Genomic DNA, 125,130 nt, shown 5'->3' with positions numbered 1-125,130 from the left:
TGGAATTTTAATTACAGGCTGAGCTTGCCATGCCTGGTACCACTGCATCAATTAAAATAGGAATGAGATGTACATCATGACCCTCAGCCCCACCATTGGTGATATGTCTGTGTCTTGGGCAATGTTCACTTCTAGTAGTGTGCTCCGAGGGGTCTGGTGACAACGGATGGGTCTCGAGGGACTGATGGGACATCAGAGAAACGGTGAGCATGAGACAAACGTGGCAGTTCAAAGAGAGAAATGAGAAGTGACACGCGGGATGGTTGTAGTCTGGCCTGGGAGCTCCTAAAGGTCTCTGCCTTTCTTAAAACGAGGAGTTGCCGGTATTTTAAGCCGAAGGGGTTGTGTTACTAGAGAAAGTCATCGCTGTAAGAGCGTCCCAGGGGAGCACGGGCAGCGAGTTCCCTGTGAGTGGCTGCGTTGCCTTGAGCTGGCTGTGGGTCCGGCTGGCAGCCTGTGTCACACGCACCTGGCAGTGAAGGGCCACAGTTCCTGGAATTTAGGTGTGGGAAACCCAAGTAGTCCTTGGGAGAAGATGCATCTGCTGAGCGATGCCTGTGCCCCTGCGTCGCTCTTGTCAACGGCCCCATTGGAGCCAGAAGCACAAATAACCTGATGGTGCTCAGCTGGGGATGTAAACTGGGAGCTTGCTCTCTTAAAAGAGTGATTTAATGTATGATCTTGGTTGTATATAGCTGCTCCTCTTTTTCTTCAGGATGGGAAGGCTGTTTTTAAGCATAGGAGCAGCTGGAGGTCGGTTTGCCTGCCCGAGGAGCCCTTTCTGATCCCAGTGGGAGGAACGCGTGGTGGGTGCCTCCAGTGTGTGATAGGAAGCTCAGAGCTGAAGGCAGATGATGATCCTGAAAGCTGCTCGGTGGAGGTGAGCTAGCTCAGCCTGTGTGCTCCGAGCTTTCCTGGGGCTCAGGCAGGAGCAGCAGCAGCAGCAGCCCTCGGTGACTGCTTTGCCTTCTCCTCCCTGTCCTGCCGCGAATCGAGGAAGCGCCGGGCAGCTGTGGGCTGCAGCCACCTCCCCAGCCCAGCTCAGAAACGGGTCACCGCTCAGATCCCTCTTCTTCCCAGGACCTGCCCTGGCACTCAGAGGGTTTGGCGTGGAGCAACTCTGCTCCAGGAGCTGATCGGTTTGGAGGGACACACCTACAGCAAAGGTTTGTGCCGGGCTCTCGCTTCTCGGGCTCACCCAAACGGCGCCGAGGGTGAGCAGGTTGGTGACACGCAGCCGCTCCCTGACCCTCTCCCTGTGGGTGAGGTCCCCTTGGCCTGAGCGTGCTGCTGTGTGAGGAGGAGAGGCTCCGTCCTTCGTACCCTGCTGCAACGTCACCTGAACTGCCAGGCAGGTAACTGCTGCTGGAAAAATTCCATCTCTTGTGGATCCTGGTGGGATTCAGGTGGGGACTGACCTGGGGAGGTCCTTGCTCCGGAGCATCCAGCCCAAATCCCCAGTGTCCTGCCTCTTTATTTTTGTTTGCATTGGGGATTTACTTTCCGCATCAGGGAGCGAATGATGAGCACCGTGCTCCATGCTGAGCACCGGATTACAGTGTTTGGGTTTGAGCTAAGCCCCAGTGCAAATTCCAGCGTGCGAGGGTTTGTGTGGGAGGGAGGTGGCTGTGGCTGTGTGTCCCCCCCCGCCACCGCATCCCCAGCCCTTCTCAGGGCTGCTGTGCGTAACCAGGGGTGAAAACCTTCCTACCTCTGGCCTAAAAAGCAGCAATGTCTCAGAGGGGGAGGTTTAAACCCACTTTCAAAGGGTAAAGTTTGCGTGTCTTGTGTCCACGTGGCCTCGAGCACAGCATTCATGCTCTCCAGCGCCATCGAATTCAAATTTGGACCCAGGTCCTAACGCGTACTGAGTGAGCATTTCTAGGCACTGCCGTACTGTGATCTCTGGCAAACTCCTCCATTGCTGGGCACTTGTAGTGTTGGGGTTACTAAAGTTAAAATTCTTGCTCTGGTAATAATCTCGTCCCTCCCTTGCTGGGCTGCGGGACGGTGGTGTCCGTGCGCAGAGCAGACACAGCAGTTTGCCCAAGGCTCACACGCTGTGCATGAGGATTAGTGACTCTCATCCCCAGCCCGTGGTCAGTCCAGGGTGCAATGCCGTGGCTGTGGTGCCCGAATGACTAAAGAGCAGCATCAAAGCCTCTGAATTGCCTTCCGTGCTTGCCTTTTTCCACAGAAGCAGGAGAACATCTAATTTTCTGGGAGCATCAAATTAAGCCTGGAAAGGCGAAGTCTGGCCGCATGGAATTAGTTGTGGCAGACAGATTCATCCTGCTCCGGTCCCAGAAACACTCGCCACTGAATTGGGCAATAGCAGCTCACAAATGGAGCTTTGCAGGAGATTCGAGTCCGATTGAAAAGCAGTCGGGGCTTCTGGACTAGCAAGCTGGGGGGGTTGAGCCACCCCAGCTCAGCCACGCTCCTGGGTGCTGCACCCTCTGCCCTGAAGATGGGCTGGGAGCCCACCTGGGAGGTGGTTTGCAGGGGCTGTCACCACTCTTGGTCACCCGGGAGGGATTTGTCCCCTCTCCCACTAGCCCTGTGCTGCCAGCAGAGACCTTCGGGGTTTAAACAAAAAAGGGTTTAGTTCGGTTTGGAGGGTGTCTGACAACACGGTCCTTCCTAGCTAGGCTGTGCCAGCAATCTCCTTCCTAACGCCCTTCAGGTCTTGCCGGCTGGGGTGCTCCAGCCTGGACCCCTCTCCTGCACACCCTGTCCTTCAGCCAGCTCTTTGTATCGAGGCCAGGAGTTTCTCTCCCGAGCCCCGGTACACCTCTGAGCTGTTCCAGGCGTACATGTTTCAGCCGGCCACCACCTACAATACAACATCTTGCAGGTATTTTTGCACGTTACAGGGGCTTTGCCTTCTTGGGCGTGTTGGAGGCGCAGAGGAGAGCAAACCTGCCCTTGCATTTAACTTCTGATCCGCCCGACACGGGCCGCTTGCCCGGTGCTTTAGCCCGGTGTTGGTAGGGGATGTCCCTTCTCCAGGGAGCCGCCGGCTGAGCCCCGCAGCTTTTGGGAGGTGCGGAAGAAACCTGCCCCAAAAGCTCTGATCTCCCACCCTGATTTCATGGATGCTTCTCCAGCTGTGCCGTGTGTGAGGGTTGCCTTTCCGGGCAGGTGTTTAATTACCTCTCATTGCCTGGTTGATGATCTAGGACACATCTTGTTTAGATCCGATCACCATGTTTGGGGAGCAGCTCCCTTCAGCGGTGTCACTGGATAATAAAGCCAAATTTGCTGGCTGCATCATGTAAGTTATAAACAAGTTTTCCAGACGAAGTGTCTTGAGAATCTGCCATTAGTGAATTTATTTAGTGCTATTACAGCCTTGCTAATCCTCTGGGGAGAGGAAAATTAGGCTAACGCATTAGCTGCTCTAGGGAATTGCCGTGATGTCCTGCTCGTTACCTCTAGGGCTTAAACTCAGAAGGAGCTGCGGGATGCTGTGAGGAGTCTGGAGAGGCGATGGGGTGGGAAGCAGGCAGGTCCTTTTGATGTCTGAAGGGTCTGGGGATGAGTAGTCCATAAAAGCCCTGGGACTGAGCTGTTAACGAGATGGCCTGGTGCAGATGTCCTCTGTATTTAGAGAGATGCAAAGGAGCAGGACCGGGACTTCCCATTTGTGTGAGGGAGCGGTGCTGGATTTGGCCTCCTCTGGTCTTCTGGGGGAAGGTCCCTTGGTGCTGAGCTAGCTCTGAAGCCGCAGGACACTTACCTCTGCTGACTGTGCCAGGGTGCTGAGCCCAGCCCCGTCCCTGGAAGCTTTTTAATGGCTCTTAATCAGACCTGCAGGGAGAAGTGCAGGGGCCTTTGCGCTTCCCCTCTGCTTATCAACCGGTAAAAATGAAGCAAAGCAAAACAAGGTTTGAGAACTGAGTAATTTTAGACTGAAAAAAATAGTCTCCTGTTTTCCCGGTGGGGCAGCAATTTTTTAAAATAGGCAGGCTGTTCGGAGGGTCTGGGGTTTCACTTTGGCTTGTGTGGAAACTGCTCCACAAGGAGGAAAAGGGCTGGGGTAAAAATTACACAAAATGATGCTGTCCCTGGTGTCCGTGGGGAAAACGGGCTGGTTCGTGTGTAGTGGGAACGGCTCCGATACCTCCCAACGTGGTGAGTGTCTGGAGGCCCGTGGTTCCTGACTTCTGTGGCTGCTCCTCATGCTCTGCTGTTCTCCATAGCTTTGGAGACTTAGGGGAGGGTTTCCCTCTCACTGAGGACAGCTGAAGCCTTGTAGCCTTGGTCTGTAGTTGCAAAGACCACGGATCCTTTGCAACAAGTCTTCAGCTGGGCGGGCTGTAGCTGCTGGTCCTGCTGCTGAAGCAGCAGCGTAGCAAAGCATCTGTCGGTGCTGACAAAGGCTCCTGCCCCGTGCAGCCCTGTGCATCTCTCTGAAACAACTCGAAATAAAAATCAGATGCTGAGCACAGGCAGGAGCGGTTGTGACTTAGCCTTGCTTTTTTATGGGAGTGAAGATGAGGGGTGAGATGACAGAGCTGGGAACATTTCTCCAGCTGCTGGGTGCTGCCTGTCCGACCATGTGGCCACAAAACTCTTCCTAACGTTGTCCTTGGGGATGTGGTGGTGGGTGCCGCTGCACAGGGCTGTTGGTGAGATGGTCCCTTGGTTCTGCTTGGTGTAAATGTGGGTGATCATTAACAGGGGCTTTACAGGAGCAAGGAGAAGCATTAACTGCTCTTCCATAGGTGGTGGTGTATGAACAAATCAAGGCTGTTTCCAGGTGTATTGAAGACTCAACCACAGTCACCCTCCTGCAACTGTGCTCACTGATGGTTCCTGTTTTTCTCCTCCCACCTCCCACCTGTTAATTTGTTGTAAAGGTCCTTCCATTACTCTGCTGTAGGCACCCACCACTTCTACAGGGTCACTGAAGACCTTAACGGTGGAGTTTTCCCGGCAGTGTGTGGCCAGGAGCAGCTCTTGGTGTGATGTGGGAGGCTTGTGCAGTGCAGGGCTCTGCTTGTTGCTTTGATTTCAGCACGTCACTTCCCAGGAGAATGATTTCAAGAATGAAGACATTCAGAAGCAAGGAAGCGAAGTGGAAAGGAAAGTCATTCAGAGGACTGGTGTGCAGAGGGTGGTCAGGAGAGGTGCAGAGGAAGCAAGTATGTTGTCATCCAGGAGGGCAAATGTCTTTAGTAGGTAATAGCCAATAATTTATGGGTCATATTAAGCTGTCATCTCCTCTGTAAAAACTTGACAGGGAGGCCTGCCTGATAATGAAGGCACGCCACACTCTAAACGCCTCCTCTGCAAATTTCTTGTGAAAGATTAGTCCAGGATTGTCCCTGAAATCTTCCTTCCCTGAAATGTTACCTTCTCACCAGGGTGTCCTCTACACAGCTGTGCCTGCTATCTGTCCCTGCAGGTTACCTACTCATCTGTGCGAGCAGCAAGAAGCATCTGGTTAAGTTGACTGCTCTGTAAAACCAGGCATCTGCATCCTGGCACGGCTCCAGGGATGAATCCCCAGATCCTGTTCGGGAAAGCAAATAAAATGATTATGATGTGACTTCCCATACTATCTCCTGTTGTGTGTGGAGCCCTGCCAGAGCAGCCACCCTCAGGTCTATCTCCCCAGGAGGTATGTCTCTGCCCCCAAAGTGAGCCATAGCCTGGCTGGGGACCTGCCTGGGCAAGACACAACCTCCTCTTGGATTGGCTTAACGGGCTGTTATCAACATTTTTTATTATTATCAATTAACATGCTGGATCAACAGCAGCATTTCAAGGCTGGTCCACCCGGAATGAAACGAAGGCTGCCCACCCCTGGCCCATCTTGCTGGGCAAAGCAGCTCTGCCAGCTGCGGCAGCAGGGAGCTTAGTCCCGGTGGCAGTGCAGTGATCCCGCTGGAAATATAGTTGGGGTGGGGGGCAGCCTGCCTGGGGCGGTTGGGAGTTGGGGGACCCTTGGTGATGCTGGTTTAAATGGTCTTGGAGACCTGTGCTTAGGTTTCCAGTTGCAGAATAGCAAGTACGTCTTGGGGCAGTCCTGCCCAGGGTTTTGGGCTCTGATCCAGCTGTGCCAGGCACAGCTGTGGGGGTGGCTGTGGTGGAGAACTGGTTGAACTGGTCTCCTTGCCTGTTGCTTCTTGCAGGGCCTGGGTTAACCATCGTGCTCTGCCCTGGCCTGGCTGGGGCTGGTCTGAACAAAACCCACTGAGGATCTGGAAGTGACCTGGGCTGAAGCAAGCAGCCCCTGTCTTAGGTGTTCCCCTGAGGATTCTTGCAGCGACATCCCCCTTCACCTGTGTGGGTCGTGGGGGTTGTCACAGCATGGAGGCAGCTGGGCTGGCAGCAGGCAGAGCATCCCTCGCTTGCAGCGGGTGTTTGGCTGCAGCAGAAACTTGTTCTGGGCTGGATGTGGTGGCAGGGGTGCTGGGCTGGTGAGACCTGTCACCCCAGAGCTGCCTGTGGCTCTACCTGCAGCTTCTCCCTGCCACTCATTTCCCGAGGCTGGGATGGTGACAGCAGAGCCCTTGGGGCTTAGCTGAGGGCTGGGGCACCCTGCCCCTCGGCAGGGGAGCAGGCAGCAAACTGCTGCCCCTGGCATGGGCTCTGTGTGGGATGAGCAGGCTGGCTCTGCCTCTGCCTCCCACCACGTCTGGCTGAGCGAGGAGGAGGTGGCAGGTCCCCTTGCCTCGGTGGGGCAGGCTGGATGTTCAGCTTTGCTTCTGGACCAGAATTCAAAGCCTGGCAGATCTGGCCTGGCTCTCCAGCTTGTGCCTTGCACCATCTGCTAGCAGACGGTTGCTCTCCTGCCAAGCACGCTGCCCCTGCTCGCAGCAGCCCTGCGTTTGTCTGTCCCGGCTGCCCGTGGCAGAGGCTGCCGCTGCCTGCCAGAGCGTGTGTCTGTGTGTGCACAGGGCTGGGATCAAAGAGCACGAGCTTCTAAAATGTTCCGTCTTTCCGAGGGATCCTTGCCAGCTGGGGAACTGGCCAGGGGAAGGATCGCACCTTTGTGGTGGTAAACAGAGGAAGGGAAGGTGCCCTGGTAAAGCTTCGCGGGTGAGGGGCTCCAGGCTGCGGGTGACGATGGTTTGGGATGCCTGGGGTGGGGGGACATGCCGGGTTTGCTTTTTGTGTTTATTCTTACAACTTCCCCCACGTGCGAGCACGCTACTTGTTCAGTTTAGTTCCCTTTGAGTTCCCGGGGGGTCGATCCCCTCCTGGCTCGTGCAGACAGCAGCCCTGCGGGGTGCGGGGGGGGGGGGTGTTGTCCTGCGCAGCCATGGGCTCCTGTTTCCCGTGCGTACAAACCGAGGTCTACTTGGCCTCAGATGCTCTCAACTCTCGTCCCTGGCAAGGCTTCAGCTTGCTTTAAGCCTTGGAAGGTAAACGCAGCAGGGGCTGGTCCTGTGGGCCACAGGTGATGTGCTGTGCTGGTTCCTCCTCCCTGGGGCCCTCCAGCAGCTCCAGTCAAAGAGCATCGTTGCTGTGCTCGGTCAACTGGATGTTAATGGCGATGGGGTGGTCTCTCAGCGACTGTTTTCCATCCTGTCTGGATGGAAATTAACTCCATTAACTCCAGCCCCCTTGGAGGACGACGGGTCATTCCTCCTCCTAAGGTCCACCCCAGCTGCCTCCCAGCGCTTTGGGCTGGGGGGACCTCCCATCCTCATGCTTCTGAGATCCTGGTGTGAGAAGCAGGTCCCGAGCTACTGTACCACCATGAAAAGGTAGGGCTCTGCAGCTTGTAGAAGAGCAAAACTGTACCAGAGAGCAAGTCCCTTGCAAAGGTGCCTTGTCCCATATGTATTTTCCCTCTCCAGACAAGCATGATTTGTTTTGTGCCAATTTAACGAGGGCAAAGAGGTCACCCAAGAAGCGACGATGGACCCTAGACCTTTGCCTCTGGCCCTTAGTTGTCCTTGGGTCATCCTTGGGTCACATGGAACTGTGAAGAACAGCCACAAACCTGTGTGGGCATCATGGGTGGTTGGTGCTTAAGTGGGGGCTGTGGTCCCCATCTGCTCCTGTCCCCTTCCTCTTCCATCCTCTGCCTTCTCTCCCTGGTCCTGCACTGGAGAAGGATCCCATGTTGCTGTGGGACCCATGCTGGGTCAGCCTGAACCACAGGGTTCTTGGTTTGTGGGGAACTTTGAACTTTGCTTTAACTGAAACCATCAGGATATAGACAGCAGCTGAGCTTTGCTGTGGCTTAGGAGAGACATGAGGCTGGGCAGCCCCACCACGTAGCACAGCCTGGATGGGCATCCCCAGGAGCCACAGAGGTACCAGGGGGGTGGTGGGTTGTACTGGGAACCAGCTGGGACTCTGAACTTTTTCTTCAAAGAGGAAAGAGCTGCCCAGAGACAAAGCCTGCTCGAAGGTCTTGCATGGACAGGGTGTCTAGGTAGAGCTTTAGACCAGGTCTTTGGGGCTTTGGTACCCGAGTTTGTCCCAGAACCTGAATCCTGCTGGCTGGAGCTGCTGACCTTCGTTCTGCCATGAGCCATCAGTGTTTTGCTGGGAACTGAGGCCACTTTGTGCTGAGCCTGGGCCAAGAGTTTACTGAACTGCAAAATAACATCATGTTCTGTGAATTGGTGGTTCCCAAACTGCTGCTGCCGCCGCCTTAGAAAACTCTTGGTTGGCATCGTCTGTAGGGCTTCTGCTGCTTCTCTACCATTTTAAACAGCTAATGCAAGAAGATGGTTAAAATGTGTCCCAGGAGTCACGTTGCACTGCTGCGAAGTCGTGTTTGCAGACTTTTCCTCCCTGCAAGGGCCGTGCTCTCTGCCCCTCCGCCGGGAAACTGCTGCATGGTTGTGGCTGTGTGTGCCAAAATGCTCTCCAAGCCAGGGTGAGGTCTCCTGTTCTCCCTCTGGGGCTCTGCTTTTTCCACCCCAAACTGGTTTTTCAAGTAATTTTTTCATATGTGCCTCCATCTCTGCTGCTGCTCACCTGTGCTCGGGGAGGAGCCTCCCAGAAACTGCTCTTTAGCGCGCCGCCGACCTGCCCTCACTGAGTCTTGTCATTCCATCCCGACAGACCGGAGCGGAGAGCCAGCACCCACGACGGCTTTGCAGACTCCGGGAGACCAGCTGGGGCTTCACCAACATGTTCAAGGGAGTGGGCAAAGGCTCCCCGAGCAGAAGTTCCCCCAACAGAGGTTCCCCTGTCAAGCCTAGCAAGTAAGTGTGATTCTCCTCTCTCTAAGCTGTCCTGCGGGCCCTGGGGGAAGGTGAGGGAGGAACGCCCCATGTCTCCTAAGCCACCCTAAGAACCATCCCTCTTTGCGGAGCAGCCAGAAAGTTGGGGCTTGCTGGGAGCTGATGCCGAAACATGCTGCCCCAGCGGTTGTCTTTGTCTTTGGTGGGCTTTGTGCTCCAGCCTAGAAGTATCCGTGCAGCCCCTGGGATGTGCCTGAAGATGTGCTCAGAGCTGTGTTGACCCAGCAGGGAGGTGGAAAGCCCCTTTTGGGCAGGTGGGAGACGGAAGAATAAACACAGCCTCTGTGCTTGGGTGGAACAAGGTCTGCGGGATGGTGAAGCAGATATTAGCCTGGATTTGAGATCCCAGGACTCGCTGGTTGTGTGAGGTTGGTGTGATGCTGCCCTGGGACCTGGGATCGCTGGAGAAGGATGCTCAGTTTGGTGCTGCTCAGGTAGTGAAGATGGGTGAGGATTAGGTTTGCTGGTGACTGCTCCTCTCCACCCTGGTGACAGGCTGGGTCTTTGCAGGTCACATAGCTGAGGTTGCCTCTTTCAGGCCTGAGGCAGCACCAAAAGGATCTGACACCGTGTCCCCTCTGAGGAGATCCCCTAAGCTCTGGGGGGTGACATGTGTGATGGGAGCAGGATGCTTCCCTAGGAGCAGGGTGTCCTCTGGGAGGGGGAGCTCCTGCAGAGACGCCTCATCCCTCCCTTCAGCTGCAGTTGCTAACGCAGGGTTGTTTTCCACCTTCCTCAGCAATTTTGCACTTCGTAGCGTTAGAAGATCAGTTCTGTGGGAATCCCTGTCCCCAGCCAGGGTTAGAGGGTGAGGAAATGCAAGGGGGGGTTGTTCTGAGGAGGGGGGGACCTGCAGGGAGAAGGGGGTGCTGGCCCCAGCTCTTGGGGCCACCAGCAGCAGCAGCCCATGACGGTGTGTGTGCAGATGCCTGGGTGGACACCACACGGTGCTGGCACCCAACTGCGCCATTTATGGGGCCAAACCCCAGGTTAGCAAACAGCCACAGAGGAGGGAGGTGGCCCGGTGGTGGCCCAGTGCTGCTGGGCAGGGCAGGGGTACGGGGGGAGAAGGTGACCCCCACAAAGGCTGAGGCTTCCCCGTGCGGGTGTCGGGAGCTGGACCCCTGCCATGGGAAGCTTCTGCCTCAGTGGAGCTGAGCACTCACAAACTCATCTCGCAGACGGACGGGGGGGCTCTCCGAACACCAAGCTGCTCTCGGGGCCTGGCTGCAGCGAGGCACCTCCCCAGCAGCCCCGGAGCCCCGTCAGCCTCTGGTTTGTAGCCTCGCTAATGCAATTTATCCACCTCCCCAGCTGGCTTCCCAACCCGGGCTGGGGGTTTCTCACGAGGCTTCCTGGGCCAGCTCGCTGCAGCCCCTGCTGGGGGGGGTTGGGCCAGGTTCCCCCCCGGCCTGAGCCTCTCGGGATAACTGCGGTCGCATCCCGGTGAGACCTCACACCTCATCCCTGTGCAGGATGGAGGCCGGGGCCAGAAGCGCGGCAATGACCGAGCTGGTTGTGCTTGTTCGAGGAAGCACCAGCCATCAGACAAAGGCTAATTCCTCCGGCCGTGGCCCGGGGCTTGGTCAGGCCCGTGGTAGCTGAGAAAATGAAGGTGAATGAGCTGGCTCAGGAGGAGCCGCCAGCACAAGCTCTGCAGATGGCCCCAAGAAAATGTTGGTGGCCCACAGCTGCTCTTGGTGGCCCCAAGGCCAGAACCTGGGCAGCAATTGATGTTCCGTGCCTCTGGGGGTTCACGATTAGTGGGTGCCGCTGCTGGCATGGACCCCTAGAGAGGTACCTCATCTTGGTCCTTGGGACCGTGGTGTTGAGCGTCCGGGCTTGTAGGGCCCTTTGCTGTCTCCACTTGGTGGATGCATCCCAGTGAGGCAGTAGCAGGCACAGGGTTGTCCCCGAGGAGCAGCCTCTTTGCCCTGCTCCGGGAGGAGACACGCTGCGGGGCTGAAAGGGAAAACTCAGGAGAATGTGGAATTGAATCAGATCTGGCTGGACTGGCTGCCCAGGTGCGATCTTGACAAAGGCCGTGGGTGGTTTTGGGGGTGGATGGCAAGTCATCTCCTGGTTTAATAGTCTTCTGGGATTTCTGCTCCTGCCACATCTTCACTCTGCTTCTCCCCGATCAGTCCAGAGCAGTGTGGTCCCTGGGGGACAGGCGTGGGCTCAGGGGGCTTGACCCAGCACTGGCAGCAGTTGGTGGTCTGCTAGGAGCAGCCTGGGCTGGAAGAAGTTCTGCCTGTCGGGGAGAAGAGACCCAGCTTTGGGGTCTTCCTTGGGGCCAGAAGGGAAGGTCTCCTGGAAGGGAGGGCTGGAGAGGATCAGGGACCGAAGGGGGTGGGTGCTGTGGTCCTGCCCAAGCGTGCTCTGGCAGGAGTGACCAGGAGCAGGGGACTGTCCTGCTCCTTCCGAGAGACACTGGCCCTCACGTGCAGTTGGACTGTCTAGGAGGCGGAAAGTGGTATGAGAAATGAACCAATTAATAACGATAATAATAGTGCTCTGCCTCTCCTAGGCGTGAGATAGCCATAGGGAGGAGGCCTGCCCTGGCTCTGGAGGAGGAGCAGGAGGACCTCTGCCCAGCCTTGCCCTCAGCCATCTCGGCCAGACCGTGCACAGTCGGACCGGAGCCCTGGGATGCTGAGGGATGCCCAGCGTGAGCACAGGCAAGCTCGGGGTGCCTCCACATATCCCACCTGATGCCAGGCTGCCTCTCTGCAGCCCAAGTGTCTGCACGCTCACCCTGAAACGTGGCGCCCAGCTGTGGTCCACTCTTGTTGAGTGAGGGCATCCCAGGGCAGCAGGGATGGGGCAGCCCCGAGGAAGGACAGTGATGCATCCATGTCACTGCAGGCTGTGCAGATGGCTGTTGGCATGGACAGGAGAAGCTCACGCTCCTCTTGGCACCGTCTGTGGTTGGGGTAGGAGGGCCTGTGGTGGTTTGAACACTTCTCTAAGTGTGCATGGACCAAGCAGGTTCCTCAGCATCGCTCCCACCTTGACTGAGGAGCACGGCAAGGGTGGGAGGCTCAGCCGAGGACAGATGGCTTCTCCACTCATGCATCAGCCCTTACTCTGGCCCCCAGGACAGCATGTAGACATCCCTCTCCTCCCAGGACACCTCCTACCTGGCTTCAGTGTTCCTCAAGCATCCAGAATACTCTTTTGCAAACACTGAAGCAGTTTAGCTGCTTGCAGGGCTGGAGAGCCGCTTCCAGCCTGGCTGCTGGCAACAGGGTCTCAGTCTCCTCCTCCGCCAGGCTTCCTTCCTTGGCCAGTGTGGAGACCTCCTGGCTCTCCACTCCAACACACACAAGCGGAGACCCCCTCTGCTCCTGAGACGATGTTCTCCAGGAAGCATCACTTCTTCCCTGAAGATCAGGTTGGTTGCAACAGCATCCTGGTTTCTAACCTCGGGTGCCCCGTGCGGTGCAAGGGCAGCGCAGGCTGGGGACGGGCAAGGCTGAGCGCCCGTGACCAGGAGGTTGCTGGGGGCTTTTCAGTCCATAGTTTTGTTGTACTTTGGGTTAAACAAAAGCTGATCTGTGTGTCCAGGGTTGTGAACCAAGAGATGGGGTGTCTCAGTGTTTCCTTCAGCCAGGAAGGGGGTGCCACCAGGAATAAGCAGGATGTTGTTGGTGATCTACCCTTCCTGGGAAGGATGGATCCTCACTTCTCCCATCCTGGAGCTGAACAGAGGTATCCACAGTCACATCACAACGGGGTTCAAACTGGACGGTCTATAGATGTCATTCCCAGGTGGGAGCCGAATTCAGCCAGACCTCTGGGGTGGAGGGTGCTCTCCTCGGGGCACGGGGATGGCGTCCATTGCCTGGGATGGCGGCCAGCGCGTGACTCACTCTCTCCTCCCTGTGCAGAGAGCCTGGGCAGGAAATTTGGGTGGTGCTCAAGTATTTGCTCATGGGACACCACCTCATTCCAGGCGTGTCGGGGATGAGTGGGAGATTGTGTAACCTCCTGGGGAGTGGGGACCTCCTAGAGCTTGCAGCCTGCTGCACACTCAGGTTCACGGGGACTGAGTCCTGGCTCGGCGCTGCTCCCATCTCCCCTGTTGTGCTGGGACTTGGGGCCACCGCTCATCCCCCTGAGCACTTCAGCTTACCTCAGGAAAGGCATCCGTGGGGCACAGATGGGGGAGGAGGGATGTTTAACGGGATATAAAAGACAGGTTGTAGCAAACAGCGATGCTTTGATGATGATGAATGCCCTGCTTAGGCTTTCTGGCTTGGGATCCCTGGAATTAGACCCTGCAGAAGAGGGCACTTCCAGAGTGCAGCACTCCCCCATTTACTCTGCTGACATGCATTTTGCAAGGCAGGGAAGCTGAGGCATGGCGAGGAGACGCTGCCAACCCAAAGCTCCCAAAGGAGCTGAGAGCTGCTGCATCGCAGGCCCACGCCGCCCTCTTGGGAAATCCAAAACAAGGGAGGAGTCAGAGAAAGGGGACAGGAGGATGCTGTGAGCAGGAGTACTGGGACGGTGCCTCCTCCGGAGTAACGCGGGCTTGGCTGCGGTCGGCATGGGCTGAGCTGACTTGAAACACAAGCTCCGTCTGTGGCATCTGAGTGCTTGGCTTGGGGTGACCGTAACACTCACTGGCACTTTACAGTCACTTGGGGCTGTAATAAATGAACATCCCAGCATCTGCTCTAGCCTTTGGTATGAACCATGGAAGAGCTGGAGCCATGGTGAGGAGCTGGAGCAATGACATAACCCTTAGGGGAACAGTTTCCCCCTGTCTTTGCTGGATTCAGGGGCTAGGAAGGAAACCACATGGCTGGAGGGCAGGGGTGGGTTGCTCTCCTGCAGGACATCACCTTTCTCCTACCTGCTTCCTCCACCAGAGAGATACCAACCAGCCCTGAAGAAGTGTCCCCCCTTCAGCTGGCCCCTGTGTGATGTCCCATTGTTGCTCCACAAACTCTTTCCTTCTGGTCTCAGACCCCAGAGGTGGCACGTAACAGAGCTGAGCCTCTGCTGAACTTTGTCCCAGCAGCAGTTGTCCAAGGGCTTGAGTCCCTGGGTGATGCTATCAGTCCCCACGCTCCTGCCCCTGCTTGCCCACATCCTGGCAGCGCTGCACTCTCCTTGCCTGGAGGGTAGGGCCGGCGCCGTCCTCAAGGGCAGACGCTATTAGAAACGACAGGACACGAGGACAAAGGTGGCACCAAGGCTTGTGCTTCCTTGGCTGCAGGGAGCTTTGGGAAAACCATCCCGTGCTTTACTGTGGGCTCTGGATCGGGCTGTTTCGGCAGGGCTCTCAGCGCTCACTCGCAATAGCGGTGGTGGGGTAAGGGTTGTGATGGTTCCCATGGGTTGTGTGATGGCACTGAGGTGAGAGACAACAGGGAGTGGTCCGATGGGGACCTTCAGTGAATCCTCACAGGGTGAGGAGGGCTGGTAGTTGTGCTGTGGCCTTGGGAAACTTGTCCCCAAGCCCTGAAAGCAGCACAACTGCAGCAGCCTATGCAGTGCCCAGAGGGGCTTGTAGTCTGCGGAGCCAGTCGTCGTCCGCCGCAGCGCGGTCCTGGGGTGGCACTGGGCTCTCCAGTATCTCAACGGGCTGCACTGCCGAGCACTTTGCACGAAACAAGACCACAGGATGGCCGTTCTGGGTCCGGCTGAAGGGCCATCTCACCCACCCCTACCAGCAGCCAAGGGCAGACACCCCGGCAAGCGCCTCTTAAACAGGGCAAGCATGTTGTGCTGCCTCTGCAGGGTGCTCTCCTGCCCTCCAGCCGTCTGTGGCTTTGGGTCTTCCCAACCCAGACATGTTGGCGCATTTGGGAGTGCTACAGTGATATTTTTTTTCCTATTTTTTCCCCCCCTTTTTCCTCCCTCCGATGCTTTTTGAATCCACACAAACCTTTGAGCATCTGTGTGTCTTGTGGCAAGGAGTTGTGCGGGTGAGTTGCATGGTGTTCAAAAAGCAACCGCCTGCTCTCTCTGAACACGCCGCCTCTTACCTTCACTTGGCTGAACCCAACAGCCAGGCACTGACCACTTGTGCACCCGTGCCCTTGGACCCAGCTTAGACTCTTTCTTTGGAGACCAGGAGGATGTGGGGGAAAGGCCTGAAGAACCACCCTGTTTCAGGTCCTTGGCAGTGCTGAAGAGGGTGAGAACTACCTTCACCCACCCGTCTGCTTTGCTGCTCCCTCTCTCAGGTCCTCAACAAATGAGCTGGCCGTGCTCATCTCCCGCATGCAGACAAATGCCGACCAGGTGGAGAAGGACATCCTGGAGACACAATCCAGGCTCAAGCAGGTGAGTTGTGGTAGCAGGTGGTGAGGAGGTGAGAGGCTTTGCCTAGAAATGCGTGTCTAGGATAACAAGTCAGGTGTCTGCTCTGTGCATCAGCTTGCTGGTGCAGGTTTGGGGGCTGACTCGAGGCTGGGGAGGAACAGAGCACCCCACAGAGCCTCCCAGCCCCTGGGGCTGCATACCGGGGCCTCCCAAATTCTAGCCTCTGTGCTTTCTTCTTGGTGCCTCATGTTTCCCACAGCCAAGGCTGTCTCACCTACAGCAGCACAACCCTGTGCCTCCCAGCAACCCGAGGCAGGCAGCCAGCCTGACCCACGCTGGTCCCCTGGGTGGGAGAGATGCTGAAGCAGGCAGCTTGCTGGGCATCCGCTCCCCAGCTGCACCCTTGCACCAGTGGCCAGTGTGTTGAGCATCCAGAACCTCTGTGTTGGCCAAGGAAAATGTTGTGATGGCTGTGGGGTCCAGCCAGGCTTTTTCCTCTGCCTTCCCTGGTCTCCAGGATGCCAGCAATCACCAGAAGAACAAGGCTTTTGAGTTCCAGCCAGAGAACGCCAGGAATCTGAAGGAAGCGGAGACCCTGCTGAAGGACCTCTTTCTGGATGTGGACCGCGCCAAGCGGCTGAAACACCCTCAGGCTACTGAGATAGAGAAAGAGTAAGTGCAGCGGGGGGACTGGTGTGATGGGGGCACCAAGCCACTTGAGACCTGCCCCCCCCCAGGATCTAGACAGAGCTCCAGTTGTTTCCATGAGAGACAGAGCTTCACCCTTCTTCCCACAGACTTTAGCCTTAAAATCAGGGCTTCTGCCAATATATTGTAAAGACAGTGGTGTGCAGGGTGGCTGCCAGAGTGACCATCACCCAAGAGTCCCCACTTGTATCTGGGAGCTCTTGTAAAAGACTAAAATGAGGCCCCACTCCCAGTGCAAATCCCCTTTTGCTCTGCCTTCCCTAAAGTGAATGCCTTTCATTCAGGCAAGGACAGAGTCAGAGGTGGTGTTGGAATGGGAGAAGAGCTTTAGTTGGCCTCTGGTGCTTTGCTCCTCTCTGCTTTTCAGCCCTTCTGGGTGGAAGTCAGGGGGGAAGAGTTGTTTCCTAGCTGGGAAGGGACAGCCCTGATCTCCCTGCAGCCTCCTCCTGGTCTGTAGTTTCTGAGACATCTCTGGAGATGGAGAGCACCAGGACAAGTGCCTCCTCTGCTGAAGGAGGCCAGTGTCACAAAGGGTCAACAAAATAGCCTGGGTCTTACGAGTGAAATCTGGGCTCCACAACCCCCACCTTGATTCTCCCCCATCCAAACTGACGCAGAGGCGTGTACCTTTTCTCCTTTGCAGCATCCAGCAGCTCCATGACCGCGTGACACAGCTGTGTGCAGAGTACCGGGCCCTCTACGAGCAACTGAACATCCCTGATGTGGGGCCCAAGGTAGACTGGGCCAGGATCCTGGACCAAAAGATGGTAACAGCAGCTATTTTTTAATGCACCTCCCAACTCCTACGAGACCAGATAATTTGCTGTTGCCTTTAGGGCTTTGCCAGCCTTCGTGTGCTCAGCATCATGCAGGGACGCCGAGGCAGGTGGAAGTAACTCAATTCCTCTGGGTAGGAGAATTCTCCTTCCACCTCTTAAAACCCTCTGGAGCACCCTCTTGATTGAGCCCTTCAGATTAGAGCGACTGGAAGGGGATCGGGTAGAGGTGCTCTGCTGTGGGATGAAAGGATGGAGAAGGTGTTGTCTTCAAGGGCTTTACAGCCCTATATCCTAGGGGTTCACACTGCAAGGTCCTGGGTATGTGGTGTGCCTGGTTTGGAGTCAACTTGGATTCCCTTGAAAGCTGGATGGTAACTATGTTCCTCCAGCGCATGTAACCATGGGAAGGGTTCAACTTAGGTTCGTACACCAGGGTTATGTAGCCTGGTTACCTTTGCCCCTGTGTGTGGGGAAATGGCAACCAGCAGCAGTCACGGTAAACACCGACAGGATCCCTTCCCCTCCTCCTGGACTGCTGTCAGATACGAGATGATTTCATACCCTACCAGTGCTCACGGGGGTTTCTCCCAAAATAAAGTCTTCTGCTTTAGTCTCTGCCTCACTCCTTTCACACAGAAACAGGTCAATGGGGGACAGTACGGCCCCGGCATGTCAGAGCTGGAAAAGCAAATAGCTGAGCACAACATCCTCCAGAAGGAGATTGAAGCCTATGGCCTCCAGATCAAGAACCTCCGTTCTGGGGTAAGCCACCCTCCGTCCCCTCCTCATTCCTGTTGGCTTCCCTGGGGACCCCTCGGGCTCTGCTTGCTCTCTGGCCGCGTGTCCCATCTGCCCCTTTGCACAGTGAATATCCACCCTTGTTCTGCAGAGGGCATGGGGACACCTGAGCTTGGACAGATCAAGCCATGCAGGAGCCAGGGAAGTGGTTCCTGAATGGTTTCTGAAGCACCTTCCATAAATCATCAGCATCTACCACATGTTTTGGTAGCATCTTTTTTATCTTTTTCTTTCTTTTTTTTTTCCCCTTGGTCTTGGCCGTGTTGTAACCCAGGATGTGGCAGATCTAAAAAGCCAATACAAGGACTTGCTGGTAAGCTTCTCAGTGGTTTTCTGGACAGGTGGGTTCATGCAGCAGGGTAACAGCATCCCTGATGGACAGTGAATTCCCAGCTCAGGACAGGAGCTACCTCTGGCCTTGCACAGTGAAGTTGTCCCCCTCATCTTCTGTTTCCTCCCCACCCTGGAATGGGTGTAAATTGAGCGTACGCTGGCTGCCCTCAGGGTAGTGCTGTGGGTGAGATCTGTGTGTCTCCTCTGTGTGGATCCTTGCTCTGGAGTTGCCCATGCGTCCGTGGGTGCAGGGTTAGGGACGTGGCAGCAGGAAACCCTGCCCCATCCTACACACTGTTCCAAATCAGGATTGCAAATGTTGAGGCTTGCGCTGATCCCTGACAAGGGTTCCAGAGAGGAAATGAGCAGCCGAACCACAGAGGAGGTGGCCAGGCAGAAGGTCCTGGGTTTAGCCAGCTGGGCCTGTAGAGGTTGATGCTGAAGAATGGAGTTTGTGAGAAATACAAGAGAGCTGGGCCAGCCCTCGGGCTGCCCGAGGCACCAGCCCACACCTGAGATTCTGGTTAGACAAACATATCCTGTCTGTGAAGCAGGGAAAGGGAACGGCAGCCCCATCAGATAAGAGCAAGCAGGGGCAGATGTCTCACCAAGGTCTCTGGGAATCTCCTGGTGGATGTGCAACATGAGCGGGGTCCTGGGGAGGAGGAGGAGGAGCGGGGGGAAAGGGCTTCTCAGGCTGAGCACCAATGCTGTGTGTCTCCTGTGCGTGTGGGCAGAAAGCGTCCATCTGGCGAGGGCAGAGCCTGGGCAGCCTCTACCACCACCTCCAGGGCTGCACCAAGGAGCTGGGCTACCTGACAGACCAGCAGACCAGGATCCTGAAGCAAGACTGGAGTGACCAAATGATGGACGTCCAGAGCGTGCGTCGGGAGTACGAGGTGAGCTCTTGGGGGATGGCAGCATGTCCTGGCCGCCGGAGGCTGCCCAAGCCCAGCACGTGGGATTTGCAGGGTGGGTCCCAGCCTCCTGGACATCCACCACCAGCCCTAAGCCTGGTGCTTTCCTGGGGCATCCCGGTAGTGCTGGGCACAGAAACAGAAGTGGAAGAGACACTCTGCATCCGTGCTAGAGTTAAGGATGAGCCACTCTGGGTGTCCCCTCCTGTCCCCTGAGCTGGCGTGTGGGACTGTACACGAGAGAGCTGTCGGTGAGGCTGCCCATAGTCAGAGGGGAGGGAAAGGCTCGGCATCGTGTCAGCCTCGGCGTCCAAAGTACAACACCCAGTGACTGCTATATGCTGGGACCAGGAAGAAGAGAGGGATAATTACTTAGGAAAATGCTCTTTGAACGAATGCCGTGATGCTTTCTGAGGCCCAAGCGTGTCTAATTTGTTTTAGCTTTGCCTTGCCCCTTTCTGTTATTTTAAAAACAAACAAACAAGGATGGCTATACTTTGGGAACCTTTTTGCTGCTACGTGGGGTTTGGTGCCCCAGGAGGCTGCTCTGTGCTCCCTGCATGCTCCCATGGTCATCAATTTTTTCTTTCCCTTCAGGATTTCAAGTCTAACGAGCTACTCAGCCAGGAGGAGCTTGTGAACCATCTTCAGGACGATGGGGATAGGATGATAGAGCTAAAGCACCCAGCTGTCAAGCCTATCCAGGTAGGGAAAGGGGCTCTCTTCCAAAACCCTGTAAGAGAACAAGGTTGTCTTTGTGCACCACGAGCCAGGGGGTGGGTTGCTGGAGACCTCCTCACCTCTTCTGCAGAACTGTTACTCTTTCCTCTCACACTGCACTGTATTTGCCTGCTGCAGCCCCGGGGGGAAGCTGGGGGCAATGCAGGATCTTCACCCATTCCTGACTCTCCAGGAGACAGTGGCTAGCATCTGTCTGCTGGGACCAGCTCCCGCTCTGGTGCTCGCACATGGGGCTGCTGCAGCCACATTGACGCTACTGTGAAGCTCCAGCTATGCCACAGCATGACCTCTCGCAAGCGAAACCAGCTCCCAGCCTCCGAGGTTGTGTTTCCAAGCCCACAGACACAGTGACAAGCTGAGGTGGGCTCTCGGCCACCAGCACTACTGGAGCTGAGACCCCTTGAGAAATGGTGCTGCTCTGTATGAGCCAGGTCCGTGTCGAGCGTGTCCTCGCTCAGGCTCAGCAGCAGGCAGTGCCTGGGCGTAGCTTTGCCTCTGCTCCACAGCAGTCTTTACTCTTCTTCTGATCGCTGGGACTTCTGGGGGCAGCAGAAGCTGTGGGGGGGGAGGGAGGACGAGCTGGAGCCCACTGAGCTGTGCTCTGTCCCTCCACAGGCTCACCAGGAAGCCTTGAAGAACGAGTGGCAGAATTTCCTGAACCTCTGCATTTGCCAGGAGAGTCAACTGAAAAGCGTGGAGAGCTATAAGAAGGTAAAAAGCGATGAGGAGAGCGGGGGCCGTGGGGCTGCGGGGTCGGGCCAGCGTGGGCAGGCTGGGAAGAGAGGCAGCAAAGGGATGAGGATGGGAGATCCTTTGCTTACACCTAGCCAGGGTATTTTGGGGAAACACTCCTCAAAACACAGACCTTTAGTGCTGCAGCGAAGGACTGGCTCCCAGCTCACCTTGTCGGCCCTGTTGCATGAGCATGTTGGCTTGGAGAAGACAGCTTGCCGTCAGTGCCTGGGGCCTGTCCGTTGATCTGGATTGTTCGCCTGTGGTTCGGGCGGTGCAGGGTCCTTGTCCCAGCGTGCAGCCAGAGGGTGGTCTGTAGGGTCTTGTGAGCCCCAGGTGGGTTGTGGAAGAGACGCTGAGAATGGGAGACCCCATGTACTTGGAGATAGTAATGTCCTCCCACCCCTGACTGTTTTCCTACCCCACACCTCCAGTTCCAGGATGATGCTGAGGCTGTGAGTCGCTCCCTGAAGAAGATGAATTCTGACCTGGACACCAAATACAGCAAGTTCAACAAAGATAGCCCTGGGGTGGTGTCAGATCTGCTGCTGCAGCTGGAGGTGAGGTCTTCAGGGCTGGTGGCACTAGTTGGACCTAAGGGGCAGACCAAACATTACAACCTCCCCGATATATAATAGTGGGGAAAGGGAAGAGGTGGATAAATAACCCTACCGGGACAGCTCAGGCCAGCTCTGGGCTAGGGAGGGAGAAGCTTACAGCAATACTGTGCTCTGGATGCCGAGCCCCTGTAGCCCCAGAAGGTCCGTGCTGCTCATGCTGTGGGGCAGTGACCCCTGGGGAGACACTGGTCCCCATCAGTGACAGGCAGCCAGGCCCCAGGTCACCATGAGAGTGAAGGGGAAGCACAGGGAGGAGCTGCACTTTGTCCTAAACATGAGACACTTGGATTAGAGGCCCCGTGGAGAGCGTGAGCTGCTGGCATCCAAGCAGCCCGGAAAGATCGTCCCATCTCCTCAGCACTCTCAGGAGCTCGGGGCGAGGGAGGGAATAAATAAATCTGACCTCAGGGACAAGATGCAGGTAGGAAAGGAACGTTTGCCTGGGAGAGAGGGAGGGGACACTTTCAACATGATATCTTCCCATGCATGCAACACATTTCACTCCTGAGAGGTGCTGGTATCTTGGTACCTGCTGACACTGGAATGCAGCCACCTCTTGGCAGGTGTTCCATTTCTGAGAAGAAAAACTTCTCCAGGACATTTAATATGACAGTGTGGGATCACCGAAAGTTAATTCAGGCTGTGCCTTCAAGGGCAGATCTGCCATGAGTGAAGGAAACAGAGGAGAGCATTGATAATGAAAAGGGGAAGGGACATGGAGGGGTCAAGAATGGAGAAACTCCTGACTCCACCCCAGCAGTGACCACACAAGGACGGAGAGCTGGCCCCAGCATACCCACCGTAGTGTGACCCTCCCCTTCCTTCTCACCCAAGCCTGGTCACAACCACTGTTTACCCTGTTTTGTCTAGAACGAGGAGAAGGTGGTGAAGCAGGCAGAGAAGAGCATCAGTGACCTAAAAAGAAGGAGCAAAGAGATCAGTCCACTGAAACTGCGGAGGATGCATCCCCCTCAGACCCTCACCTTGGACACCCTCTGTGACTGGGATGCTGGGGAGGTGAGGGCTTGGCTAGCAATATCCTCAGAAGAGGCAGGCAACTGGATTCTTCTTTGGTTGCTCCAGACGGTGGCTCCCAGTGCCAGAAAGCCAAGCCTCTCACTGGGCTTTGTGTCTTTGTCCCAGGTGCAGCTGACCAGAGGGGACAAGTACACTCTGAAGGACAACAGCAACCCAGAGATGTGGGTGGTGCAGGGCAGCACTGGTGTGGTCCAGGAGGCACCTTCTGCTTGCTTCTCCATCCCTCCACCAGACCCTGAGTCCATTGACAAGGTCAATAGGTGAGCCTGCAGTGGAAAGCCTGACTCGGGGAGATGTTCAGACTCCCTCCTAGGTCGCAGCTGCTCTGACTGCCTCAGCTGCAGAGAAATAGCAGCTGGGAGCAGACCTCTTGACTGTCTAGGACAAAATCCCTCCTGGAGAGGGATTGTTCCCTGCACCCAAGTATCTCGTCCAGGTTCCTGCCGTTCCTCGACGGCACTGCGCGCTGCACAGACCTTGCTTTCTGGCAGTCAGGCTTGATTTCTTCACCCAAACATATGACTCGCACAGGTTTGACTAAATTCATTGCAGAATCAGTCTGGAGCTTGGGACTTGCCAAACAGGACAGAGTTATCTGTAGTATCTCCTCTCAGCCAGCTCCAGCTAGAAACTGAGAAACGTTCCTTGAACCCTTTGTAGCCTGCTGCCTGGCTGCTCAGCCAGCCTCTGTGGTTCCCACAGGATGGGGCGGTGGTGCAGGCAGCTTCAGCATTACCTTTTTAATCATATCCCCGGGTGCTTGGGTAAATCCGTGCTGCTCAAGTGCTCTGGAAAGGTCCACAGCCCGGATTCAGACTGACTCGGGCATGCCCGTGACGGGAGCTTGGGTCCCTAGTCACACGGGTGTCATTACTTCATTGTGTTGCTCTTCCTGGGTGCGTACCCCTCTTCACATGTCCCAGATTACTGAGTCCTTTGGATTTATGGCTTCCATCTGTGTTTTAAAACAGGAAAGAACATGTTTGCTGTGTCCTCTTGGATTAACAGCTCTGCAGGTGTTGCCTGGAAAACTCTCACCCTTTTCAGGCCACATCTGATGGCTTACTGCATCTCCCGGTGTTTGCTTCCCCTCCTACAAGCAAAATACTTGTCTTTATTTTATTTCCCAGCCTGTTCCACCATTCAGTCCCTCTGCATGGTGCTATGTCCTGGCCCTGCGGAGGGACAGCCCTCGTCTGGCAACAGCCAGGCAAGCTGGGACTTGCTGGTTTCAGCCCGATGTTCAGCTGGAGCAGTCTACAGCAGGAATGTCAGCTAGCCTGGTCCTGCGAAGGCCCCTCCTCCTGGTTCCATCAGTCTTTTCTCACCCAGAGATATTTTTTGTTGGTCCTTCCAGCTCCTGCTGATCCCAGCCCTAGTTTCGTTAGAGGGGAACCATCCTCAGAAATGAGACTTGGCATTTCTAGTGCAGCAGCCACAGAAGCAGCTACTTGTACTTGCTTCCTGCAAAGCTGCAAAGCGAAAATTTCCAGCTTTGATAGGTTCTGCTGAGAGTTGGAAACACTGGCTCCACGGGGAGAAATCAGCTGCTCTTGCTGCTCTCTTCTTTCCTAAGGGACATCTCTGAACTACAACAGGCTGCAGACTCCCAGCCTGCCCCTGCCTTTGGGAGCACCTTCCCTGGCAAAGCCATGAAGCTGCTGCTGAGCTGGGCTCTGTCAAGGCTTGCTCGGTGCAGCAGTTTCCCATCCTGCTGGCTGACGATGCTCCTTTTTGCTCACAGGCTGGAGGGGGAGCTTAACACGGTGAAGCAGAAGCGAGCGGCGGTTCAGAGCACCCTGAGACGCAGCCAGAAGGAGCAGGTTCAGCCCAGCCAGCCGGGTATGTTAGCCAAGCCCTCTCCAAAGCAAGCCCATGCACCTCCCTTGCAGAGCTCCTGAGCCTGGCTGGAAGCAGAGCGGTCACCCGGACAGGCAGGGGTACCTGTGGGTCAGTGTGAGGTTGGCTGCTGCTCTATGGAAAAGAGCAGCTGATGCGATAACTTGACCCCTAGTGCTGCCAAGGGCTCACCGTGTGATCTTGGGCAATTCACTTAAAATCTCTGTTGCCCTTCTCAAACCTCTGAGATTGACCTCCAGCTCCATCAACAGTTGCAGGGTATTTAGGGCTGCGGGCGGATGTGCCTATCCAGAAGCCTTAATTAAACATCCTTTGGAATCGGGGTCCCTTGTGGTTCTCTTCCCCAGCTGGGGGCTGTGGAATAAGCAGACAGCCATGGCTAAAGCCCTGACTAGCTGTGTTACTCCCACAGCTGTAGTTCAAAAGCTCCCAGAGCTTTTTTTTTCCCCCCAAGAAAAAAAGAAAGAGCTGAGCAGGGATGTGTCTGCATGGCAGCCCATGGCTGTCTTTGTTCCTTCTTTGGACCTGAGCTCTGGCTGGCCAGGGCAGAGCTACATAAATCCATTTTCCTAAGCCTTTTCCATGGGTAGGCACATGCATGTGCATGATGCTCTGCGGATCAGAAATGCTAACTGTATCATTTATGGTTGCACCAAACCCCCATGCTCAGGAGGAGCCTGTGTGCTTCAGAGCCGCAGAACACGAAGGACAGTTTTGCAGCAGGGCTGTCGTGAGAGGGAGCTGGAGCTTTTGGGACCACGTACGGGAGAGCTCAGGGAAAGGGCCATGCACCATGACTGGGATGGCAGGTGAGGAATGGGGATTAACCCAAGCTGTGTCTCACTATAGCTCTGTCCAGGACCCCCCCTGTAATCCAGGATGATCCCCAAGCTGACCAGCTTCTCGGTAGCCTGGATCGTGTTGGCAAGGACCTGGTTCAGGTAGAGAAGGAGGTCTTGAACCGAGTGAGGTCCCCAGTGCACTACAGTGACCCCACAGATGACCTTGCCAGGAGGATCAAACACCAGCAGGTGGGTGCTGCTGTGGGGGGCTTGGGGCAGGTGTTTTGCTGATTGACTCGATACCAAGCAAAAATGAATTCCAAATCAAATATAAGAATAAATGCAGCTTATTATATTGCAATATAATAAAGGAAAATAGCATGCCGTATGATAAAAAGGAACAGTACTAGTTACTATGCACAATATGATAACAAAGCAATAGGAGCGAAGCATCAAATCATTACCAGGAAGTGTTACAGAGGCTAAGAAAAGAATTCATCACCAGTTACCACCTTAACATCCAGGCCCCCACTTTGGCTGGGCAGCCCTGTTGCAGCCGGCACCAGGAGTCTCTCGGTAACTGGGAAGATTCCTACATGGTGCCTCCATCCATAGCTGAGGCTTCTGCCCAGTCCCAGAGCGTGCCCGCCTTTATACTCAGTGAAAAACAAAAATAGTTTACATACCTAGTGTATGTAAACTTTGAAGTTTAGGCTAAGTGCAGGCATGCACTGTCTCATCTTTCATAAGGTTCACACATGCCAGGGATGTTGGCCAGATGCCCGAGCATGGTGGAGTTACCGTCATGACGCAGCTGCACACAATATTATTGTCTGGATGGTCCTGCTCACATCTTGCTTGTTCAGGGGGCTCAGGACAAACCCCACCTGCTCATTACAGTTGTCCTTGAGCTCCCTGAGCTCCCTGTCCAAGTTAAATTCCTAACTAAAGGCAGAGACTTTTTCATATGCAGTAATCTATTTAATAAATTTTCACCATGGCAGGATGAGTTCGGTAGTGCTGTCTCCTTGGCCAACATCAGGTTGACGTAAGAATTATGCAGGAGATGACAACTGGTGCTTCAAAGGAGAAGACCATACTGCGGTTGGAAGGGTTTCAGGCTGGCTTGAGCCCTCGAAATGGGACAGATTAAACCAAACCCTCGGGAAACGCAGGCTTTTCCCTTGGCTCAGCTCTGCAGCAAGATGGTCCATTTGTTTCAGAGCTGTGGACCAGTCCTGGAAGGTCCTAAGCCTTGTTGTGGGGATGCTGTCACCCCTCACTTTCAAGTCTGTAGCATAAAAGACTACGGGGAGAGGGAATTAATCCAAAGACTAGGCTTACCTGGTGGGGAGTGCAGACTGGTAGGTGTGAGGGGGGGGGCAGGAAAAGAGGCAGCGCCCTGGAGCCCCCCTTCTTTGCTCTGGGATAAGGTCTGGGTCTGTACTAGTTCAGCTTGTTACATCTTCATCTGTGGGTATTTACCCAGCCCTGGCAGGAGCGTAGACCCAGGCAGGTAGGCTTCTTCCATCACTGCCCATGCGGATCTCTTTCCCACACCCTGCCGCTGCCAGACAGCCGCAGCCTGGATGGGGCTGTGGCCCGAGGGCCAGCTCCTCATGAGAGGGCTACCGCACCCTTAGCCCCACAGCAAAATCCGCCCCTGGGGGAGACACCTTTTCGCAACAGCACTGTTATGACTGCGTTGGGTGACTCTGCTCCCATCTGATGTGCCAGGAAACAACAAAGAAACTTGAGAACCTGGGGGCAGCCAAGGATGCCTTGCAGAAGGAGTGTGAGACCTACCTTTCCAAGAAACCCACCAGCACCTCGGCGTCCCAGCTTCCCGTCACACTGAATGCCCTCAGGAGCAAATACAACGATGTCAATATGCTCTCCAGCCTGTACAACGAGAAGTGAGTGATGATGGCAAGGCCTGATGGGGATGAGGGACGGAAGTCTTTGCACAGAGGTGTCAACACAGAAGCATGAGAGAAAACTCTTTTGGTCTCGCTGGGTGTTGGTTGAGGTCCATCCAGCCTGGTGCAGGTTGGAAACCTCCCATCCATCATCAAAGACACCTCTCAAGGAGGTCCTGTATGTAACCTGTGATCCCCTCACTGTGGAAAATCCACCGCAATGGGGATGTGTCCCAGCTCTGCTGTGTGGTGACATGCCACGTACCTGATTTCTGGGCAGCATGACAGGGTTATGTGGGGATATTGCTTGTTCTCTGCTATGCTGCAGAAGCTTCAATGGTAAATAAGCTTAAATGTGCAAAATCAGAGAGGAAAGGAGAAGAATGGGATCTTCTGTAGCTAACCTTGTCCTGTCATTTTTCTCTTACCCAGGGCTAAGGCTGCCCTGAACCTGGAGACTCAAATTGAGAACACAGACAAGATTGTCAGCACGTTTGAGGCCAAGCTGGCTCAGGATAGCATCATTCCTGCATCTCCCAATGCCCTGCAGGACCGGGCCAATGATCTGCAGGTAGGGGAACATCAGGCTTTTCATTAAGGAAGGGAGATCGCTGGTAGCCACAGTGGGGAGAGCTGGACTTTGCTTATTTGAGCACCTAGAGGCACCAGTGATGAAGCCTTTCTAAGGACTTGTTCCTTGAAGGCTTTATGTTAGTGTTGCAGGCTGACCTGCGCTCGCTGGCTAGCAAAAAGCTCTGTCCCTCTTGGGTTACTTTTGGGGTTCCTGAAATACAGGATGAACCCCTTAGCATCTAACCTCTGTTGCTCTGCCTCACATCCATCCCTATTCTTTCCTGCTCCTGATCTCCTTGCCCCATCCTTAGCGCTCAGTGACCCTTTTTTGCCTTCACATGCTCTAGGAGAACCTGCCTTAGCAGGGGAGTTGAACTAGATGATCTCCAGAGGTCCCTTCCAACCCCGACCATCAACCCCCAAAACTTCTCCTTTCTGCTGCATGCACATCAACCCCCAAAACTTCTCCCTTCTGCTGCATGCGCCATCCAACCCACCTTGCTTCCTGCTTCTTTACTGAGTGAGTCTCACTGCTCCATCTCTTCCACATTGCATGTCTGTCTTGGAGAGCCTGACTAGCCCCCAGGTAGTGCACGGCTAGTAGCAGTGTTAAGGAGGTTATTTCTGGTTGGTGCATTGACTGATGCAAACCTGGAGATGTCTTTTTTTTTTTTTTTTTTTTTTTTTCCCCTGCAGAAGATGAAGAGGGATGTGGTGGCCCAAGAGGACTGTGTGCTGAAGCTTAACCGGGCGCTCAAGGACGCTGAGCACAGCTGCAGCGCCGTGCAGAACAACTTCCAGGAGTACTGCCCTGACCTGCCCCGGCAGAAGCGGGAGGTGCAGCTCCTCAATGATCGCTACCATGCTGTTGCGGACCAACTGGATCAGCGGTGAGGAACTATGGCAGCATCTCTGCTCCTCTAACTAATGCTGGTCCACGCTACCTGAGTCCCAAGCGTACGTCCTTCATTGCAGGACCCTGATCCTGACCACTGTTCTGTAATACTGAGGACCAGGTCTGTCCTGCCATGTGGTTGCCACCTTCCTATCCACAGCACGGGCCTGAGCTTCCAGATAGCTGCGAGAAGGCGGTCTGGAGTAGCTGACTGCTGGCCTTTGCCTGACCCAGTGAGCCTACCCAGAGAGACCCCCCCGGTGCTTAACACTTCTCACAGGCATTGCTGCTGGTTGCCTGCCTTTTTCTTTCTCTCGTCTCCCAGTTTGTATTCATGCTGCAGTAGCAAACCTGATATACACCAAGTTGTGGTCCCCACTCAGGGACCAGTTGTCACGCCCTTGTTTTTGTTATCTTGGTGTCTGTTGTGGTGACATTCTCACCGTAGTGTCTTTTTAGTAACTTGCATGTGAATCTTTGCCCTTCCCCTTAATGTTCCTGTTCATCTTTGTGCTATGCAGAGAGAAAACCCTCAGAAATATCAGCCTTACCTACCAGCAGTTCCAAAATTCCAATGAAAACCTGATGTTCTGGATGAACAACCTACCCAAGCACCAAGTGAAGACCACCGATGGGCCAAGCCAGATCAATTACAAGCTGCAGGCACAGAAGGTGTGTTCCAGGGCAAGCATCATGACCTGTTAGGGGAATTTGCTTGTGAACAGTATGCAAAATTACACCAACCAGCTCCTAGCTGCGTGCTCCACCCATCACAGCGAATGAACTAGAACAAGGAGACAATAGATTGCAGCTCACATGATGTATCTTGCCCCACTGTGTTCATCTATGCTGCTGGTGTCCTGGTCTGAGCTAGTCACCCCCAGGCTGATATCCTCTGCACCGAGAGGACGCACCCAGATCCTGAAAGCTTGCACCTTGGGCTGAGATGTTGCATCTGGGTCATGCATCCCTCTCTCCTTGAGCAGATCGCAAGCTGACTATCTCAGATGATGAGATGTGGAGGTCTCTGTGTTGGCCAGTGTTTATCTCATTTGTGGTAAATCAGTGTGGCAGATCCTGGGTGAGAGTGCTGCTGAGAACCTCTAAAGCCCCAGAGACTGTTCTAAATGTCTTTGTGTTCCCACCATTCCCTCCAGTACTAGGCTGAGCTACTGCTCTTGGCTTCAAGAGTATTACTGGGTTGCTGTATTTCAACCAGTCCTTAACGTCGTGTGTGTCTCCTGCAGAGGCTGGTGGAGGAGATCAAAAGCAAGGAGCCTGAGAAGAACGCAGTGGTCAGACTATCCCGGAACGTGCAGTCCACACTCAATGTATGGCTGGGTTCTCCCATGTAGCACTCCCTTAGTGTCTGACCCAAGAGATCCCAGCTGATGCTTCTGTTTCTGCTTTGAACAGGACTATGAACTCCAAGCAGGCAAGTACAGCTCTTCTCTGGACCCTACCCTGACCGACTCTGCTGCAAAGAGGCTGCGTGTGACCCCCCTACAAGAAAGCATCCAGGCCCAGGTAAAACGTTAAGACGAAGGCATGGAAACTGTTGCCTAGCTCTTTACCCAAGTCCCGTGTCCTCTGCAAGGCCTTAATCCACTCTTACAGCCACAGCTGATCATGGTCCTAATCCCAAGGTCAAATGTCATCAGGGATCTCTTTGTCTATAGGGCAAAGCAGCACATGAGATCCAGAATTAGGGGGTGTCTGGTACCTTCGGTTCAGATTGCTGGTGATGCCTCCTTACCATATTGTGTGTGAAGATAAAACTTACAGGGTAGGTGTGCGGGGGCAGGACTGAGCCAGAGCTCCTGGGTGCTTCTTCCAGTTAAACCTCAGTTCTCCCGCAGCCCTTTGGGCTATTTGCCAACTGCTCTCCGTGGCCCAAGGTGTGTTTGGAAGTCTGGACCCTGTGTAAGCTAGCAGGCATCTGCCAGGCATGCAGATAAAGGGGGCAGGATCTGCGTCTCTCTAGAAAGTCAGATGTGAAGACACTGATCCCTGGAATAGTACAGTTCACAAAGTGTGTCCAGGTCAAAGGAGGGGTGGGAGAGTGTGCCATCCAGCAGAGCTGTGTCAGGGTGAGGGGCAAGGCTCTCACTGCTGTTTCTTTTTCAGGAAAATGATGCAACCAAGCTCTACATGGAGCTGGCAGCAGAAAACAAACAGCAGCTCAGTCGGCTGGAGTTTGCCAAGAAGATTGTTGAGAAGGTACCAGTTAACAGCTCATAGCAAGATTTGGGGCACTCTAGATTGGCGGTTGAAATGATCTTTCCAAAGCTGTCAGCAATCTGCTCAGCCTGGGATCCCCCCACCCCTCCCCAGATTTCCCCGTCAGGTGTAAGGAAGGACAGGAATGGAAACCCCTGTGAGAAAAAGACCATGAGTAACCAGAGTTTCACTGACACTAACCTCAGGTCGTGACTTTCATCACCTCTGTGAGCCCTCACCCCTTTACCGAAGCTCTAGTTCATGCTAGGAAAAAAGATGAGGGCTCTTAAGTCCTGTTATCATCTGTATCTAATCAACATTCACAGACTGAGAATTTCAGATTCATGTCTGGATGTGGCTGGAATTTAGTGATCACAGCCTTCTGGAAACACTTCCAAGAAATAGGACTTCTATGCCATTCTAGGGTTTGATTCACCTGTAGGAAAGGTCCCTGGTCTGGCTGACTTTCAGGGTGCTCAGGAAGGACAAGAGATGGAACTGGGATGCTCCATGATGCCACCATGAACCAGCTGCGCAGCCAGGACTGGCCACCTTACCCTCCCTCAGCTGCAGATACAACAAGGCAGCACAAAGCCCCTCTGTGGGCTGCTGTAGCATCTCCAAGACAAGGGGAAGACACACCAAATCACTTGCTTGAGATGGTGGGAATGTTTCCACTCTGGCCATTTACAAACAGCCCTATTTGGAGGCTCCCTGGGGATTCTGTACCAGTTCTGTCTCCTGCCATGCCTTGTCATGAAAAAGGCCTCTGCACCAGATTCAAAAAGTGACTTGGTTTCCCTGCATTTCTCTTTTTTTTTTTTTTTTTCTTTGCCCTTGCAGAAGGAAGTGCATGAGGACATTGAAGCTGTACATGAGGGAACCCAGCAATCTGAAAACAAAGCCACAACAAGCAGGGAATCTGAGGGGCTGAAATCACAGCTGGAGGAGGAAAGGAGGAAAGTGGCCAAGATTGAAGAAGACCTGGAGGAGCACAGAAACAAGCTGCTAATGTTGAAGACTCAGAAACCCATTGAAAGAGTGGAAGAAAAGGAGGTGATAGAATATTACAGAGACCCACAGGTGGAGAGTAACCTGTCTAGGATGGCACAGCAGATTGAAGAGGAAGGTAAAAAGAAGGAGAGCCTGCAAGGAGACATTGAAGTGATAAGCCGGAAGCTTGCCCAGATGGAGAGTGAGAAGAAGGTCGTTCCTGCCCAGCTCCTCACCAAAGAGATCACAAAAATTGAGAAAGATCCAAGCCTGGATAGCCAAGCAGCCAGTCTTCGTCAGGAGATCAAACGTCTCCAGGAGGAAAGCTTGGCTGCTGCTTCTGAACTTGAGCAGCAGAAGAGAGAGCTGCACATGCTGGAGCAAAAGCAGCCCAATATCCGAGAGAAAGTGGTGGTGAAGGAGCTGATCAAACTAGAGAAAAACCCAGAAATGCTCAAGTCTGTTAGGACCCTGCAGCTACAAATTGATGAAGAATCCTTCAAGAGGAAGTCTGCTGAAGAAGCAATAGTGAAAGTGAAGAATAAGATTGAGGAGGTGGAAAGACTAATTGAAACGGCAGAACCCAAAATTATTGTTAAGGAGGTGAAGCAGGTAGAGCAGGACCCAGAGTTATTGAAAGAGTCTTCTAAGCTTAAAGCTCTGATTGAAGAAGAGAGGAGCAAAAACGTGATGCTTATGGGCGAGCTGGGAGAGCTGCAGAGCCAGTACAGTATTGCAGAGAAGCAAAAACCAAGGATAGAGGTTAAAGAGAGGGTCAATGAGATTTTCCTGGTGGATCCTGAAACGGAGCGGCAAATTACACAGCTGAAAAGGGAGCTGCAGGAAGTTACTCTGAAAAGGACAAAGATTGACAGTGAAGTGGAAGAGGCCTTAGCAGAGCTCAATGTCCTAAGGTCGCAGAAACCAGTGGTGGAGCTTAAGGAGGTTATAGAGGAGGTTGTGAAGCATGAGAAGAGTCCGGAGATTCTCAGGGAAATTGACAGGCTGAAACAACAGCTCAATGAGCTAGTGAACACCAACGGCAGGACCCAAGAGCAGCTCATTAGGCTGCAGGGTGAAAGGGATGAATGGAAGAGGGAGAGATCCAAGGTAGAAACCAAGCTGGTCAACAAGGAAGTCATCCGATATGAGAATGACCCACTCTTGGAAAAAGAAGCTGATCGCCTCCGTCAAGAGGTGCGTAACATGTCCCAAAAGAGGAGAGCTGCAGAGGATGCAATCTATGACTTGCAGAATAAGTACATGCTACTGGAGAGGCGAAAGCCAGAGGAAAAGGTAGTTATTCAAGAGGTGATACTGACTCAAAAGGATCCAAAGCTCCGAGATGAGCACAACAGGCTGAGCCGGAGCCTGGACGAGGAGGTGAGCAACAGGCGTCGCCTGGAACGTGACGTGCAGCAGGTTCGTGCACTGGTGGAAGAGCAAGAGAAGTTGCTCAACTTTCAGGAGGATCGAAGCAAGAGGCTTGCGCTGGAGAAGGAGATGAGACAAATTACATTGAGAATAAAGGAGCTGGAGGAGAGTCCAGCCCCAGTGCAAGAAAAGATCATTATGGAAGAAGTGGTCAAGTTGGAGAAGGACCCGGTCCTTGAACAGTCTGCCAGCAACCTGCGCTTGGAGCTGGACCGTGAGAAGATGGAGGTGCTGAACTTGCAGAGAGAATGCAAGAACCTGCAGATGCAAGTTGATGTCCTGCAGAAAACAAAATCCCAGGAGAAGACCATCTACAAGGAGGTGATTCGAGTGGAAAAGGACAGAGCACTGGAGAGTGAACGTGCACGCATCTGGGAGCTGCTGAACAGGGAGAGAGGAGCCAAGCAGAAGGCAGAAGAGGAAGTACGGCGGCTTAGGGAGAAGATCGAGAGAGCTGAAGGCATGAAGAGGACATGGGCTCGCGAAGAGACAGAGCTGCAGAAAGCCAGGAACCTGGCCATCCAGGAGAGAGCCAACCTGGAGAATGAACTGCGGGAACTGGAAAGGCAGAAACAGCAGAAAGTCCTCTTCCTTCGGGAGGAGTCCAAACTGCTCAACCAACGGACTGAGAATGACAGGCAGAAGAAGAAGCAGCTGGAACATGAGTTTTCTCTGCTGGAGGCAGATATCCTTAGGGAGAAGGACCAGATCTACAACAAGGAGAGGTTCATTCGAGATCTCCAGTCAAGGGTCAACCGGGAAGAAATCAATCATGAGACCCAGATGAGAGAGACAAACCTCTCCACCAAGATCTCCATCTTGGACCCTGAGACAGGGAAGGATATGTCCCCTTATGAGGCCTATAAGAGAGGTATCATAGACAGAGGCCAGTACATCCAGCTGCAAGAGCTGGAGTGTGACTGGGAGGAAGTCACCACCCTGGGCCCAAATGGGGAAGTCTCAGTTCTCCTTGACAAGAAAAGTGGGAAGCAGTACTCCATCGATGATGCGCTAAGGCTGAGGAGGATCACGAAGGAGGAGTACCAGCTGTACCGGGATGGCAAGATTCCCATCTCCGAATTTGCCTTGCTGGTGGCTGGGGAATCCAAGCCTCCCCCGACCCTCTCTATTGGCTCCATCATCTCCAAATCCCCACTTTCATCACCCACCACCCACCAAACCCAAAGCTTCTTCCCCTCAGCCTCACAGAAGGGCTTCTGTGAGGACACATCTCCCATTGCTGGGGTGTATGACACCACCACCGACACCAAGTACAACATCAAGACTGCTGTTGCGAAGAAGCTGCTTGATCCCATGACAGCTCAGAAGCTCCTGGAAGCCCAGGCTGCCACGGGGGGCATCATAGACCTCATTTCTCGAGACCGGTTGTCAGTCCATAAGGCCATCGAGAGGGGGCTGATTGACAGGACCTACATGCAGAGACTGCTTAATGCCCAGAAGGCTTTCACAGGGATTGAGGACCCGGTGACCAAGCGAAGGCTGTCTGTGGGGGAAGCAGTTCAGAAGGGATGGATGACCAATGACACCGCTTTCCCCTACCTGGAGGTCCAGCATCTAACTGGAGGGCTAATAGATCCCAAGAAAACAGGTCGCATCCCTGTGCTGGAAGCTGCCCAGACAGGGATGATAACAGGCAACCTGGCCAACAGGCTCCAGGATGAGTCCAGCTATGAGAAAGATCTCATTGACCCTGTCACTAAAGAGAAGATAAACTACAAGGAGGCCATGGCCCTCTGCCGGAAGGATTCGCTGAGCAGCCTCCTGCTGCTCCCAGCCACGTCGGAGGGGTATCAGAGGTACCACCAGCCGAGCCGTTCCCCCAGGCTCTCACGGTTCAGGCATTGAATGGATTCAGGCATGTACTGGATCTGGTTCCTTCAGGAGCTCATCTCTTCAAAACACCTCTCCCCACGGAGGCAGCAGTGATCAGAGGAACAGAGCATCTAGCATTTAGGGCTGCACACTCTTTATCTTAGCTATCTGCTTCCCAACGCAGCTTGGCCGAGCGCGGAAGAAAGCGTGAGCGTGTGAGCCCCGGCTGCTGCTGTGACAGCAAAGGGGGGCTGACTGCGAGAACTCCACTGGCAGTAGGTTAAATGGATTATGCCCAGAAAGGGGGAAGAGCCAGGGTGTTTTCCAGTTGGGTCATTCTTCTGCATGCAATAAACATAGAAAGTGTGTCCCTGTGGCTGTGTTGTCTCTGCAGGCTGACGCTGCAAAGTGGCTGAAGGCATGGCTAGGCTTCCTCCCATGCAATCCTGTGCCCTGCAGCCCAATCTACAAAGGGTTTGCAGACCCCTTCTGCCCCTGATCTCACAACAAACCCCCTAAATTTCTTTCTGCCTGTGAGTCTATAGTTTTAAAGATTTTGTTTTATTTGTCTTTAAAACTGAAAGCCAACAGGACTTTGCTCCCTGGGCATTTGGACACCTCTGAAAGAGGGACTTGGTTGCCAAAGGGTGCAGCTCCATGTTATGTTTGATCCAGTCTAATTGCAGGCAGCTACTGAATGGAACAGCCACCCTGCCCGCCCCCTACCCGTCTGCCTGTCCCTGATGCCCCTCTGGCTGCAAACCAGTGATGGTGTTGGCTGCACAATGCCTTGGGTCGTTTCACTGAGCTGCTGGCCGAGGAAGCCAAGCCGCAAGCAAAACCAAACCCTATTGAAGTAGGTGATTCTGGGGGCTTGTCCTGTACCAGGCAGATGTCTTGCAAGGGAAGGGATGACCTTCAGTAGCACTGATGATGCTTGCAGTCCACAGTGACGTTGCTTTCTACAGCTCTTGGCCTTGGCTGCAGGATCCACCCAGCAGTATGGGAAAATCTGCACTTGCTATTTCTTCAGGTGAGCTTTCACTCTTCTCCGTCACTTCCACTGCTCAGCCCTTGCTGAAAGGATCAACTCTCATCTCCCAGATGTTCTTCCCTAGTATCTACCCCACTGTGAAGCATCCCCTGGCTTTGTGGGATGAGAAAGATGACTTTCTATTGACATGAGTTGCTCTTTCCCCTCTCTCAGGGGTTGTTTTAGCTGGTGCTGTTTAGGAACAACAACAAACCCAAAATAACCCAGAAGGGTAGAGTTTTTTCTCTCCCTCCTTCCCCAATGAGAGCAGCAGCACAGCCTCTATTTCTGTACAGCCTTGCTGGGATTTCAAGTCTGGGCTCCAAGAAGAAACTGTTCCCATGCTGGCAAGCTCAGCACAATCACGGGTCCTGTTACCTTCCTGCTGGTAGGCAGTGTTCACCATTAACAATCCGAGTCCAGCTATGGAAACACAGAGTTTCTGGTCCAAGACCTGCCCAGGCTCTGTCCAGTGCTCTGCAGGGTCTGTGTTTATTGTCAGGCCTGTGGCTGGCATCCGTGGCCACCTCATGGGGCAATTTGTTGCTTTACAATGGGGAAAACTGTTGCACACACCCTAAAGCATCCATCCCTAGCCTGCTTCTTTTTGGTAGGGCACTACTGGGGCATTGCAACCCACGCCTGGCTGGTCTGGACCAGCAGCAAGGGATGGACCAGAGGACACATCAGGAGAGAAACTCTGACCTGGCCTCCTGCCAGGGCAAGCCCAACAGCCCTTGGAGCACAGGAACGTGGCCAGGTGAGGATAACATCCCAGTGCAATCAAGGAGCCCTGGACCAGTGAGAATCCCAGCGGGTCTTCAGGTCCCAGCTCTTCAAAGCTGCTGGGAGCAGCCTTGCTGTGCTTTGGCTCTGCTCCCCTTGGCTGGCTGAAAGCAGGCAGGATCCATCAGGAGCGGGGCTGTTGCCTCCTCTGCAGCTCAGCCCTGCCCAGCAGGTGAGTTTGCTGCCAGCCTTCCCCTTGCCCAGCCCCGTGGGGTTCTCCTCCCACCTGCTCCCCTTGCAAACGAGATAAACCCCTGCTTGTTTTTAAAGCAGCGCAGTGTTCGCATGGTGACTCTTTCCTGAAGTGCTGATTAAATGGTTTGGGGGAATGCTCTGTAACTAAGGGACTTGGAGTTCTGGTAATTAGGCAGTCAGTTAATAATTTTGAATAAAGTGCTCTCTAACTGCATGGTGGGAGGTATTTACCTAGGGCTGGGTGAAGGCGTTAGGAGGCGATGAGGCAGTCTAGCTGGCTGAGCAGTCTCCCTTTGAAGGCTCGCCTGCTTTTTGTTTCTGAAAAAAACCCAACCCCAAACCCAACAACAAAAAACCCACTAAAAATCCTTTTCTTTGCTGTCAAGTGGGTCCTTATCTGCAGAAAACAGCTCATATGGTGTCTTCCTGATGTGCTCTTAGGAAGCACCACACAGCCACGGGGCTTCCCCAGAGCCTGGCAGGGTTGTGAGTTGCTCAGGAGCCAGGTAGTGCTTTTCCTCCCTTCCCGGGCGCAGGGCGATGGCACTGCAGCTTGGCTTTCCCAGAGCAGTTATTTCGACATAGCTGTTGTTGGTTCCCTTTGCTGGCAGTGGGGTTGGGTCATAAATGTTTGAAATTCAGCCTGTTGCTTCATTTAGTTGGGCGAGATGAGCTGTAGTAATTTTATTCATGTTTCTGGACTGGATGAATGTCCTTGGTATTTATTTCTTAATGCAGATAGCTTTAAAAAAAACCAAACCAAACAACAAGCAGCTCTTCTGCAAACGGCTTGTTTGGTACAACACAAGCATTTGTTTGCACAGAGCAAACAATGGAGCATTGTCTGTACAAAATGAATTTACTTTAAAACATGTATGCAAAGGCAGGGAAATGATTCCTATAGCAGAATTAATCCAGGTGTCACAAATGTGCCCCTGTGAGCTGGGTGTTATCACAGAGAGGCCATGAGATGCTGCAGGTGCACATCAGGGCTTCGGTTTTCCCATCATACGGCTCTTGAAGCTGCCATGTGAGCCCAGCTGCTTGCTCTCCCCTGCTCAATCAGAAAACCATCCCTCCCAAACATGAGCAAGTCGGCTTTTTCCAGGCAGCCACTCCAGCATGATTCCCAAGAACAGCTTCACAAGCAAAGCAACCCGCATCCGCCCTGAAAAAACTAATTTGTGCAAATTGCAGAGGCAAGCGAGCTCCCCAGGTCCTGGTGGCTTCTAACCCTCCAGGGGAAGTACAGCCAGGCAGTGTGGCAGGGCCCAGAGGGAGGTGAGCAACAGGTCCCAGGGTTTCACTGTCCGGGATCTGTCAGGAGCTGTGGCTGCTACAATAGGGATGACAAAGGTCTTTTTGATGTCATGAGCTAAGCAGAGCCACCTGCCGCCTTGTGTTGGGTAGGAGAAGGAACGAATGATGGAGGAAGCCAAAGAGCAACAGAGCTTGGCTTTAGACAGGCAGGGTTTGGGCTGAGAGGGGCTTTTTCGGGAGGCGTTCTAAAGATTTCTCTCCCCCGTGCAAATTCTCTGCTGTCTAGTAGGTGGGGAGGGAGGTTTACACTACAGCCGTGTGTACAGCCGCTGCTCTCTTCTACTGCACTGTTTATCTTTCATGGACCTGTAGGAATGCAGTAGATTTTGAAAGCTGTCACCTTGTGCTGATTTGAGTTCTTAGGATTGCAGTTATTAGGAGGGAACATGTGCACTTGCACGAAAAACAAGAGTGCAGAAGTTTGGCTTCCCTAAGTTAAAAATCTGTGTTTTGAGTATTTAAGTAAGTAGAACTGAACTGGTCTGTGGCAACCTCTGATGGAATGCAAGCCCATTTCCCCACACGGAGACAGCACTGGGCTGCAGAACCATCAGCATCTGCCAAGGATTTGGGCTGGAAAGGATAAAAGAAAGAGTGCAGGAGATGAGGAAAGGAGAAATGCTCCGTGGAAAAAAAGGACCAGCCAGACTAGCCTGTGCCACTAGCCTGATGGGCCGTGCCAAACAACAAACACTGAAGTTTCTGAACAAATGAAAAGCCTTTATTTTTTTCTGTACTGAAAGAAAAAAAAATTATGTCAAAACCACGCCAAAAGTTAGTGACAATTCTCCAAACATTTGAACAGCAAAAACATTTCCAAGACAAGAAAGTGAAGGAAACAGCGTTACGTCTGGACCTATGACAGAAAGCCAGAGTTTCAGCTGTTAGCCACTTCCAGCCGCGTGCAGCAAGTGCTTTATGCTAATTGAACCTTTTGGCTTCTTGGTCCTAGTTAAAGCACAAATTAAGACACCCGACAGTGCTCTTCAGCTTGTGAAACAGCAGAACGTCAGCTCTGTAAAACAGCTCAGATTAAAGAACTCGTTTAGTGCTGACAAGCCCGGTCTTTGTTAACAGCAGCAAAGAGCTGAGCAGCGAAGTGCTACCATACCCAAAGTGGAGCTCCAGCACGCCCTGGCGTCAGAAACTGCCACCGACAGACCCGGGGATGCTCCGGTCTGTCAGACAGACGTCACTGTGTGTCACCTTATCTTACCGACTAACGCAAGAACAAACATCTGAAGGATGCTCTCATCTACATTTCAGTTTTATGCTGAAAACTGCCTCCCACCCTTTTGCACATAACCTCTTCAAAACAGCTCTACTGGCTGTAGCCCAGACAAACTTGCCCCCAGCAACAGGCCGAGTCTCTAAACACAAGAATGTCCCCCTCCAGGCTCTGCAGAAGTGACCCTGGGTTCCAGCCAGCCCGCTGCTAAATGCCCCAAACCAGGTCTGCATTGCTACCCGGAGCTGCAAGTGCGTGGGGAGGCCTGTGTCTTCTCATCTGCGGTGTTTCTGCAGCGCACGTCGCTCTTCAGGACTCCGAGGGCTTCTCCAGGAGAAGTACTGGTGATTGAGGGCTGTCTTGGCCGAGATGCGCCTGCTGGGATCATACAGGAGCAATTGCTGTGAGAGGAAAACCACAGCAGATTTAGGATTTTAAAAACCAAATGATCGATTCCATCTGCACGTAGCTGGGCCCAGACGCTCACGTTCATCCTGCTTTCAGCTCTCTGGGCTTTGGGAGTAACCCACGGTTGAAGTTACTGTGGGGATTATGGTAGAAGGCTTTCTTGACCCTTCATGCAGTGGTTTCCTAGAGGAACCCACAACGACAGCCCTGCTTCAGAGTCAGGACTGAGCCCTACTCAATGATTCGGTGTTTTTTACAGTTGCAGAGATTAACATCAGAGCCAGATTAGCTAACCCACTTCCAGGTAGGTCAGTCCCAAATATCCCTATTATTTGCCCCATTTGAAATGGTCCTGTCTGTTCCCAGGTCTTGTTCTGAGTCCTCACTCACCATCAGCAAGTCTCTACCATCTCGATCTAAGTTGGGAATAATTTCCTTCAGCTCTTTCCTTGCCCATCGGGGAAAGTCCCCCTTGTAGTCAGGCAGCTGGGTCACTCCAGGCCAGGTCGCTTCAGTGGGAGTGCCCAGGGTGCGAAAGATCTGGAAGAGCTGATCAATCTCAGAGTCCCCTGGAAACAGGGCCTTCCTGGTCACCTGCGGGGGGGGGGGAAAAGTGCCAGTTCCCACCTTTCCATCAGCTGCATGCCTCAGTTCCCACTGCAAGCAACCCCTTGCTCCAGCAGATGCAAGCAACTGCACAGACCTTACAATGCAGTGGTTCTGCCAGGCAGTGACTGGGAAAGTCACAGGTGTCTGACTGCTTGTCTCCAGCTCCTCTCCATGGATCCATGCTCCCCTGAGGCTGTCCCTCTTTCAGCCAGTCTCTTATCCCTCTTTGTCTCCAGTTTCCTAACAGCCACTCTTGCCAGCTAGTTCCCCCCCTGCCTACTTGCCCAAGCTCTGCTGATCTGCAGTTTGGGGGCTTTGGGAACTAGGCATAGCGCAGGGATAACAAGAGCTTTTCAAAGTCGAGTATGGACCCCTAGGAGATCCACTTTGCCATGTTGAGAGAGTCCTCATTCTCTACAGCCCACTATGAAGACATCAGCAAGAGTCATCTCCTCCCGGGATCAAAATGCTGCAGCAACAAGACTGAAGTTTCCCCATCTGCAAGAAGAGGCATCACATTCCCATGCACCTGAAGCTGCAGCCAGACTACAGAGGCTTCTTTGCCTTCCACCAGGCCCCTGAGGGTGGCAGATTTCCTTCTGAGGCTGCAGCTTAGGATCAGCTAACCAGCACGGGGTGGGACCACAGTATCACAGATGTTCTGCGTCTTGTCCCTCCTTCCCCACTTCCCATTGCAGATCCATCCTCCCTGCTCATTAAAAAGATTGTTTAAACCCATTCTACCATTTCTGCAAAGATGCAGCCGATGCTCCAGATATCCACAGCGGTCGAGTAGTATTTGCATCCCAACAGTATTTCAGGGGCTCTGTACCACAGAGTCACCACCTGGTAAGGAACCAACAAACGAGATTTGTCATTTCCCTGGGTGAAACCAGAGGCATGGGATCCTCTCTTCTTAGCTGTAATGCAGTGACTGTACAAATCAAGAGTGTGTCAAGGCCATGCTGAATTAGCAGATGCCTTAGTAACAGCAAGATTGGGATTAACAGATCGTTCTTCAACAGAACACTCTGGAACAAATAAATATACCCTATGCAAAGAAGGTGGGAACCCAGCTTGCAGGCAGGCTAGGGTAAAAGCAGTCAGCACACTTTGTGGGGACATGAGGTAACTTGTTAGCTGGGGATTAGGTTAAGAGCACATGACTGGGCACAGCTGTGCCCAGTTATGAATGAGTAACTTGTCATGTTGCTGTTGTTCACCCACTATGGATTGTGTGCCCCGCTCTCAGGTGGTAGGGAGCCTCAACAATACCTCATGAGTGTATGTCCGTAGGGGGACTCCAAAAGCTCTTGCCAGTCCAAAATCAGCCAGCTTAATTGCTCCTGCATTGTTAATGAGCAAGTTCTGCGGCTTCAAGTCCCTGTGGATGACTCTGTGCGAGTGGAGGAAGCTCACACCCTGCAGCAGCTGGAAAAGGTAGTTCTAAGGAGAGAAAAGATTTCAGACAAGACCATGATGAAACCACTCTGAAAGCTGAACCGTGTGAACCAACACACTTCGCATCATTTATAGACCTGAATAGGAAAAAAGACCTTGCTATAATGCAACGCCAGGCTTGTGGGACACTAGAGATGCACAATAACTTTCTCCCACCCTACATGGGGACAGAGAGACTCCAATCCAACCATTGGCAGTCCCTTCTACCCATCCATTACTCCATACAAAGGCAATTAGCAATAGATCCCTCAGTTGTCCTCTTCATAGCAATTTGTTCTGCAGTGAGATGGGCTGGAGAGCCTGGAAACAGCTGGGAAATAAACGCGCTGAGCAATAGTGCCACGAGGGTTTCCCAGCTGAAGTGTTTGAGAACTGAGGTTGAATGCCTCCAGCCAAGGATGAATCTCTTCCAGACATAGTCTGGGTAAGAGCAGCTCGGTGCTGGCACTGCCCAGCAGACGGCAGCAAGAACACATGCTCTCTGCCTTGTCTGTTAGCACTCCTTCCACACTGTACCTTGATCAAGCTTAAAGGAAGCTCTCCAGTTCGGGATGAGTCCATATATTTCTTCAGGTCCTGACTCAGATACTCAAACACCAGATAGAGCTTCTTCTGGCTGTGTATGACATCCAGGAGCCTGTAAAAGAAATGCAAATGCTCCCTTCAGTACCTTTCAGCACCTTCTCCAGACCTTTGCAAATACACAAACATCCCTCCTCCCACAGCTGCCTCTGCTCTTCAAGTCCTTTGGAGCAGAGGCAGGCAGATATAAATAAGTAGCAAATAGTATGGGGCAGCATCATTTTGGACCAGCTTGTGTTGCTGGAGTGAAGTGGCAGTGCTGTGAGTTATTGCTGTGAACCAGGGAAATGCAAGTGATTCTTGCATTTTTCTGTTTATTTTGCTTCTGTCTGTGCAGTCAGGGGAAGACAGGAAAACCTCTCTTGCTGCCTGTACTCAGAGCTCCCCATGCAGAAGCCCATCAATGAGCTTGTGTGGACGATTCGTCCAGGTCTTACCTGACTATGTTGGGGTGCTTCAGCTCCTTCAGCAGTGAGATTTCTCGGATCGTGGTGCTGGGGACGCCCTCCATCTCCCTGCAGCAGAGATGGGCTGTGTGGTACCCCATTCCCCAGTGGGATCCCACAGCCTATCGAGGCCCTGTGCCCCTTGTCTCTTCCATGGTACCCCATCACCTGAGGGAATCTCATACCAGGCACTCTGAGTCTGGGATGGAGCCGTGCGTGAGGCTGGGGTGGGGCAGAGGGAAATGGAGGCACAGGGAAGGAGAGGGAGTGACCTAGAAGTGCAAGCTCTTGGGCAGAGCTTGTTTGGGAGCACCTGAAGGTACATTTGAAGAAACAACAACGGTTTAAATGCCCAAGCCTTGCTTTTTGGATGTGTGGGGACATGAAAGCTCTTTGCCCCTCAGGCACCCACCTCCATCACCCCGAGGGGCCACCACCATGGGGTGCAGTCCCACCACCATGGCCCCTGGTCCACACCAGCAGTGCTCATCAACAAAAGAGCCCAGGGCCGACCCAGAGGATCAGTAACGAGCTTTCATCTCCTCAGTCCCCAGCCTGGAGGGGTTGAAGTCAACCCTGATGGGAGGCTGAGCCTCACCAGGCACCGGCACCACAGCCCTGGGGCACAGGCCACCTCCCAAAATGGTGGCCGCTTCCCCCTGCCCTGCGCCACCATGGAACCAGGGCCAGGTAGCACTGGGCCAGGCCCTAGCTGCTTGCAGGAGCTGGTAGAAATACTTTTTCCCCTCACATCAGGCTTTTTTGAGCCTCTAGCGCCGTTTTGGATGCTGGGCTGGGCTCAGGGCCCTCCTGCTCAGTCCCATGGCAGGCTGGGTGGGCACTGGGCTAGGCCAGGCCATGGTGGCCCCAGGGCCACGGCTCTGCCCTACTCACGAGTCCAAGCGGATCTTCTTGAGGGCCACCAGCTGCCCTGTGCGCTTGTTGCGAGCCTTGTACACCACGCCGTAGGTGCCCTCCCCGATCTTGTCCACCTTCTGAAACACCTCCTGCAAGGTGTCCATGCCGCTGCCTCAGCCTGCCGATGGCAGCAAGGGTGGCTGGCACCGCTTTCTGAGGAGAAAAAATGAAGGGGGGGCGGGGAAGCCAAATGCACGGAAAGTGTTTGCTCTCCCCGTGTGTCCCCTGAGCTGCTTTTGGGGTCTGGGTCCCCCTTTGCTGCTCCCTCAGCTTAGGGACCTGCCTTGAACTGAGGCAGCTGGGGGTGTCTGGGGGCGGCTGGGGGTCTAAAGAGCCAAACACACCACGCACCAGCTGCCCAGGGCTGGTGGCTCTGGGGCCTGGGCTGTGTGATGTGCTGGCTGAGGCAAAAATTGAGCAAAATGGATGTAAAGAGGCACTTTGGGCCTGCAGGAAAGGCAGAGGGGCTGCACAGGGCCAAGGGAAGCTCTCTGGCTATTTCTGCAGTGCCTGGCATCAGGGGACATGGTGCATAATTAGGGCTCCCTGGGACACGCTCAGGTCAAACACACAGCAAAAATGTCTTTTTATTTTCCTTTTTTTTTTTTTAGGTTGGTTTTGGTTTGTTGGTTTTGGTTCGAGTCTTGTGCAATTGTGCCTTGAACCTCCTTTCTGTAGGCTGCACCGCTTGGTCAGCCTTTTGGAAGATGTCCTTGGAAGGGATTAATCATTGACTTGACAGCTGACAGCAGACAAGATTAAAATAATATTATGCACTGTGGTACCAGGAAAGGTAGAGCCACAGGGACTGTCTTCTGGAGGGCTTGGGGACTCCATGTTTCTGGGTGGGCACAGCAGGACATGGCAGCCCACTGACTATGTGGGTCCACGGTGCAGACCCCAACTTTTAAGTGACCTAAAAAGGAATGAGCTCATTGCTGAGCCAGTGGCTCAAAACCTTTTTAAAATTGATCCTGATTTTGCTGATTTGAAAGAACCAAAGAGTAGTTGCTCTGTGGCTGAAGAGGGATCCACACAGCCACGGCAGACTCCTGTGTGGGTTCTCCAGTGGGTTGTGAAGTTGAGTTTGCACTCACATCTCCATCTGGAGTCATTGCCAAATTTGCCCTCTTCTTCCTGGCTGGTTGGGTTTGTGTTTTTTTTTTCATAACACTTGTAGGAACCTGGTATTTTGGATATTCCTAGTCCTGGTATCTTGGATATTCCCAGTCCTGGCATCTTGGATATTCCCAACTCTCTGGCAAGCTTGGCCATTTGGATAAAATTGAAGCGTGGGAAGGAAGGTAGAACAGACAGCAGATGAGGTGTAAACATAAACACATTACGACAGACTCATCATTGCCTCTTACAAAACCAGGTTAAAATCTTGCCTCTTGAGATCATGTTTTTGGACTTGGGTTGAACAGAGAGTGTGCCAAGGCAGGGCTTTTGGATCTCTGTCACTGCGTGAAGAAAAACATAACTGCGATTAAAGATTATAGCAAGCACTGTAACTACTGAGCCATCTCAGCCCCTCGAATCAAGCCTCTTGGTAACAGGGGACTTTGCCAATACCTGTTGCATTTCGATCTGCTGCTGTGCATTGTATGGCTTCAGTCCTTATTTTCTGAACATTTCACCAGAAAATCTGAGCCAAAAGCAGAAAAGGCTGTAGACGGCTGAATTCTCCCGCAAACCACAGTCCCAGTTCATTCCACATCCAGGGATTCCTGCAGCACAGGAGCCTTCTCTCTCTTGCACTAACATTTTATTCTCACCTCACATTAGTGATTTTTTTGTCTTTTTGTTGATGGTTTAATTCTGCTAGGTGGGCCTGGCACCATGTTCTTAAACCAGAGTGGCTCTGATGTAACTTCATCTCCTCTTCTTGTAACTTTTTCAAAGCCTAACACTTCCTTACGCACTCCGTGCTTAGGAGAAGGTAGAAAATTGCATTTTGCTAAATTTTCTCACATCACCCATGGGTTTCTGCAGGGCCTAATGCATTTGCCTTAGCAAGAAAGAGGGTTTTAATCAATAAAAGACAGGCTGCCTTCTCTTTTAATCTTTATTTAGGAAAATAGCAATCAAAACCTTTAGATGCTTTTAAAAATAGCTATTTGAGGTCTCCTAAACTTAGTTGTGTCAAGGAAGAAAGTAAAGTGGTGGTTCTCAGGGCACTGCAAATATTTATTTTAGACCTAACGTCAATCCCCTCCCTTAAGACACCAGTTCCTGGAAACCCGAAGAGGCAGTTGCTACTGAAAATAGTGACTCCTCATTATTGTTGTTTCTTTGTTGGTCAGTTCAGGTATTTGTTTTGCCAGGAACATTCCTGTGTGGCAGCTGAGTCATGGTGACCAAACACATGCACTCATGCACCCACAGCCACGCAGGACCAACGAACTTTGCACTAATGCCCTTTACCTCCGACCTGCCAACAGCCTGGTAACCCACTGTGCTTTGGCAGTGCATGTGGGGTGTGAGCTGTTTAACTTGAGATTCAGAGACTTCTTCTGACATGTCCAAGCCTTGCACTGCAAAAGGACCATAACTCAAGTGCCCCCTTTTCCTTAAGCACCCTTTTAAACAAACATGAAACCTACTTCCCAAAGCTTATTTTCAGTAATGACCCCTGGCATGAACAGACAACCCACAGTCACATGCTGACTCACAGTCTTCAAGTGTTTCCCTGCTTGGTGACTTGACTTTGCTATTTGCCACAACAAAAAGCAGTACATTGCAAACCCACCTTCCAAATTTACTTTTAACACATTTGTTGCAAATGGCAGCGCAAGGACCAGTGTATGGCTGGTCTCAGAGCTGCTGTCAGGATGTCCTGTTTTCCGTCTGCTCCTGTCTCTCGTTGAAGTATTTCCTCTGCTCCTGTATGGCTTGTTCCAGCAAGGGTACATTCATCCCTTCCACGCAGGTCAATATTCGTGCCTTTACCACAGGACCCTCACCTGGGAATATAAACAGGAAGTTTCTGTAGAAAAACGAACCAGATGGAGCAGCTCGGAGGCAAAGAAAGAGGTTCCCTCAGGCAGCATGTGGCTTCAGCTGGCCAAATAACCATAGCCTGAGAACTTGCAGGAGACCGGACCAGCCGCGTGCCTCCACCGATGCAAGCAGCATGCCCAGGAGCAGGTTAATTCAGTGATGTGCTTTCCCTCTGCGCTGTTGGCTACAAAATGCTGGTGGCTGACACTGGGCTCTCCTTGCTCTGGGGTACGCTGAGCCCTGGACATGTTGGTGCCAGTGCCTGCCATGCAGCATCCGTCTGCTTCGCAGCTGGACGAAGTTTGGTTTTCACTGTCTAAAAAGCATCAGGGATGGGTCTAAGCTCAAGAAGAGGACAGAACAAAGCTGGGCTTAGAAGAGGCTCAACATTGACTATAACCAACAAGTCATCAGTGGCATTCAAATGGTAACATGCAGCTGTGCAAAAGGGGCCAAACCTTGGTGACACAGCCACCATCTCAGCCTGCTCCCCTTCTACCCCTACAAAATGGGGCCAACTCACTCCTAAGCGGTGACCAAAATAACATGCCTTTCTAAAGAAACGTTGCAGCAGTGGCTTAGCAGATCACTCATCACATGCCACGTGCAGTGTGAGTTTCCACATGCCACCAAGGATTTCAATGCCACGAATGCGACTGCTCGTTATCAGGTGTGGCCAAGAAAACATGTGGGATTTGCTTCACAAACTCACTGCCCAGCCCAGATCAACTCCCCACGCAAAGCACCGTGCAACCAGAGTAACGCTTAGGGCACCCCAGGAAAGGACAACAGGGTGCCCTACATGACAGAGCCTGCCTGCATTCCTCACGCCCCGTGTCTGAGGGCAAGGATATAATTAGAGCCTTTCAAGGATGGCAAAGACCAACCCAGCCAGCTCACAATGACGTATTACTGCAATCAGCCATGTTTGGAGCACAGATGATGTGGTGGCTGGCAGTGATGCCAGAGGGCATTAGCACAGGTTTCACAAGCTCAGTGATGCTGCTAAGGCACTGCCTATTTCTAATGAAATCTGTGCTAGAGTACCAGATTTTCACCAAGATATGGGGGGCTCTTCTCATGGTCATCAGGGAGAGACAGGCTGCTGAATCACGCACTCATGTGACCGGAGGCAGCTGCAGGAGATGAGCCTGCCTTGGCCAAAGCTGACCTCAAGTGACAGCATGTCTCACCATGCACCCAGGGAGCCAGGAAGGAGCGGACGGACCATGAACAGCAGCAAAGGGCACTGGTTCTCAGAGCATTTACCTTCCCTGTGTTCAGTCTCTCCTAGGACCATGTAGCAAGATCCTGGCTGGGCTTGGAATGGCTCCACAAACCTGGTGTCGACACAGACGTGGTAGTGAGCTGAGCTATGCTGAGCAGTGAGAATGGCTTCGGACCGGGCCAGGTCGTAGCAGTGTAACCTGGGAACGATCGATTTGGAAAGCTCAGCAGTGCAGAGGTACAACAATTACAGACAAAAGGAGGGGGATAAGCCAGTGAAGGAAAGTCCTGGCCTGCAGGGAGAGCAGGGTACCTTCTCACCTGCCAAATGTCCTCAGCGCCTCCCCCTCTGGGACTGAGCTGTTGATCTCCCATGGGAAGTAATAGACAGCAGCACTTGGCAGCATCTCACACAAACTGGGCCTGCAGTAAAGCAAAAGATCTAAGTTCATGTCACTCTAGTACCTGATATAGATACAAGGTGACACTGTCCCAAAACTCCTTCCCTGCCCAGAGCTCCCCATCCAGGGGGCTGCAGCAGCTTCACAGCTTCCTTGCTGAGTCCTGTTTGCAGCTCAGTGCACGTACCAAGCCCCAGGCATCATGGCATAAAGAGGGGCTACCTTCCCCCACAATTCAGCATGAACAGCAACAGGCAGCCCACCAAAACATCCAGGTCCTCCCCACAGGTCTCCCCCAGGCTATGGGTGGGTTGAGAAAGGTTAAGGAAGTGGGGGAAAATGGTGATTGAGAACTTCAGAAAGTGTGAGGGACCAAGATGCAGGAATAGACCCAGGTGCTGGCGTAATGGGGTACCATGCAGAAAGATTGAAGGCATGACCCTCAGTCTGTTCTCATTCTGCAGGACAGGAAATTCTGGCAGTGTGTGATCCTGAAGCTGGAGAACAATTACTTGGATACATGCCAGCCTGGTTTCATCAGTACTTTAGTAGGGTTTAGAAGATGAATGATGAGGAGTGTGATGAGTGAGAATGATCTGGCCCAAGATAAGACTCAAGTGGGATGTCCTGGAGCTACAGCAGTGGAGCAGGGCTGGCACAAGCAGGCCAGCCACAATGCAAAGCACACAGAAAAGCAGGAATGCAGAGCAGCTTTGGCAAGATTTTAATTCTGCCCAGCCAGTGCTGTAGCCAGGCTGTTGGATGTGCCCAGAAGTGGTTTCTTTTGGCATCATTTTCCTCACCAATTTCCCTTGCAGGTTGCCTGTGTTTGGCATGTTTCCATGTTCCATTTACTGCTTTTCTCTCTGGTTTCTTGCCCTGCTGAGGGGGGACAGCAAGAGCTGCACAATGGCCCTGGCAGAGATCCCTGCAATACAGACTAGTGGGGCCACCCCAGCAGGTTTGAAGACCACCAATATTGATTATGCAGCAGTGGGGACATGCTGAGCTGCAACCCTGTGGCTTTAACACTTGGTGCCATTGCTCAGGGGGTTGCAACCTTGCAAAATGCCCCACCGCAGTCCCATGGAGGACTGTTGTGAGAGGCCACTGAAACCAGGGTGATCCTGGCTCACCCTGGGCTCTGCACATGCCCGAACTCTGGGTTTAGCTGCCCCATGTTCCCACACAAGGCTGTGCACACCCAGGGTGGGCTGTGAAACCCCTCTGGCAGGGTTCCTACCAGTAGCAACAGAGGTGGAAATCCAGCTCTGTGCACACTGCCGCTCCCTGCATCTCTACCTCACCTAACCCAGATTTAAAAAACAGGTTCAATTCTGCACCTCCCGAACAGGGCAAAGGCCACCCTGCATCACTCGAGTTTTGCTCCTGAATCACACTGTGCAGCAGGATGGGATCAGCCAGGAATGCAAGGTGCTCAGTGTGTATTTATTGCATTTTTTAACGCGTGCCCAACCCCAACTGCAATACAGTATGTGCCCACTTAATGTGCTATTTAATGCATGTGCAACGTCAACTGCAGCATGTTACATATGCATTTAAGGCACACTTGGCCCCATGTGCCTCTTACATGCGGATTTAGCGCACTATCTAATGCAGCATGCTATAGGGATGTTTAATGAACTATTTAATGAACTATTAAATGCCTAGCTGCCGACACAGCATGTCATGTACACTCTCAATGCGCAACTTACCGCACAACTTAAGGCACGCCAGGGCCCAAACGCAGCCCGTTAACAGGCACTACTTAATGCGCGCCCCCTGCACCGCACCACACGCCTGCTCGGTAGTTTCACGCACCATCGAATGCAACTCAGCCTCAACGGCCAAACGCTGCGCGCGCGCCCCCGTGCAGCCGGCACCCCCCTGCAGCGCGTTACGTGCATCCGGGTGCGGGGTTAAGGCAGGCGGAGGGGCAGCCCGGTGCCTGCCTGGAAGCACGGCACGGCACGGCACGGCCCCGAAGCCCCGGCACGGCCCGCTGCTCACCGCTCCGCTGCCGCTCCCCGCGGCGGTCACGTGGCCGGAGCGCGGCGGCGCGGTGCGTGACGTCACGCGGGGGCGTGGCGGGGCCGAGGCCGGGGCCGGGGCCGAGCGGAGCCGCAGCCGCCGCTACCGCCGCGATGATGGTGATGAACGCGGACCTGCGGAGGGAGCGCGCCGCCGCCACCTTCCAGCCCGAGCTGCTCACCCACATCCTGGACGGCGGCGCCGAACGTACCCGCCGCCGCAAGGAGATCGGTGAGGCAGGGCCCGGGCTGTGCCGCCGCCACTCCCGGCCCGGTGCCCCTCGCTGAGGGGAGCGGGGCCGGGCCGGGCTGGGGGCGCTGTGAGACGAGGCCCGAGGGGGAGTCTCCAGGGAGGGGCGGGAGGAGGTTTGGGGGGGGGGCGTGGGGAGGAGCCTTTGGGGAGAGGGGAGACTCCGGGGGGGGGGGGGGGGGGCGGTGAGGGGAGGGTGTGCAGGAGAGGGGCCGCCTTGCGGAAGGGGGTTTGTCTGATGGGTCAGAGCAGGAGCAGGGTTGTGTCCCTGGTCCCCCCGCCTCCCCATCCCAGAGAGGATTTGGGGTGGCCCTGGTAGAGCTGTGTCCTCTTCCTCCTCACGTCCACCTTCCTCCAGAGGGTAAGGGGCAGCTGCCCATGGGCATTTCTCTTTGGCCCCCTCCCCTCCTTTTTGCTTCCTACTACACTCCTGCCCAGCAGTACAAATGTGACCTGTTTCTCACCCACCTCTACCATGAAATGTCACATTAATGAAATACCTCCATCCTCTTCCTCTTCCTTTTCCGGGCCCACGCTGGCGTGGGACTGTCAGAGGCTGGTGTGTGTGCTGAAGAGGGGACGCGGAAAGTCTGCAGCCTCTGGGCACTTCGGTTTGTAGTTGGCGTAGTGGGAATGATCGCTGTGCCCTTCTGCAAGGACTTCTGCGGGCATCAGAGTCCACGAGGCGGTCTGATCCCGCACTGACGATGGCTGAGGCTTTGACATTGTTATTGAGAGGCCTGAAGGTCTTACAGCAGCGAATTGACCTCCAGAGTGCTCCAAACTTAAAATGTGGGTTATGTGTGGCAGGGGAGAGTGCTCTGTTGCTAGAGTCCCTCTTGACAAAAGCGTGAGACTCTTTTCTGACTTCATTAATTTTTAATTTTCTGTTCTTGTACCTTAAAGTACAGCAAGTGAAATGTTGAATCGTTTTGCACCCCACAGTCTGTTGAGGTCTGTGGAAACTGAGTTTGTTTTCCTCTTCTGTTCTGTGTCCCCAGAGGCCTTAGTTATTAATGACCCTGACTTCCAGCATGAGGATTTGAACTTCCTGTCCCGGAGCCAGCGCTATGAACAAGCCATCAGGAAGAGCTCTCTGATGGTGATGAAGTTAAGAGAATATGGAATTGCAGATCCGGAGGAGATCTACTGGTTTAAAAGGTACCGAGCTGGTAGTTTGCTTCTTGTATGTACTTTGATCGTCACCAAGGCCATTAGAGTTGTACTTTTCCCCTGTGCTTGCTGCCCAAAGGGAGCTCAAGACCTGGATGAAAGCCCACTGAAGTCTTGGCTTCAGTGAATTTCAGATGAAACCCTGATTTCCTGAATTTTGTTTTCCTAGATTTATTACTAGAAATGCACCATTAACAGTTGCACCCTTTTTATTATATATTGGTGCAGAAAGTAAAAAAATGAGCCCTTAGTCTGATTATTTTTTTCCCAAAAAGGAGCAAAAAATAGGCCCAAATATTTTGAATCTGGACAGATCTGGTGAGGTTGCAGCTTCTAATGAAATCTCTTAAAGCTGATTACTTCACTTTGCACTTAGACCTAATGAAGTTGCATTACAGACATACTTGAAAATGTTCCAAGATAGCTTATAAATTCTTGTTTACAACTATCTGTCTTGTCTCCCTCCTCCAAGCTCCTGGTACTGTAGTGGTTCCCTTTGACCTTAGAGGTTTTTTGTTGTTTTTGACCTTTTGTTTATCTGATAGTATTACCCTGGGACTGAGTTAATAAAAATGTTTTTACATCTGAGTTTCATTCCTTCCAGCTTGCAGGGAACTTAGTTCCTGACTGAATGTATTTTTCCCCTTAGTTTTACTAAACTCATTCTGATGTAATCAAACAGAAACTGCTTAACAAAGAGATTGCCCAGCTCTAGAAATCTGGACGTAGCACCATGGATATATCCTCTGGCATATTAAATGAACATTGCATGTTAAATAATGCACTGGTAGAATCACAAACCCCCCTCTTGACTGGATTTGTAGAAAAGCTGTCATTGCCCTCAGGGTATGAGTATTGGAACTTAGCTGAAATCATCTTGTCTGCTGTAGTTTTAATTTTAAAGAAATTGGTCTACCTTAACCTGTGTCATGAAAGTTCTTGTGGAAGTAATGTAAATGATCATCCAAATATTGGCATCAGTGGACAGGGATAACAAGAAAAAAGTTCAGTGTCTGGATGAGATGATTCAGATACTGCACGGTAGAAGTTAATAATTAATTTTTCCTGCACAAAGATTATTGGAGGTGACGGGGAAGTTTCTTCAGTTATTTTGATGGAGAAAATTCCGAGAAGCCTATCCACTGTACCAGCTGCCAAATTCAACAAAGTTTGCAACGTAAATGCTGTCTTTTGGTTGTATTACTGACAACATTTTATGAAAACAGGACTTTTCTGAAGCAGTCAAATGATGGAATCTAGTTTTGTTTTTCCAGAAGCTCATTTGGGAGTCAGCAATTCTTAACTTTAAATGGATGAAAGCTCAGTATTTCACGTAGATACCAAATAACACATTACATCTGATGTGATATGGGTAGTAGGTGTGACTAGTCAGAATTTATGATCCAGAATCAACTGAAACAATGAGGAAGGCTTACTTTTTTTCAGGAGTCAATTCTAATTGCAGACATTCAGGATTTCAGAAGATAATTGCAGTTGCTGTAAATTGACTGTATTTTCCAGTGTCTTCTGTAATAACATGTAGAATGAAAAGCAGTGCAGATACTTCTTACCTACAAGTGAAGCTTGTTTGCTGTAAGAACTATATGCTGTTAATATTCTAGATTTGGATTCTTAACTATAATACCTGGTGTTTGCAAGGGAGGATACTGGCTGACTGCTTCTTAATAAATGGCAGAAATGAAATTATTATTTTTTCATCCTTTGATTTAATTTATGTTTTAACGCCTGTCCCCACTTTCTCACCTGAGTGTCAAAATTTTTTTTAAGCTTAGTGAACTCCACCTGACTTGCAAAATTAAGTTTTTCTGTCACGTATCCAAACATGCTAATTGGCGCTAACTAGAAGGGACTTCATTTGTGTAGAAGGTGACTTGGAGAAACTCCATTTGGGCCTATTTGTTTTTCCAAACTGGAAAACTGAATGGATGTGGTGTTGTGACGTGCCTTGAATGAAGTTTATGAAATAGATTGAAGTCCTTCGTTCAGATGTCAAGTTGTATTTATTGTGATTGACCATCGGATCTTTTATGTTTGGAAGCTCAAGGTATTTTGCCAATAATCCCTCGTGCCTTGTGATTATCCCCAAACAATGGATATTATGTAATATCCATTACATATGGAATTTTTGATTTAGTTGTTTTCCTGTAGCTTTTGTATACTACCAGAAGTTCACTAAGTAGCTTTGTATCATGACTGATACATGACTTTATAGTTTAATTTATGAATGGATGAGGAGAAATGCTTCAGCTGCCCTGGAGATACGCTTAAATATTTGTTGCTGCTGTGACACGTCAAAAAATGTTCCTCCTTTCTGTTTCCACAAGGGCTTTGTGGAACTCCAAAGCATAAGAGGATCTGTTAAATATGTTTAGAAGCCATTTTAATTGCTTCTCATCTAGGCAGTTTTTTCTGTGTTTTAACATCTGTCAACACTGTGGTTGCTGCTGTGACTACAGCTTTTGAAGGCCCGCAGCCTTAAAGTGCCAGTATTTAAGATTTCTTTTACAGTCTTAACTGCAGCAAAATGTAAGTCAGCATGAAAATGGGAAATTGTTCTGATGTGTAATGCTACACAGCTCTTTGAAGAGAGCAATCCAGTCAGTTTTAATTCACCTTCAAGTTTAAGTAACCTTCGCTGAGGAAAATGGGATTAAATGAAGAAATGAAAAACAGTTGGGAGAAACTTGGTCATAGAAGAAGAGAAGATCCGAGAGCTGCAAGTCAACAGATGGTTCCTGTGTTCATAAGCATTGCATGAACGTGCACTTTACCTGTGAGAATTTGTCTTCTCATTTTTGACACTAAAGTTAGGACCTGCATTAGCTTTCAGCAAATCACACCAGGAAAACTGTTGTAGGGGTCCTACTAGCCACCGCTAAAACCATTAGGAGTGGATGACTCTAACTTGGTTTTTTTTATACAAATACTATGGTAGTAAACTTTTCTAACCGTTAGCTCTGAAGTCCAGTAAGCACAGGTCAGACACACCTCCTGCTCCTTCTCCACTGAGGTGACCCTTCATGCTCTTCCTTGAGAGAGTTACCTCAAGAACCACAAAAAAGTAGAAAAGCTTGCTTGCAGATTTTGCTTTAAAGTAAATGACCCTATTCTGTGACCCAGTTTTGCAAAGACATTCTCAGGCTGCAGTTGTTCATTTAGCTTCGGAGTCTTTCTGAAAACAGACTTTGCTCCTGCTGTGCACCGTTTGTTGATAGATATGCTATCAAACCCATCTGTCAAATGCAAGTGCCTTGTACTATGTGGGTAGCATTGGTTGCTGTGAAGCCTGGAAAGATCTGTATTGCCAAAGTAGCTTACCACTACACAACTACTATACAACCTTCTCCTGTAAGTGCATTTGGATCTGCAGCCCTCCTCTTGACTCGCTGATTACTGTAGCAAGCCTGACTTCAGACCAACAAGGCGGTCATTGGTCGTAGATCGAGCAACTAGTGCTGGCTGCAGCTAGGCACTTCCAGTTGTGATGGAGCAAAATACTTCAACAGTTACACAACGCAGCCTTTGGAGAACAAGCTGTATAGGTAGTGGGAAATGCCAAGCGAGAATGTAGAAATTGGGAGGGGAAGGAGTAAGAGTTTGGAGAAAGAAAACCTGTTGTTCCTCCCTTCACAGCTAGTACCTCTTCTGTTTGCCCTGTGTCATGAGGGAAACAGGATTCTCTCTCATTGTCATTCAAGTGGGGAAAAGGCATGTTGAGAAAGTCCCAATCATTCAGTGTGGAGTATGCAGAGCTGAAAAGTTTCTGCTGTAAATTAGCTGGGTTTCAGTTCTGCTTTCAACTTTGTTAATGCAAGAAGCTGTTAAAATGCTGCATGTTTAGTCAGTGAAATAGTATGCCCTTCTGACCCAGGGATGGATGTTAAAGTTTCTGCCTGCAAAATGTCTGTCTTCTTGCTCCTGTCAGAGAAGTGCTAGTTAAGCACAAAATATCTGGCAGTTACGATTAAACTTACTGATAGGCAGTGAAAGTTGCTGGTGTGACCTCTAAGAAGGTTATTTTTTTTTTTCTGGAGAATTACCTTCAAAGAAGCAGTATCTGACCTGATTTTTCTGACAGCAAAGCATGTGCCTGCACCTTTTTAACAAGTTCTTTCATTGGCTTCTCAAAATATGCAAAGAACTGTTCAAGCTCTTCGCAAGCTGCCCTGAAACAGTGTATTTCAAACTCGGCTCTCATTTTCTCCCTGTCAGTTTGTCCTTTTTTGGCCCAAGGAGTAGATGCACAGTAATTGTGTTGTAGGCAGTAAGCAAGTAAAGGGTGCTGCTGTTGCTATATGGGTCCTGGCCTGAAAGAATAACCCACATAGGAAACCTCAACAATGCTGAAAAACATTCCGTCTCACTGTCCTTGTAGCATTTTTAGGCCCTTGATCACCCTCGTAACTTCAGCTTTGAAAACGTGTGCTGCTGTAGGCAATAGAATTTGCTCTGGTAAGAGAAATGTCTACCTCAACTCTAGAGAACTCTAGACACTGTACCTGCACTGACACCAGCTTAAAGTACAGTTAATAAATTAATCACCAGCATTAGATTACTTGATCACAATAGTTTTGGTTCTGGAAAAATCCATGGCTCAGTCAGTCTTGTCCATTTAAAAACTGTTCCATTTAAAGTAAGTGTCTTCAACGAGCAGTTCAGTGCTGCTGAAGAAGCTTTGCCCTGCTTTCTCTCACCTGAAGACTGAATTTCACAGTTTGTATAGGGAGATGGTTTTGAGTTACTAATTATTTACTCCCCGCTCCAAAGCACTCATTTCAGGCATGGTGTAAAATGCCAGTCACAAATACTGCTGGAATTTGACAAACTATATGCATAGCACGTGCTATGCTGCAGATCTGTGTTGGCAACACACTCTTAAATGTGCCCCCAGAGCAGGTATTAATACCTCGAGAGGGAAGGATGTATTTCCCTTGTAGGTATCTTGGGTAGGTGGGAGAGATCTTGTATGTAGGTATTTGTGCAGAGCGCTCCTTTTCTCCTCATCCATCTTCAGAGTTTGGATGGAGTAAGTGTTCATTTACAGTAGATTAAAGACGGAAAAACTGTTCAGACTGCAGTGTTGAAGGGAAGATGCTGTCATTTACTACATGGCTTTTACACAGTGAAACTTTCTAGCATGTTTGTGTTATGGAGCTTTTTTTAATTGGGAATGTGCTTTGCCTGCCATTGTGGCTACTAAATTTCGTAGAGCTCTCTCTTATGAAATAACTTCTGTTTGGATGAGGCACACCTAAAATGTCTGATTCTTCTTCCATTCCCTCCAGCACTAGCCTGTAACAGTAATTTTCATTGAGGGGTGAGGTCCTGATCTTGCAACTGATAGAAGCAGCTACAGGGAATACAGAGATCTTTGGAAAAGCACTTGGTTACCAAAGAAGCCATTTCCTTCTCAATACGCTGTGCTTCTAGCTAATAGTGGTCTAGTTCTAGGTTGCCAGCAGCAGTGGGATTTATTCCCACTGAGCCTGAGAGATGGAGAAGAAAATTGGTTTTCATGTCTTCAGTTTTATGTTCCCCACGAATCTTTGTATTTCCCCATTAGCATTGCTCCTGATGCCTCCATGTTTGGAGGTTGCCTGTAGGACAAAAAAAGGTTGAAAAAGCAAAGAGATTATTTGTCTTGTGCTACAGTTGGAGAAAAGCCTTTCAGGATCACAGTAACAGTAAGACTGAGATCCAGATCCCTCTATTTCTCTCCTGTAGAACATGCTTGGGCAATTTTCCTGAACCTTTCAGTCTCCACTTCAGCATGTTTCAAAAAACCTTAGAGATCCAAGCGACTGATGCTCAGAAGGAGAAATGGCTGCCCCTGGTCCATGGAGTCAAGATCATTGGCACCTACGCTCAAACCGAAGTGGGACATGGTTAGTTCCCTTCAGGGATCAACGGGTAACCTCTTTTCTGCAACTCCAGTTTGTAAATTGGTGATGCTCCCTAGGTAAATCTAAAAGGGGGAAGGTAAAATAGTTCCGTTAACCATTGATCTTTCGTGCCTTGTAGCCAGACAGCTGCTACATTTTGCATCTCAACGATCACAGAGTTAGTTTTGATCTTTTCCAGAATGCACCTCTTAGCTGATCACTGATTTTGTAGTTGCTTACCGTTGTTTTAGGGTGAGGAGGTTGTTCCAAGCCCTGGGAGTCTGAATTTCACTTGAATTGGTTGGAACACGTCAGTCAACAGTACTGTGGTTTTTATTTTTGCTTGAATTCGGGGCATGTGTATTTCAGAGTTCTTAGTGCATGACTGGCCTTTATAAATATACCTTTAGATGCAATGTAGCATGGTGAGGTTGTGCTTTTTTGTTCTTGAAAGTAAGGTATGCTTTGCCCCAAGCGCTTTTCTTCCAGATGCTACTCCACTGCGGCTATACAACTTTATGGAAAGATCTTGGTTTCAAAGAAGAAAAACATCTTATTCCTACTGCTGGCGAAAACTACTTTCTCTTCTTCAAATGGAAGAATATTTAATGTGTCAGAAAAGTCTTTTAGCCCAGAACTTGGAATCATGGCTGTTAAATACCAGCGAGAATAGTTTAACAAACCAAAGGCTTCGGTGCTTGTGCTGGCATCTGAACTCGGAAAACATGATATGTACAAGTCTGGACACTTGCAAAAGTTAGATGGTGATGCCAGTCGCCTAGCTGTTCAGTTGCAGCTACTCACGGTAGCTGAAATGCTTGTAGAAGATGCAATGGAGGACACCCTGTCATCTGTTCTGCTTGGGAGAGGCGGAGTGAGCAAACCTAGCTCGAGACACGACTGGATGGCAACAATAAATAAATGCCTACTGACCTCACTTGATTTTTCACACCAACTTCTTTAAATCAGACACACATCCACACCAACTTGGTATTTCACATTAGATCAGTGCACTTTCTTGCTTGGTGATGGCCTGGTTTGCTTATAGTTCTTGTGTCACTTGATGGTAAAATTAGTATTTTGACACTTAATAGAACAAATATGGTGGTAGTATGGTAAAATGAATGTACTTACCGTGCTGAATAGTTAAAATGCAACTGTTTGGCATTCCTGCTGTGAATACTGAGTGTCCAACTACTTCATCAGTAAAGCTTCTGCAGTAATTGTCACTGAGCTCTGCTTAATTTAATCCTGATGTTTAGAAACTGCTGATGGGGAAACAGACGTCTGGATTACTGAATTGAGTCCTAGCCGGAATGGGTAGTTACTCAGTTTTATCTTAGCAAGTACCTACTTGAGAGCCTGTGTTGATTTTAACCTATTTCATAGTGATTAAGTCTCTCAAAAAATATAAAAGAAAGAAAAAGCACAAATAGCACAGGGATGAAAAGGAAACAAAAAGGAGTAGTGGAAATACTGTACTGTTTCTACTTAGTTTGTAGCTACAGTTAGTAAATAAGGATTTTCTTTCAGTCTTTGACTGTCAGCTGTGTGCTTCCCACCAGGACTAACTCACTTAAAAGCTGGTGTTCCTGATAACCCATTAGCCCCCTGGTGAGCTTGGTCACTGTTCGGTCAAAAAGCTTAGAAAACATTGCTACTGGGTTTATTAGACGGTTGAATTTATTTGTAGGTGCCTGAGAATATCGGAGAAGAGAATTGCCGTTCTTAGGAAGCTCTAGGGATAGAGCTAGTTCATATGAGCGTGTTTAGAGGTAACACAAGAATGCACTCTTCTTCGATAGGAATGCCAGCTGAGTTTGAGCTAAGCTCAGATCAGTGTGCTTTCCATAATGTATATCTCATTTAAATATATATATTTCTGTTAAAGACCAATTACAGTATTTCATATATAAATGGGCCAGATGAACAACCTTTGTACAGAAGGTACTGATCTTCAGTCTATATTCCTGCTATATTAATGCTCCAAAGCTATCAATATTTAAAGATTTAATACGCATTTAATTCTTTATATCAGAATCTAAGAGAGCACTTGGCTACTTAACCGTGATGTTTGGCAGCACTCAGAGGAGGAGTGGTTCTAATAAAACAAGTTTAATTGGAGAGACTTTGTACTGTTGATTTACAAGCTGAAAATTTTTGGCTTTCTTGCCAAGTTTTTATGTTCACAGCTTTGACTTACACATGCAGAGCACTGTCCTTTTAAGAGAGCTTTTAAAAAATAACAGAAGTTGAGTTGGAATGTAATATATGCTAGTTGTGTCTGATCTTTAATTAAAGAAAAAATGTACTATATAGTACAGACAGTTTCAAAAAAAAAAAGTTTGGTGAAAACCTAGCTCATTCAGTTGGGTAAACTGGGACTTCTGTCGGGTTCTGCCCTCAAACCATGAGGGGGAAAAAAAGAAGTGAACTTTGTATCTTTGGGTGAAGGCTCGCTTCTGCCAGCCAGATCACATCTTCAGCAAACTGACAGTCTGACTCAGCCCATTTAACTTAGGGATGCTCTGGTTTCCAAACCATAGTGAAGGTCTAGGCTGTATTTTGGTTTGGATTAATACATTTTTTATCAGTCATGGTGCATCAAAAATATGAGAATGTTGCAAATACGTTTTATGTATGATTAGAAAGAAAAGTGTTGCAGCATGTTTATTTCAAAGTGTAATTTCTTATTATTCAGGCTTGAGAAAAGGACAGTGCTCTGGCTTTCTAAAATACACTTGCTGAATTCTGATTTACACGTGAATCATTTTTATTTTTTTTCTTTTTGTCTCTTCCTAAATCTCCACCATGAATCCTCATGCTTGCTTCCCTCCCATAATGTTCCCTTCACACTCCCATCCCATGACACTTCTTCACAGCTTTGTTCATCGCGGACGGCCTGAACCTCTGGACCTTCATCTGGGCATGTTCCTCCCCACACTTCTCACCCAGGCAACCCCAGAGCAGCAGGATCGCTTCTTCATGCCTGCCTGGAACCTGGAGATCATTGGCACTTATGCCCAGACTGAAATGGGCCATGGTACAGTACATTCACTAAATGCTATTGCTAAGAATGGCTTTGTGTACAAAGGATTCCCCTGCCTGGGAAAAATGGTGTGTGTTTACCCCACAGTCTCTACACGTGCAGCTGTGGCTCTAACGAGAAGTGGACTGTCTCTGAAATTTTTAACAGATCATTACGCCATGTGCTGCTTGCCCTTTTTTTTTCTTTTCCTCCTATGGGAGAGTTTTGATGCCTGTAGTTCTATATGTGAGCACACTGGGTGCTCCTCTTGTGCCATTCAAACCCGTATAGATTTTGCATATGGCTATGGTGATGTCAGTTTGATGACATCTGTTCATTTCTACACTTACCATTCTTTCCAGTGTGGTTTCTGCTTTGCTGTACTTAATGTTCGGTGTGAAGACAAAAGGACAGAGCTTTAAAGTACTGAAAGAAATGCCAAAAAAAGTAAGAGTTGCTTGTCACCTTGGGACTGACCTTGGATCAGAGAACACGTGGATGATGTGGTTCCAATGCTCGTGTTTTGTGGGAAGCTTTATTTTATTTCTTTATCCCTCCAGATTTTTAGTTCACTGCCGTATGTTCTTTGTAATTGGACCATGAAATGTGGGGTTTTTTTAATTCTTTGTCGCAAGTAGATTTTGTTGCTGTTCCTTTGCTTTCAAGCTTTGAAATGGATTTTGATAACTCTGGCAGTATTGTGATTGCAACACTTTTAATCCAAGTTTCAAAGGGAGGATATTATGCCTTGGAAAACTTTAATTTTGACATCTGAGAGTTGCAGACGAGAACTATTTTCAAAAAATGAGCAGGATTCACCTTTGTGCTGAAGTGAAATATAGAGACTGTATGAAGCATAAAGTAACTGCAAGTCTGTGGAGAATCTCTTGCAGCTAGTGAGGTTTGAAGATCCTCTGCCAGCAGTGTAAGTCTGTGTTAAGCTGCCTGTGGAAGTCTACCATTAACTCCATTCTTTGGAAATGCGGTTGCATCAAGGGGATATCATTTTTCATGTTGAAGCTCTTGTGTAGAGTCACTGGCTCTGTTTTGTTCTGGCAGTCCACCCTACAGGATTGTTCACAGCTTGTCTCACTCAAGCAAGTAGGCCTGGTGATTTTTTTATTCTTTTTTTTTACCGCATGCAGGGACAATACCACTGTTCAGGCAGGCGTGTGAGAAGTAAAGAGTTGGGGGCAGAAGAGAGACTGTTGCTGGAATTGTTACCTTCATTTTTTTGCAGTTTCTTCATCTACCTGCATCAGTACCCTAGCATATGCATACCTTGCTGTCTTGGAGCTATGGATGATTTCATTTGGGAGAAACTGCTCCATCAAGGTGGAGAATGTAGGCCTGATGAGGGAATGAAGAGATGGTGGGCACTACTTATTTCATCTTGTGGCTGAAAAGTGTATGATTTTTATTTTGCAATTTAATCAGATTGCAATTTTAGTGAAATCCAGGTGAGCATGTTTTTGTGGACCTTTTAACTGAGAAAGGACTTTTAGTGTGTCATAGCAAAAAGGTGTCAGATCAGAGGTGCTTGGAAAACTGCTCTTAGACCACTGGGGAAAAAATGTAACATTTTCTGAGAATTGGCTTCAGGTCTCAGAACATGGTCTGACTCTCACTTGTTCTTCCTTAATTGGTTGATATTTAGTCCTTTATATAGCCTAAAAGCAAAGTTAAAACTTTCTACATTACTACTGTACAACTTTCCGTTGTCTAGTTCTGTGCTTGTCTCTGTTCTGTGACTGACTTTCTGCCAAAACAATGTGTTTGCTTGTTTTCAGGAACTCATCTTCGGGGTCTAGAAACTACAGCTACTTATGACCCTGCTACCCAGGAATTCATCCTCAACAGCCCCACTGTGACCTCCATTAAGTGGTGGCCAGGTGGACGTAAGTGCATCACCGTGTGTCTAAATCTGGAAGATGTGCAGAAAAACGGAGGGAGGTGATGTCATGTGGATTATATTTACAGAATGATGTCTGAAAGTTCATCCAAAGAGCTGGCTGAAAGGCAGTTACTCTTGCACAAGTGACAAATTTATCAGAGCCTACTAAAACTTTGGGTTATCTGTGCTCTGAGTTGTTTCTCAGAATCATTTGCGCTGTATGGATTTGGCATAATTCTTGTTGGGTTGTATCAAAATCCTTGTACTTCCTTTGGCTTCACCGGCAGGTTTGCCAAGGACTTGGTATCGTATAGGCAAGAGAATCATATTGTGCAGTTTCTGTTGACTCGAGCAACACAGTTTGTCTAGCTGTAGAATTCGGATGAACTCTCAGTGTTGTAAATCTGGTTTTCTAGCGCATGATGTGGTTAAGGTAATCTCAAATCCTGCTCTAAGGAAGGAGACTGTGTATATATGTTTGACTTTGATGGTTTTTTTTCCTTCTGACTCTCACTCCTTTTGCAGTTGGAAAGACGTCGAACCATGCCATTGTTCTGGCTCAGCTCTACACTCAGGGCCAGTGCAAAGGGCTGCATGCCTTCATTGTTCCCATACGGCAGCTGGGCACCCATGAACCTTTGCCAGGTAAAAATGAATGTTATAGGTTTAGCACTCATGAAATATGTTAGATCTGTTTCTCTGAAACTATATATAGAGCTGCATATGTCTTGTTAATGTACATGGCTTATTTCACTAGCTGATTTGAGTGAGTAGTTGCAGGTTACAGGGCTTAAAAGGAGTCTTTTCTTATGACTGAACTACCACTAAATGATCTTTAATGTCATACTTTCAATGTGAGGGTTAGTTTGAGATTTGATTTTGTCCCTAGTGTTCCCCAGCTATGCGTTCTATGAGGCAGCACGTCCTGCTTTCAGAAAAGGAGAGAATACCTTTCATCATCATCTGGCTAGAAGTGAGCTGGATGATCTTTAGAGACAACTTCCCCAGGGACTGGATAGTAGGACTGCTTGTAAATTAGGAAGATCCCCATGTTCTGATGTCCTCTTGTGGTGGTTTAACCTGGTAAGCAGCTAAACACCACACAGCCCTTTGCCCACTCCCCCCACGGTATAGGGGAGAGAATCAGAAAAACCATAAAACTCATGGGTTGAGATAAAGGCAGTTTAACAGGACAGAAAAGGAAGGAAAGATAACAGGAGAATACACAAAACAAGCAGGGCATGGTGCAGTTGCGCACCACCTGCTGACTGATGCCCAGCCGGTCCCCAAGTGGCAGGCTGCCATCTCCCAGCCAGTTCCCCCCAGTTTTATTGTTCAGCATGATGTCATATGGTATGGCATATCCCTTTGGCCAGTTTGGGTCAGCTGTCCCAGCTGTGTCCCCTCCCAGCTTCTTGTTACCCCTAGCCTCCTCGCTGGCAGGGCAGTACGAAAAGCTGAAAGGTCCTTAACTTGGACTTTAGTCCAAGTTAACTAACTTTAGTTGTGCTCGGCAACAACTAAAACATCAGTGTGTTATCACTATTATTCTCACCCTAAATCCAAAACGCAGCACTAAACCAGCTACTGGGAAGAAATTCTATCCCAGCCGAAACCAGGTTACCGCTTTTCTATCAAGGAGACTAAGGTCCTCGTTAGCTGTTACTCCTAACAGTGCCAGGACTTGCTAGAAAACTAATAATCTCCTTATTGGAGAAGGCCTGAATCTTGTGTGGTGTTTAGTTCCTATTTTTTAATGCAAGTGGCTTTATGTGTGGCAGGTATTACAGTGGGTGACATTGGGCCAAAATTTGGTTATGATGAAATGGATAATGGCTACCTGAAAATGGACAACTTCAGAATTCCTCGGGAAAACATGCTGATGAAATATGCCCAGGTAAAGCAGTGAATTTCAGCATATGCTATTAAAAATGGCCACTTCAAATCTCTTTTGTGGTTGAATAGTGTACCAGAAAGATTGTAGCTTGCTTGTAAGTGCTACCTGGTGAGTTTAGAACTTGATAAGTGAACATGTGACAGGGAGGAAACTTTAAAAATCAACAGGCTGTTATTTTTTTCTTTTTTTGGTAGGTTGAACCAGATGGCACCTATGTGAAACCACTGAGTGACAAGCTAACCTATGGGACCATGGTGTTCATCCGATCTCTCATTGTAGGCGATTCAGCTCGCTCCCTGTCCCGGGCTTGCACCATTGCCATCCGCTATAGTGCAGTGAGACACCAGTCTGAGCTAAAGGCAGGGTAAGCGCAGTGAAATAAAAGAGCAACCGTAAGTGCTGAGGGAAAATTCTCAAATACTGGAGGGAAGAAGGACTGTGATTGATGTTGTTTGCTTTGGCACTTGATAGTTTCGAAAGACTTTCATCCGGGGGGGTGAATAATCTTTTGGGTTTTTGACTGCCAAAATGTCTTCCCTCTGCCAGAGGCTTTTTCTGTGTGGTCTTAGATAGACGGGCTTGAGACGGATGCGGCTTGTACTATCCAAGTGGAGAACCTCCTTAAAGCAGAATAGGACTTGTGCAGCAGTTTGCCACCCACTGGCGTGCTAATTCATCTGTATTTTGCTTTAGGGAACCAGAACCCCAGATCCTGGATTATCAGACCCAACAATACAAACTCTTTCCCCTCCTGGCAACAGCATATGCTTTTCATTTTGTGGGAGCCTACATAAAAGACACCTATCATCGGATTAGTGGAGACATCAATGAAGGGGATCTGAGTGAGCTGCCAGAGGTACTGTGTCCTCTGGAAATCAGAGGGGTGTTTGTTGATTTTGTGTAAGGACTCATTATAGCATGAAGAAAAGGCATCAGGCCTGTTCGGCGTTCAGTCACGAGACATCTTTGTACTTTTTTAAGATGCAGAGATCCCAAGCCCGGTATGTGCTGGTGATTTTACTTTTTTATTTGCACTATTCATTTAGCAGCCCTTTGTGAAAAATAGTGAGAAAGCTACTGTGAATATATTTTTTAAAAAGGTGACTTTCCAGAAATGATGGCATATCACTTGGGACTGGAGTTAAAACTGGTCTTACGCTTGTGTTGTAGCTTCTTGATTGTTCTTCCAAGTGACTGGGGTAGAACTGGTTTGTTGATCAAAGGTGTCGGTACTATACTGAAGGGTTAGGTTTTTAAAGTGGTAGTTTTCAGTTCGAGATTCTGTCTGAGAACCTGATGTGACAATAGGCAATTGAAAAGAGTCTTGTACATATAACGCATAGAGACAGAAAGGATGGGGTACTACAAGCCTTTACACGTACAGAGGTTTTCATATAAATAGTTTGGTGCAGGGGAAGGTTCGTAGAAGAAAAACAAGGCCCTGTGGGATGGTGGAAGGATGATGTCGACTCTGCTTTGTTCTGGGAGCTGCAGTACTTAGCCTGTACGTGTGTGAGCTAAGAATGGGAAATAAAAAAAATCTAAACTGGCTTTGCTTTTCTCCATCAGCTCCATGCGCTGACAGCAGGGCTGAAGGCGTTCACTTCCTGGACTGCCAATGCTGGCATCGAGGAGTGTCGGATGGCGTGTGGTGGGCACGGCTACTCTCGCTGCAGCGGCATTCCTGACATCTATGTCACATTCACCCCGTCTTGCACCTACGAGGGAGAAAACACAGTGATGATGCTGCAGACAGCTAGGTATGGTAGCTTCTGTCCAGAGATATTCTTGCCTTGGCATTATGGTCTTTGTAGCTAAGCGATGAGCAGAAGAGTATCCCATATTAGCATGAAACTGGTGTCTCATGTTTGTCTCTTGCCCTGTTTTGGACAGAAAAGTATATGCCTACAACTGTTCTTCGCTAGTCCGACCCTAGGTGAGATGACTTCTCTCTGTTCAAGCGACTCATGCATTAGAGTTGCTATTTGTTGTCTCTGTTTTCAGATTCCTTGTCAAAAGCTACACCCAGGTTAGCTCTGGGCAGCGGGTTGCTGGCATGGTGTCCTACCTTAACGATCTCTCCAGGCAACGCATTCAGCCACAGCACGTGGCTGCTAGGGCTGTGACAGTACGGATCAACGATCCAGTCAGCTTGGTGGAGGCCTACAAAGCACGTGCTGCCCGGTGAGTTCACGCTTACCAGACTGAGTCAAGCAATGGTAACGTTATGTGTTTTGGGAGATGGTAGTGGCGCGCTGCCCTGTAACGTTAGATTCTTGGGGTGTGGTTTGCAAAGCTTTGCTCCATGTGTTGCTTCCGAGAAGTGACACACTTTACCAGATTGGGGTCAGTCCTAAGTGCTGTGAGGTTACAGGAGGCTACATAGAGCCTATGCATAGCCTAGTTAATCTACTGTCTGCTCCATTTTGAAATATCTTTTTCTAATTTACATGTAAAGTATATTAGAGCATACAAATACCAGTATTATTCAAACTGCTCAGACATCTGTCTGGAGAGAAACAATATTAAAACGTGTTGTGAAGGAAGTGTGAGAGCAGAACAGATGCCTACATGTAAGTATTCTAGCACCACATACCTGCTGCCAAGTGTTGTCTCACCCCTCTGTAGCTGTGTTCTAGCTGCAGCAGTGATGATAGGTGCTTCAGAGCCACAATTCTCACTCCAAGCGTGTATTCAGTCATGGCACATGACCTCTGAGTTCTTCTGATATGTTAAACTGAAATTCATATGAATTCAGTGTACGTAATCTAGTTACTGTAGCGTTACTGCATAATCTGGTTTTCTTACTTAAAAATAGGCTTGTAGAAGCTGCAGCAAAGAATTTGCAAGCTGAACTGAACCACAGGAAGAGCAAGGAGGATGCCTGGAACAGAACTTCTGTTGACCTTGTGCGAGCATCTGAGGTCAGTGATGTGCCCGATAAATGTGCTGTAAGATCTTCTCATCTCCTCGTGAAACTGATTCACCTGCCTTTTGTTTCTCGTAGGCACACTGCCACTACGTGATAGTGAAGCTTTTCACAGCAAAGCTGGCTGAGATCAGTAATGCAGCTGTCCGTGCTGTCCTGACCGAGCTGTGTCTCCTGTATGCACTGTACGGGATCAGTAAGAACACAGGGGATTTCTTGCAGGTTGGTGTCCTACTCCAACACCGTAAATCTCTAGAGCCAGAGTCATTGTTTACAAAGATGCTTTAAATGCAAAGCAGCAGGAATGCTTCGGTGTAAGGTCTCAACTGTTGACTTCCAGAAGGCCGTTAGCAGGTCTGATGGAAGGCTCTTAGCAAGTTTCCCTTGTGATCTGCCAGAAGCAGAGTTGGATGATAAATGGTAACATGGCATCTGTCTAGGTTGGCTTCTGTGTTTTCCAGTTGGTGACTAGGTGTTGTATGTTAAAAAAAAAAAAGAGTTAATAAAGGAGATAACATATTAGGCATGCACCAAGAGCTGTATGCATTTTTAAGTTAGTGCACAAAAGGGAGATAAATGTTAACCCATATTTCAGTGAATGGGTTTAGATTGTCAGGTATTATTTTTCTTCTCTTCATTCTGTCAGTTTGAGAATGTATTTGTGCAGCAGTGTTTTATTTTGTCTTCAGGCAGACACGGTATGTTTTGTCTTCCCCCTTCCCTCTTTGCTGCATACCAAAAAGTTCCCTGAAACTAGAAGAATTTAATATACACGTGTCCATATTCTTCAAGAAAATTTGCCACTAAAGTTAGTATACAGGACCCTAAAGAATGAGTCTCCCTTCAAAGATTAAATAGCTGGGCAGTATGGTGGGCTATGCTGGGCATCTCCTTTTGCTTGTACACTTGTAGCAAATTGCTCATTTTGTTACTTAGTGCTTAGAAAAACACCCCAACAACCAAGAAACTAGTGTTTTATGAACTGCTGCATTTTAGTGTGTGGGAAGGCTGATGACCTATGTTAAGCCGTAGGGGAAGGTTCCTGTGACTTGTGTATTCTTCTGATAATTTCTTCCCCCTCTCCCCAAGGCGGGTATCTTGACCGATACCCAAATTACTCAAGTGAACCAGCGTGTGAAAGAGCTCTTGGCTATAATCCGTCCCAATGCAGTAGCACTGGTAGACTCCTTTGACTTTCATGATGTTCATCTTGGATCTGTGCTTGGCCGGTATGATGGGAATGTCTACGAGAACATGTTTGAGTGGGCAAAGAAATCCCCACTTAACAAAACAGAGGTAAAGAAACCTTACTTCTGCTTAGGTCACATGTGTCCAGAGAAATAACTTAATTTAGGGTTGTTAATTTTGATCCAGTGATGTCAGCAGGTAATTGATGAAGGGGCGAGAAGAATCACTAGTGGTAATGGACCAGAACTAGCAACCTACTTCTGCTTCTCTGCTTTCAGCGTACTTTCTTTAGTTACTCTCCCATGTGTACCTCACATCCATCCCTGCGGGATACTTCTGAGTTTCTCAGTTGAGGGAGGAAATCATACACTCCCTAGAGAAACAACTGAATGATCTCATCGAGTTTAAAAGCAGTTATCACTTGCTGTTAATTCCGCTTAGTGACAGTAGCTGTGAAAGCCTTACCTGTTTTCTGGTAAATCTGCCAGTGTGTTCAGGCAGTGGTAGTGACTGGAGAAGAAAATAAATTGCTCCCGTGTGGTACTTAAGTGTCAGGTGTTGCATATCTGTCCTAAGGCTGTAGCTGCAGCTGAGCTAATAAAGTAAACTGAACTGAGAAAAGTTGGTGTCCCTTTTCCATCAGCTGAAACAGAACTTTAAATCCTGTCTCAGTGGCCTTTACTGCCTTTATTTGACTGACACAGACTATCTCCTGCGATGGGCTGCCAGAGACTGCAGCTGTAGTTAGATCCCACCAGAACTTACTCATTTTTTTATACTTCCGAAGTCAGTGGGACTTAGGAGCTTCATTACAGTCCCCTTAGGAGACCTTGACCAGTTTTGTTTTAATTAAAATGCCAAATAATTGTCTGTATGGGTATAAGAAACCCTGCATTCTTTTCTTACAAGAAAGGTAGTGGAGAGGGGCTTATATTCTCATGCTTTGTGTCATATAGACATGCAAATACAGGAGTTAGCTGGCTGTTCTTAGATCTCCAAAGTGCCCCTGATTCACATTTCCGTGGTGTAAAAACAAACTGCAAGATGTGAAGAGCTAAACTGTTTTAAAGATCAGGCCTGTCTTAACCACTGTCTTGTCCTCTTACAGGTTCATGAGTCTTTCCACAAACACCTGAAGCCGATGCAAGCCAAGCTGTGAAGCCTGCTGGTTTTTTTTAAAATGCACACTTTTCCTGACCTGAAAACTGGGTGGTTTTGTCCTTTCTTCAGGCACCTAAATCAAACCTTTCAAATCCTGGTAGCTGTAGGACAGTGGATAATTGTAGCCTTTCTTTCCACTTTTATAAATGGAGGAGGTATTTGGGGAGAGTGTATAGGAACTGATGCCTGTTTTTAAAGTGCAATTATAATGGTAAAATTAACCTTTTAATAATCTAAGAAAGCTTTATGGATTCATACAAGGATTGCTTTTGTGAAGCTGCTAACTAGAGAGAAGTTACTGTCAGCTGGAAAGGTAGCAGGATTTTACTACTAAGTAGTTAACAGCCCTCAGGCAATAGCTTCTAATAAGCAGTTATGTCCTCCCTCCAAAAAGCATCAATGTCTTGATTTATTTTAAGACTAGCACCGCCTCTCTCCTTGTTTGGCAAATATTTATGCGATCTAAAGCCTCCTGCACAGTTTTGTGCACGTGAGTCTGCATGTGGCACTACTTTCCTGATGTAACTGGGAAGTAAATATGCATCCTTCTCTGGAGCTCTGCTTCATTCATCTCTCCAGATGTGTTTTCTAATACATCCTCCTTTCACTGCCCTGCAGAAACTCCTGACTGTGTGCCGTCTCCAGTGCTGGCACCTTACTCTTTGTTGATAGGAACATAGTAATGCTGCTCTGAGGAAAAAAACAAGTAGTAATAATCAGCTGGGTGCTGGTAATAGATGTTCTGCCCTTCTTTTAACTATTAGTATTTTCGTAGCACTATCTCAAAGCACTTTACAAATGTTACTTTAGGGTGATTTGATGTGAAAAACCACGTGTAGTGGTAGAAACTGCAAATTTGACCTGGAATGACGAAGCCAGTATTTAGGGGCAGAAATCAGTTCACCAAGGTCCTTGGGTCTTCAGATTATCCTGGGATGTTCCTCTGTTTTTTAAAGGCATTCTTCAAGAAAATGACAATCCCAAGTGAAATGTCCAGACTTTTTTTCCTACCCATGCATTTCCAAGGAGCTTTCTCTGATTCACTTAATTTTGGTTTTATATTGACTTGGGACTTGCACAGTGCTGCCTGGATTTAACAGGTGAAAGATTTAGCTTTTAACCTCCTGATGCCCAGTGAAATCTGCAGCTACAACTACAAATCATTGCTGGTGGTTTGTTGTTTGGTTTTTTTTTTTTTTGCAACTTTGTCCAGTAACAATAAAACCTCTCTTAGCAACAGATAAGAGCAGCTTGAGCTTAAAATGGTAAAAAGCTTCAGCATGAATCCAAATCCTGCAGTTCTGAGGCAGTATCAGAGAAGCTGGTTTTCTGACAGCTTTTATTATTCAACTATCTGTTAGTCTCTAATTTTTGGATCAGTTTTCATGGATGAGTTTTTCCTGGCACTAACAATGATCAGACACAATGTTTGTCTCCACGTGCAGTAGCTGAACAGAAAGAAATGTTTAATTTCAAATAAAATAATCAAACTTGCCTTTTGGCTACTGAGTTTTTCAGGTCAAGTGGAAGCACACCAAAGGAGGCAAAGGGCTAGGGCCTGGCCTTTCGTTTATTCAGTAGGGCAGACTGCTGACCTGGGCAGGGATGATGGAGGAGCAGGTTAAAAATATGTTAATGAGAACAGTACTAGCTAAATGTACAGATTTAATAAATTACAAAAAAATGTGTTTTCGGACAAAATGTCTCTCTTTCATGCGTTGCCTTCAGTGGATCTCATTTAAAGTCACGGGTGAAGTAGAATGTGCAGAAGACCTTAGTTGGATTTTATTTGTCTTATTTCCACTCCGACCTTTCTGGCTTTGCTCTGCAGTGGGCTGGGGCAGCCGGCCCAGTCCAACAGTTACCCTTGCCTCCGCTGCTGCTCACGACCAAGGCAGAAATTAAACTGGCAGAGAGCGGAGCGCTCTGTGGCATGTTGCTCGGTATTATTATGGCTCATAGGCAGGCAAAACCAGATCACTGCCGGCAGCGAAGATTTAAAAATGGTGTTTGGCAGCGGAAGCTTTAATTCATAGAAGGTCTTTCTTTAAGAAATGGTTTCCCCCTGTTTTTTTGGAGTTGGTAGTGATATAACAGCACGTGCTGTGCTTCCTTGCTGTTGGTGAGGGTATTGTACGCGTTTTGTCGTCTTACTGCTGTTGGGGGGTGAGGTGATACCTGAATGCCAGCGTCTGGTGTGACTTGCAGCGTCTGATGGTCAGCAGAGTTTAAACGCTGTCAAATGGCCCCGCGTCCTCGCTGGGACTCATCGGTTTTGGACAAAATGTCGGTACCATTTCCACAAGTGTTGAGCCTCTTCTGCTCGAGTGTTGGTGATTTTGGTGTCGGGTCATGACGCGGTCTGTGACCACAGTTACCTGTCTTGATTTGAGCCATGGAGTCGTTTAAAAAAGTGCCACCTTTTGGCAGAGACTTTAGAAGGAGCCCGTGTTCATGGCTGGCAGCTTGCGTGGTTGGGGGGTCCGCAGGGTGTAATATCTCAAAGCCACGCGTTTCCCCAGGGATTTTCTGGAAGTGCCAACTCAAGTACAGGAGAAAGGCAGGAGCAGGGCTGGCTCTGTCCTGCAGCCAGCTTTGGGAAACGTGAATTTATTTTTTAAACCTGACCCACGCAACGCACTGCTCCCAGCAGTGCCCCTTGCCGCAGGGGCTGCCGTGGGGAGGAGATGGTAAATCTCACCTCTTCGGAGAGATGGGTGCTAATAATAAATAAAAAAATGGGCTGCAGGGAAGAGCTCCAATCGGCCGTGTGGCTGGCAGGGTGTCACGGGGGGGCTGCCGGGGGGGGCTGCCGGGGTCTCCTGCACCCAGCCTGCTGTGCTCCACAGGGGGCTGGGCGCTGGGTGCCCCATGGCGGGGCTGGGGGCTGTAATCCCCCGGTGCCTGGCCTGGGGCTGGCTCCTTGTGCTCCCGCTGGTGCCCGGGGGTCTCGAAAGGAGGGCTGGCCCGGGGGTCTCGAAAGGAGGGCTGGCGTTGCTCCTTATTGGCGCCAATTAACAACAATTAAACACCAGGCCAGGGCGTTAAAGCCCCGATTTGTGCCAGGGCACGTCCTGGGGGTGGCCGGGGGCACCGCAGCCCCTCTCAGCCCCTCCTGCGGGGGGTGCAGCGCCTGGGGCACCCCCAGCTCCGGGGGCCCGGCGGGGACTACACATCCCATCGTCCCGCGGGGGGGAGGGGCCGGGCCGTGCCGTGCCGCGCCGCGCCGGGTGAGCCGCGGCCTTCCCGGGGCGGGTGCGAGGCGTGCTGCGGGTGCGGGCTCGGGGGGCTGGGGGGGTGCGGGCTCGGGGGCTGCGGGTTCGGGGGGCTGCGGGCTCGGCCCTGGGGGGCTGCGGGCTCGGGGTCTGGCGGGCGCTGGCGCGGGGCGCCGGGGTCAGGGGGCAGCGGGCGCCATGGCAACGGGATGCGCAGAGGCGGCGCCGGGGGGCGGTTGAGCGGTAGGTGGGGGGCTCCGCGCCTCCGGACCGCGCACCCCTCGCCTCCAGCAGCGCTTTGCTTGTCCCAGGTCCCCGCGGGTGCCCCGGACCCAAGGGTGGGGGGGGTGGGGGGGTTTCCCTCCCTCTGCCCCTGGCTGCTCCGCAGGCTCTGGGCTAAGCGGGACCCCCCCGGGCTGTGCTGGGGTCGGGGGCGGCCGGAACCTTCTCCCTCCGTGGTTCCCTGGGGGGGGGGGGGATGTCCCCGCCGGGCTGCAGGAGCACGAAGCCGGTTTGGGGAGCGGGGGGGGTGTTTTTCAGACTCAAATGGAGCCTTGTTGAGAGGGGCTCGGGGGGTGGGGGCGGCGCGGAGCCAGCCTGGCAGGCTGCAGCCCCCCGAGCCGGAGAGGGACATCTCTGTGGGAGAGGTGCCTCCGGCCGTGGTGGCACATCGGGGAACCCTCCTCTCCCTTCAGGCAGGAGGTTGGTGTGGATGTGACCAGTGGTGCCGGGTCCCCCTGCAAGGTGGAAGAAGAATCCGTAAACGGACGCTGATGGTGAGTGTGGCCCTGTGGTACGGGGCTGAGGCAGGGCTGGGAAATCCGGATCTGATGCTCTGGCAGCTCTGCCTGGAGGCAGAAGTGATCCCAAGGGCTGGAGGGTCCTGCCCAGCTGGCAGTCAGGAGGGGCTGTGCTCACCCGTGTCTCTGAAGTTGGAAATATCTTTGTAGTTCTGCATTTCACTTGTCATTTCCCAAACAGCACGGGCAGGAGGAGGGCCTCGCTGCTGTTTATGGGATGCTCTGGAGAAACCTGCCTCTGGCTTTAGTGTGTTTTGAGAAAGTCCAGGACAGACTTGCCTCATTTTCTAATGAGGGAATTTTTCTTTCTCTCTAGGCTACAAAACCCAAGAAAAGTTTAAGAGGTACGTACATATGCTGCAGGCTTTCCTTTTGCTGTCCGTAGGTGCTTTGATCTGCTGGGAATGCCTGGGGCAGAGGGCGGGGGGACACTCTCAGGTGGCAGTCCTGGCTACTGAAGCGTTTCATGATCCTTGTCTGAAAGTTGCAGATGGTTGAGTGCATCATCATGTCGTTCCTGAACCAGAGATTTTCACCTGCCTCTCACATCAAGCGGATTTGTTTATTGAGGTCCCACATTCTTTTCTTGTGGGCTTTCCCAAATTCAGGGGAGAATTTAAGCATTTGTTTCAGTTCTTCCCATCACCTTATCCCTGTTTGGAGGGATACTGTTTGGAGGCCTCTTGCAGCCCCTGCTACTGAAGCAGTGCTTTTGGGGTTGCCCAGGGACTCGAGATCCTGCGGGGTGAGAGCTCACAGGTTAAGTGCTGCTTGTGGCCAGTGACTAACTGAATACAAAGCAGCTGGTTCATTTGATAAAGATACCCCATTTCTGGCAAAGTGAAGCTAAATTTTTTATCCACAAAATACTGATCAGGTCCTGGCAGTTCTCTCTAGACTGACAAGGAAGGCCTTATGCTGATGATGCTTAAGACCAAAACTTTATTCTAGCAGATTTCCAAAGAGCAAGCCATACTGAAACTGGGAGCTTTCCTATGCCTGCTTGGTGAGCTCACCTGCCTCTACAGCTTAATTTGTCTCATTTCAGGCTCCATTGATGATGTGCTTGGTGACCTCCTGGGCTATGATGGTAAAACGAACCTTCTTCTCAGCTGAAAGGGCAGCGTCCTTCTATTCTTACTCCCCTCCTGGGAGCAGGAGGTGCTGGTGCAACAGCCATTTGCAAGGGGGCTCCAGCTGTGAGGAGGGGATGGAGCAGGGAGCAGGGCTTCTCGGAGTCAGAGGCCATTGAATAGTCTGGACATCAGCTTTTGGGGAGGCAAAGTGAAGTTCACCTCTGATTAAAAGCCTCTGTGGCCCCGGGGTAGACAGCAGATCCCCCTTTGGAGTGCCTAGGTCAGGAATATGCCCGTGTCCATCATCCTCATCTCTCCCCGTCTTGTTTCCAGATGAAACCTCTCTTAAATCTGCCGAAGCTTCCCAGCCAGCTGTGGGCAGCAGTAGGAGAGCCCAGGACACTGGCTTGCAGGCCAGAAAGAAGTGAGTGCCTTTCAGACACAGCCTCTCCTGTGAGAGATCTCACTTGAAGATCTCTTTGTCCTCCCCAAATCCTTCTGATCTGCCCCATCCTTGGCTTTTCCACCTCCCTCCCTGCCCCAGCAGTGATTGCCTGGGAAGGCGAGTTATCTTCTGCGATGCCTTTGGGAACTGGGAGCCCAGAGCCCGAAGCTTTCCAGCAAGAGTTGGGTGTCCCCCAGCCTTGTACATCTTCTGTAAATCTGCTTTGTAACAGTTGCTTAAATAGAGCAGTCCCAGCACTGCTGTCCTTTATCCCAGTGCTATTTTAGCCTCATTTTCTGCGTTGTACGATGCGGCTGGTGTGGCAGCCCCGTGTGGTCTCCTCTGCCTCCCGCTGCCTGGCCTGGCTTGGCTGTCCCTGGACACACTGGCCGAGCTCACGTGTGGTGCTGCTAACCCCCGGGCTTGTGTCATAGGTCCATTTTAGAAGATGATTTCTTCGACAGACTCCCTGCGAAGGACATAAATTCTGCAGAGGTGAGTCCAAGGTTCAGGAAAGAGCCTGGGAGTCCCGAGGGCTGGGGCTGAGCCGGGCCAAGGTTGCGGCGGTATCACCCCGGCCAGGTCAGCAGTGGGGTGTCAGCGATGAGCTGTGATGTCTGGCTGAAGAGGTAACCCCTCTCCAGCATCCCAGTGGGGTGGGGACAGGGCGGGGGTGGTGGTGGAAGAAGGGCTTCCTGGTGCCTTGGGTGAGATGGAGCAAAGCTGGGGGGCACGTGCTGCTGCAGCCCAGCCTTCCTGGGTGCACTTTGGGTAAAGTGTTGTAGGAAGGACCTTCACCCAGAGCAATGGCCTTGGGTTTTCCTGATGCTTCTCCTAGAGGCAGCAGGATCTCAGCAAAGGAATTGGGGCACAGGGGGTTTCCAGAGAGGAGGTCACCAGGAGGAGCTGGGCATGTATTCTTCCATCTCATAAAATGGATATCAAGGGATATGGGGTAAGGGGTGAGGAGTTTCCAAAAATCTCTTCCCCTCTGATGTCTCCCCTCCCTGGCATGCAGGGATCCAGTGTCTCCGACACAGACCCGCAAGCTGTGCTGCAGACCCTGAAGGCAAGTCCTTAAATCCCCTCCATCTCCATGCATCCCCTCCATCTCCATGCATCCCCTCCACCTCCATGCATCCCCTCCACCTCCATGCATCCCCTCCACCTCCATGCATCCCCTCCACCTCCATGCATCCCCTCCACCTCCATGCATCCCCTCCACCTCCATGCATCCCCTCCACCTCCATGCATCCCCTCCACCTCCATGCATCCCCTCCACCTCCATGCATCCCCTCCACCTCCATGCATCCCCTCCACCTCCATGCATCCCCTCCACCTCCATGCATCCCCTCCACCTCCATGCATCCCCTCCACCTCCATGCATCCCCTCCACCTCCATGCATCCCCTCCACCTCCATGCATCCCCTCCACCTCCATGCATCCCCTCCACCTCCATGCATCCCCTCCACCTCCATGCATCCCCTCCACCTCCATGCATCCCCTCCACCTCCATGCATCCCCTCCACCTCCATGCATCCCCTCCACCTCCATGCATCCCCTCCACCTCCATGCATCCCCTCCACCTCCATGCATCCCCTCCACCTCCATGCATCCCCTCCACCTCCATGCATCCCCTCCACCTCCATGCATCCCCTCCACCTCCATGCATCCCCTCCACCTCCATGCATCCCCTCCACCTCCATGCATCCCCTCCACCTCCATGCATCCCCTCCACCTCCATGCATCCCCTCCACCTCCATGCATCCCCTCCACCTCCATGCATCCCCTCCACCTCCATGCATCCCCTCCACCTCCATGCATCCCCTCCACCTCCATGCATCCCCTCCACCTCCATGCATCCCCTCCACCTCCATGCATCCCCTCCACCTCCATGCATCCCCTCCACCTCCATGCATCCCCTCCACCTCCATGCATCCCCTCCACCTCCATGCATCCCCTCCACCTCCATGCATCCCCTCCACCTCCATGCATCCCCTCCACCTCCATGCATCCCCTCCACCTCCATGCATCCCCTCCACCTCCATGCATCCCCTCCACCTCCATGCATCCCCTCCACCTCCATGCATCCCCTCCACCTCCATGCATCCCCTCCACCTCCATCCATCCCCTCCATCTCCACCCCAGCGCGCTGCCATGGCCTCCAGCACCAGCCTCCGAAGGGAGAAGCAGCTCTCACCCTGCTCCCCATCCTTGTCCTCTTGCTTTCCAGGATATGGATGACATGGAAGCTGATCTCCTGGGAATCCCGAAACCCAGTTCTGGGCCAGGGAAGACAACTGTGAAAGGTCCTGGGAAATGTGACTCCTTGGGAGGAGGAGTAAAAAACACAGGGAAGCTGGTAGCTCCTGAGGAAGGTAAAAAGGAGATTCTGCTATTCTTTTCAAACCCTGATTGTAAACGAGCAGGGATATTTTCCTGTCCTTATCTGGGATACGGAGCAAAAAGTGGATTTGTTCCCTAAAATGCTTTTCCTGGTTGCTTTTTGCGGGAGTGTTATTCTGGCCATGTGTTATCCCTTAGGAGATCCCTGGACGTCACTCACACCAGCAGCCGCTGCCACCTCCCACCAAACACCACTCGGCTGTTCCCTGGGGCGGTGCAAAGTGTTTCTGGTGGGGAGCCCCCTGCTCTGGGGGCAAGGAGAGCCAGAGGAGCTACATTTCAGATCTGCCAGTCCCTAAAGTGCCCTGGTCTTCCCCTGGCCCTTTTCTCCTCTGCTTGCAAGGAGACCCCTCCGGAGAGATGTGCACCTGGCAGGGCTGTGGGGGGGTCTGTCCATCACAGCGGGTGCTTTTAGGGGGCTGCCACCCAAAAAGCGACCCTTAGCTAGGGTGGGACAGGGGCATTTCTGCAGTACCTTGTCTCTGAGAGCCGTGGCCTCTCTTTCTAGGAGAGAAAGTGCCTGCGATGGAAAAGAAGGCGCTCTCGTCCCCTGCTGCTCCCCGACACAACAAGAAACTTAACTTTGAAGGTGGGATCTCACTTCACGCGGCTGCGGGGGGGCACTGGGGGCTCTGCCCGTGCTCTTTGCCTGTAGCTTGCCTCGTCTGTTAGCTGGAGGCTTGACTGGTTAATAAGATACGGAGTCCTTCACCCCTATGATGCTAGTGCAAATGTAATCCTTCAGAGGTGACCAAAGGGAAAAAAACCTCTGCATTTGAGGCCCTCCCCAGGACAGGGCTGGGGGGTGATTCCTGGGGGCATTTGCATTTTTATATGTGCTTTGGTTTTTAATGATTGTAACACTTGGGAGCCCCTGTGTCAGGGGGGATTCTGTCCAGCTTCTGAACAGGGGAGTGGTTTCCTGGCACAGCTGAAATCTGGTTCTCAAAGCCTGTGCTTTAACAAAGATCAGGATCTGTTAAAATCGCTAATGGGCTTTAGGTGATTTAGGTGGCCTTTCTCCCCTTTTTCTTTGCCTAAGCTGTGTTCAGGCATTAAAGCACCCAAATTTTTGAGTTATTTTCTTCTGGGAGGATGAAAATGTGGAAAAACTGAACGGAAATCTAAGTCTTTGAGTGTTTGAAGTTCAGGGAGACTCAAGGGTATCCCAGGTCCCTGCAGGACCCACGCTCATGGCTTTGGGCAGATACACTCTGCTGTCCCCATGTGCACGTTGCGGGGAACAGTGGCTGGCGTAGTGCAGAACTCTTCTTCTAAATAACGTTGCGTTTGTTTGTTTGTTTTGTTATTCTCTCTTCCTGTACCTGCTGGGTAATTCCCAGATTTAGATGATCCTTTGGCAGGACTTTTATCTGATGAGGAGCAGGATGCTCCCAAGAAACCAGCTCCAACAGGCGCTAAAAACAGCTCTGAGGAAAAACCAGAACAGAGCAAAGAGAAAGGTAAGTGGGGTTGCTCAGTGCATCCTTTGTATTACATAAATCAGCAGCATGGATTAGTCTGTGTGAGATCCAAAATGATTACATTGAAAGCCACCTAGTCCTACCTCTTATTAACCAGTAACGTAATTTATAGAGCAGCTTGGTAACAGGGTTAATTGTGCCACAGCTCACCAAGTGCTTGATACTTGCAGTGCGCCAGATTACGGAGCTGAGCTTTCCTTTCCAGGAATGGAGGCTCTGATCTTACCTTTGACCTCATCCAGCCCGTTCTGCACGCATTGCCAACTGAGAACAAATTTTCTGGGTCAGGATTTGGGTGTCTGAGAGCAGCACCGGTCCGTGCCACACCACAACTGGGGCACCTCTGGGTGGGATCCAGCTGTGGCTGTGTTACAGGCACTTGTCCCTCTTATTCCTGCAGCAGGGATGCTAATGGGTCTGAGGGTCCCCTAAAATCACCTTTCACCCTGATAAATCTACTCTGGATGCAAGTAGCAGCTGGTGGGTTAGGGCAAGGACTAAGGTGTGTTGGTAGAGAGGGACTTTAGGCAAAAGGGGACAGGAATTATCTGACTGGAAACTTTCAAAGGTAAAGAAGCTCCTGGCGTTATCCAGAGCTGGAAACCCCAGTGTCAGTGGCACCCAGCAGTGTCCCATCAGTGGATGCATGGCTGCAGACCAGGCAGTAGTGCATTGCCGCTGTGTTACTTGCTGTGAGATCTGTTCGCTGATCTTAAAAATTACTTTTTTAAATGGTCCTGAGAGATAAGAGCAGGCAGGGATGCTTTGATCTCCTGTTTAAAAAAAAAAAAAAAAAGCCCTGATCAAACCTTTACCATGTGTGATCCCATCCACAGAGCCACCTCCACCCCAGACGCCCCTGCACACTGTGGCCGCAGTCCAGAGGAGGGCTGAGCTCACTTTTGAAGATACCGATGATGACCTGATGCATGCGCTGGGACTTGGCAGTGGCTCAAAAGGAGCTGAGAAGCAGGGAAAGAAGGCAGAAAAGTAAGGGCAATGAAGAGGCAGTGAGGGTAAAGCAGGGGATGGCTTGTGCGTTGGGATGGTGCCAGCATGCTGGGGGGGACGGGGATGCTGGAGCTTCTGCCTGTGGGTCCCAGAAAGGGGCAAGAGCAGCCTCGTTTCACAGAAAAGAGCCAGAGCACCCTGGCAAGGCTGTGTGACAAGAAACAGCCCTGCCTCCCAGGGAAACCTATCTGCCACTGTGTCACCAACAGAGAGGTGCTCCGGCCAGCCCGCTCCAAGCTGGATGAGTTGCTGGGACGAAATTCCGTGGCCAAAATCCTGGAACAGCCAGGCACAGGAGAGCGCAGAGAGTTCAAACTGGATAAGAAGTACCAAAAGCAGCCAGGTGAGCGTGGCCAGGGATGCTGGGAAGGTCTGCAGAGGTGATGGCGTTGGCTTGGGAGGGCGAGATTGATTTCTAATGTCCTTGAAGGGGAAATACCCTTTCTGTAGTGGTCAGCAGGGTGGCTAATGGGCTCCCAGTCAGCTCTGGGGCAAAGGTGACTGATGCAAAGGTGTTGCACCCTGCCTTCGAGGCAGCCTGGGGGCATTTGCACAGCAGCTGTAACTCACTTGCCTTTGGACATGGACTGATTCTCAGCAAAGCAACTTTTCCCAGCCACGTGGAGGAGACACATTGCTCGCAGGTTTCCAGGGAAGATGTTTCCAGCTGTGTCTTCCCAGAGGCAGCAATCGCAGTGGGAATTGCAGGGGAGGAGGAGGAGGGCTGGTGTCTTTGCAAACAGCCGCTCCTCTAGGCGCTGACTCAAAGCTGCTTGTCTGAACAGAGAAGGAAGACGGCTGGGACAAGGAGGATTTTGTCTTTGGAGCGTACCAGCCGACGGTGGCCTCCATGCCCAAGGGCCAGCTGGCGAGGAGGCAGCCTGTGGGGTATTGTGCTCTGTGTGTGGAGCTCCAGCCAGCAGCCACGCTGGCCCCGCGGCAGAGCGGGCAGGGTCCCCGGGCAGGGTCCCCGGGGTCCTCTCACAGGCACGTATGTGACTGCTTCCCCTTGCAGCAGGTTTCCAGCCGAGAACAGCAGCGAACCAAAACCAGAACCCCGCTCCAAATCTCCTCCTTCAGCCAGCCACAGCCCTGTGCGGAGCAGCCGGACTAGAGGTGACTGGCTGGGCTTGAAAGATGAGGATTTTATGGATTTGAAGCCAACATCTGCAGCAAAAGCCAGTCCTGCAGTGAGCTACCCCAGCCCCGGCACAGCCCAGCAGCCCGGCCCCACCAGCCAGCTCCCGGCTGCAGAGGCAGTGCTGGCTAAACCTGACCCGCTGGAGGAAGACAACTGGCTGAGTGCTGCCTTGTCTCGCAAGAAAGCCCAAGCACAGGCGAAGGCTCAGGAGCAAAGTGCCAAGCCCTTGGAGTCCCCAGAAGGAGGGCTGGATCCCCACTCTCCTGTCAGGTAAAAGCACAGTTGGTGGCCACAGGGCTCCCATCATGCAGCTGCTCCAACAGGACGTCTCAGAAATCCTCTGCTTGGATTTAAGAAATCCATTTTAAGCGCTCTCTTCCCTCGGGTTGGGTTAATAACGCAGAGGTTTCTCCCACTGGTGCAGCCTGCAGGGCCATCGCACCTCTGGGCTCTCCTTCTAGTCATGGCTGAGATTGCACGTGCTGCCCCAGGTCCTGTGGGATTGTCCTGGATCAGCATACCCCCACGAGCTCCACGCATGCTCCTCATTCCTGCCTTCTTTCCCCTTCATTCCTCCTAGTTCCAGGAAAACCACCTCCTCCAGCTGAGTTGGCACAGACGGGTTCAGGCTTGTGCCATTGGGATGGGACTCAGAAGTGAATTGCAGAGAAGCAGCCGTGTGTGTCGTGGGCAGGGGCATGTTGCCCAGGGGAAGGGGGTGGATGCAGCAAGGAGGAACTGGTGTTCCTCCAGAGATGGAGGTTCTGAGGTGTCTTTGCTCCCTCTGAAGCCAACAGGTTGAATCCTGCCGCAGCTGAGTGGGATAGGTTTTCACCTGCAAGGCAGGAACTGGTGTTGAGGGAAAGGATCTTGTCTTTCCTTGCCTCCTGGGCTCTCCCCCATGGGATGTTTTTTGCTTGCAGCCAGCCAGCCAGCCCCGCAGGAGCACCGCAGCAGGCAGCTGTCCTGCAGGACCAGGCAGCGAGTGCAGATGGCTCCAGGTGAGGCCTCCTTCACCTTTCAGACACCTCCACAAGGGAGAATTCCTGTGGGAAGCGGCTGCATGTGTAGGTGGGGGAACGGGGAGGGCTGGTAGCCAGCCGTGACCACTTTGGTCTGGGACCTGTGTAACCGGGAAGGAAGGCAGCGCTGAAGGATCGTCGGGCTCTTGCCTGTTCGATCACAGTGCGACAGCCAAGCTTTAAACTTACAAAAATGCCAAGCGGGATAATGTCTGCGTGCCTCTCCCTGCGCTGTGACACTGCTGTGCGTCACTTGTGTCTCTGTGCCCACACAGGCAGCCGGTCCCCTGGCTCAGCACCGCGAAACAAGCCTCAGTTCAACCATCGGATCCTGCGAAGGGGCATCCCTCCAGAAATGCCGGTGCCTTGGGTGCGTTTCCTGTGGTTGTACCGTTTGGGCAGCAGAGATTTGTACAGTTTGGTATGCGGAGAAGGGCCTCCCTGCCCTGAAAAAAAACCAAAACCAACCCCCCAAAAAAGGCAGGAACCACAGCACTTCCCTTGGCCACATGAATGCTGCCCAGGCTTTGACCAGCCATTGTCGGAGCAGGTTGCTGAGCTGCAGGATCCCACCATCCCCATTTCAGCTGGTGTGCTGGGGCACACTGAGCTCCGCAGTGCTGCCTTTGGGGTTTCAGAAGGCTGTGAGGGACTCGCTTTGCCTGAGCAATGGGTGTGCATAAGTTCACGCTGCCCCATCTGTCTTCCCTTTGCTGCCCCCACACTTGTCCCACCAGTGCTATGTGCTGGAAAGACCCCCTTCTGCTCTGGGCTGTGGCTGTGCACCGGTTCAGAGGCCGCTGAAAGTGGCTTAGGGGACCCAGTCTCCTCCCTAGGTGAAGGAGATGGAGGAGGAGCTGTGCTTTGTCCCCTGATTTACTCTGCAGAGCAGAGTCCCACCGTTGTGTGTGGAGTGGGGATGCAGACACGGACAAGCCTGTCTGACCCTCTGCCCCCATTGCCAGCTCCCAGAGCGGAGCGCGACCCTCATCGCTGTGCCCAGGAGACCCAGGCCCTCATCCTGCTGGGAGGGAATGGTTCCCATTGCTATATTCAAATCATGGACTTGTCCAATTTTCAGCCTCTACAGGCTCATTCCCAGGAAAGCAGGAGGCGCCAGGCCCTGCCCTGCTCACTCAGGTAGGTGTGCTGGGTCCGTGCCCCGAGTGGTGCAGGATCAGGGCAGCGATCGCGAGCCCTCCGCTGCCGACTCGCCGCCATCCCACTCGGTCCGTGCTCCCTCGGCCTGAGGAAGGATGTGCCCCACTTTGCATCTCTGGGAAGCCGTGTTCATGGAGGCAAAGAGTTTGGAGCTCCCCGAGGTGCCACAAGTTGCGTTTATCAGGCCAAAGCACGGGTGCTATGGATGCTTTGTAAATCATGTGTGTTTATAGCCCTGCATGGCCTGAGCAGCATTTACACAGTTCCCCAGGCATATATATATATATTATATTAACTAGACAACAGAGGCTCCAGGTGATAAAGGACTTTTTCTTCAGTTGATTTTCCCCAGTATAGTGTTGAAGATGCTCTGAGATTATTTCTAGACAACTGAAGGAGAATTGAAGCCTTTCACAGAGAAGGCAGCTCTTGCTTGGTCTTTGAAGCCTCTCCTCATCCAGCTGGGCCTCCTCGCCCTGCCCTGGTGGTGGGACACATGTTGTCTCCCAGAGGGCTTGTGGTCTCAGCCTTGATTCTGCCCCCAGAGAAGGAAGAGCGCAGCATGCTTGTGTCTGGGGTGGGGGCTGCCGAGTGTCACCTGGGGAGAAGGGACCCACGCCAGCACTGGGATTGGGCTGGGGAGGGGGTGTGGGTGGTACTGCAGTAGGCTGGAGATGGATCGCCATTTCCAGGCTAGGAGGAAATGTTCTCCCCAGGGCTTTACCTCCCTGAGAGCATCCCTGTGTCTCCGCAGGTTCCTGCACCCAGGGCACATGTCCAGGCTCCCCCGCAGCTGCAGGTAAGGCAGGTGCCTTCTTTTGGAGGCTGATGGCCGCACCACAAAGCCACTGATCCTGAAGGGCCTCAATCTTCTCTCTCCATCCTTGTAGGCAGAGTTCTCGGCCCCGGGCTTGCAGCATGAGACGAGGCAGGGGGCTCCCGCAGCCCAGCTCCATGAGGATGCATCAGGCTGCCAGGCAGCACTGCTGAGCGCCCAGGCCCGTGTGGCAGAGCTGGAGAGCCAGGTGAGCCCCATTGCCTGCTGAATGGGGGACCACGGGTGACCCAGAGGGAGGAGAAGGAGCCATATCCTGTCCCAATAGCATCAGGGTGACAGGGGAGAGAGGTGAAACCTCCCTGTCCAGAGATGCCTATGGCCACCAAGTGCTGCTGTGGGAGTTCTGTCCCCAGGGCAGCAGAAGGACTTTCTCTCCGGGTGCCTGGCAGGTCCGAATGCTGGAGCTGGAGCGGACACAGCGCAAACTGTTGCTGGAAAATCTCCAGCAGCGGCACCAGGAGGAACTGAATCTCCTTGAGAGCACCCACAGGTACCAGCCTCTCACCTGTGCTTCCCTCCTTGCCTACAGCTCTGTCTCTCCTGGGGTGGGAGTGCTGGGATGCTTCCCAAATCCGCCCCTGGGGCAGGTGGGCGCAGAGCCATGTCGATGTGGACATGGTGGGGGCAGAGAGCAGCCCCACAGGTGAGCCAACATGGGAGTCCACTCTCACCACCACTGTCCCCTGGGTGACAAGGAGGAGGGGCTGGTCCCATTGCCAGCGCACCCCCAACCAGGCAGCACACTGGGCAGTAGCAGGAGGGTTCAGGGCTCAGGTCTGCGTGTTTCGCCATGCACACAGCAACACTGATCTGCTCCCAAACCCCTGTGTGCGCTCTGGGGGGGGGGAGTGCTGGGTATTGCTGTGGAAGCAACACTTCTTCCTGGCTGTGACCTCTCGGGGCAGGAACCAGGTGAAGGTGGTGGAGGACACCTACGGGCAGCGGGAGGAGAGGCTGCGGCTGGAGAAGGAGCAGCTGATGTCTCAGCTTCTGCTGCAGAGCCAGGATGCGGAGCGGGCACGGGCAGAGCTGCTGGCGCAGCACCAGCAGCGCCTGGCCACGCTGGAGCAGCAGAACAAGCTGGAGATGGAGCGTCTGCAAGAGCTGCAGAGGTGAGAGTGGCACGAGTGGCACACACGTGTGGCTGGTACCCACAGTCTCAGCGAAGGAACCAGGGAGTGGTTTGGGGACATGGTGAAAGGAGAAACCAGACTCCAGAAGCACTGGGTTGTGGGCAGCTTGGTGCCTTTTGGAACGGGGATTTGCTTTGTAGGTGGACACAGGGAGATCTGACTGGAGACGTGGTTTCAGAGTGAATGCATTGTATTTTGAAAGACGCTGAACCCAATGTTTTATCTTCCCCCAAATCCCTTTTATTCAGGTCAGTGAGTCACTGATGTCCACATAGTTTGGGTCAATGACAAATCAGTTTTTGGTAGAGGAGCTCATAACCCCAAAATTGGGCCCATCCCAAATGTGGATGCCTGTCGGTGGAATGCCCCAGGACAGACCCCCATGCCAGCTCAGCTCCTGGCACCTGATTCTCAGCCCCACAACCAAGCCTCTCCCACAGTGCCCATCATGGGGAGCACTGGTTTGTGCCAGCCTGTGGCAGGCTCCTTCCCCGTGTCCCGCAGGGTGTCTGTCCAGGAGATGCGCAAAGACCACGAAGAGCAGCTGCAGCGGCTGAAGCGGCTGAAAGACCAGGAGATCGATGCAGTGACCAGCGCCACATCGTACACCAGGTACTGACAGTTGTGTTCCCACATTGGTCCCTGGCCACAGCATTCCCTGTCCTACACGAACCAGGCTTGGACCATGGCAACAGGGGCCATCCCTGAGCTGTGTAATACCCGTCAGTGCCCCCCGTAAGCAGGAGCTGCATCTTCCTACTGCTCTGCTGTGACCCAGAGAGGTTCAGGGCAGGGCTGCCCAGCCTTTGGGCCACCAAATATCCCCCTCTCCATTGCGGTGAGATGAAGTGTGTCCCACAGGGGTGACCCTCCCCTCGCTTCTCTCTGCAGGTCTCTGAATGGCATCATCGAGCAGATGGAGAAGTTCTCCAGCAACTTGCATGACCTCTCGCGAAAGGTGGAGGCCACACACCACACCACCTCCCAGGAGCTGGCCATGGGGGTACGGCAGCGGGACGAGCAGCTCAAGGGTATGTCTGCCGTTCCTCTGTGCCGCAGCGGCTGCAGGGTCTCCACCGGAGCTGGGGGTACCCAGAAAACAAGGAGAAGTTGCTCTGAGTCAGCCAGAGGCTGGGAGCTGAGGCTGGCAAAGCCTTGCCTGCCTTGGTCACTGGACATCTCGGGGTCTTCCTTTTACAAAGCAGTGTCCTGGGGATGTGCCAAGGGTGATGAGCACAAACACACACAGTTTTTCTGTGAACATGGTGTGGATAGAAGGGAAGAACTTCCCGCCTCATGCTGCTCGTGCCTCTCCCCAAGTGCTCCAGGACAGGCTATCGCAGCAGCAGAGGGACATGGAGGAGGAGCGGAGCCGACTCCAGGAGGTGATCGCTAAAATGGAGGCCAGGCTGAGTGAGCAGACTCGGCTGCTGGAGCAGGTGAGCCCACACTGTGTCCTCTGCCCGGGTCGGCCCTCCTGTCTGGGTATGGGGTACGTGTCTCACCAACTGGAGGTTCCTGGCCTGGAGGTTGTGAATAGCATCTGTCTCCTCTGTGTCTGAACGCAGGAGCGATGGAGGGCAACGGCAGAGCAATCCAAAGTGGAATCACTGCAGCACTCACTGGAGGAGCAGCGGCGAGTCATGACCCAGCAGCTGTCCATGGAGCGAGCAGAGCTGGAGAGGGCAAAGGTGAGGTGGGGCAGACATCTCCAGGGCTGCACTGCATTGTGTGGTGGAGGCAAGAGCTGGGTGCTGGGCTGCAGCATCCTTCTGCAGCTCTCTGCCTCCTCAGCCTCACACAGGGTGAATCGCAGTCAGGCCAGCCCTCTGGCTCACGGATGCAGGAGGCCGCGGTGTGTGCGCATGGCACGTGCTGGTTCTTGAGGAACATGGGACCAGAGCTCTGCGTGCAGGGTTCACACCAGGCACCATGGGCTTGAACCAGCCCCTAGATGTTGCGCGGCAGAGATGGGTTAAAGGAGAAAAATCCTGTGGCGAATGGGACTTAGTGCTTCTTCTCTCCCTCTCTGGCAACGCTCCCCAGAGTGCTCTGCTGGAAGAGCAGAAGTCCGTGATGCAGAAGTGCTCGGAGGAGCGACGGAAGCTGGCAGCCGAGTGGGCTGAATTTCACACCCAGCAGCAGCTGAGGAAGGAGCAGATGGAGCGCAACATGGACCAAGCCCTGAAGATGGACTCACAGAGAGAGGGCACCATCATGAGCCTGGCCAAGGTACCACAGTAGAGCCCCTTTCCATGGCCTCCAGCACCACCTGGCAGCTCACGGATGGGTCCTGCCCACCGGGGAGATGTTCAGCCCTGCCTTCAGGTGTTTAAAACAAGTTTTAAGAGACACCACTGCGGTGGTGAGAATCGGGCTGTTCCAGGAGCAGCCTCCACCAGCCTGTTTTAGATGTTGACTGAAGCATCAGTCACCTCTGTCTCTCCCCTTTGCCTGTGAGGAGTTTGGGCAGCCAGACCAGGCACAGCCGCCTCCATTGTAAGTCTGGTGAGAGGAAACCCCCATGGTCGGTTAAACAGAACCTCCCCATGCCATGGGGACATGTTTGGAGCCAGTTCTCCCCCCTGGAGCTGTCCAGAGGAGATATGTGGCACAGACTGTGGCAGAGCTGCATTTCTGAGGGCTGCCAGGGTGGAAAATAACCATTCAGGCTGGGTATTTCCACTGCTGACAAACTGCCAAGCCTTGAGCATGTTTTAGAGTGTGTAGCATGGGTGAGGGGCTCCGTCCTTTCTGGGGAAGGAGTGTGTGTGTGTGTGCGCGCCTGTACAATCCCAGCTCTGCCAACCCTGCTGCCCAAGGGTGGGTGGATGAGAGCATTGGTTGGGTACCTGGTGGTGTTGCTCTGCACCCCAAACTGGCAAACACAAGAAGGAAAACAGGGGCAGATCTCTCCCATCACTTGGGGGGACATGAGATAGTGTCCAGGATAGGGCAGGTAGTGCATTGATTTTCCCCATGCCCATCCCAGGAGCAGGCAGAGCTGAAGATCTGGAGCCATGAGCTGAAAACCAAGGAGGAGCAGCTGGTGAGGGACAGGGAGCTGCTGGACAAGTCCTGGCAGGAGCTGAGGCTGGAGAAGGAGAAGGTGAACAGGGCCACACTGCGCATCCAGCAGCAGGAGGAGGAGATTAAAAGCACGACCAAGGTAAGTGGAGCACCTGCGCTGCAATTCACAGCTGGGGTTTCGCATCCCTCCCTGAGTGGTGAATCCCAACGCTGTCCTGGGAGGGGAACAGGGGGTGCACAAAGGAGCCCTGCCCCAGGGCAGCGAGGGTCCCTGTCCCCAGCCTCCTCAGCTGCTCTGCCTTGCAGCTCTCATCCCAGAAGTACAAGGAAGGGGAGCAAGCCCTGCAAGAGGCGTGCAGGATAGAGTCGGAGCACCAGAGGAGGCTGCAGGTCATGGAGCAGCAGCTGGAGCAGCTGAAGCAGCAGGAACAGCGTCTTCACGAGGCAAATACTCCCTTGCCTTTCCTTCTTGGCCTGGGGCCGCTGTGCCAAGGGCCTGAACCTTTGCCAACAGTTTCTCTCTCTTTCTCCCGGGGATGGGGCAGGAGCGGCTGAGCATGGCTCGCCAGAGGAGACAGCTCGAACAGATACGTGAGGAGCTGCCCACCAACTCTGCGATGCTGCTGAACACAAACCAGGGCCTCAGTGCCCCTAGGAAAGGCCTCTCCAGCACACCGTGTAAGGCTTCCTGCACGCTGCTGGGGGAGGGGGGGGGGGACATGCTGGGGGCCAGTTGCACTTGTATTCCACTTCTCAGGAGGCTTGGGATGTTCCTGGGGGCTCATCACACACTCAGATGTGAGTTGGCCTCCTCATCCTCTGAAGGAGCTCAGCAGAGACCTCTGAGCCAGGGCAGTGCCAGGAGGGGGTAGAGGGGGCAGGAAGGGAGAGGCAGGTGGATTAAAGGCCGTTTGCAGTGGGAGGTTGGGGAGGACCCTGCTGCAGGGACATGCAGGCAGCAAAAAAAGGGACACTTGTCCGTCTGCTGTTCCTCTAACGGCAGCGGTACCACACGGTTGGGCTCTTGTTCCAGGTTTTCCACTTCCCACCAGCGCGCTCCCTTGGCATAGCCCAGGGGGTAGCAGGGACACTGGGGCTGGCCCCACCGAGCTCTACGCCACATTGTTGCTGCTGAAGCACAGGGCCCAGCAGGTGAGGTGGTGGGAAACCAGGGCTGGAAAGGGCTTCAAACCAGCTGGGTGGGAGCAGGGCTGGGTGAAGCCTGGGTTGAGCCTGACAGCCACAGGGTGGGTGTGAGATCGTTGCTGAGCTGCTGGGCTGGGTGGGCTCGCAGAAGCCGTGGGCACCTAGAAGAGTGATACCAGCAGCAAGGGTTGGTGCGTCCTCACGGCTTGTTTCAGGCTGATTGATAACATCCTTGGCTTGATGGCATTGCCCCATCCCTGGGTGGCAGAAGCCAGCTCTGCTGGGCTCTGGCTTCATGATGTCCCCATCCTCAGCCCCCTGCTTCCCTGCTGGGTCCTTCCCCAGGCAGGGATGCTCTTTGAGGCTTCCTCTGTGGGTCTCACTCAGTGTGAGGTTATGGGCTCTGTGGGGAGCCCGTACACCCCGGGGGCTACCACAGATGGGTAGCTGCCCGCTGCTCGCTGCATGGAGGAGGGTTTGGGATACTCCCATCACTCGTGAGCAGCACCCTGGCCTGTGACCCCATTTCTGTGGCACTCTGATATCCGTGCCATCTATCCCTCTCTTAGGACCATGATTTCTTAGAGAAGGAGCAGTTCTTCCTGGACACCCTGAAGAAAGCAACCTACAACACTTCATCTCTGTCAGGCTGAGGAGGTGGCATCCCCACGCACCCCAAGGGATAGCTGTGCCTGTCCACGCAGGAGGCTGCTGTGGAGGAAAACAAACAATAAATAATCCCAGTTCTCTGCTGAGGAAGTGTCCTCTTTAAAAGCAACCTCGGAGTGTTCAGAGCGTGAAATCCATCCCTGGGCTGTGAAGCCACAGTTTGTCTGGCCTCCATCCCTCAGGGCGAGTGTCCCTGGCCGCCTGGCAGGCACTGCTGGGAGGCAGTGGCCATCGTGGGGGTGGGTTTGGTTGCCACACCGCTGGCTCCTGGACAGGCAGCTGCCTGCCACTGGGCTGTGGCATCAGGGGCTCGTGGGGGTTTGGCCAGGCTGCAAGGCCAGGCAAGGCAGAGCTGTCACAGCGCAGCCCTGGCGTTGTGCTGATGTTCCCCAGCATCCAGAGTGTTTCACAGCTTACAGGCAACTCCAGCTTTTCCTTTTTGGGACTTTTTCTGAAGAAAGCTGGCTGTCGTGCTGGGCTCCACCTGTCCTCCCCGCTGCCCCAGGGTGACAGCGGGGCCAGGGTGACAGCAGGACCACGCTGCCCCCTTCAGCACGACCTGCCCTGGGGCCAGGGGAGCAAGGGCGAGACGGAGAGGGGTAGCCCAGGGCGAGGGAGGAACCATCCCTGGGGACGTGGGGCCGCTTCTAGTCAGGCGCTGCGCGGGACAGCCCCGTTGCCATGGCAGCGGGGGCCTGCCAGGCCGGGCCCGCGCGGCGCAGCCCCGTCGCTATGGTAACGGGGCCTTCCCCGGGCGGCGCGCGTCATGGCGGCGCGCATCATGGCGGCGCCCTTGCTGACCGCGGCGCTCTACGGAGTCCGTGGCGGGCGGGCTTTCGGCACGGCCGGTGAGCTCCGGGCCGGGGAGCCCCGGTTCCCCACGAGTGGGCGGCGGGGGTTTCCGGCAGGGGGGCGAGGGGGGAGCTCTCGGACGCCTGCGGGGGTGGGCAGCGGCCCGGGCCCACGCTCCGCCCGCCCCGGCTTCTCTCGGCCTCGTTTCTAGCTCTTGATGTAAACCGGGAATTCTCTGCGTTTCCAGCTGCGCTCTGCAAGCGGGCGGCGCCGCTGGGGCCGATGCCCAACGAGGATATTGATGTCAGCAACTTGGAAGCGCTGCCAAAATACCGCAGTTTCACTCGCTACTTCAAGCTGGCGGAGAAGGAGAGCAGGAAGCCCCGCTGGTGGAAGACGTACCGGCAGCACACCAGCCCCCCGGCAGGTACGCCAGGGAGGAGCTGCCCGACGCGGTTTGGCTGCTGGAGGGGAGGGAAGATGCTGTTGGGGCCACGGGTTGGCACCAAAACCCGCCCTGTGAAGAGCTGGTGAGGCGCTTTGGCACAGGGCTGGCCCTTTTCCCATGTGGAAGTTTGCAAGTGGCTTCAGGGGAAGTGGATGGTGGATTTCTGGGAGGAGGGAGGCAGGCCAGGACCTGCCAAAAGACGTGGAGCAGAGTAACGAAGTGATTCCTTGGGACCCCACTAGTATCGGAGAAGGCAGACTGGGGCCCAGAACTTTAGACCTGCAGCAAATAATATGGTTTGGCTGCTCTGCTGCGCAGCTCAGAGACCAGACCTGCTCACCAGCTGGCAAACCTGTGGGGCTGGGAGGGTGATGAGTTGGGGAGGGAGAAGGGAGCAGAAGTGTGGAGATGCAGAGGTGGTAGAATCAAGTCTCTGGTGTCTTGAAGTCTGCATCTCTTTCACACGCTCTCTTAACGTTTTGCAAAGGTTTTGTGTTTGGGCATTTTGGGCATTCACACTTTTCACGTAACGTGTTTTTTTTATTGATCAGAAGAGCCAAAGATTGATATCAGCCTACCACGTGGTAAGCGGCTGCAAGCAAAGGAAATCAAGGAAAGAAAAAAGATCCTGAAGGAAAACCGCCAGAATGCTGAGATGGAAAGAGCAGCGCGACTCCGGACTGGTCTGTGCCTTGCCACCTGCTCTCCCTGCCCCGGCCGCTCTGCGTGCCCAGCTGCCTCCTGCAGCGTTTCTCTCTCCTTGCAGTGCTGATTCCTCTTGATGAAGTCAGAGCTGAGTGGGAGAAGACCAGCGGCCCATTCCACAAGCAGCGTGTGGCAGAGCACTGCGGGATATTTCGTGACTTGTTCAAGGGGGCCACGTTCACCCCCTGGGTTACCTTGAAGGTGGAGTACAGCCAAGAAGACGAGTACCTCGTGCCAGTCTACTATGGGAACATGGTGACTCCGTCAGAGGTGCGTGAGGGGAGCTGGGATCAACCTCAACCCCATGGGAAGCCTGTGTGTTTCTGTCAGATGCTTCTAATGGGCATTGGTTGTTCTGGGGGTTTTCTTTTACAAGGATATTTCCTTTATGATGAAGGAAATACGTTTCTTGGACACGATAAAGATAGAGCTTTGCAACAGGATCGTTGTCTGTCAGCAGGCTGATGTTTATTAATGCTCTGGGGGGCTCTCCAGGTGGGGCTTGGTGGCATGGCTGTGCCCAGTCTATGTTGCATCCTGGCCACACCAAGTCTGTGGGGTTTGTCATGGAAATTGTGATATGGTCTTGATCACAATTGATTTATCTTGATTGGAACTTGTTGTTTGAGTGATTTGCATTCTCTTCCTGTTGCTCTTTTAGGCTTCCAGTCCCCCTGCAGTGTCATACGAGGCAGATAAAGGCTCCCTCTGGACTTTGTTGCTCACAAATCCAGGTGAGTAGCAAGTTTTTTAAAAACATGTTTAAACTGGGTTGTGTCACTCCGCTGTTGGTTAGCTCCTGTTTCTTTTGGCTGCACAGCCAGACACGATGTGGTATCTGTGAAGCAGGGGTGTAGTATATATGCAGGGAAGGTTGTAGCCTTCCCAGATCTCTAGCACTTGAGAGATGGGACAGCAACACAACAGGACCTGTGTCACCGTGTAGAGGAAACAATTTCCCGGACTCCTATCTTTTGTTTACCTCCAGACTAACTGGGAGGTAGGTTAACTGATGCTGTTCGCTCTGAGAAACCAAGGCACAGTGGAGTGAATTGGCTGACCAAGAAGGCTTTTAAATCTTGGAATTACATCTGTAGAGTTCTCTGCTACTCATTTTAAGCTCAATCCTATAAGAATTACTTACTTTTCTGCTAGGAAAGGAATGCCAGGAGGTCTCAAGCTGCCCACTCAGTTCGGAGTGGGTCTGGGCATTCTCATTTTGGGGTTGATGCGAACACCAGGGTGTCCCTAATTCACCTTTTTCTCTTGTGTGCATTTGCAGATGGACATTTAAGAGAGACAGACTCGGAGTACCTCCACTGGCTGGTGTGAGTACGTCAGAGCAACATGCTCAGGGAAAGTCCAGGTGGAGCAGGCAGAGACATCTCCAACAGAGCTGGGGAATAAGCATTTGCTAAGGCAGTTCCATGGCTTTCTCTGGTGCTTCTGCTATTAGCTTCTGTATTCCTGTGTTCTGCATCCTGCTAAAGATGCAGTAGCTCCAGGTGTTGCTGCTGTTTGGCATTCGAATCACTGGGTGTGATTTTTCTTTCCACTATCTGTTCACTTGTCAAGCAGTGCATGTCATGTCAAAACATAGGACAGAGCGATTTGCAGTCCTGGGTGAATATGCTGGTCTTAATGGAGGGAAATGAATGAATATATAACAAAGTAAACTTCTTTGTGTTCAGGATGAACATCCCAGGCAACGACATCAAGTCGGGTAAGGAGATCTGCCATTACTTGCCCCCCTTCCCAGCCATGGGAACTGGCTACCATCGCTTCATCTTCCTCCTCTTCAAGCAAGACTGCCCCATAGATTTCAGCGAGGATGTTCGGCCGATGCCATGGTAATTCGGGCTTTCACTGGGCAGTTTCACACTTGCTTGGCTTGGCATGTGCTTGTTACTGCTGTGGGAGAGCAGCTCTTTTTAATCTGCGCAGTTGTTTGGGGCTGCTTTGAGTCTGTGTCTCACCTGAAACGAGAATCCCAGCCCTGCAAGCGCTGCAGAGTCCTGTGACTTTAAAACAGGCTGTTAAGAAAATGGTTTGTCCTGCCTGGGGCAGAAATGTGCACATTGCTGGAGAAGCTGGGAGATTTTCTTTGGGTGACTTCCTTTTCTAGCCCCGTTTTATAGTCTCTGGGACGATGTGGGAAAGTAGTTTCCTACCAGAGTGCTGCAGGAAAAGAGATTCACCTCAGCTCTTGTGCTTGTGTCTTATTTCCAGCTACAGCCTCAAAATGCGAACCTTCAGCACGTTCGACTTCTACAGAAAGCACGAGGATGCGATGACGCCAGCAGGGCTGGCCTTTTTCCAGTGTCAGTGGGACAGCTCTGTTACTAAGATCTTCCATCAGCTTCTCAGTAAGAAATGCAGCATGCAGGGATGCTGGAAGGGGCCTGTTGTGGGCTGGGATGTGGCCCTGTGGGCAGCACACAGTCGGTGAGCGAGCTGTTGGCTGTAGGCTCTTGTTTGGTCCTGTCACTGGTCTAGCCTGTTGCAGCACAGGCTGGGTACTTAATGAACCTTCCACCAAACTAACAGCAGCCTGAGCAAACAACCTCTAAAAGGCTGTTTCAAATGAGCATTTTAAAATAACAGCATGAGAACCTTCACTGGGACGTGCTTGACCAGCCCTGATCCTGTGTGTGCATGGGGGGGCCTTGCTGGTGAAGGGAAGGGCCTGGGGTTTGGACCTGAGCTGTCTTGCTAACATTCTGCATCTCCCGTTTACAGATATGAGAGAGCCTGTGTTTGAATTTGTGCGGCCGCCCGTTTACCATCCTCCACAGTTAAAATTCCCACGCCAGCAGCCTCTGAGGTACCTGGACAGATACCGAGACACTGAGGAGCCCACCTATGGCATTTACTAGGGACCCGGACTCCTCTGGAGGTGCTCTGGTGTACACTGGGATGCCAGCCAGGCAGGTGGGGCTGCTGGCTCCCCTGCATTCACACAGCCGTGCAGCTGGGAGCCATCTGCACTTCTGGAGGGAAATGACAGTCTCAGCCCTTCGGCTCCTGGTTTCCCTGTGCTGGCAGCGCTGGGGGCAACAGGAGTTCGCAATGCTGGCAGCTGTGTGGTCAGAAGGCTCCTTAACGAGGATGTTCATAGATGAAAGCAAATCCATGGCCAGGCTGAAATCTCGCTGCTGATCCTGTAGCAGAGCTGATGGGTAAGGGTGGCAGGGTAGAGGCTCCCCAGAGATGCTCTGCCTTGTTTCTCTGCAAGGATCACAGTTCTTCTTTTGCCTGTTTGTGGAACAGAGCCAGGCCAGCCTGGATTTTCTGTTCTTACAGTGCTATGGTTCAGGACTGTGTCAGCTTTCATTTGTGCAGTCCTCTTAAAGAGATGAGTCTAATTAAACACACTCTGAGCAATGCTGGCAGAGCTGTCTTTATTGGGAAAAGCTTGGTGTCCCAGCCAGCTGGCACAGAGCTGGGGAGCTCAGCAGGGTGCAGGGGAGAAGGGCAACCCTTCCCTTAGTTGGGGTCACTTTCCACTCTTGGATGGTGTAGCACGGGAAGAGTGCAGGTACACGGGTGGTAAACATGCACAAGGTCAGCATTTGTGGAGCTGGCTTCTCCCAACAGCTATCCAAGCGTGCGGACCTCTGCCTCCTTCCCCTCGCTCCCCAGACAGCAAGTACCCGGTGGGAGTAGGTGGGGTAAAAGCAGATCTGCAGGGGTTGGGGCAAATGCGCAGTGGTGGCCTGTCACTCTGCTGCTGCCAGTCCCGTACCCAAGTTGTGCAGAGACTCTGCTTTCTGCTGTGCTCTGCGGGGCTCTCTGCGTCCCGTTTAAACCCCCAAACGCCGACATGCTCTTGCTGTGCCGCTGCCTGTTCCCAGTAACATTTTCTGAGGTTCCCCCTTCCTCAGGAAATGAAGAGCCTCCAGCAAACAACTAAGATTGTGCTGAAATGCCCCCCGCTGCTGTTACCAGCTACACACCCGAGCTCCCTGAGCTCTCCTCCTGCCCTGAAGGGTTCTGGGGTCTGGTTTAAGCCAGGGTGAATTAGCTGGTGGGGTGATCATAGTGGGAGCGCAGGTGTCCCGCTGTGCCAGCAGACACACAGGTTGTGTTACACTCCTCTCTTAGCTTTGAATATTTGGTCAGAATTTGCAGATTCGGCTCAAAGAAATGTTTTGGGGGCTGAAGTTGTGCTGGGACATGCAGGGAGGTGTAACAGATCCCAAGTCACCTGAGTCCAGGGGTGGTCTAAGGGGTGACTCTGAGCCTGCCTGTGGTATGGAAACTGTGCTCCGACCTCCCAGCAGCCCACCGGTGAGCGCCACAGCTGCAGCACAGACCTCCCCGCTTGCCCTTGCCTGCGTGGGTGAAAGCAAAGCTGCGCCACACGTGTGGGGAGGCTGCAGAGCTGTTGTGAACAGGCCATCCTGCCAGCGTTCGGCTGCCTGGGAGCGTGCGCGCAAGCGATAGCACGCCTGAGAGGGTGAGGAGATAAGGTTTGGCCTGGAGACTTGGGAGCTCTTTCTCCAGAGACTGAACTGTATGAAGACAAGGTGAAGCTGTGCTGTGCACAGGCGCCACAACTGCCCCTGGGCAGAAGACTCCGCCTGACTGATTGTGCAGATGACATCTGTCTTGTGTTTCGGAGTGCTGATGCGCACGGGTGTTGCAAGGAACCTCGTAGGAAAAGGAGTGGTGGGTGAGCATGGGGGCATGTGCAGACAGCAGGAGCTGTAGTTTAATATGGAAAGATGCAAGGGTGGAATGTGGCCCTGGCTGGCTCCTGGCATGTGTCACAGCCCTTGTCACTGCAGGGGGAGGTGACATGCAGCTGCCGGCAGCAGTGGGTGCCCCTCCCTGCTGGTTCCCAGGCTGGCAGATGCCAGGAGAGCTGTACTAGGGTCTCTGTGCCAGGGAGGACTGCCACACTCTGCCTGGGGGCCCGGCCTGGCACAGGTGAGGGTGCCAGGAAGATCCCTGAAAGGGCAAAAAAGGAGTGAAATCAAATGATACATCGTATATGTAGCCGTGCAAACGTGTTCACAAAAATGTACATTGCTCTGAATGTTGTCAGCCTCTTGCATGTGTCTCCTTGTGCTTTGATGCAGCATTTCATTCTCTCCAGAGCCTCCTGCAGCACTTCACAGCTCTCCCTGTTCCCGGGGGAGCAGCTCCAACCCTCCCATTGCCTCCCCGGCGTGTGGCACAGCCAGCATGGCCAGGGGACACCCACTGGGTGTCTCTTTAAGAGCATGCCTGGCTCGGAGCCCTGACCCGCCTCTGGGCTCAGCGTCACTGTTCCTTCCTCCACTGCACAGCCGAGTTTCTATTTCCCCGGCTTCCTACACTGGCTTCTTTCCACCATCACCCCGCTCCCCAGCGCAGCTCCCCGGCACAGCTCCCCGGCACGGGTAGGATGGCATTGCCTGTCTCACAGAAACTGGAGGAGAAGCTGCTGTGCTCCATCTGCCTGGAGCTCTTCAGGGTGCCTGTCACCTTGCCCTGTGGGCACAACTTCTGCAAGTGCTGCATCAGCGACCACTGGCGCAAGCAAGAGCAGGCACCTGCCAGGGCCAGCGAGGGCTACACGTGCCCGGAGTGCCGCAGGGCCTTCGAGCAGTGCCCAGAGCTGGAGAAGAACGTCACCCTGTGCAAAGTGGTGGAGCTGGCGCGAGATGGTGAGGCGCGGGTCTCAGGCCCAGAGAGGTGTGAGGTGGCCCATGGCGAGCTGTGCCCGCAGCACGGGCGCCCGCTGGAGCTGTACTGTGAGGATGAGCGGCGGTGCATCTGCTCGGTCTGCACCGTCCAGCAGTGCCAGCAGCACCGGCGGGTGCTTTTCGAGGAGGAGCGTGCTAAAAAGCAGGTAGGACGATGGGTGGCAGGACTGGGGTGATGCGGGGGGTTGAGCAGGGGGAGTCACAGCAGCTCAGGTGTGGCATGACATCCGCAGCCACTGTGCTGTGCCCTGCTGTGGGGACATGATTTGGCTCCATGTGATGAGCTGTGCCTGGCCTCAGCTGAACAGGGTCTGGCGTGGGCTCTGGCCAGGGAAATGCCGCCAGTACCTGGATGCTCCCCGAGAAACCAGGGGCTGTCAGGAGCAGCGGAGAGCTGGGTAAATCCAGCAGTACCAGGTGAACAGTGCCATGTGTGACTGTGACCCCATCATCTACAGGAAAGAGCTGAAAAAGGGGTGAAAGACAGCACAGGGTTTCACTCCTCAGCGACCCTGGGCACAGCCTCTCCCCCTTCCAAGCTGCCTCCTTCCCTGCCTTGTCCTGCGGCCCTGGGAGGGCTCCCGGGGGCCAGGTGGGCAGCAGTGTCCTGCACTGTGGGATGTTGGTACTTCCCTTTGCAGGCCCTCTTGAGAGAGTCCCTGGAGAAAGCCCAGGAGGAATCGGAGAGGATTGAACAGGTGATGCAGAAGCTGGAGGAGCAAACACGCAACATCAAGGTAACGCTGCACTCGTCTGTGCTGGGCACATGGGTTGGGAACACGCTGTCACTCATGGCTTTTCCCTACCCAGAACTCCTCCGAGGGGCTCAAATCGGTGATTCTGAGCAAATTTGCTCTCCTGAGGAAAGCTCTGGAGGATTTCCAGTGGCAGACGGTGGCCAGGATAGAGCAAGAGAAGGCTGCAGCGCTGGGACGTGTGGGGGAGGACTGGAACCTCCTGAAGGACCACCTGGATGTCCTCAGCCAGCACAAGGAGAGGGCTCAGTGCCTGCTGGCCTGCCCTGACGACAGGACCTTCCTCCAGGTACTATCCCGGCTCCATGTCCGTCCCCCCCCTTCCTGGGCACTGCTGGCCCCATGCCCTTTCAGTGAGAGCAGAGATGTGCTTGACCCCTTTCCCAGGTGGGACACATCTTCAGCCTGGATCCACAATGTGATGGGGCTGCAGGGAAGGGCTGCTTTTGGGGGGGGGTTCCCTGAAAAGTTGGGGGGGCAATGCTGGATTGGAGCAGGTGGTGCTGCCTGCAGGGCTATGGGGAGCACCTCCCACCCCAAAACTGCTCAGCAAGGCTCTTCCACTGCCAGCAAAACACAAAGTCCACAAAACACCAAGTGCCACAGCCTCTCTGCTCCCCTCAGCCTGACCTTTCTCTGCGAATGTCCCCTGACCCTGTGCGCCAGTCACACCTAATAGCAGATGTTTTGGGGATGTCCCTGTCACCCGCTGAGGAGATGCAGCGTGTGCAGGTAGGATTCAGAGCTGCCAATCCTCTCCAGGCCGGTGCATGGGCGTCTGTTTGTCTGTCTGCAGGAGTTCCCCCTGATCCCAGCTCTGGAGAGCCCAGAGGCACTGCTCTCGGTGGAATTTGATGTGGCTGACGTGGTGAAGCCCTTTGCTGAGATCCTTACTGACATCTCCAGGCTCCTGCTGGAGGACCTGCCCTGCTCTGTGGCCCCCAAAGCCCCTGACCCCGTTGGCCAAGGTAACCCTTCTGCTCACAGGGCCACCCCAAAGGGCTTCAAGTCATCCCAAACCACAGCCTGGCCCATGTCACTGTGCTGGGGACACAGCTGCCAGGCACATGGGGTTGGGATGGGGACACGCATCTACTGATCAGCAGATGGGTATTGATGGAGGGGGGATGAGCTGGGTGGCTTCCCTGTGACCTGTTCTCACTGGCAATGCCAAGCCATGGTTGCGTGTGCCCATTTCCGGGCTTGGATAAGATGGATTTCCTCCTCCTTCCATCAAAGCTAGAAAGGAACAAGTTTTTGGGTGTCATCACTCAAAATGCCTATTCCCATCCTCCACAGGCCCAGCACATCCCCTGGGGCCAGTGGTGAAGGTGGTGGCCCCTGTCCAAGAGTGCCAGCTCCAAACTCAGCTTCTGAAAGGTGAGGAGCACGTAGGGGTCTGGAGGGACAGCACCCTGCTGGGGTCCTCAGCAGGCAGAGATTTCACCAAGCTGGGCTCTTCACTGGGAGGAGGGTGGTTGTGGCTGCAGGGACAGGGGTTCCCTCCCTGGCTCTCCCAATCCCTCTCCCTAAATGCGGAGGAGGATGGTGCAGGGCTGGGGTGGATGGGCTGGGGGACACTGCATGTCTGGGAAAGGGCTCGATAGGGGGATTAGCAGCACTAGGAACAGTTTTCCGTGGAAACGGGCTGCCAGTGCCTGGCACCAGGTCAGTTGCTGCCCTGGATTTTGCCCCATTCTCCATCCTCTCCTTTTCACCCGCTTCGGGCATCTTGCCCAGCCAGGAGTGATGTGCCTGTTCCTGATGACCCATATTTAGACACATGCCTTGCTGCAGGCAGGCAGGCACTGTCAGCAGCTGGGAAGCGAGCACCCAGAGGGATGTGTTATGGGCTGCTGGGCACGGCACAGCACCAGTCCAGAGCCCTGCCTGCAGAGTCCTGCCTGCAGTCATTGCTCTCTATCCAGGGATATAGCTCTAGAGCTCCCAGCCATGGTTCTTCATGTCCCCATCCCACTCTAGTTCCTTAGGGATTTCCTCAACGCTCCTTTTCCCATCTCCTCCCGGTTGGGAAGAGGGCTGGATAATGTTTAGAGTGTGTTGGTCATGTCACTCTTGTTAGGCTTGATGCCTATGGGACCTTCAAGGATCCCTTCCCTCAGGCCCCACAAAATGTTTTCAGGGTTATTAATAGGACCAAAAAAAATTATTTATGGGCAGCAGGCATGAACCCAGCATAGCTGGGTTGTTTCAGGGGGAAGGTGAGGTGCTGCTGGCTGATAAGTGCCTGTGGCAGGTGGAGTTATCACAGCCCGTGCAGAGGAGAGTGACTCCCAGCAATACAATATTTGCTCACTTAACACCTGGTTTTCTCCCCCTCTCCACACTCACACTCATATTTTTTGCTCTTAAAACCAAGCACATCTCTCCCAAAATGACCGCGGAGCCACTGCTGCTTGCTGGCTGTGAGCTGGGTTGTGCAAGGACCACGTGAGGCATCGCGTCTCGGTGCCTCGCCAGCCTTTTCTGGGCTGGTTCCGTTCCTTCCAGCAGGCGGGTGGGCAGGTATCGCATCTCACCCCGCTCCCCCTCCCTTCCAAACGTGCTACACCTTGTTCCCTTCTATTTTGGGAGCCAGCCCTTCACAGTTTAAACCGCACCACCACTGGGGGGGTTCACACCAAGGGCGTAAAGGTCTGATGATGCATTTCAGCCCCATCCATGCCGTTGCTCTTCCCAGACCACCGCAACCTGACCTTTGATCCCAAGACAGCCAACAAGTACCTGGAGCTGTCAAAAGGTAACCGGAAAGCCAAGCATGGCCTCAGAGCCATCTGCGAGCAGCAGGAGCAGGGACCTCGCTTCAAGCCCTGGCAGGTGCTGTGCACGCAGGGCTACGGCCACGGCCACCACTACTGGGAGGTGCAGATCTCCAGCCACTCCATCATCCTGGGGGTGACCTACCATGGTCTCCCCTGGGAGCAGCAGCAGGGCCACAAGTTCAACATTGGGCTGGATGGGGGCTCATGGGGGCTGCAGGTGCTTGAGGATTGCTACCTGGCCTGGCACAAGGGCCGGGCAGAGAAAATCCGGGGGCAGCTGTATAAGAACCTGGGGGTCAGCCTGGATTACAGCAAGGGCGTCCTCTCCTTCTACGGCCTCGGGGAGAGGACGCAGCTCATCCACTCGTTCCACAATGTCTTCACTGAGCTCCTCTATCCTGTCTTTTGGCTGTGTGAGGGGCGAGCGGTGACGCTGAGTCGGAGGGACTGAGCCAGGGCCCCCACGCTGCTCCTTTAGCCAGGCCAGCAACCCCCAGGCTGTGCTGTGACCGAGCTGCAGCCGGAGGCTGTCATGTTGCAAGTGGGACCCCAATGCTGAGGCAGGAGTGAGGTGCAGAGTTTTAACAGAAGCTGATGAGAAGAGGCATGCAAATTAACCCATCTGATTTGCAAATGCAAATATCATGCTGATTACACAGGGCAGGGGAGAGCATGCAGAGCTAAAGGACCATGCCCTCGTGGTGGGGATGGAGTCCCCTGTCACTGTGCGTGGGGGCACGTGTGAGTGCCTGTCCCTGCAGATGGGGTGAGGGAGTGGGATAGGGAGGTGAAAGAATTGGGTTTTTCCTCTTTTTTCTATCCCTAGCAAACCTCCCAAGCCTGGAGAAGATTTGGGGTGAGGGGGACTCCAGAGGGGGTGCTGCAGCCATGGGGTGCTGTGGAGCAATGCAGAGGGAGCCCTGTACTCCTCCAGCCCCACATGCAGGCAGGTCCTTCTCCCCCAGCCTCTTCCTGGTCCCCTCTTGCCACTCCCAGACATGGCAGAGCAATTTTTTAGGGTGTCACGCTGCAGTTGCTCTTTGTACAAAGCTGCTTTCCCCAATAAAGTTCTGTTTTCCTACTGGTTTCACCTTGGTGCTGGTGGGAGTCATGGGACCAAGCAGCACTGGGGGTAGGGGGGGATGTGGGTGCCCCTGCTCGTGCATCCATCCCTGCAGATCCCCATCCTGCCCCTCTGCACCCTCACGGGACCAGCAACAGGAACCAGCCCCAGGTAGTGAGAACTAGAAGGTGCTTTATTTACGATAGCACTGTGATAAGGAAACCTGGTTTCCTATGGCTCTGCCCCAGCGTTGGTTGGGCACAGAAGAAAATCCAAAGCTTTGATTGAAGCTTTTCCAAGGGTGAGACCGCAGGTCGGGCATCTCCTCTCACCCCCGCAGGGATGCTGATGAGGACTAACGGGGCAAAACTGGGTGCTGGGTTCAAAAGTGCTGAGCAACGTGTGGGGAATGACTCACTTCCACTTGTATTCTTAGGGGGGAAAGGGCTTAAAAGGATCAATCCCCTTCTTCGAGGATGGATGCGATTTGCCTTGCTGTGCTTCCTCCTTCACTTCGCACCTACCCCCTCCTCCCAGCCCTGTCCTTGGGTGGGACCTTGGGCTGGCATGGACCCTGGAGCTTATCCAAGCCAAAAAATTGTCTCTGTACCCTGCACAGGAGGTGTCTGGAGATCCCATGTTTACCAGCCACGTCCTCATACCAGAAGCACTTTGGTATCTCCCCATCCCTGCCAGGTGCCTGCCAGCTCCTGCTGGGTCCCAGAGGAAGAGGGGGACAGGGGCTGCAGCCCCTTTTGGCCATGGGAATGGCTGCCATGGGTCTGTGGGCACGAGGGCTGGCAGAAAAGCGCCTGCACCTATGCACTGGGAGGGCTCAGGACCCTCTATGGGGCCACAGGGCAGGGCACAGATCCTGGGGGGCAGTGGGGTTGCAACAGCTTGTAGCAGCAGTTCCCGGGGAGCAGGGGATGCTTGCTGGGGGGCATTGGAATGGACTGGCAACAGCTGCCCTGGATAGGAGATTTGTCGGGCGAGATGTGGCAGCTACTCCGGGCAGCAGAACCCCGGCGAGGGTCCAGATCCCAGTGGGCTGGATCCTTTGGGTGGTAGTAGACTGGGTAGGGAACCAGTACTTCCTCAGCAGGGTGGTCCCCCGAGGGGGGGAGTTCATCTCCCAGAAGGCAGCAGATGCCGGGGACGGGGTCCAGATACCCGGCGAGGGGAGGAGCGGATCCCGGAGGTGAGACCCTGCCCGGGGGCCGGGTGATTTGGGACCGGGGCTGGGGGGGCGGCAGACCCCCGGCAGCTGCGGGGAGCCGAGCGGGCAGCTCCGGGCGCGGGGAGGCGGAGCGGGCGGGCGGGGCGCGGTGGCCGCCCGCCTCCCGCCGGGGCCGGGGCCGGGGCCGGGGCTGGGGCCGGGGCGGGCGGTGGGGCCGGCTCGGTCGGGGCGCTCAGGGATGGAGACCGCGCCCGGGAGCGCCCCGACGTCCTCCGCCGCGGCGTTGCGGCTGGCGCTGGCGGCTCCGGGGCTGCCCGACGGTCCCTTCGGCTGCCCCATCTGCCTGGACCTGCTGAAGGACCCGGTAACGGTGCCGTGCGGGCACAACTTCTGCCAGGGCTGCCTGGGGGCGCTCCGCCAGCGGCCGGGCCCCCCCGACGGCAGCGGCGGGGCGGGCGGGGCTGCCCGCTGCCCGCTCTGCCAGGAGCCCGTCCCCGCAGCCTTGCGGCTCCGCAAGAACCGCGCCCTCTGCGAGGTGCTGCCGCTGCTGGCGGCCGCCGCCGCCGGTTCGTCCCCCCCGTCCCCTGCCGCCGTGTCCCCGATGGCGCCGGGAGCCGAGGAGGAGGATGCGGCGCGGGAGGAGGGAGCGGCGGTGCTGTGCGACGTGTGCCCGGCGGGGTCGCGGGTGGAGGCGGCACGATCGTGCCTGGTGTGCCTGGCCTCCTTCTGCGGAGCCCACCTGGAGCCCCACCGCCGGGCCCCCGCCTTCCGCGCCCACCGCCTGGTCGCCCCGCTGCGGCGGCTGGAGGAGGGTCTCTGCCCCCGCCACCTCCAGCCCCTCGACGGCTTCTGTCGCACCGAGCAAACCTGCGTCTGCGCCCGCTGCCGTGCCCACGAGCATCGCGCCCATGACGTGGTGCCCCTCGAGCGGGAGCGCGAGCACAAGGAGGTGCGTGGGGTAGCGGGGGGTGGGGGGGGGCGTGGGGGTCCCCACGCGGGGATTACCCCAGCTGTGCTGGTGAGACCCTGCTATGGGGGTGCCCGATGGGGTGCAGGGCCCATGGGGCATCCTGGGTGGGGAGAGCGCAGCACCCCTGGGGGGCTCATGCTGCACCCACATCCCCACGGGGAACCTAATCGCGGTCCCTACGTGGGGGGGTGTGCAGGTGTAGCACGGGTGGGATGTCATCTGTGGGGTGGGTGCTGTAGCCCTCTCCCCTTGGGGTTCCCCACACCAGCATGGGGGGCTCATGAACAAGGTGCTATGCCGTCAGGGCACCCTGCAGGATGGGGACAGGCATGAGGGGCAGACCCACTGCCAGCCAGCCCATGGGGTTTTGTCCCACTTCAGGGCCGAACTCGCAGTCCCCGTGGGTGCAGGGCTGGGGGCGAGGGCGCCTGGGACACCCCACCGTGGCCACCCCCGCGGTCACGGGGCACCCGCCTTCTCCGTCTTGTTCCCACAGCTTCGTCAAGGCACTTTTTCTCAGCGCGTTGGCAGCCTGCCCGGCCGCTGCTCTTGCTCTTTCAGGCCTTTGTGTCCTGGTGTTTTGGCAGTGGGGTTTTTTCCGTCACTCCCATTCCCAGATGGGGCTGAGTCACCTCCTAGATTCGCAGCCACGAGCCTCCTCGGGAGCCGGGGCTCCAAGCCCAACGTGGTGCTGCCGTTCTGGGCAGTGCTGCCTCAAATACGGGAGAGGCCTCTGCAGGGCTGTAGGCAGGTGGGAGCCTGTGAGGCTCACGGCATGGTGGCAGCTCCACATTGGCATGGGGCATCTGGAGATCTTGGGGGGGTGAGAGGGTGTTGTTTTTTCCAGGGGAGAGGTTGGGGGCTGCAGACATGCTGGCAGGGAGCACAGCAGCAGCACTGAGCCAGCTCCCACATCCTCATGGGCTCTTGGGACAGCAGGAAAACCCTTTTTCTGGCATTATTAGTCATCAAGTTCCTCAAAATAGAAAGTGTGTGTGATCCCAGCCCCAAGAAGCTGTTGAGCCTCAGCACACTGCTTAACAGCACCTGCACTGCCTCTGTGACTGCTCTCTGCCACTGCCCTCGCGCTGCGGAGTGGGAAGGATGGATGGGGAAAGCACATGCTCCCCCTCACGGGGCACAAGCACCACGGGGGGCTGAGCACTGAGGGGGGAGCTGCCCCAGTTGGGGAGTGTAGTGCCCTCCTGGCTCCCAAGGGACCTGTCCTCGTGATGGGCAATAGCTGGCGCCAACAATAGCCTGTCAGGAAACTCCACGTTCGGACGGTGCTTCCTTTGCAGCCGCGCAGCACCCTGTGCTCCCGGGCTGGTTTGCTTTCCTCCTAACCAGAACCCTCCAGGGGACTCAGCGCTGCGTTTCTGAGCGCTCCGGGTCTGCCTTTCCGCACCAGTCCCAGGTGGATTTTTTGCAGCCTTGGGTTACACACAGAGAGTGTGCGGCTTAGCTGCGCTTGCTGCGAGCACTGCCCAATGGTTTTGGTTTCAAATTCCTATTTTGTTTGGTTTCTGCTGGGACCAGGGTGGGGAGTGTGGAGCTGGCCATGACCCTTTGCAGCCTGGCTGCTCCTTTAGATTTCCAGCTGAGTGAGAAGGGGTGTTCACAGGTTGGTTGTTGCAGGGGAAAAAAAAGGGAAACAAGTTGTGATTCCCCTTGCACCCTCCACCCAAAGCCTGACAGCAAGGTCACGGTCAGAGGTGGGGCTGTGGGTTGAACTTAGGGATGAAGCTGGGTCCCCCATGCCTCCTGCTGCTGGGGTCAGGGGGCAGAGCTCAGCACTTGTCCTTCATGTCCGCAGGCCCAACAAGCCAAATTCCTCAGCGATGCGGAGAATGAGCTGGAGGAGCTGGCAGTCACCATTGCGCAGGCCAAGAAGATGGTGGAGCTCATTAAGGTGACTCTGCGATGGCTTCGGTCCCTTAGCATGGTTCTGCTGGGCCGGGGAGCAGATGCGAAGGGGCCATTTTGGGGCACATGGGGTGTGGAGGTGGTGGTCACAGGGGAGTAAGTGCTCTGTAAAAAGATGGTGACCCTGGCAAGGAGCCATGAGGATTCTCGCTCCTCGTTTCTGCTGACCCTCATGGTATCTCTCGTTGCTTTCATCTGCAGCCTGAAAGGAGAGACAGGGCAAGGACCGTGCCAGGGTGTCTTCCAGCTCTTGCACTTTCTTTCCCCAGGCTCACAGGGGTTTTGGTCCCCTTTGGCCCTTGTGCAAACGTGTCACTTCACAGAGCTGAGAGCTGGGTGCTGCGTGGGGGACAAGGGTGTCCCTCGCCTGCAGGAGGTGACTCTGGTCTCTCTCTCCCTGCACTCAGGGTGCCGCCACGAAGGAGAGGGAAAGAGTCGAGAAGCTCTTTGCAGAAGCCTCTGAGGCCCTGGCGACCTTCCAGAAGGAGGTGGCCAGTTTCATCGAGGATGGGGAGCGCTCCATGCTGGGGGAGGCCGAGGCCGATCTCCGCTGGAAGGAGGAGAGACGAGCCAAGCTGGCCCAGTGCAAGCAAAACCTGGAGAATGTCCCCAGCACCGACACCATATACTTCCTTCAGGTGCCTGGGTGGGATGGGGCAAGGAGAAGGAGCTGATGACATTGTCTTTCGGGGGTTTGGCCCATTTCATGTGGAGCTGGGTGCCCGAGCCCTGGGGTGTGAGGCCTGCAGAGTCTCACTCCTGTTGGCACAGTCCTCTCCTCTCCTTGCTCCCAGGGGGACTGGGTGGCCAAGACTTTTTCCTCCACCACCCCCACCTCCATCCTGGCTGTGACTCAGGAGAAGCTGATGTGCTGCCCAAGCTGAGTACCTAGGTGTGGGGGGCAGAGAGCGAGAGGTCGGGGTGCCCCTCTGCCACCCCCCCTTCCTGGCAGACTAGCAAGGGACCTTTTTGGGAGGAGATGCTGCTCCATGTGAGGTGGGCATGGTCTGGGTCCAGGTTTGAAAGAGAGCAAAGGCACCAGGAACGCGTGGGCAGGAAAGTGCTCTCCTCCCTTATGCAAGGTTGTCCTTGGGCCAAGTCCTGTGAGCTGCCAGTTCCCAAATCCTCTGGGGCAGGGTGGGGTTGTGGAACAAGAGACAACTTCGGCTTGTTTGAAACCTCCTGAAACTGTCTTTTTGGCTCAGGAATTTCAAGCCTTAAAAGTAGCCATGGAAGAAAACCTCTCCCCGGCTCTGAGCTTCCAGAATGAGCTGAACTTCACCAAATGTACCCAAGCCGTGGGTGCTGTGAAGGATGTGCTGTCCGCTGCCTGCAAAACCCAGTGGGACCACTTGCAGGGGAAAGGAATGGATGGGCTGAGTTACCAGGAGATGGAGGAAGGTTTGTGTTCACCCAGCCCCTCTGCCCGGAGCTCATCCTGTCACCCCTTGTCCTCCTGTGTACGTGGGAGATGCCTGCAGGCTCAGTGGCCCCTGCAAGCGCTGGCCCCTCTCCCTCCAGCCCTGCAAGCTGCCCGGCACGGTTGTGCTGCACGTTGCACAATCCCTGTCTGGGCTTACGGCTTGTCTTTGAGGTTTTATGAATTTTTCCACGGAGACTGGAGACTGGAGAGGCAACAAACAGCCTGGGAGTTAGGCAGGGCTCTGCGGGACGAGGCAGGTGGCCAAAGCGGCCTCTCGTGAAAGGGAACTCTTTCTTCCCAGGACAGACGATCTTCTTCAGGGGGCAGTCTGTGGTCTCCCAAACCTGCCAGGGTTAGAAAGCTGATGTGGCAGCTTTCTGCCATGTTCTCTCATTTAGCCTGAGCTCTCTCCTCTTGTTTTCTCAGATGCCCGTGGGAATTGCAGCAGGTTCCTTGCCCCACCTGCCCACCTCCCTGGGGTGGCAAAGGTGACGCCTGTCCTTTCCCGTGTCCAAGCTGGCAGGGTTGCGCAGGGGGAGCCAGGGGTGCTGGCTGGGGCTTGGGGGCCACAGCAGCAGGTAGCATTGGGGTGTCAGGCCAGGGGTGATGCTCCATTAACACCCTTGTTTGTGGCATCAGTTTCTTTGTTGATGGCAAACCCTCCCGTTCCTGTCTCTGCAGCATTGGCCGAGTCCCGATTTCCAGACAAGTCAAACAATCCCGCCTGCCTGGAGAGCCGCGATTACTTCCTGAAATGTAAGTGAAGGACTTTTGCTTTGACAGTTGTTGCTAAGGTCCATCTTCCCTTTCCTCTTTCCCAGTGGGCCAGCTCCTTCCCGCATGCCCTGCCTGTGCTGGTCCCAAGGTGACAGCTGGCAGGAGCACTGCCGCCACCAGAGGAAATATTGCTCAGCTAACAAGGAAGGCTCCTTGCTTTCCTGACAACAGTCATAATTTGTTTAGGTGATTTTTTTCCCCCTCCTTGTCTGTGGTTCTGCTGGACCAGCTGCCAGGGGGCTGCAGATGTACTGTGTCATTTCTGCTGCCTTGCAGCTCTTGACAAGTTGGATCCTCTGTTAAATTGAATCAGAGTTTGTGCGTGCATCTGCCTTGTTTACTGCAGAGCAGCGGCCTGATAAGGGTCAGCTTCAGCAGCAGCAAGCAGAGGGATAATTCAGTGGCCGAGCAGAGACAGTGGGGCAGAAGGGGCTGAGGCTGGAGGGTGCAGGGCTGGGCTTGGGGTCCAACACCCTGCATGACCCTCCACAGCCTTAGAGGAGTTATGGGGTCACCTACTGAGATGTCCCCAGTGGACAAGATCTGCCCCAGCAGCACCAGTGCACCCTGTGGGGAGGGCAGCAAAGGCTGGGCTCAAGCAGGGTGTGCTGTGCCGCTGCTCTAGGGTTTGGACATGCTGTGGGTTCAGACCTGCAACGCAGTCAGCAGCGATACATGTCCAGGGCTGTTCCCACTGGACATCCCCTCTGTTCGGGATCCAGTGGCGGTTCTCACTGGCCCCCCGCGCTGGGGGTTGCCTCTGCTCCTGTGGGAGCCATAGGGCAGCGAGAGCCGACTACAAGGAGCAGTTGGTTTGTAGCCATCATGTGCCTGGCTGGTCTCCTGTATTCTTGGGGTCCCTCCCTGCCGTGGTTGGTTGTGGTTGCCTGAAACCTGCTTTTTTATGGAATGCTCCTACTACCACTGTCAGGTGGATCCTCTGATGTCTGGTATCATGGCTGAGCTCATGCAGCAGCCCCTGTACTCTGTCCTCTGCCAGGTTACCTGCATTCATCCTGCTTATGGGAAGTATCAACTCTTTCAGCTCCTTATCCTCATCGGCTGAGATTGGCCTAGGGATTTAAAAGCAAGGAGACAGAGTGACGGTAGAATTCAGAACAGAGTGTGCTAACCACTGAAGTCTGGAGCAGGGAGAGCTGGGGGGATGTCTACCTGTTTCCCTCCTCATCCTCATGTCTCCTTCTTGCCCTGCACAGTTGCCTTCATCATTGACCTGGACAGTGACACGGCTGACAAGTTCATCCAGCTGTTTGGCACCAAAGGGGCCAAGCGGGTGCTGTGCCCCATCCCCTACCCGGAGAGCCCGACTCGGTTCATCAACTGCGAGCAAGTGCTAGGTTTGAACCTCATGAACCGGGGCAACTACTATTGGGAGGTGGAGCTCATCGATGGCTGGGTCAGCATCGGTGTCATCGCCGAGGACTTTGACCCCCGAGAGTCCTACAACCGTGGCCGCCTGGGGCGGAACGAGAAGTCCTGCTGCCTGCAGTGGAATGGACAGAACTATGTGGCCTGGTTTGGTGGCTTTGAGTCTGTCATCCAGCAGCCATTTTTCCACACAATCGGGGTTTTCCTGGAGTACTCGGAGAAGGCCCTGACCTTCTATGGAGTCAAGGACTCCAAGATGACCTGCCTGCAGCAGCTCAAGGTCTCCCATTTTGCCAAGGGTCAGTTTGACCCGTTCCAGAACAAGATCAACCACCAATTTGCCTCGCTTTTCTTGTGCAAGCTGAAACCAGCCTTCTTCCTGGAGAGCGTTGATGCCCACCTGCAGATCGGGCCACTGAAGAAAGATTGTGTTTCGGTGCTAAAGCGTAGGTAACTGCCAGGCGAGCGGGAGCACGGGAAGACCCAGAAAAGTCTCTCCTGCAGTGTATTGCTGCTGTCATGGCTTCTTTTTGGTAGTGTTGTATTTCTTTGTGGCAGCCTTCCTTCCTTGCTCTGTGCTTTTTGTGACCCAGGGGTGGATGAAGCTGCCTGGTGGGCAGAGCCGTGGGCTGGGAGCCAGGAGGGAGCTGGATCCCAGTGCCGGCTCTGCTGCTGGGCTGCTGAGCAAACTTGGGCGAGTCTCTGTGCTGCTCCCTGCCCCTCAGTTTCCCTTTCTAGACGTCAGGGATCACGACACAGCCTTTCTTGGTAAAGTGTATTGCTCAGGAGCAGTGCCACATAGATTTGAAGCTGTATCTTGGCCAGCTGCCGGGCTGCCCTGTCCCTGTCCTTTATATCTGCTCATGCTGCCCTGGTGACTTGCACAGATGCTCTGCTTTGTGCCTTATCTCGGTCTCTGTGTCACGGGTGCTTTTTTTAAGCGCTGGCTCATCGACATCTTCCACATGCTCCTCATGAAGTGCCTTTGAAGTAGCAAGCCCAGCGTGGACCGGGTGAACCCCCAAAGCAGATGTGGTTGCTTCCCCCGTGCTTGCATCACTGTTGTGCCTTGGCGTGGGTGAGCTGGGTAGCAGGGTGCTCCGTGGCGGCTGGGATCCAGAGGAGCTCAGCTGGGCAATATGCTGCGGTGATGCAGTACCTCTCCTTGCAGGGCTGACCACCCATTAGTGCTGCAAACATGAAACGAGGATCTTTGCCCTCGCTCACAGTGCAGCTGGTGGGTATATTGAATGCTGGTCTGTGGGCAGGCTCATGTGGGAAAAGCCATGGTCCCATGCGTGTTGGAGCCCCACGGCCACGGGGCTGTGCCCAACACAGCCAAAAATCCCAGCTGGGAAAGGGGAGCAACTTCCTGCCGAGAAGCAGCAGCACCGTTCCTGCCTTGGGATGGTGAAGCGAGCAGCACAAAACAGTTTTGAGGGTGTGCTTTAAGTAAATTTGTTCCTTGGGAACTGCTTACCAAAGCTTCACAGCCAAACTTTCCCTCATGTTTTTGATGACCCTACTATTTTAGGGGATTTTAGTACGGTTAAACTCCCAACTCTTGATGTACCCTGGGCACAACTGAGCTGTAAATGTACCACTTAGCTTGGAGAGCATTTTAAGTGACAAAGAGGTGCTGTGAATATGTCCCAGGGCAAATGGTCTGTTTTAGGGACAGCTGTGAGCACATCAATAGAAGGTGCAGCATCAGTCAGTTATTAAATGACCCTTTAGGCTCTAGCAATAAGTAACAATTAACAAAAACCACTCTCAAGTAAGTGTCCCCTCTGGGAAAGGTGGAAACAAGGCTGAGAGCCAAAAATGCCCGTTCACGTGTCCTAAGGGAGCTTTTCCAGAAGAAAAATACAGAAATACTGCCTGTAAGGGCGGCACAGTGCAGCCCCTGTCTCAGTGCAGCAAGCCTTTCCACAAGTTTATTTTTTCTGGGATTAGTTTGCTACCTACCACCCAAAGCTTGCTTTACAGAATTGTAGTGCTGTGTAATATATACCTAGAGAGAAAATATATTGGGTCAGGTTCTTTGCTGGTGTGAGTCAGTGGTAACACATCAATGGTCAACAGGGATAGAAAATGGTCCATTTAGCTGAATATATGAAATGTATATATATTCCCCAAAGGATAAGCTGGAAATCATAGTGGTATATTCAAAGGGAGCCAAGGGAAAAAAAAATGAACATGAATAAAAAGGCAGCCACGAAGCCAAGGGGTCTGAAGTTAAAGCCATATTTACATAAACACTGAGGCTTAAAGAGCTCCTTTACTGTAACTCGTTTGCCAGCACTGCCAATTCCTGCTGGTGCGGGCAGAGGTGCTGGCTGGCCCCCAGCAAATGGCCACTGCTGCGGGCGCTCATTTGAGGGGCTGAAGGGTCCAAACTCAGCCACCCCCTCCCCAGGGCAGGGCTGGTGAGTCGGTCTGGGAGGGTGACCGCTGGGATGTCTCTGCAAATCCCTTCTCATCCTCCTCCGCATGCGGCGACTCCAAAAACGCTGCAGGCAGTGAGAAAAGGAAAGGTAGGGCTTCCAGAGTGAAATCTTCGAATGAAATCTTGGCATTTCCCAGCCAGCAGGAATGCTGCCTGGACTTCTGTCCAAATAGGAATTCAATTCCTGTGTCCTGAGCTCCTACCTCAAAACGGCTTTGTTTGGCTCGCGCCAGTCGCTTTCATGCAAAACTCAGCCTTCGCACGAGATGTCAGTGGTGACACAGTGCAGGCATCGCTGCTGTTTTCCTAACGCAGGGGAGGACTTGGTATCAGAAATGCCTTACCAGACAAGAAAGGTAGAGACGTGCAACAGCCCGTGCGTGGTCATGTCCCGAGAGGAAGAGGAAGGTAACCTTGATCTCTGCTGCACGCCTGCAGGAAGAGCTCTCACATGTGGGCTCCCATCTCGGTTCTATCTGGGCCCTAAATCTCATTTATTCAGGCAAAACTCCCACCACTCGCAGCGAGGAGTTTTGCCAGAGTAAATACAGCAGATCTGGGCCTTTGCCCCATTTCATTTCACTGTAGGCGGATTGATTACTCCGTGGGGAAACCCATGCTCAAGTCATGCATCCCTCCCTTCTCCATGTTGCCCAACGCACAGACGCAAGTCTCTGAACTCCTTCAGGGTTTGGGATAGTTCGGAGAGATCCTACGTCTTTCCCTTTCCATCCTGTAACCACATGGGAGCAGCTCAGGAGGACACGTCTGCGCTTGGGCTTTGCTTCTCGTTGTGCCACTGTGTTTGCTTAATTCACCTCCGCCCCGAGAGCTGGGATGCCGGTTGTGTAGCTTTACGGAGGGTTTTGAGGGCTCCCAGCCCTCTCCTTCCTGCTGCTTGCTTTTATCCCGGTTGGAAGTGCTATAAATCCTCACGGTTTGGGGCATAAAGCGATTTCTGACTGATTTAAGACAGGAGCAATCCCCTCAGGGTGTTGGATCAGAGTTTGCTCTGTGTTGCCAAAAAATTGGGGTGTAAACTGGAATGATTAGGAAATGTGCCGTATGCCAGCTCTGGATCACTGATTCTGCTGCAAACGAAGGGCTGAATGTGTGATGAGTTTAGATGAATAGATAGCAGTTGGCAATTTAAACAGCCCTTTCTGTGTTCCCTTGGGTTATTTCTGCTGTCACAAGAGTGTTCTTTTTTTTAATTAGGATTTTTAAAATACAGTTAATGTAGAGTATTTTACATCGTGTGAAAAAACTGTAACAGAATAATATAATGATGTTAGAGACTATGACTTGCCATTAAATACTATACAGATATTGCTCTGGGTTGTCTTTTCTTTAAATACCAGACCATTAGAGTTGTCCCATTATCTCATGTTTATTTTTCTGTGTCCTGGACATCTGGCATGAAATAACACAGATTTTATTTTTTAAGTGTGTCTAAAGGATATTTTTTAAGTGTGTCTAAAGGAATTGTGCCAAATACACATTTTTATTGCTTGGCTGCAAAAGGAGCGGAAGAATCCTAAAATCCAGTAACAATATTGTCAGTGCAGGGTAATTCAAAACAATGTATTGTCTTAGTTCTCTCTTCTACCTCTGTCCTCAGCTTAGAAATAACAAAGATGAATAGATTAGGCACTTTTTCCTTAGCATTTTCAGTTTTTAAAAGAGTAAATTTGCAAGGTTTTCTATGTGAGGAGGAGGTCTAGAGCTTTCCATGCACACTGGCACTTGTACTGGCACCTTTTTTAAACGAAGGCTGCGTTTCTAAATACCAAATATCGGCTGGAGCTAGGAGAAAAACATTATTCAGTGAGTCCTGGTTTGCTCGAGGTGGCAATGCTTCAGCTGGGTGCTTTGGTGGAAGCCGAGTGGATGTCTGCTACTGACTTTAATAGGAGAGGAATCAGGGCTGTTTGTTATTACCATTTCTTAAAAGGGAAACTTACAGCTTATTGAAAAAGCGGATATGAAAAGCACAAACTTGCTCTTTTCTTGCCAAGAACTGGATAGATTATGTCACTGCATTTATTTAAACTTGGTTTCCATTATGTGGTTTTTCTGCTTTTCCCCCCACCCCCCTTTGGTTCTCAGGCATGCAGACAGGGCTGGGCTGCAACCCCCTCAGGGAACAGCTCAAATCCATATAAAAAGATATCATTTAGGGTAATAGAGGCTCTTAATATGTATTTGTATATTACTGATACACAGTTGTTAGTTATTGCTATGAGGCACCCTTCAGAACAGTTGATTAGTTTTGCAGGGCTCCTCTACTTAATGAACTTGTACAATTGTTAATTTTTTTAAGAGTTCCTTCTGCTCGTGCGCCTGGAGGCAGGAGATTAGACCCTTACGGTAGCTTTGCAAACGCTGCAGGTATTTTCCTGCTCCCAGATTCCCAACAGACAGACAGACACGATCCCAACTTGTTTATAGGGCGACTGGTTATTCCTTCCAGTTTAAAACTCTTCAATATAAAGGAGTAATTTTAGGACACGTTTGATTCCAGTATGGAGAGCAGCCAATATCAGGCTCAAAAATCCATTTGCAAGTCTGTGAAACATGAAACGAGCATCAGATGTGAATTGAAAAATTGTTGGAGCAAGCATCTCCGCTGTTCAGGGGGCTGAGCCTCATTTTATGTGCAGGACCACCAGGTACGTGGGGTGGATTTTTATTCTGCTCTACCAAACATCTGAATTCTGCCCTGCCCACCTCCTGGAAGTCCAATTTCATCTCCATTTCACTTAATTCTGGGCTTTTCCCTGGAAGATCCTGCCAAACAGCGTTAAAAATCACTTGTGGTTGCATGGGATGTGTGAACATCCCCTTCTTACATGCAAAACTGGACAGCCTCCTAGGGAAAATGTTTTATCGGCTAGTGAGAGGGCCAGGAAATGTCTTCAAGATAAAAAATGAGGTGCAAACCACAGCAAAATACAGTGTTTTAAAACAAAATGTCAATGCGGATGCTGCTGGGGGGCTCTGTGAGCTCCCACCCATGAAGCAGCGCTGTGCCAGCGTGCCCTTGCGAGCAGAAAAGCCAGAAAAAACACTGCCAAGTTCAGGCAAGCTCCAAATAATTTAAATCATTTTATTATATATGGTCAGCAGGACATGTAATCAGATGATTAATGCGTTTATAAACATGTTATGAGAGCTCTCCCAAAAAGGAGACTGACTCTTTGTATTACCCGTACTGTTATGAGTTAGAAAACTAAGGAAGCTTAATTGAAGCTGCATTAATTCATTAATTAATTGAAGTTCGAGGAGTTCAGTAAACTGATTATAAATCATGGTGGGAGAGGGACGCTGTGAGTCTCCTCAGGGGTGGCTGGGCTGGAGACTGCAGCGGGTGGGCCTTTGTGAGGGGACTATGCAGATAGCGAGGGAGATGTAGATAGTGAGGAAGGGTTGCGGACCCGGTCTCAAACCGGGTCAGCCGCCAGCCCACCCGCCGGGCGCCATGACACTGCCCTCCCCTCCTCAGCAGAGTGTCATGGCGCCCGGCGGGGGACCGCGGCCTACAACTCCCAGCATGCCCCGCGCGGCCAGTCCCGCCATGCCCCGCTCCCGCCGTGGCGCCCGGCGGCCTTTTCCCGCGCAGGCGCACAGGGCGCTCGGCGCTGTGAGGAGGAGGAGGCGGCGGCGGCGGCGGCCATGGCGCTGAACAGGAACCACTCGGAGGGCGGCGGCGTCATCGTTAACAACAGCGAGAAGTGAGGTGCTATCCTCTTCTCCCCTGATCCGGCCGCAGTCGCCGGGGGATAGCCGGGAGCTGCCTTCCTTCCCCTTCAGGGGGAGCGGTTGTGCGGGGGAAGAGGCCCTGGGGGGGAGAAGGAGGGGGTGGTTTAACCCTCTCGGTTCTGTCGTGGCTGTGCTTGTTTTCCTCCCTTTTCCTTACGTATCCCCCTGGGGCTTCTCGGGTTGAGCTCTGCTAAGCCTCAGTCGCGGCCACCCCCCAACCCCTCCCCCCCCCCCCCCCCCCCCCCCCCCCCCGCTCCTCTCTGCAGCCTGCCTGCCCCCCTGCCTGCTGCTGGCCCATGCAGCTGGCCCCAGCCCTTTCCCCGAGTGCTCAGGGAGGGCTGGCAGAGCTCAGCCCCCAGCCAGGTGATTCTGGCCTGCACCCAAGCCTCACCCCTTTCTCGCCGCTCAGTGCTGCGGGAGCGCTCGGGTGCTGCAGTGTGCCTCTGTTCAGCAGCTGCCCGCTTGGGAAGCGCTAGTGGTTTGGTTTGCTGGGATTTTTGCGCACACACCCCCTCTGTGTGTTTGGAAAGGAGCAGCAGAGTTGGGTAAAGGTGCTGGGATATAACCATGGAAACGGAAAGCCTCCACAGAGCTGCCTCTGCATGGCAATGGGCTGCTCTCGCTCTCTGTATCTGCCAGTGTTCTTCAGTTCTGACGTGGCAGTCACCTGCTTCTGGGACAAAGGAGTAGTTCACTCTTCAGGGCTTCCTTCCATGAGGCCAGTTAAACATTAGTATAGGAATTCTGCGCCTGACTTCCATTTGGGATGTGATCCTTCTTAGAAGAGCTTAGTACGATCAACTCTGGAGCTGAAGTCTGCTTTCATTGAAAGGAACAGCCGTGGCAGCTTAATGTGTTACTGTTCGCAGTTGTCAGCCTGTCTTGAATCAGGGGTTGCCTCTGGGGCAGCAAGGGGTTGTTTCAGCTGATACGCTGTAGCCTGAACAGAGCTGCCAGCCCCTGTGCCCTTCCAGAGCTTTGGCTGGAGGGACAGGTACTTGCTGGCAGAAGGGAAGGGCAAGTGACTGAGGATAGTAACACGTAAGCTGCCAAAGATAAAGGTGGTGGAGGTTTCTCCAGCTTTAGGGATTAGAGTTAACACAAGTTACCTGCTGTATCTATGCAAGGGTGTTGCACTGGTTTTAATCAGGTCAGTTTCTAATTGAGAATCAAGGAGTCAGTGCAGACAACATGGGTTAATGAAGTCTAGCAGCAAGAGAGGAGAGTTCCTTTTGATAATATTTTTGTGACAGAGGTGCTTAAGCTGTGGTTAGACCTTCAACAGCTGTGTTGCATAAGCCAGCCTGAGCAGTTCCTGCTTCAGCAGTCCTTCCTCCGCTGCGTTACTTTTGGTGAACCAAATTAGGGAACTGATCCAGAAGAAATGCAACACAATGTAAGAAAAATAATAATAAATATATTGCAGTCTTGATCAGTTCAGCTGACTAGCTTCGCTGCCTGGCTACGCAGACAGTGGTAGCTGTGCCAGCACACTGAGCAGGGAACACAAGGTTGACAACAAGCAGCCAGTACTACTTAAGTTGTTACTACCAACAACAAAAAAAAACAAGCAAGCCAGACTGATTTTGCCTGCCAAGCACTGGCCTGAAGTTAAAGGCAGTTTTGGTAGGTCAGTAAACTTACATGCATATGGTACTTCTGCCTTGAACTATAACACTGTAACACCGTGTCTCTTCTGTCATCTTCTTTGCAGTGTTTTGATGACCTATGATCACATAGAAATTACCTTCAGTGATATCGAACCTATGCCAGATGCCTTCAAAGGGACCAAGAAAGGGAGTGTTTTCTTGACTCCTTACCGAGTAAGTAGTAGAAGGCTTTATCTTGTGTAAGCAGATAAGGGTTCTTTGCGATTCTGTATTTAAATGTCCTCAATACACGAAAGTCAGGATAATCTACTACCCCTTGAAGTATGGCTCATCTTCTCCCTCTGGGGAGCATTATGAATTCATTGCTTATCCTATCTATTTGTCAAAAGATAATAAATCTGATTAGTTTTTATGCAGGCAGCTGTGTAGTCAGTCCATCAGGCATCTTCAAGATTGGAAATTAGCAATGGTCTGGAAATGCTCGATGTGACAGCACAGCTACTAAATCACAGCTGTGTGGAGCAGCGAGTTCTCTGGAAGCTGGGAGGAGTATTATCTGAGCAGGGGTAGTCTTTTCCTGGAAGGCTTTATTCCCTTGGGGCTTCAGTTTACCCTTGTGGCTGTTTGGTGTAGCTTTTGGCTTGCAGAACTGACTAGGACCTTCAGTCCATTGGAAAGTCTCTTCAGATAATAAATGGGGGCTGTGTTTCTTGTTTGTTTTGCATACCCTTCGTAATGTTGTTTTCTTTTCAGGTTATCTTTGTATCGAAGGGAAAGGATGCTATGCAATCTTTCATGATGCCCTTTTATTTGTTGAAAGATTGCGAGATTAAGCAGCCTGTCTTTGGAGCAAATTATATCAAGGGGACAGTGAAAGCAGAGGCAGGAGGTATGTATAGTACAGATGTATGTTCTGTATCTTGGTTCAACTGCACAATGTAACTGAAATTGAGTAACGGACCAAATGGGTTTTTACGGTACTGCTAAAATATGTTTCTTTCTTTGAAATGAGCAGTTAAAAATATTCCCCTTATCTGTTCCCTGGTGCAGTTACAATGAACAGTTCTGCAACTGATCTCATTCCTGGCCTCTGCAAAACACTTAAGTTCAATCAGCCAAGTGATCTCACTGAGTAAACATGGGAGCAGAGTCAGCACGAGTGAGGATGTCATTTTGCTTTGGTCAGTTGGGGTTAACCGGTTAATTCTGCATCCAGGTTCTCTTGTGCCAAAGACTCATGATCCTTTCTGGATCAGTCTGAGTTTTCAGGTGCAGGTTTCGAGAGCGCTGTTCTCCATCATTGATTTCTTTTGCAATTCAAGGGAAGGAGTGCTGTTGCTGTGGTGCATCTTAGCAGTAAAAATGACAGTTGGAAAAGAAAATCTTCTAGGGGCAGTTTCATATTAACGTTAAATGAGAAGGTTGTGGTAGACATTTTCAAGAAGGATTTTTTTTAATCACTGTTCCATGCCTCTCCTTTTACCAGAGGCACAAAGTTCAGTGAACTCTTCCATTCCTGGCTGCATTTAGTCTGTTAGGTGTGGCACTGAAATCACGGTGCGGCGCTTAGGAGACTTCAGTCTATAAACCTGAAATTGGTATTGCACCTTCTGTATAGGAGCAGAGCGGGACCATCCAGTGTGAGAGGAAGCCTGAGCAGTAACAACAAACTCTGTAAACTGAGTGAAAGGCAAATGGCTTTAGCTAAATCTTTGTGAATTTTCCCCAGAGGCCATCTCTTGTAATGAGAATGTTGCTTTAACAGCCATGAGAGTCTGGTTTAACTCAAGACTCTTCAATCTATGTGTCCCTCTTCCAGCACTGACACAGCTTCTGCTTTGATGCATTGTTGTGATTCTGGGCTGTGCATGTTTTTCTTTTTTTAGTCTGTAATATGAGATGTCACTAATTTTTTTTATTATTACTATTATCCTGACTTGAAATATCTTCCATGGACTCTAATGGATTTATGTGGACCATGTTTTTCATTAAGCTCTTTGCTTCATTGGGCATTCAAACTCCCAAACTAATTTATAACTGACAGTTAGGTGTAGTTGCAAAGGCTCTTTAGCAAACGGGATTAACAAAATCCCTGTCTTCTGCACTAATCTTGTACAAAGCTAGAGCAAATCCAGTGCTTCTGATAGCTTGGTCTGTTGGCAGCTGGTGTGGTAACAGGCACAATTTTAGAAAGCTTTTGAGGGTCTCCCTCATTGATGTTTCTTCTTCAGGTGTCCCTTGACCTGAAAATACTTTAATGGGAATTTTTCTAATAGGGTGATTCTGCCACTTTATCAGCACTTTTTTTCTTGAATCTTTGGGATAAGCTCTTTAAAGAATTATGTACAGGGCATCTGTAGATAAAGCATGGAAGCTAAATAGCATCAAACAGCTTCTCCTTGCTTCTGAATTCTGTCTTCTCTCCCTGCAGGTGGTTGGGAAGGATCTGCCACGTTCAAGATGACCTTTTCAGCTGGGGGTGCTATCGAGTTTGGGCAGCGTATGCTGCAGGTGGCATCACAAGGTATGGGAGTCTGGTAGCATCTGCCAGACAATTCTGTATTTCAGGAGGCCTTGCCCTCATCTCGCAGCAAGGGCAGTTTCAGGTTGCAATAAGTTGGAATCAAATCCATGCAAATTTCGGGCTGGATCTGGAACTTGCTTTAAAAAAATACTTTTTTCACATCCAGTGAACAGTAGATTTATTGGGATGGAGCTTGTTTGTTTTTTACGTAAGGATTCTTTAAGTTTGTATGTTTGGTGCAGGCTTGATGTCTTGATGAGGTCAACTTACCCTTAATTTTCCAGTTTCCAGAGGTGAAGTACCCAATGGAGCTTATGGCTATTCCTATATGCCAAATGGATCCTATGCATTCGCACCAGCTGCAGCTAACGGGGTCTATCCATACCCACCACCTCCTCCTGGTAAGTCTGGGAATTGAGGATGGGGATTATTCTAGTTAGCAGGAGTGAAAATAAGTAGAAGGGGGAAGAAACACAAATTTTACTTAGTCTTTTAGATTGGATCTGATGCCTTGTGCAGATTTTGTCTCCGAGCTTAATGGTATTTGCCTTTGGCTTGTTTTGGCTGGATGCTGTGACCCACCCAAAGGAGTTAAGTCTTTTCCTCTATTATTTCCTTTTCTGACAGAGTTTTATCCTGGCCCTCCTGTGGTGGATGGAGACATGGGTTACATGCAGCTTCCACCCCCTCCGTACCCAGGGCCCATGGAACCCCCTGTCAGCGGTCCAGACCTGCCTCCCACTTCTGCAGGTAAGGGGTGTGTTTGGGTGAATTAGCTCACAACAGTTCTGTTACTCATGAAACAGACATTGTTTCTTGTCTGTTACCTCTTGGAAAATTTAAGAGTCAACTTAGAAGCTCTGCTTAGAAGTATAAATTGTTTAGGAGAGGGACTGGGGAGCTCCCCTCATCTCCAGCCTTGTATGTCCAGCTCAGCTTGGAGGCCAGCTTGGTTCTATTTGGGTAGATACCATTAGCAGCTATTTTTGCAACTGGATTTATTCTTGTGACAGAAAAAATACAGTTTGTGATTCTCCTGTGGTGGTAATTTTGCTCTGCTGGATGAATAGAAAGAAATTCATGGTGAAGTGTTTCTGGTCCATTTTAGTTAGCAATTATGGCTTTGGTGAGCTTTGCTCCCCTTTCCCCTGTTTCACTCTAACCTGATTAATTTTGCTTAATAAGAAACAGCGGAATAGATGATGGAAAGGAGCTGGGGAAGTACAGTCTCATTTTCACTCATTTGGGATTTATCAAAATGATCTTGAACATGGTCTTAGAAAAAAAAAATGAGCTTTTGTGGTTGGCCACAGATCTCTCACAGGTAAGGATATTTGTCTGGGTAAGGATTTAACTTCTCTCTTTGGTTTGAATAACCAACCAATCGTCTTTGAACTATTATTTGGAAAGTGGCACTGATCCAGATGGTTGTACAAGATTTTTGTTTTCTGCAGAAACAGAGGATCTGGATTATCTTCATAAATTGCCATCTTTAAAGCATGAATCCCCTAAGCTGCTATAAACTTGTGCTGATTTTTGTTTTGTCTTGTTTTCACTCCCAAGAAGGATGGTTTGTTGACTGTCTTTTTAAGGGGTATTGCCTGTATTCAGGCGAAACAGCTGCTATTGTTTATTTGTTGGCTAACAGGCAAGTCCCAGGTGACGTCTCCAAACTAAATCTTGGTCTGTTTTACTTTGGACTTGACAGTCCTGTGGCAACTGGAAGAGGTAATGTTCAGTTGTCCTATTTGTTGCAGCTATTTTGCAACTTGCACGTTGATCAAATAGTGCTCTGTTAGTAACACTTGATGACCAGGAATACGTGGAGTTTTTGTTTGATTGTAAAAGTTCTCTGTGTGTCGTCAAATCTGTAACTTCTCTTTCTGTGACAGCTGAAGCGAAGGCTGCCGAAGCCGCTGCCAGTGCTTACTACAGCCCAGTCAACCCACATAACGTCTATACACCCACGGTGAGTTCCTGTATCATTCTGGGTTTGCAGTGTGAGCCCAAGTGTGTATTTAGCAGTTCTTTTTCTCAGTGACGCAACAAAGTTTGTCTGAATTGATTTTGGTTTTTTGGGGTTGGTTTTTTTTTTTTTTTTTTTAGCCATGGACTGATATTCTTTTATTGTTTTTATTTCAGGACCAGCCACCCCCTCCTCCTTACTTCCCACCAGAGGACAAGAAAAACCAATAAGCTAACACAGAACTTCTCCACAACTCATTGCTTTCTTACTTCCCATTTTGGCAGAATCTTGGGGCATGGTCCATAGCACGGAGGAGTAGAACCTTCCCCCAGGGCATGTAGTTTTCATGGACTCTAGTGGTAAATGTGCAGAGCAAGGGGAGAGATTTCAGCAGCCTGGGTTACCTTGCAGAGCTCTGAGGGTTTCCTGCCCTGCTGCAGTATTCCCTTCTTCCTGTGCACGGCATCACTTGAACTGGAGGTTCTCTTCATCTGTGATTGTTTCCTTTGTCTGTTTCTTTTGACACTTTAATTATACCTCTTTAGAGTAAGCAGCTGCTCCAAACTGATAATTAACATGCTCATAACATGGGAACAAGGCTCTTGGAGGGGTGGGGGATGTCTTGTACTTAGTGTGCAGCCAAGAGCATCTCTGGACACAGGGATGTCTCTGGGTATTCCACTCAACCCAGACTATCACATCCAACTTGTCCCTCTCCTACCAAGAAAGGGCTTCAAAAGGGAAGCTGTGGGATCCCAAAGGAAATAGATACCGATTACATTTTTCAGATATCTATTAAACTTCCTTGGTTTTCTTAGCTTAAGTCATCCCTGACAATGGTAGCAAATAATCTGGTAGCCCTCCAAATTTTCGTGCTGTGATGATGCAGATAAGCTTCCCTTCTTAAGAAAACACACTACTACTCGTTACAGGGTTGATTAGTAGCATCTAACTAGTTATAGATCATATGGGAACACTAATTTTCTGTTGGTCTTTCTTTTTTTCCGGTTAGATATGTGGGCTTGAGATCACTAAGTCCTGAATATTCTCTTTATAGTCTACAATGCACTTTTTTTTTATTTTCTTCGCTGTAACACAAATTACACTTTTTGGCCAGTGAAGCATCTTACTGCTGTGATTTAACTGGTGAATTAATAGCTAATAGGGAGAAAAGAGTTGCTTCTGCCCTGGAAGCACTTGAGAGAATATGCAAAACGTTGAAATAAGCTGTTAGGTACAACTGAGCTGCTCATTGGAATGTTGTTTAATGCTGTTAAGTGTTCCTGGATCCGCTGTGAATTTACTTCCCAGTAACTTGAATGTGGGTTCCTTGGACTGAGGATTCAAGCGTTTTCCTTCTGTAGCATTGATTCATTGATCTCATTAGCAATGACTCTAGTGTGCAGAACCTCTGCGGGACTGATCAGAATCCAGGTTGTAAAACTTTGTGCCGTGCAAACCTTTGCACAGATTGGACTTTGCTGATGTCTGACAGCTGTGAGAGTGAAAACCCTTCCCAGCAAGTGTGAAGAAAGGTCGTGTGCTAGGAAACTGCCGAGACTTGCTGCATGCAGCCTGCTTGGAGAGAAAAATGGTCCACCTCTTGTTTTCTTTTTTTTTGTCTAGCTAATTAATCTAATTGCTACTGTCTGTGCACTGACTTTTCTAGAATTGCTACTGCAGTGATGTAAAGAAATGGTTATTTTAAAAAATATATTTATTTTGAAAATGTTTGATTAATATATTAATGTGAAATGACTTTTGAATGCAGATTTGTTTTGCCAAGACTGTGAAGTAAAAAAAAATCAGCTCAAAACTCAGGTGTTTGTGCATTTGTGTGCATGTGAGCAGGCAGACTTGATGGTGACTTGGTAGCTTTGGAAGGGGAGAGGGAGAATTAAACAGCAAAATCACTTGGATTTTGTTCGTGGCTATTCATTGGTGACACTAGTTGCTTGATTTCTCTTGACTGACTTCGTGAAACTAAAAGATGGTGTTAAAATCTAAAAAATGCCTGTTTTGCAATTCCTGTTGTAAACCAGTGAGGCAGCTGCTTAACACTTTACCCAGATGGTTTTCCCAGACCGGTTATCCTTGTAAAAGTTGTGACCTGTTACTAGAAGTAGTAGTTGAGGGAATTAGCATAGTTGTTGCCTCTAAAATATAAAATTACAGATTGCCTCTAATTAGAGACATCTTTTTTAAAGTGTGCTGAGATGCTGGGGTTGCTCTGTTCAGTTAGGACTGAACTCTCCTAAGGTGGCGTGGGCCACCTGGTAGTGCTTCTCCCTGGAGAAGTGGGAGTTGTTACTCGTGGGCGTGCTCCAGCAGCAGGGCCAGAGCTGTTACTCCTTAGATGTGAGCAGAGTCAGGTGTGTTGGTGTCTCTGGGCAGGGCAGGGAGGCAGCGTTCCGCACCGGCTCTGGTTCTGTGGTTACCAAGAGCAAACGAGTCTCTGGTTTGCACTGACGTGTCAAACGGGAGTTACTCAGAAGCAGCTCTACAGGTAACATCCCAACCTTGCGCGGCTTCATTCCTCTCCCCAGCTGCCTTCATTCTCTTGCACTCCTGGATCAGCTGGGGCCGACAG

At 52.1% G+C, this 125,130-nt stretch overlaps 9 protein-coding genes across 19 annotated transcripts; 7 read left to right on the top strand and 2 right to left on the bottom strand.

The window, feature by feature from the left end:
• The first annotated feature begins 8,534 nt into the window (after positions 1 to 8,534).
• On the top strand, positions 8,535 to 35,046 carry EVPL (envoplakin). Its single transcript, XM_056324986.1, has 22 exons — positions 8,535 to 9,182; positions 15,425 to 15,524; positions 16,021 to 16,175; positions 16,855 to 16,978; positions 17,627 to 17,752; positions 18,063 to 18,101; positions 18,859 to 19,020; positions 19,636 to 19,743; positions 20,395 to 20,490; positions 20,946 to 21,071; positions 22,002 to 22,148; positions 22,275 to 22,429; positions 23,914 to 24,011; positions 24,879 to 25,060; positions 26,549 to 26,727; positions 27,163 to 27,301; positions 28,000 to 28,193; positions 28,720 to 28,870; positions 29,446 to 29,529; positions 29,615 to 29,725; positions 30,326 to 30,418; positions 31,262 to 35,046. Exons 1-22 carry the CDS (start codon positions 9,109 to 9,111, stop codon positions 34,709 to 34,711), a joined length of 6,093 nt encoding a protein of 2,030 aa, XP_056180961.1. The 5' UTR covers positions 8,535 to 9,108; the 3' UTR covers positions 34,712 to 35,046.
• A 3,683-nt stretch (positions 35,047 to 38,729) lies between these two features.
• CDK3 (cyclin dependent kinase 3) lies at positions 38,730 to 45,587 on the bottom strand. The gene is made up of 7 exons (XM_056328529.1): positions 43,641 to 45,587; positions 42,738 to 42,815; positions 42,235 to 42,355; positions 41,533 to 41,703; positions 41,002 to 41,103; positions 40,039 to 40,242; positions 38,730 to 39,641 (listed from the first exon to the last, which is right to left on the bottom strand). The coding sequence occupies exons 1-7, from the start codon at positions 43,766 to 43,768 to the stop codon at positions 39,516 to 39,518; spliced, it is 930 nt and encodes a 309-aa protein (XP_056184504.1). The 5' UTR covers positions 43,769 to 45,587; the 3' UTR covers positions 38,730 to 39,515.
• A 131-nt stretch (positions 45,588 to 45,718) lies between these two features.
• On the bottom strand, positions 45,719 to 51,373 carry TEN1 (TEN1 subunit of CST complex). 5 transcript variants are annotated; one of them, XM_056328564.1, is made up of 4 exons: positions 51,076 to 51,373; positions 48,216 to 48,317; positions 47,937 to 48,094; positions 45,719 to 46,630 (listed from the first exon to the last, which is right to left on the bottom strand). In XM_056328564.1, exons 2-4 carry the CDS (start codon positions 48,299 to 48,301, stop codon positions 46,494 to 46,496), a joined length of 381 nt encoding a protein of 126 aa, XP_056184539.1. In that variant the 5' UTR covers positions 48,302 to 48,317; positions 51,076 to 51,373; the 3' UTR covers positions 45,719 to 46,493. The 5 variants fall into 5 exon arrangements, with proteins under 5 accessions (XP_056184539.1, XP_056184514.1, XP_056184533.1 ...); XM_056328539.1 differs by lacking the exon at positions 51,076 to 51,373 and adding an exon at positions 50,117 to 50,325; XM_056328558.1 differs by lacking the exon at positions 51,076 to 51,373 and adding an exon at positions 50,306 to 50,324.
• Positions 50,368 to 71,243, top strand: ACOX1 (acyl-CoA oxidase 1). 3 transcript variants are annotated; one of them, XM_056328507.1, is made up of 14 exons: positions 50,368 to 50,557; positions 51,577 to 51,736; positions 57,494 to 57,654; positions 62,470 to 62,577; positions 63,099 to 63,218; positions 64,355 to 64,470; positions 64,665 to 64,834; positions 65,164 to 65,326; positions 66,040 to 66,230; positions 66,475 to 66,654; positions 67,289 to 67,394; positions 67,478 to 67,621; positions 68,489 to 68,695; positions 69,696 to 71,243. In XM_056328507.1, the coding sequence occupies exons 1-14, from the start codon at positions 50,440 to 50,442 to the stop codon at positions 69,744 to 69,746; spliced, it is 1,995 nt and encodes a 664-aa protein (XP_056184482.1). In that variant the 5' UTR covers positions 50,368 to 50,439; the 3' UTR covers positions 69,747 to 71,243. The 3 variants fall into 3 exon arrangements, with proteins under 3 accessions (XP_056184482.1, XP_056184472.1, XP_056184491.1); XM_056328497.1 differs by lacking the exon at positions 57,494 to 57,654 and adding an exon at positions 60,534 to 60,694 and having other exon boundaries at positions 50,369 to 50,557; XM_056328516.1 differs by lacking the exon at positions 50,368 to 50,557 and adding an exon at positions 60,534 to 60,694 and having other exon boundaries at positions 51,597 to 51,736.
• Positions 71,244 to 73,095: 1,852 nt separating this feature from the next.
• On the top strand, positions 73,096 to 90,411 carry FBF1 (Fas binding factor 1). 3 transcript variants are annotated; one of them, XM_056324708.1, is made up of 31 exons: positions 73,096 to 73,206; positions 73,659 to 73,739; positions 74,080 to 74,107; positions 74,812 to 74,853; positions 75,173 to 75,263; positions 75,719 to 75,779; positions 76,303 to 76,353; positions 77,518 to 77,662; positions 78,199 to 78,279; positions 79,034 to 79,153; positions 80,011 to 80,164; positions 80,395 to 80,528; positions 80,971 to 81,073; positions 81,204 to 81,596; positions 82,250 to 82,327; positions 82,624 to 82,718; positions 83,430 to 83,488; positions 84,264 to 84,308; positions 84,400 to 84,534; positions 84,737 to 84,837; positions 85,253 to 85,459; positions 85,985 to 86,092; positions 86,372 to 86,511; positions 86,801 to 86,919; positions 87,049 to 87,171; positions 87,527 to 87,712; positions 88,473 to 88,649; positions 88,817 to 88,954; positions 89,056 to 89,188; positions 89,544 to 89,662; positions 90,226 to 90,411. In XM_056324708.1, the coding sequence occupies exons 2-31, from the start codon at positions 73,737 to 73,739 to the stop codon at positions 90,307 to 90,309; spliced, it is 3,453 nt and encodes a 1,150-aa protein (XP_056180683.1). In that variant the 5' UTR covers positions 73,096 to 73,206; positions 73,659 to 73,736; the 3' UTR covers positions 90,310 to 90,411. The 3 variants fall into 3 exon arrangements, with proteins under 3 accessions (XP_056180683.1, XP_056180673.1, XP_056180694.1); XM_056324698.1 differs by having other exon boundaries at positions 81,201 to 81,596; XM_056324719.1 differs by lacking the exon at positions 88,817 to 88,954 and having other exon boundaries at positions 81,201 to 81,596.
• Positions 90,412 to 91,071: 660 nt separating this feature from the next.
• MRPL38 (mitochondrial ribosomal protein L38) lies at positions 91,072 to 95,654 on the top strand. The gene is made up of 9 exons (XM_056355129.1): positions 91,072 to 91,173; positions 91,365 to 91,544; positions 92,117 to 92,248; positions 92,332 to 92,540; positions 92,932 to 93,004; positions 93,553 to 93,598; positions 93,962 to 94,120; positions 94,500 to 94,636; positions 95,010 to 95,654. Exons 1-9 carry the CDS (start codon positions 91,092 to 91,094, stop codon positions 95,144 to 95,146), a joined length of 1,155 nt encoding a protein of 384 aa, XP_056211104.1. The 5' UTR covers positions 91,072 to 91,091; the 3' UTR covers positions 95,147 to 95,654.
• Positions 95,655 to 96,732: 1,078 nt separating this feature from the next.
• Positions 96,733 to 102,582, top strand: TRIM65 (tripartite motif containing 65). 2 transcript variants are annotated; one of them, XM_056355104.1, is made up of 6 exons: positions 96,733 to 98,109; positions 98,605 to 98,700; positions 98,774 to 99,007; positions 99,515 to 99,686; positions 100,018 to 100,098; positions 101,393 to 102,582. In XM_056355104.1, the coding sequence occupies exons 1-6, from the start codon at positions 97,663 to 97,665 to the stop codon at positions 101,950 to 101,952; spliced, it is 1,590 nt and encodes a 529-aa protein (XP_056211079.1). In that variant the 5' UTR covers positions 96,733 to 97,662; the 3' UTR covers positions 101,953 to 102,582. The 2 variants fall into 2 exon arrangements, with proteins under 2 accessions (XP_056211079.1, XP_056211088.1); XM_056355113.1 differs by having other exon boundaries at positions 96,741 to 98,109; positions 101,420 to 102,582.
• A 1,373-nt stretch (positions 102,583 to 103,955) lies between these two features.
• On the top strand, positions 103,956 to 114,007 carry TRIM47 (tripartite motif containing 47). The gene is made up of 6 exons (XM_056323616.1): positions 103,956 to 104,693; positions 106,531 to 106,626; positions 107,048 to 107,278; positions 107,846 to 108,041; positions 108,745 to 108,819; positions 110,058 to 114,007. Exons 1-6 carry the CDS (start codon positions 103,983 to 103,985, stop codon positions 110,681 to 110,683), a joined length of 1,935 nt encoding a protein of 644 aa, XP_056179591.1. The 5' UTR covers positions 103,956 to 103,982; the 3' UTR covers positions 110,684 to 114,007.
• A 2,273-nt stretch (positions 114,008 to 116,280) lies between these two features.
• WBP2 (WW domain binding protein 2) lies at positions 116,281 to 124,356 on the top strand. 2 transcript variants are annotated; one of them, XM_056353831.1, is made up of 8 exons: positions 116,281 to 116,412; positions 118,155 to 118,263; positions 118,804 to 118,939; positions 120,482 to 120,574; positions 120,859 to 120,975; positions 121,202 to 121,324; positions 122,467 to 122,543; positions 122,717 to 124,356. In XM_056353831.1, exons 1-8 carry the CDS (start codon positions 116,354 to 116,356, stop codon positions 122,768 to 122,770), a joined length of 768 nt encoding a protein of 255 aa, XP_056209806.1. In that variant the 5' UTR covers positions 116,281 to 116,353; the 3' UTR covers positions 122,771 to 124,356. The 2 variants fall into 2 exon arrangements, with proteins under 2 accessions (XP_056209806.1, XP_056209815.1); XM_056353840.1 differs by having other exon boundaries at positions 116,311 to 116,417.
• The last annotated feature ends 774 nt before the right edge of the window (positions 124,357 to 125,130 follow it).

This window comes from Falco biarmicus, chromosome 1, assembly GCF_023638135.1.
Source record: "Falco biarmicus isolate bFalBia1 chromosome 1, bFalBia1.pri, whole genome shotgun sequence".
Classification (NCBI taxonomy): domain Eukaryota; kingdom Metazoa; phylum Chordata; class Aves; order Falconiformes; family Falconidae; genus Falco; species Falco biarmicus.
The sequence above is the reverse complement of the archived record's forward strand: the minus strand, read 5'-3'. Positions and strand labels throughout refer to the sequence as shown.

Bases quoted from the DNA above. Each gene is read 5' to 3' on its own strand.
- MRPL38 (XM_056355129.1), top strand. From the start codon at position 91,092: ATGGCGGCGCGCATCATGGCGGCGCCCTTGCTGACCGCGGCGCTCTAC. The intron at 92,541-92,931 runs GTGCGTGAGGGG...TTGCTCTTTTAG, and splicing joins ACATGGTGACTCCGTCAGAG to GCTTCCAGTCCCCCTGCAGT. The intron at 93,005-93,552 runs GTGAGTAGCAAG...GTGCATTTGCAG, and splicing joins TTTGTTGCTCACAAATCCAG to ATGGACATTTAAGAGAGACA.
- FBF1 (XM_056324698.1), top strand. The intron at 75,780-76,302 runs GTGAGTCCAAGG...CCTGGCATGCAG, and splicing joins AGGACATAAATTCTGCAGAG to GGATCCAGTGTCTCCGACAC. The intron at 86,920-87,048 runs GTGAGCCCACAC...GTCTGAACGCAG, and splicing joins AGACTCGGCTGCTGGAGCAG to GAGCGATGGAGGGCAACGGC.
- WBP2 (XM_056353831.1), top strand. From the start codon at position 116,354: ATGGCGCTGAACAGGAACCACTCGGAGGGCGGCGGCGTCATCGTTAAC. The intron at 120,575-120,858 runs GTATGGGAGTCT...TTAATTTTCCAG, and splicing joins GCTGCAGGTGGCATCACAAG to TTTCCAGAGGTGAAGTACCC. The intron at 120,976-121,201 runs GTAAGTCTGGGA...CTTTTCTGACAG, and splicing joins ATACCCACCACCTCCTCCTG to AGTTTTATCCTGGCCCTCCT.
- TRIM65 (XM_056355104.1), top strand. From the start codon at position 97,663: ATGGCATTGCCTGTCTCACAGAAACTGGAGGAGAAGCTGCTGTGCTCC. The intron at 98,701-98,773 runs GTAACGCTGCAC...TTCCCTACCCAG, and splicing joins AGCAAACACGCAACATCAAG to AACTCCTCCGAGGGGCTCAA. The intron at 99,687-100,017 runs GTAACCCTTCTG...CATCCTCCACAG, and splicing joins CCCTGACCCCGTTGGCCAAG to GCCCAGCACATCCCCTGGGG.
- TEN1 (XM_056328539.1), bottom strand. From the start codon at position 50,202: ATGCACGTAACGCGCTGCAGGGGGGTGCCGGCTGCACGGGGGCGCGCG. The intron at 48,318-50,116 runs GTGCGTGAAACT...GCTTTACTGCAG, and splicing joins AGGCTGAGTTGCATTCGATG to GCCCAGTTTGTGTGAGATGC. The intron at 48,095-48,215 runs GTGAGAAGGTAC...GATCGTTCCCAG, and splicing joins GCGCTGAGGACATTTGGCAG to GTTACACTGCTACGACCTGG.
- TRIM47 (XM_056323616.1), top strand. From the start codon at position 103,983: ATGGAGACCGCGCCCGGGAGCGCCCCGACGTCCTCCGCCGCGGCGTTG. The intron at 107,279-107,845 runs GTGCCTGGGTGG...TTTTTGGCTCAG, and splicing joins ACACCATATACTTCCTTCAG to GAATTTCAAGCCTTAAAAGT. The intron at 108,820-110,057 runs GTAAGTGAAGGA...TGCCCTGCACAG, and splicing joins CCGCGATTACTTCCTGAAAT to TTGCCTTCATCATTGACCTG.
- CDK3 (XM_056328529.1), bottom strand. From the start codon at position 43,768: ATGGACACCTTGCAGGAGGTGTTTCAGAAGGTGGACAAGATCGGGGAG. The intron at 42,816-43,640 runs GTGAGTAGGGCA...TCTCTGCTGCAG, and splicing joins AAGAAGATCCGCTTGGACTC to GGAGATGGAGGGCGTCCCCA. The intron at 42,356-42,737 runs GTAAGACCTGGA...TTTCTTTTACAG, and splicing joins AAGCACCCCAACATAGTCAG to GCTCCTGGATGTCATACACA.
- ACOX1 (XM_056328507.1), top strand. From the start codon at position 50,440: ATGATGGTGATGAACGCGGACCTGCGGAGGGAGCGCGCCGCCGCCACC. The intron at 66,655-67,288 runs GTGAGTTCACGC...ACTTAAAAATAG, and splicing joins TACAAAGCACGTGCTGCCCG to GCTTGTAGAAGCTGCAGCAA. The intron at 67,622-68,488 runs GTTGGTGTCCTA...CCTCTCCCCAAG, and splicing joins ACACAGGGGATTTCTTGCAG to GCGGGTATCTTGACCGATAC.
- EVPL (XM_056324986.1), top strand. From the start codon at position 9,109: ATGTTCAAGGGAGTGGGCAAAGGCTCCCCGAGCAGAAGTTCCCCCAAC. The intron at 18,102-18,858 runs GTAAGCTTCTCA...GCGTGTGGGCAG, and splicing joins GCCAATACAAGGACTTGCTG to AAAGCGTCCATCTGGCGAGG. The intron at 19,021-19,635 runs GTGAGCTCTTGG...CTTTCCCTTCAG, and splicing joins GCGTGCGTCGGGAGTACGAG to GATTTCAAGTCTAACGAGCT.